We start from the raw sequence: 139,540 nt of genomic DNA on the forward strand, positions 1-139,540 counted from the left end.
AGATCAATGTGAAGTACAATATGTATCGCATGGCTAGGGAAAATAAACACTTTTTACATTGAAAGCTTAGATTTATGGGCAGGCCACAAAGGCCTGGGCCTAGGGTTGCCACCTGGTCGGTATTTTATAAAAATGATGGCTGATCCAAATGTTATTAAAGGAGAAGGAAAGGCTAAAATTAAGTTAGCTTTATCAGAAAGGTCTATATAAATACACCAGTAAACCCTCAAAGTAATGCTACTCTGAGTCCTCTGTCAAAAGAACCAGCATTTCTTTCCTTTTATTGTGTATACCCCTCCCTTCTCCCATCCCTGCTGTAATCTGAGCTCAGAGCTGTAAGTGAGCAGGGAGAGACTCAGGCAGGAAGTGATGTCACACCAAGCTTATATGTCAGCTTTCTATCCTAAACAAACAGAGACAGTGTCTAGAGCTGTTTACTCAGGTATGGTAAAGCATTCTGCAGAATAAATATAGCATTCTATCTTGCACTATTGTGGCTAATCTGTTGACAATAAACTGTCTTGGAGCTTTCCTTCTCCTTTAATAGGGAAATAAGATAAATATATAGGAAGGCCGGTATTTTTTTCCGGAAAAGGTGGCAACTCTACCTGGCCTAAAAAAATGTAGCATGCTGCCCCAACCTCCACTTCGAACTGGGCTGGTGGCAGTGGTAGCAATCTTACTGGAAGAGAAGAAGCAGTGGAGGGGGGGAAGCAGCTTTCCTCTTTTAAAATGTTTCTTATTCCGTCACTATCGGGACTTTGTTCTGCTGTGTTTATATCCTGAATGACAATGCAGAATGGATGCCGTATAGTTACGCACAACTTGATGACGTACAAAGAATTAGTAATAATAACAATAAAATATAAGGTGGGAAGATTATTTAGCCATGCAATGAGCTGCCTGGTTCCTATCAAGCTGTAAAAACCAGCCTGACCTGTACAAGAACAATAATATACTGTAATATACCAATTTTTGGGATGCCTGGAGGCAAGTGAGATTATACATATATCTCTGAATGCAGCACTTTAAATATACAGCTACTGATAATTTTAGTGGTAAGCATAATGAATTCAAGACCTTGATGTGTCAGTATTACTTTTACATAAGACCCTATTTAAACACTAAATCTTTCTATAAAATTCTCTTTTTACCTGAGACCATGAAGATGTTGAGTTCTGGACACAGACAGGAAAAATAGGCTTGATAAACACTCCCTGCCTGTCTGGACATCATAAAGGACAGATGCAGTAAGGTAAGTCTAGACAGGGCAGGTTGAGTAATCAATAGACCCAAACAGTTGTTGCTAGCCAGGTATTTGCTTGTGGATAACGTATCCGCAAAAGGCTGCACAGACTGTCATACTTTATTTTTCCATTCTGTTTTCATCCTGCAGTTTATTGCCAGTGCTTTTTGATTTCGTAGCAATACTTGTGGAACATGAATTCGTTTTGGGCTTGCATAACAGACTTACTGTGAGACATACCAGTTTTCTTTTTTAATGTATAAAATAAATTTGGCAGCAAACAAGTGCCCCAAATGCTAGACAGGATTACACAACATTGATAAATTTCAAATAGAGGGTTCCAGACACCTATAATCAAGGAGGCTTTAAGGCACTGGTGGTTCCAGGGCAAAGATCTCATTGTTAGCCCCAACATCACTAATAACCACTTACACCCCCAAACAAAATGAGCTATTCTACTGGCTATTATTTTTCTAGAGAGACCAGGTTGGTGGCATCAGGCCATTTAGAGTAATATGGGGAGAATTCCAACTTGTTCTACTAGCTTCACCTAAATGCCCAGTTTGAATGTCAATTAGAAGAGTTATGGGGTAAAAATATATTTTCTGGATATTCTTGGAACTATGGCTAAATTAACAAAACACTAGTGTTTTCCTATATCTGTATGCATAGTTTTCAATGTTCACTCTGTAAAGCTATGATTGGGGTTATGCATTTTATCATTAATGGCAACCTTCATCATGCCACATCTTTACTGATTTTAAGTCATGCCCTTGGGTCAGACTTACAATTATTGAAGCTTAGCTCTCTCTGTACCCCATCCTGTAACCGATCCAGCGAGTAAAAAGTTCTTCTTAAAATATAAATCTTGGGAGTTTTAGATGACAAATGTTGAAATACATGCCCTAACAATGTAGACTAGACATATTACATCTGCACACAAAGTATGGATCAGCAGTGCACTGTAGGTGTATTGGTAATGGAATGTATATTTCTCACTCTACTATAAAAATGGTTAATTAATATACTTTTGTCAGGGTAAACAAATACCCAAAATATATGATCACTTAATAGCCCAACATGTAGTTTTTAAAGTGTTACACAAAAACACAAGGGACTCTTGTTAGTATTTGTATAGAGATAGAGCTAGTCATCAATATAATCTTTGCCCCATCTTTGGGCATATCTGAGTGACTGGGTCATCAGGAAGATGCAAAAAAACACTGTGAACAAATATCCCTCTTACTTCTTCCCAAATCTGCTCATTCATCTACTAAGAGCTGAATAAGCAGGTCACTGCTATTTGCCCATCTCGGTAGATATCAATATCAGACAATATTCAGTTGTTTGGCCTATATTGATTGAAAAATGTAATAATTGCCTAAATCAGAAGTTCATAGAACCAAACAAGTTCTCTTAGGCAAGTTTAGACAAAAAGCACATACAGAACTGTATGTGTTGTGTCTAGAGAAATGGGTTGGGGCCTGTTCCATGATGTGTTTCCTTAATGATCTACAAATACCTACAGCTTCAGTTGTCAGAGATCTTTAGTTCCGGCTAGTTATTTGCATCATACATACATTCCATCCTTGTCATACTTTTACTTGTCAATTGTCAATTGTTACTTTTATCAGTTGTCACTATTTTCCTTTTAAGTAGTGACATGAAAAAGTTAATTTGTGTTATATAATAACTTGTGGCAGCTCTCTCCCACAATCCCTTGCAGACATGGGCACTGATTAAGGATGCCTTTTGTGCATATATAGAGACTCTCAGTCCACACCTGGCCTCCCTACGTTCTAAGGAACAAGCCACATCTTATTGCAGAGTGGGGAGCTTATTGCTCAGATTTCCTTTTCTCTTGTGCCAAGAATGCAGTGGCAATTATGGTCTACAGTGTATTCATGCTGTAATGACGCTGTATAGATCTATGGGCAAGTGCTTTGACAACTCCCTGTTTTTCAGTTGCAATGACAGCGACTACTTTATAACAACATCCTTTACTTTTATTTTATAAGGATATTTATATAAAATAATTATGGAAAGAGAAAGGCTAGCCAAAACATTGTTTTATGTGAGTCATATGATTACAGATCAATTTGAACCATCATATACATATAGAGTATATATATTAATAGTAAATAGAAAGAAGATAAGATTATTCAATTAATTGGAAAAGCTCTGCCTCATCCTCTGGCCACGCTCATAAAGAGATTTCCAGCACTTTAATAGAGAGGTTGTAATGTTGACATACAAAAAAAAAAAAAGCAGGTGCTGCATGTCTCTTTAGATCTGTGTTTTTGGGGCTGAACTCACGGGGGGCATTGAGACATTCATTTGTGTGGACGAATTGGTTTGATGAACATAAATTAACCAACAAAGACACATCATTATTGTTTATTCATATAGTGCTAAACATGTTTACAGAGATTCTATCGATTCTACAAGGGGTCACCTATTTTTGTTGTTTTGATACCATTTTTTTTTTACAAAAAACAAATGGAAGGCTATCAAGTCTGAGTCATAACAGGAGAATTTGAGAAATGACCTCATGTTTTTACCAGTGACAAGGATCTTCTACTTCTTCTAAATGTATAACTGGTAGGGTTAAAAGGCAAAGTATATTCCAACACTTAATTAGTCATTCTGTTCTGGGAAACAATGTTTCGCCCCCAACCATCTGCCAGGATATTACTGAAACAGCCTCCCCTTCTCCCTCTCTCACCTTCCTGCAGACAACATTGGGGATGTTTCTCCTGGATATCCCATGGAAAGCTTTCCAGTTATTTTTATTCATCAAGGTAGCTTGTTTTTATCCAAAATAACTCAGACGGCTGACAGTAAAGCCCTTGAGAAGCATTGACTCATTGCAGTAGAAATCTTTGGGGATGTTGACTTTTAGGGTGAGGTTTTGTGTATGTTGTTGTCTGCTTCACTAAACATTCTGGGAACAACAAACAACACATTAGTATGTTATAATGACATGAAAGTGATGGTGACAGATAATGTACCACTTGCTCTACCTAGCTAGCTATTTAAGGTTTAGCAGAGATCTTCTGTTGGTGTCTGTATGCTAATCCTAGCCATTAACATGAATATTTACTGCACCCAGGGATTCTTTGCATCTGCAAGGAATATATTCCACTGACTGTGTAACTCCTGAGTACTCTCTGCCATTTATATGAAAGGAAAAAGCAGATAGGTGAAGTAACTAAGCCACAGCAGGGGAATCTAGGAAAAGATACCAATCGTGATCCATAGTATGTATGTTGATAGCAGTTGGAAAAGGATGTGTCACCAAATCACATAATTAACTGTATTTTATTGTACAGGTATGGGACCTGTTATCCAGAATGGGATTTGGTTTTTTTTCTCCCTAAGTCTACTAAAAAACATTGAAAGTAGGGGGAGAGAATTAATACCAAAAATGAACTTTGCTGTGTCTTAATACGTATGATTCATTTTACAACAAATCATTTTTGGAGTAAATGTCTTTATAAATACTACCCATTAATATTAAGTTATTGTTTACTTGAGCAGGGCAATTAGCTTTTTTGGTTCAGCATATGTAGCCTGCACATGTTCTTTGTGCTTTTTAAATTAATCTACTAGACCAGTGAATTGCTCCACTGATTTCAAACAGATGCACAGCATAAACTAGAAAGAGTAAGATACAATAAGTGGCCCTTATCCTTCTCAATTGCAGTATAACAATGAGCCTGCAGTTATTTTAATCAAAGCTGACTTCTATGTTCTATGTCTTGCACCAATTTATAGTGTGATACAAGAAGACTATGACCTTCTTTCTTTTACTGCGCTCCCCAGATCTTCAAAGTAGATAGACCAAACTTAAAAAGCATGCTCTCATCTAATAGTAAATATATAGAGATTATAGTGCAGTTTTGCTCATTAGTGCCAATAACAAAATGACAATCCCAACAACAAAATGACTGGCATAAATTAAGTATTAGTATGACTGGAGAATTCCCTTGCATCCATAAATAAGGTTGGAATGCTTGAGACGCCAACAATGGAGCACTAGAGGTTGCAAAAGAGCCCAGTTTAAAGAAGATATTTTATATGCTCCCTATAAAGAAGATACATCCTGAATTAGCAAAAGTTAATATATAATAAAGAATCGTCACTAATTCTTGTCAATTACGAATTATCACTGTGACATAAGTGTGGGTTATCTTTTACATATATGGTCATTTGGAAAAGAAGGCCAATTCTAAAAATCTGACTTAAGGACAAAAGAATTTTGATACCCCAAATGCTAAAAATGCTCAACACACTATGTGTGATAAAAAAAAATATTTTAGATTCAAGTCATGAGTTTTACTGGGCCCTAAGGGACATTCATTTCCTGTGTGCTATTATGTTTTCGTTTGGCTTTGTAATTTGAGTCAATGCCCTGCTTGAAGTTTGATTGTAGACCTTGTAGGCAAACTGAAGCTGAACAAAGAGAGGGGATGCAGTTCGCATCTAAGCTCACCCGGATTTCTCTGTGTCCATCCAGTCGCAGATTTCACGAGTTGCCGGTTACTTCATACCGGTTTCCACTCCTATAATCCTCGCATCCCCGTGTTTGCGGCGCTGATCCTGGACAAAACTCGGACAGCAGTGTTGAATACAAAATTCAGGCTTTATTCCATACACACAGAAAAGTGATTAAGCGGTGGGTAGGTATACACGCTGACTTACGCGTTTCTTGCCGGATCCACCGGCACTTCCTCAGAGTCCAAACTGAAGCTGACATAATTACTGATTTACCTGTTTCTGACTCATCCATTCCCCCCTCAAAACTGACAAGCTCTCTAGCCATAGTAAAAAAGAATTAACTCCATACAACAATCAATGCTATGTCTCACATTGGATAGCACGGATGATACTGACAGGGTAATGCTCCACTGATTTTGTTTTAGACATAACAGATGGCATTTAAATCAGAAGGCATTTTTCTGCCCCATGTTTTTAGCACTAAATAGATATTTTTTAAACTTCATGCAGGATTTCTCCAACAAACCTCTCCATTTTCCTGCTCTGCCATACAGGGAAGCTTTGTGGATTGACTAGAACTTTGCTGACTCATGGACTGTTTCTCAGATTTTGCCGTTTAACACTGGAAAACCAAAGATGCAGTTGAAATGACTGTGGTATTCCTCACTTGTTTGTTGTGTGCTTGTTGATTGGTCTGGATATTCTTTCTTCATTCTACATTCAATTTTGTCTAAAGGATGTTGCTTGATTTCTGATTAACCTCCCTCTACACACTTCTAGTACTTTGCAGTACTGATTAACGTTTGAATTTGGCCCAGCTATATTCTCCTCAACTTTTCAGAACTCCAATGCTATGTCTTCTGCTTCTATATTACCCTATCAAGTCTCTTAAAGGACAAGGAAAATTAAACTAAAGAAGAAGGTTAAAAATGTTGTACATTATGTTTTGTGCTTCTGTACCAGCCCAAGGCAGCCTCAGTCCATTAGCAGTAAAAGATGCCCCAGTAGCTCCCCATCTTCTTTTCTGCTGATTCATCTCACATGCTCTGTGCTGCTATCACTTACTGAGCTTAGGGGCCCACTCACAATATACAGTACACATAGAATAGAAATGTCACAATATAAGGCTGATTAGCAATTAATACAGATAATTACTACATGGCAGCAGAAACCAGTGCAACTAGCATCAGAATTTAATATTCTGCCCCATAGCATCAGCTTTTATTACAGACTAACCTCATTTTCTGCTGGATAATTTGCAACAACCCCTAAGCTTAGCTTCTCAACAGCTGCTCAGAGCCCACAGACACTTTCCAAGATGGTGACCCCCGGTGACAAATTTGAAGTCCTGGATCATTGCTGCTTTTGACAAGCTGAAACTTTAGGCTGGTACAATAAGTTCAGTATATAAAACATTTTTAGCCCAATTCATTTTTAGGGTTTAGTTCTCCTTTAAGTTACCTGCAATCCTCATAGACCAAACAAATGCCTTGAGAGAGAGAGAGAAGCCCTGAACAATGCATAGTTACAAGGTATGAACTGTTCTAAATATAGAACAAGATAATTACCCCTAAGGGTAGAACTACATGGGCGATTTAGATCCGATGCCACGCGACGAAACGCTGGTGTCAAGTCGGATGCGATGAAGATAAGGTAAGTTGTAGGAATGTCGGATGTAGACGCAGCGTGCATCCGACAGTCATGCCGGATGCACACTGCGACTTCATCCGACATTTCTATTTCTTGCCTTAATTCCGGCACATCAGACTTGATGCCAGCATTTCGTTGCATGGCGTCAGATCGGATCTAAATCTCCCATGTTTTTCTACCCTTATTCTAAAGCTTGGCCAAGACAGCTAATGGCTTAGTGAATTTTCATAGAATTCCCCGGAAGCAGGTGCGCAGCAGCCCACAAGTTACCAGGGCTGCACTAGAGATGCGGCCCCCCACACCCATTCCGCCACTTGAAATGGTATGCACCACGTTTTGAGGGGGGCGGCATTAGAAAGGTTCCCTCAGGGCAGAAAGGACCCCCAAAACACCCCTGCCCCCAAGAAAAATTGCTTTGGGTTCCAATAACTTTGAGTAAAAAGTCATGGAAGAAGTAATTTATTTATTCCTTTGTGACTATTCTCACTATTCAATAATTTCTTTGTTGCCACCCAGAGGATCCTATGGTTATCTACTGTATGCACTCATTTCTCTCAACTCATTTTATGTCTCATCAGCTTCATTACTTTACTTCATTACTTGCCCTTTCCTCAAAAGTGCGTCCCACCACCTAACCCACAAACCATCTTCCCATCCTGTTTATATCAACCTAAACTAAAACTGCTGAATGGGCACTTTTTAAAACCTCATTCTTATGAAATGACTAACCACCCAAAAACCATGGGTGGAGCTAAAATTAATTAGTTCAGCGGGCTGAACCAAACTATGCACCCTTTTAAGGGTGGTATTGGTAGTAGAATACTATGTCCCTGTCACCTGAAGAAATCTCTTTAGAAATTCCCCAAGAAGGTCAGTACCGCCAGACTAACACAAAATATAACAATATTGTGAAAACAGAGATATGAGAGGTATGAACAATAAAATGTATGTTAATGTGAATGCCTCTTTACAAGCTGTAAAATGCATTTCCCTAAGCACAATTAAGAAGAATTTTTCCAGATGAATTTCTTCAATTTCACTATGCAGTTGAAAGGGAAATAACATTTGCTAATGAATAATAAATTATTCTGCTGCTCATTTTAAACAAATATAAATGTATGGCTTTATGCCACCCCTAAATAAGTGACTCCTTGTGCAATGTTGCCTTGTGTATTCAGAGCAGGTAACGGCAATAACTGAGTTTATAGGTTTCTTTTTTATAATGGCATGATAGTTAATATTAATTCTAAAGCACTGTATATTATGAAGGCAAGTTTGATTTTTCCAGAATCTGTCAATGCCTATCAGTCCCATAACTTGGCAGCAAAAAATGACAATATGAGGTAAAAGCCATCTAACACCTTCAGCATCATTGGGAACTCAATCAATCATATTCAAAACTACCAAATACTACACATACAGAAAATTGAGAGACTTGAATTGCACCCTGTGTGTGAGATATGTCATGTGCGCACTTTCTACATAAAGCAAAAAACTCTGTAGTTGCATATTTAAGAGTCTGCTAAAAAATGTCCAGTGACGTTAGGCTGGCTGGTCTCCAACCTTCATATAGTTCCAGCCACTGACTCACAGAGGTTTCTGTTACACAAAGTCTGAGATTTTCCAGTTATTTTCTGACATCTGGTGGGTTGCTGTAACCTAGGTAAACCCACCCACACAATGCCTCAAAAAAGCCAAACCATACAGTACTTGTCTGGGTGGAAGTCTGAAGCTCTGCAGATTCTTCAGTAAAAAGAAAGTTAAACACAAAGCCAATGGGAACATACAGGAAGTGTTTTATATTGAACTGTGAATAGATGTAAAAACAAAGTAACAGGTAGCAGCAAATAAAGCATTAGCTAATGCTGTAATCCAGGATGTTTATGACTTTTAAGAAGAACTCCCACAGGGAGACATGCTCAGCCTTTATACAAAGATCAGAATTAATTATCTGCCATAATTTACATAGTAAGTAAGGTTGAAAAAAGACACATGTCCATCAAGTTCAACCTTTTTTTTCCCCTCTATATCTGCCTTAACTGCCAGTTGATCCAGAGGAAGGCAAAAAAAAACCCATCTGAAGCCTCACCAATTTGCTTTAGAGGGGGAAAAAATTCCTTCCTGACTCCAAAATGGCAATCGGACTAGTCCCTGGATCAACTTGAACTATGCGCTATCTCACATAACCCTGTATTCCCTCACTTGCTAAAAAGCCATCCAACCCCTTCTTAAAGCTATCTAATGTATCAGCCTGTACAACTGATTCAGGTAGAGAATTCCACAACTTCATAGCTCTCACTGTAAAAAAACCCTTCCAAATATTTAGGCGGAACCTCTTTTCTTCTAATCGGAATGGGTGACCTCGTGTCAGCTGGAAAGACCTACTGGTAAATAAAACATTAGAGAAATTATTATATGATCCCCTTATATATTTATACATAGTTATCACATCACCCCTTAAGCACCTCTTCTCCAGCGTGAACATCCCCAATTTGGCCAGTCTTTCCTCATAGCTAAGATTTTCCATACCTTTCACCATCTTAGTTGCCCTTCTTTGTACCCTCTCTAATAAAATAATGTCCTGTTTGAGTGATGGAGACCAAAACTGTACGGCATATTCTAGATGGGGCCTTACAAGTGCTCTATAAAGTGGGAAAGTTTCCCTAGGCACTATAGTAACACCAACCAACTTCTCTTACTGCAAGTACTGAGGCAGACTAGACTCTATCTCCTGTAACCACTTTTCAACCCCAAGAATAAAGGACACCATGGGCATAGTATGGGTGATGGTTGGCCATCTTTATTCAATATTTTTATTGGATTCTTATTGTAACCATAACTAGGGTTGCCACCTTTTCTGGGAAACAATACCGGTCTTCGTATATATTTATCTTTTTTCCCTATTAATAACATTGGGATCAACTATCATTTTTACCAGCCAGGCCAGTAAAATACCAGCCAGGTGACAACCAAAACCGATTATTGACACTGTTAATTCAAGACATGAAGCTATTCCAATGGTCAAACATTGTAAGATTTAATGATAAGCACAGACAAAAACAACCTCCCTCTGCAAAATCCCTGGACTAGCACTATGCTCTACAGTGAAATTGATGGTGACATTGAGTTGCATATACAGATGAAGCCACTTTGGTTTGTATGTTTGTATTTCACTCATATTTTTTTTTTCTTGCGCAATGTCCTACTTTAATAAACAAACCAAAATTTGACTGTATTCAATTGAATGGAATCCACCTGTGTATCATATATAAACACTGTACACCTTTTTCTAGAAGGCCACAAAGTTTGTTAGCGGAGATGTCTAAACAAACAGCATCAGGGCTAAAGTTCTGTAGAAATACTAATTAAAGATGGGTTGTAAAGAAAATATCCCAAACATTCCTTGCACACCCGATTCCATATTTAAAAATGAAAAATAATCATATCATGGACTGTATGAGTTAGCTCTATTTCAAGAAATTATTTTAAAGACAAAGATCTACTATATATTGCATAATATTTTTTATTCCAGTTGGTGACCTTTGTTGTCCAAACAGCAGCTTTTTTTAATGCACCAAGGATGTGAAACACAATGGGAGTCTGCTAGACGCCTATACGTACATTCCTTTAACAATATGGCTTCCTGTTTCAGAATTGTTTCAGTTTTCTTTTCATTTTATTTTCTATGGTATAGTCTTGAAGTGAAAAGGCCTTTGCTATTGTTCTTATCTTTTCCTCCCTGTTAATTAGCTAAGCTAAATGCTTTATTATACTAACAGAGATTTAGATTTTTAAGGGCTAGTCCACACGGGGAGATAGCGACGCGTTTGCGGTCGCGGCGACAAAGCGCCGCGACAGTCGCCGCGACCGGCGCAGGCGACAGTTTTGTATGGGCGCCTATGTAAAAACGCCTGTGCTAACCACACGAGGCGATGCGCTTTTCAACAGTCGCCTGAAAATGCCTCGCCAGGCTTTTTCAGGCGACTGTTGAAAAGCGCATCGCCTCGTGTGGTTAGCACAGGCGTTTTTACATAGGCGCCCATACAAAACTGTCGCCTGCGCCGGTCGCGGCGACTGTCGCGGCGCTTTGTCGCGGCGACTGTCGCGGCGCTTTGACGCCGCGACCGCAAACGCGTCGCTATCTCCCCGTGTGGACTAGCCCTAAAAGATGTAGAGTAAGCAGGTCACACGAACAAAAAACAACAATTTTGTTTTTTGCACAATACTACTTATCTTGTATAAACAAAGTGGCAACATATTCTGCAACACTGCCCCATCCCCAGTGGAGCTTACAATTCAGGGATGGGTCACTATCACAAATACACACATATTAGAATTAACCTTTATTTCCAGTCTGCAGACCCGGAAAGATTACAAAGGCTGGGACTAGGGCAGCAAGATTTTAGGGGTGGCATGCCGCCCAACCACATCTGCTTTGGTTCAGAAGCACTAGGATGTGAAGGGGACAGACTATGTAAATCAGGCCCTGGCAGTCTGCTGGGAATTACGAGTTTAATAAGTCGATTCAATGCATTTGATTGAAACTTGCATCACTTTAACCTTTTTCCACAATCCCATTACCTGAATGGAAAATCTCTGCACAGTGCAGAGTAGTCGAGTACAGGCTGAAATTGGTAAGTTTCTGGTGGGGACTAAACCCTATCATATTGCTGCATAAAACATACTGAATAAATATAAAATAAGGTAATAGATCCAGCAGCAGAATTTTATAGAGATATCCAACAGGATCATGGTCCAACTGGAGAGACTAGCCCAGCACGAGGAAACTGTTTTAGAATGGGATACAATCAGGGCTATGAAGAACTCTGCGTATAATACATATAGCTGCCAATACTGGTGACATAATATAAAGGGAATTTCATCTCTCGGCCAGGTTGCCAGGATTACAAGCGTTAAATAATTGCAAAATGATTGCAACTCATTAATACTACAGAAAAACATGCCAGATCAGCTAAGCCACATGTGTAACCAATATAGAGTATCCTGTATTTTCATGCAATAGTGGGGAAAAAATTGTTAAAAAACAATATAAAAAGCCCAATAGCCACCTGAACTATTTTAAACACACATTATGCTTGCGTCTGATTTTTAAATAAGGGTTAAGGGGTGTTTTCATCTCAGGTGAACTACAGCCCCCAAAACACATCTAGCACAGTACTGATATATAAAGATCTACAAATATCTGTATGGAAAGTGGTGTCAGCAGTCTCTTCTGGCTGCCTGAGATGGCAAAGCATCTGAAGCAGCCCTGTTCCACTCCATGCTTTCCTCTCCACTAATCACTTATATAGTGAGTGCAATTGTGCTTTTCTATATGAAAAGAGCAGAATTCTCATTTAAAAAATATGGTTTTTTTGCCATCTGAGCATTTAATAGCTCAGAATCACTCCCAGTTTTGACTTCCATCTACAGAGCTGTTTAAACAGTGATGGTAAACTGTTTTCCTGTGTTTCCCTGAGTATGCCCGCAGCTTGCCACATTATTCAGTAGTTGGTGACAGCTTGGGGTTTTTAAATACATTAGAAATGGACAGCTTGGGTAGTATGAACCTTATGTCTGCCCTAGATGTAAAATAGCGTAACAAACCCTATTATTCTGCATCTAAACAGGCATGCTATTCTACATCCACTATGTACTTAATTACTTCTGTGCTTAAAGAGGGCTAAATGACAGAATGGCCCATCAATGCTTATGGTGATGCTGCCTAAGGATAAGCTGTGAAGGAATGTATTACTGCATACTGTTAGCATAGACTGAAATATACTAAAATGGTAAAAATGCTCTTTGTTGGGAAGATGTCTGCCCAGACATCTATGTCCAGTTTCTGCCTAGACATTGCAGAGGTAAAATGAGTTAAAAGTGAAAGAAATCTTGGCTCCGTAGTGAAGCATGAAGTCATAGTCTGGCTGGTCTGTGAAACCCTCCACTTCAGGATCATGTTCTGTAAATAAGATAAACTTTGCCTGTGACTCTATTGTTTTGAAAAGGGATAAAACATCCTCATACCCTTTAGACATCAGACCCTCCATTAGTGTGTGCTTTTAAAGATTGGGGCTCTGTTTGATATTTTCCTTGAGCAGGAAGACAAGAATTCTAAAAAAGTCACATAGCAAACTTAATGAGAGATCATCACATAACAAAGACATCAGTAATGTAAATATGGAGGGACACTTATGGAACAAAGACATCAGTAATGTAAATATGGAGGGACACTTATGGAACAAAGACATCAGTAATGTAAATATGGAGGGACACTTATGGAACAAAGACATCAGTAATGTAAATATGGAGGGACATTTATGGCCCTGCACATCTGTGATTGTTCTGCCCATGTGTGCATAACTAATTTGTAGCGCACATATCAGCTCTACTTTTTGTTCTACTTCATTCCCTTCAATATTTTAGGTGTGACAATGGCAAAATAATTTCATAATAAAAAATATCAGGGGCTTTTCACTGTAGTTTATTTTATATTGACTTCTTACCAGTGCTGAGTATTGCTTTGCATTGTTTGACTGTTCTTATATCAGTCTCTCTGATAAAGAACTCATGCTAAGGATTATGGCACATTGAAGTTTTGATTGCTTATGCTCTCCAGAAGTGAGACACACAACTATCAGTCCTAATAAATACTGAATGAAAAGCCACCTATTGAATGTATAAGGGCAGGTGACAGGACGGCCTTGTTCCCAAAAAGCTCAAGAGAGTATTTAGGAGGAGAGGTTGCCTGTCACTGCTCCATATGTGTCTGCTATATTCAATAGTAGTTCTGGTTAATGACATAAAGGGACATTTTTTCAGCCTCTGTTTTTAGAAGCATGAATGCAGCAAGGGTATTTCAACCTTTCACTTTTTTTCCAAAGAATGGCAGTGGCCAGAAAAACATCCTATATGCTCAGAATTCTACAGTGATATACTTTAGGTAGGTAGAAATGGTGTCTGTGGCATTAAAATTTTTTAAATAAATTAAAAATAAAGATTTTTTGAGGAAAAAAGTCAGATGGGTCCTTTTGTTCCAAATGTGCCATGTGTATAGTCCTATTCACTATTCCAATACATGAGATAATCTTACTATGCTGAAGGCTTGGATATATACAATACAGGGATGGAGTGCTGCTTCCAGTGTTACCTGTTTGGTATCAGGTGTCTCTAGGTGTATGGCCCCAAAACTGCCAAGGACCCAAAAATAGTATCCACAAACAAAACACCAATGGCACATCTGATGCTGTTAAACCAATTGTGAGTTGTTTATTAGCTCATAATAGTGGCAACATTTAGGGCCTGCACAAGACCCTTTGTCAAGCCTCAATGCCAAGGCTTGACAAAGGGCCTTGTACAGTTCCAAAAGTTGCCACAATAATGAGCTAATATAACAACTCACAACTGGTTTAACAGCATTGGATGTGCCATTGGTGTTTTGCTTGTGAAGGCTTGGATATATATGGGATATCTTTTGTCTGGTAAATGAGCAAGATTCTTTCTCTCCAAAGCTTTTGCCTTGAATACATTATAAAGCAGAATGTTAATGTATTTCATATGCTGCATCATCTTCTAAAATTGCAACATATAAATCAAAGACATTACTGGACATTGCAGTTATAGCCTGGTCTTTAAAAAGCTTAAATATATAGTACAGAAGTACAGAGCACACGGGTTCTTAGCCCAGTCCTGACCCCCCCCCCCTGTCCCCCACAACAAAGCTCTGGGAGATGAGTCATTTCTTCAGCACCACCTGTGCTGCTGACTGATTCACCTGTGCTTCTGAGGCCCAGAGCAATAAAGGTAGACTTCCTCCATCTGATGTACAAAACAGAGAATTGTGCAACCCACAGTACAGTTCAAGCAGGAGGGATGCATCTTGGTTATCCCTTACCCTTACCTAAATAGAAATTAAATTGGACATGTCAACCACATGTCACCATGCCACTACCCCACCAGTGCTCAGCAAACATAGCCCCCCCCCCCCCACAGACCTGTGTCACTCTCCATTTGCTCTCCCTATTATTCCGGTCCAAGCATGTACCTCTACTGCCTAGGGCCTACCCCTAAATCTGGCTTAGACAACATGCTTATGGGACAGTTATTATATTTAGAACATTTCTTATGTGATTACTATTTAATTCAATTTTACATTTTCATAATAGTTCCTTTATTTATTTCAAATGAATCAGATTCTGCCTGTGTTCTGGGCATGGTTCAGAATAATGGACTTGTAAGTGAGGTCCAGCAATACAGTTTTTTTGTCTCCTGCAGCAGAAGGATTTAGGATCACATTTTGCAGTTGTTAGCATAGTGTGTATATTTTGTATTTTTCTACACTGTATTCATACAGTTTTTAGTAAAAAGGTGGCCACATTTTTATCAAAAACTTTTCAGTTTTTTTTCAATTAATGGTCACTGTGGTTTGTTGCTTAGAAAAAGTGAATTTTAAAGAACCAGTACAAATGTGTGTGGGCACATACCTGTAAAAGGTGCCCCCATCTTTTGGGAGGCAGAGGAAAGTATTATTACATATTCTTTTCCATTTATTTGAATACACATTCACAGTGAATAACATTTCCAGGATATTATTATGTTTTTATTCATTTTTAGCACTTCTAATTATAAACAGCATTCTGCAGGCACAACTAACCCTTTCATTGTACAATATTAAGTCTGGAGCCTGAAATGCAGGAGGTCGTTTTTTCACATTTTGTCACTTTCAGGCATCCCTGAGTCTGAGCTGCACCTTTCTGTATACTGTACAGTCTGCACACAAGCTTAAACCCCAATAATAGAAAACCACAGCTGGGTCTCATTTAACCAAGCTCTTCTGTAAATAAAATTACAAATAAAAACTAGAGGCACCTGGTGAAAAACTAAATATAAGAAATTACATATAAACAGTGACTGTCTAGTATGCCAGGGGCCCTCCAGAAGAAAACCTGCTCACAAACCAACTCTCAAAACTTTTTATCCATCTCTCTTTATTTCCTTAAATCCTTTAACTGCATATTAATATCCATACTTCCTTCCATTTCTTCTCCTTGTTCTCATACAGAAATGGGGAATAGCCACTGTATAGAGATATACAAGGCAAAAGGCTGGGCAGTAACGGAACTAGGTGGGGGCGGGCCCTCATGACCAAACTGCATGTAAAATCATAATGTACAAGGCCAAGTTTAAACTTTAGGAAATCCCTACGTAACATGTTTTCTTGTTTCAGCAGGCACTTGGCAGGTACATACAGCAGTAATATCATTTGCAGATGGCAAAACCTAGAAAAGCCCCCAAATTAGGTTAAATTTAACCAAGTTCTCCTGGAACATTTGCAGTTTCTGGAAGTAAGGTCTTCTCAACCTTTCCTGTTTTCCTTTTTCTACACCCCTTTTAAAGTATGTTATTCTTTAGTCATCCTTTTGTGAATATCAAAGTACAAGTCCAAATAGTTTGGCCTTATATGTTATATATGGATCTGGAAATCTTGCAATCTAATCTTCAGAGTTTATTATGTCTTTAAGCATGTGTCACAATAAGGAGCAGATTTCAGTTCTTGTGCCTGTCCCACAATATAAACATGTCTCCAACAGCCCCTGATTTCCTGACAAGTTCTGCAGTACATTCCAGAAAATGTCTCAATTTCGAAAGCAGCCCTGCTCATAGTTATTATTGCTGGATTACTTCAGTCCTGCCTCTAACCATAGCCAGATCTAAGAGAAATTTCTAGACTGACATAAACAGTGCTTCAAAAGATTCTCCCACAACTTTGTTCTTGGAAAGCATAGCCTCCCCTTATAATTACTATCAGTTCTACAAATGGCTGGAGCCCGAGCCAAATCCTAGATCTGAATAATGTATTGCCCCAGTAAGAATTTTCAGTGAATACTTTTATAACCGTTTTTTGTTTTTTTTCAAAAGCAATTCTTCCCAAGGTACAAAGAAACTGCAAACGTTCATTAAATGAAGCATATAGTTTTTGTGCTTGAAATCAGGGTGAACTTTGCCAGATCCACTTATATAAATGTACATTTGGTTTCTTTCTAGCAGAGACGTTTTACCAAACCAGATAAGTAACCAAGTCCATATTAGGCTTTAACTGGCCAGGTCCACTCTACAACCTACCTGCAAACTCAGTCTAAGTACAGATGATAAAACTGCTGATATATTATGTTTGTGAAGATTCTCATATATCCAGGTCATGTTATATCTGTAGAAATAAGTCAAACCAACTGGACTTGCCGTGTTTTTTCATTGAAGACGTTTCACCAGTCATCCAACTGGCTTTCCCAATTGATTAATTATACATTGAGAAAGGGTGTGTGAGGCCCTCTAAACATTTGTATATTGCAACTTTGTTGATTACACCAATAAACACTGTTGAGTCAGTTTGCACCAGCATTATGTGAGTGACTTCCATTTCTTCAATTTGAAATTATGCAATGGTGCTATTAAAACATATCTTTTCAATTTGCCTGAACCGAAAAGGGAAGTTCAGCTTTAAATAAATCCTCCACCCAAAAATTGTTTTTTATTTTAGCAAAATTAAAGAAATAATTTTAAGCAGCATTCCCAAATACATTGATTAAACATTTTTTTAGTGATTATAAAGTTATGTGTAAATTTGATTTTACAGTCGAGGACTATCTATTAAAATGTGTCACGTATAGAAGAAGGAATGAGGAAATTTCTGGTCAAATTGCACTGTTCTATCTGGTACAAACTCACAAACACTGGTCAGTAATTTTATATGCTGAAAAATTACATTTACAAATGACTTTAAAACCAGTCAGTGAAAAAGCAAACTAACTGAGTACAGGTATGGGATCCATTATCCAGAAAGCTCTGAAATACCGAAAGCCTGTCTCCCGTAGACTCCATTATAATCAAATAATCCAGATTTTTTTAATTATTTCCATTTCTCTGTAATAATAAAACAGTACCATGCACTTGATCCAAACTAACATATCATTAATACTTTTGGAAACAAAACCTATTGGGTTCATTTAAAGAGGTGGTTCACCTTTAAGGTAACTTTTAGTATGTTATAGAATGTCCTATTGGTCTTCATTATTTATATTTTATAGTTTTTGAGTTATTAGCCTTTTTCTTTTTCCAGCTTTTAAATGGGGGCCACTGATGCCATCAAAAAAATATATGATCTGTAAGGCTAAACATGTATTGTTATTGCTACTTTTTATTACTCATCTTTCTGTTTAGGTCCTCACCTATTCATATTCTAGTCTCATATTAAAATCAAGGCATGGTTGCTAGGGTAATTTGCACCCTAGCAACCAAATCTACTGAACACCAGCTAAAGGTCTACTGGTAGATCCCGATTTACCTTTTGGACACCCTTGCTATATCACTTAAATTTCATCAGTTCAGGCATGAAAGTTAATTTTAGGTTGAACCCCCACAGTGAAATGAGCAAGGTTTGTTTGTGACTCAAACTGCTATTCCATTTAAAAATGAAAGCAAGGGTCGTGCTTCATAAACAGGCAATTGCTTTTCCTTCCCTCCACTAAAATGTCTGCCTATAAAGCAGAGAAGAATAACTTTAGGTACTTTTGACTTTCACATCATTATTCGGATGACTAAAGCACATGGTGGAAAATGAGCACCTTCTGTCTGCAAAGAAATGTGTTATTTTCAATGTAGTACGGACATGAAAACAACACTCCTGTGGACCTTAAAGTGTGTATTTTAGTGGATTATATTCTGAGCATATGGCATTTGTTTAAACACTTTAATACTGAAATTAATTTTTAGGGGGTTATTTACTAAACTCCGAATGCAAAACTCACAAAAAATTCTTGATTTTTATTATAAAATCGGACTTTTAAAAAAATCACACATTTTTCAGAATTTATTAAACCCCGAGGATGGGAAAAGTCTGTATTTGAAAATCCGGCATCTCAGACCTGTCGAGGTTGCATATAAGTCAATGGGAGAAGTCCCAATGATTTTTTGATGTGCGCTGGGTTTTTGGCAATACCCCCAAGTTTTTGCGCAAAATTCCGAGTTTTCGGGTGAAAAATCTAAAAAAATCATGAAAATCAGATGAAAAATCAAAAAAAATAGCGAAAACCTGATTTTCAAGATTTTTTCCCGCGAACAAAATTTCCGGGAAAGTGTATTAATAAATAAGCCTAAGAAACCCATGCGGATTTGGTCTGAGTTTTTTGCAGAAAATATTGAGATAAATTTGGACTTTGATAAATAAAGCTCCACATAGACATGACGATTCTTCTTGCCGAACGACTGATTTTAGGGAAGCCCGACCAATCCTTCGAAATTATCGTGCGGTAAGTGGTATTCGAACGATTCTTACGATTTTTAGGCCAACATCTGTCGGGAAATTGATCGGCCAGGTCAAAAAATCTTTGTCGGTCCCAGTGCAATCTATTTATGTTTGCAGGGCCAAGCAGGCAGCTCCCCTTTGTTTTCCTGGTAAATTGGTCTTTTTAGTTGATGGTAAATTCGTATGATCGTACGATCGTTCTGAGAAGATCGTGGTCTCACGATCAGGTTCTGATCTTTTAAAAATCTCAACATTTATGGCCAGCTTAAGCCTCTTAGTGTCTTCCAAATTTATGCAGATTGAGGGAGCTACTTGTAATGTTAAAGGGATACTGTCATGCGAAAAAACTTTTTTTTCAAAACACATCAGTTAATAGTGCTGCTCCAGCAGAATTCTGCACTGCAATCCATTTCTCAAAAGAGCAAACACATTTTTTTATATACAATTTTGAAATCTGACATGGGGCTAGACATTTTGTCAATTTCCCAGCTGCCCCTGGTCATGTGACTTGTGCCTGCACTTCAGGAGAGAAATGCTTTCTGGCAGGCTGCTGTTTTCCTTCTCAATGTAACTGAATGTGTCTCAGTGGGACATGGGTTTTTACTATTGAGTGTTGTTCTTAGATCTACCAGGCAGCTGTTATCTTGTGTCAGGGAGCTGTTATCTGGTTACCTTCCCATTGTTCTGTTGTTTGGGTGCTGGGGGGAAAAGGGAGGCGGTGATATCACTCCAATTTGCAGTACAGCAGTAAAGAGTGATTGAAGTTTAACAGAGCACAAGTCACATGACTTGGGGCAGCTGGGAAATTGACAATATGTCTAGCCCCATGTCAGATTTCAAAATTGAATATAAAAAAATCTGTTTGCTCTTTTGAGAAATTGATTTCAGTGCAGAATTCTGCTGGAGCAGCACTATTAACTGATTCATTTTGAAAAAATTTTTTTTTCCCATGACAGTATCCCTTTAATGAACAAGCAAAGGCTGCTGTACACCTCACCTTCAGTGGTTTGTCAATAAAGTATGATTACACTGAGTTTGTCTTAGGACACTTGTGTTCCAGCATTCAGTCACCCCTAGAAACCCTTTGTAGTGGCATTAAGAGACTGAGAAACTAGTACCCAAATGCACATTGCAATTTGACTTGCTAAATGAGTTCCAATTCGGGGGGGGGGGGTCCCGGTCCCGCTGGGAAATAAAAGTTTTAAAATATAATGAAAATGACTTATGGGAGACAAACAAAGGCAATCTATTACAACATATACTTTAAGGGAAGTGAAAGTGGGCTGTGTAAGCAACATGTACAACATCTGGCTGACTAACTCTAATGGGCTTATTTATCAATCTTAGTCATTTTTTCCATGATTAAAAATTTTTTTCGAATAAAAATTATACATTTTAATAATGATTGCAAAAACACACATTTTCTATATTTACTATGTGGAAAAAAGCAAAAACCTCTAATGCAAGATTCTCAGCACCCGAAAGCTTCCAAAGCCATGTAGAAGTCAATGGGAGCTGTCCAAAGCAAAATGTAAACTATTTATTCAATTTGAGTTTTTCAAATGTGTATTTTTTACTTTGTCAACTGTATTAATAGGAGTTTTTTCAATAATGGCTCATGGTAATACTCTGATTAAACCCAATAGCTCATACTTTACGTTACTACAGAACTATATACAACTATAACACAAAGAACTGGTCTACTGTTGAACCCAATGTCATGTGTTGAGCCCAATATAGTTTAAAAAGACAGCTTTATGATGTATAATTGTGTATAACAAAGCTTTGTATCATAGTATACAAGGCGGCTTTATAATCTATAATTCTGTATAATGAAGCTTTGTGCAAGAGAAATCATGGGAACCAACAACTCAATGGCTTAAAGGAGAAGGAAAGCCCCAGGGCGCAAAACCCCTCCCCCCCTCCCCTGTGTTGCCCCCCCTCCCTCCTCCCCCCTGGCCTACCTGTCCCCCTGGGCAAATGCCCCTAACTTGTTACTCACCCCTCTGCGCAGGTTCTGTCCACGGAGTTCACAGTCGCCATCTTCTCCCACGCGCGTCTTCTTCCTGCTCTGACCGGCGTCTTCTGGCGCATGCGCAGTAGGAACAGGTACCGGTACAGCTCTACTGCGCATGCGCCGAATGTCACGAAGTTTTCCGATTTCACTTCGTGACATTCGGCGCATGCTCAATAGAGCTGTACCGGTACCTGTTCCTACTGCGCATGCGCCAGAAGACGCCGGTCAGAGCAGGAAGAAGACGTGCGTGGGAGAAGATGGCGACTGTGAACTCCGTGGACAGGACCTGCGCAGAGGGGTGAGTAACAAGTTTGGGGCATTTGCCTAGGGGGACAGGTAGGCCAGGGGGGAGGAGGGAGGGGGGGCAACACAGGGGAGGGGGGGGAGGGGTTTTGCGCCCTGGGGCTTTCCTTCTCCTTTAATACTTGTTCTTTATTCTGGATATTCTTATATGTATTATCTAATATGCTTATGATTTCTGAAGCCCTTATCAGACTCTTTTTTATTATAGATAGGGGCACAATATGCTATTCAGCTACCAGCTAGCTAAGATAAGATCTCTGTTTCGGATGTGCTAGTTGGGAGTCTGGCCAGATCCTGATAAGAGCATGGGAAGCAAGATCTGTTATTAACCAAATCATTATGAGTTATTGACAAAACCACTAAATGAGCTTATTATGAGTTATTGACTAAGCCTCTCAATGAGCTTACTGTTTGACAGCATATATAAACTGAGGGTCTCCATTTGGTCAGTTGAGATCTCACTTGTGGGGTCGACGCGTGCCGCCACAGGACCTTCCGTGCTCCGTTTGAGTGGTTCAATCTGCGGGCTGTTAGGGATCTCCCAGTCCTGGTTGCATATAGACTGTGCTTTGCTCTTATACTTATTCGGTAATGTATATCTTTTTCATTCTATGTATGTAATAAACTTTTGCTTATACGTAGCTGGTGTGTTTGAATAACTTCGAGAGACTAATAGAACCACGATTAAAACATTAACTTTTATATATAAAAACAAATCAAGGTATACATTTTTTTTATGTTCAGATTCTTTAACAAATATGCAAACATTCATATTTTGTTTTTTAATTGTGAGATTAATTGTAGAAATAAAACCTCTAAAATTACACAAGGTGGCCATACACTGACAGATTTAAGATGCCCCTTCAGAACAAGACAAAAGCTTATCCATAGGGATGGGCGAATTTTACCCGTTTCACTTCGCCAAAAATTCGCTGCCGGCGAAATGTCGCCGACGCCCATTAAAGTCTATGGGCGTCAAAAAAAAATGCGTCTTTTTATTTTGACGCACAAAGCCATACAAGCCTATGGGCGTAATTTTTTCGGCAAAACAAGGCGAAAAAATTCGCCCATCCCTACTTATCCACCCATGTATGGGCCCAGTCAGAAAGCCATAATAGATTTGTGCCTGAAAATCAGCCACCTATCCATCAGACAGGTTAAACTTCTGCTGGTACAATGACTATATTGGCTTGTTAATTGGGTCCTCTCTTGGCCTACATTTCCCCCCGTTATAATCCATTTGTTTAGCCCAAGGGTCAAGCGATTAGATCAGCCTGATATTGGCCAGAGGATGGTGGCAACCTCATTTGTCTTGTTCAATGACATGCACATAGGGTGTCACAAGGAACTTGCCTGATGGCAGATGTGCCCCTGGACTAGTGTGACGTGGCCCTTCAGCTTTACGTAGTGCTTCCGTGGCTACACAACAGCTTATTTATTTATACCAAGTAGTGCTTCTGAATTAATAAATTATTTTTTTAAAGATCAGGATTACATTAGATTAATTTAAAAGTATGCAAAACCATTTAATTTATTCTACTTATTTTTATGTTTTACTGATCCTTTAAAGGTTAATAGCTTGAGGGAACAATAATCACATTATTAGCAGTAATTGTTTTCAAGCAAGATGGTAAATTATTTGGTCTTGAAAACTATCCAATGACAGATCTGTTGGCTTATTAAAGAAATATTCAGTGTCTCTTTGATAACTAAATGGCATACCTGATGTAATTATACCACCTGAGGCACTAATGACTCAAGCAAGCCTTTAATTTCATTCCCAGTCTTGAAGAAAGAGGACAATCTCTTAATTTCCCTTGCCTAATCTTCCCATTAAAAATAGAAGTTTGCTAAAGGGGAGGATTTGCTAACTGTGACCCTAAGCAACCTCCATATTTGATATGATGTTTTGCTGCTAGGTTTATTTGGTACAAAAGCAAGGTGTAATGTTGTAAACCTAATATGTAGGGAATGCCATATTGGTATATTGCGTGTTTAGTAATCCAAGGGTGTAACACAGGCTACTTGTGGCCAGGAAACTGGAAGTCCAATAGGATTGTGGCTGACTTTAAATTTCAAATTTAAAAACATCTCGAATTTGAATTATTAATTGAATTAGAGTGTGAGATTTATCACACCTCAACCCTGGATACAGATCTAATTAAGTACTTTGCCACCGAAAACCTGTCAAATTCATGTAGAAGTCAATTGAGCCATTTGTAGATGTAAGTAACCTTCCTGACATTTGAGGGTTTTTTCGGGTGAATTATATACATAAATAATTTGTATAGTGCTTCAAGCTCCAAATTGTAAATTTTTTGAGGGTTTAACTTACCCAATGCATTGGGGGATCCAGGTGCTCACACCTTAAGCCTTCAGCTCAGGAACGCACTGTGACAGAATATCAAATGAAAAAGGTTGGCAAAACTCATTTCGAATTTGATCTATTTGATCGAATGTTAGATGTTCAAACTTTTCATAAATAACCTCCCATTTGAGTTGTGAGTATATTTAAATTTATTAGAGTTAAAAAAAATCTGAAATTTGACCTTTGATAAATAACCCCCTGAATCTTTTCACACATTAATTCAACTTCCAACTTCTTTACAATTGCCTACCTTAACAAAGGGCCATTGGTTGGGCAGGAGAACATACAGTTGTTCCGTACGATTTTTGTGTGTGGAGTGTTCAGTCAATCGGACAGGTTAAAAGATTTATATCGGCTAACGATAAGACCTCTGCATGTATTGCCTATCTGATTATATCAATGGGTGACTGTCACTACTATATGTCAGACATAACTTTTGTACAATTGCTGCCTGTCAATTAATGGCCAGAACATCATATGATTTATTTTTCCTACTTATTTTAACTTGAATGTTTAATGGTAGATTGTTAGACTGAAACGAACGAACGTTCATCGCACAAAGAATAAAATCTACATGTCTATGGTCTGCTTTACTCAAAACTCAATGGCAGATGCCACGATTCAAGTCACAAGGTTAATAGGTTTTTGATTCACAATATTTGGATGAATGCAGGAAAGTCTCCCCTCCAGTTAATTTGCCTTCATTCATAGAGGACCCAGCAACTATTGTACAATAAAAGGCTATGCGTTATATTTTTTAGCATTACCTCCCCCAAAGGTAAGGGGAGTCGGCATTCACGTAATACGATAAAAACACCTTCATAATGACTTTTTCCTTCCTTCCCGCCAACACAATATATACATAAAACAGGCAGGCATAGCATTAAGTTCATATGGGGGGTAAATAATGCCAAAATTTTAACCACTGAAGCAACCATTGCAGTCATTACAAGCTTGCAAGTTTTTTAATCAATAATGCAATAAAAGGAGTATGCTGAGCGTGACCCAGAAAAGCATTTGCTCTAATATCAGTGTAGTTGAATTTTATACTTGTACTGTTCCAAGTACTGTCATCCTGCTTACTTGAGGGTTGGGTTATATTTAAATGATGGTGTTGGGCCAAGAAGTCTATAAAACCCTGAACAGAATAAGGACCCTAAAAATTGGGGACCCCTTAGTTGGCATCTTTTATTGGTCCCTTTATGGCCTCCTTAATAGAGAGAATTGATTGGAACACATCAGAATAATCCTCTCCATTAACCTGCATTGTATCAGTATAACAGATTATTGAGTAGAAAGTACACAGTAAAGAATCACACAGTAAAGCATCACATTAACTCCAGTTTTATTTATTATTACTAAACCTCTGCAGTTGGTCAGACAATTTATTCTGATTAAAATGTAATGGTGTGCATTATATAGCTAAAATATTCCAGTACGGTGCAGAACTCAGGGGTACAATGGTTGATTATAATAGCATCTCACATAACCAACTGATTTACTTAGCTCATGTTATCAGTGGTTCTCTTTTAGGTCAAGTATTCTGCAAAATTCCAGCCCACAAGTATTCAACTCAGAGAACCTTGGCTTTAACCTTAAATTTCTAGTAATTCCAGTGAATCATATTAGAGTCATGTTCCCTTTGGCAGTGAAGGTTTCACTTCAGCTATAAAGAGAGTGAAAATCTATTTTTTTTGCAATAGCTTTTTTATTTTCAAAGCAAAGATCCTACATTATTTTATCCAAGACTGAATATAACGTTTGAGAAAAATAGTATCAATGATAGGATCAGTCCAGGTCTCTGTCTACATAATATTAAAGTTATATTGATTGTATTTTATTACTGTAAACTAAACTATTATTATGATAAGTTTTAGCCTTTCCTACAAGGCTCACTATATGAACAGTGGAATTAAAATGAAGTTATGGGCTTGAAAAAACTAAATCAGCCTGAGGTAAGTAGGCTACAGTACAGAGTCATAGCCAATAAGGGGCCGAGTGTCAGAATTTTGTGTCAACAAGGTTATTGAAGAAAAGAACGGTCAAAGTCAATCAAACAAAAAATTACTGGGCAGTGTCATAAAGCAAGCAAATAGAATGATTATTTTTGCATGAGTAAATGCAGCCGGTTCTTTGCTAATTATTAGTACTCACTACGCTGCATGGAAGCGCTGAACACAGATGGAACAAAACTTTGTGTCTCTCCTGTGTGCAGCACTTCCATAAGGTGCAGTGAGTACAAACGAATAGCAAAGAACGGAACACTTTGAAGTTTTAAAGAAACTCAAAGGGTGATAGTGGTTGTCACATAGGGTTGCATGCAGTGCTAATTACATAAATTGATACATGCATACTGAGATGCGCATGTGTGAATAATTAGCTGGTGGTGGTTAAGCCTTTGAAAAAACATCAGGATTTGTGCCTAGTTGTACATCCCACACAATCCATCAGAGGGAGTCTTGTTTTCTAAACAATATTTAACAATTTGACCACTTCTTTGGAAGGTGTATTGCACTAAAGAGGTGGTGAGAGCTTGATTGATCAATGACCATATAACAAATGTTGTTGCAATTGCATAAAGCTGGCCATACACATGAACATTGCTTATTTGGATCACAATGACGGGTATAGGGCTGGTTGGGGAAAGCTGCTGGAGGGCTCCATACACGGATCAACTGACATTGTTTGTTGGCAACGTTTATCAGCCCATGTATGGGCATCTTAAAGGGATCCTGTCATCGGAAAACATGTTTTTTTCAAAACGCATCACTTAATAGTGCTACTCCAGCAGAACAGATTTTTTTACATTCAATTTTGAAATCTGGCATGGGGCTAGACATTTTGTCAATTTCCCAGCTGCCCCCAGTCATGTGGCTTGTGCCTGCACTTTAGGAGAGAAATGCTTTCGGGCAGGCTGCTGTTTTTCCTTCTTAATGTCACTGAATGTGTCTCAGTGGGACATGGGTTTTTACTATTGAGTGCTGTTCTTAGATCTACCAGGCAGCTGTTATCTTGTATTAGGGAGCTGCTATCTGGTTTGTTCTTTTGTTTGGCTGCTGGGGGGGGGGAAAGGGAGGGGGGTGATATCACTCTAACTTGCAGTACAGCAGTAAAGAGTGATTGAAGTTTATCAGAACACAAGTCACATGACTTGGGGCAGCTGGGAAATTGACAATATGTCTAGCCCTATGTCAGATTTCAAAATTGAATATAAAAAAACCTGTTTGCTCTTTTGAGAAATGGATTTCAGTGCAGAATTCTGCTGCAGCAGCACTATTAACTGATTCATTTTGAAAAAAAAATGTTTTCCCATGACAGTATACCTTTAAAGTGGACCTGTCACCCAGACACAAACATCTGTATAATAAAAGTCCTTTTCAAATTAAACATGAAATCCAATTTCTATTTTTTATAAAAGCATTCATAGCTGTTGTAAACTCATTTAAAAATCTCAGCTGTCAATCAAATATTGTCTGCCCCTCCCCTATGCCCGTGGCATAGAGGCGGGGCAGACAATTACTTTCACTTTCAATTCAGCACTTCCTACATGTCACTGCTCTCCCCACATTCCCCCACTTCTCTTTACGATATAATTGTGTAGCCAGGGCATAGGGATGGACATCAGGTCCCCCATTCTGGTGCACAAACAAGATTCTGAGATGATATAAGACTTGTCTTAATAACAGTGTCCACAAAATGGCTCCTGCCTGCTTGTTATAATTATGAGTTCCCAGAATGAAGAAAACAAGATTCAAATAATTTATATAGTGTAATTAAAGTTCATTTTCCTTGACTAATCTGATAAAATAGGATTTTGAATAATTTTTTTGGGTGACGGGTCCCCTTTAAGAGTTAGACTGGATATTGTAACAACGATAGTCCAAACTAATAAATAGAATAACAAAAAGAAAGGCGTCTATATGTAAATATATAGATAAAACATGACGATTTGTCACCCTTTAGTTCCTACTTAAAACAACTGGAATCACCCCAAGAACCCTGTCTTAGGTTATTCAATTTGGCTACCTATGTCTTCACAAGTTATGTATATAGGACCTTGCAATATCCTACTCTGATCCACCTCTTGGTATCCCATGGCACTGCTAATGGGCAAACAGGGCATTTGCCCATAGTCCACGAGGAGAGGGGGGCACCATCAGACCTTTCATCTGCTTTAATAAAAAGCATACATCATTTTTTAAGTTTTAATTTTAAAGACAAGGAAAGGTACAGTCATCCAAGTTGTTAGACACTCTCCACGTGATTCTAGTCACTTATTTAGATCCTGTGGTGCACCTCTTCCATACTCATGCCTGGGTTTTACTCTGTATGTTGTCTGTACTGTGCATGTGCAAGCTTAGAGGTTGCTGGGGGACTCCAGACCAATGCATGTTTGGAAGAAGGGGGCCTATCTGGGCACAGATGTACATAGCAAATAACACATAATCTGTTCCAAAGCTTATTTTACGTCTTGTATCGATTATTGGCTGTGATATATATAATCTGTTTGTTCAATGTACTGTATATACCAATGTATTGTACAGTGCTGCTGAATATGTTGGGACCTTATAAATGCATGATAATAAATAAATAAAAGCTATGATAAGTACCATTCATGACTCGCTACCAATATATCAGCGTTGCAAAATATATTGGCGCTATAAAAATACACGGTAATAATTAATAATACAGAGTGAAATGTTTTCTATAATTTACTTACCTGTACTATGTTCATATTCAATTCAAATGTCCCTGATCATACAATGGAAATAAAAAAAAAACGACTTATGGTTAGATGTTGAACAGGCAGAGACCCAAATGACTTTTTTTATTCTCATATGGGCCAAAAGACAAACACCCCCCCCAGTGTGGACAAACAAGCCTTTCACCATTGGGGTACATACCAAGAACGACCCACTTTAATTATAAAAAGTGATATCTCTGGCCAAAGATGGTGGGGATCTCACCCTAGAGATCACTGATGTTTAAATCAACTTCACCATTATATTAGCAGTTTGAAATTAAAACGTACCTTAAAGGAGAAGGAAAGGTTAAAACTAAGTAAGCCTTATCAGAAAGGTCCATCTAAATATACCAGTAAACCCCCAAAGTAGTGCTGCTCTGAGTCCCCTGTCAAAAGAAACACTGCATTTCTTTCCTTCTATTGTGTACACATGGGCTTCTGTATCAGACTTCCTGCCTTCAGCTTAAACCTCATTGCCCTGGGCAAGAGCATGCTCAGTTTGCTCCTCTTCCCCACCCCTCCCCTTTCTACTGTAATCTGAGCCCAGAGCAGGGAGAGACTCAGGCAGGAAGTGATGTCACACCATGTTAATACTGCAGCTCCTATCCTAAACAACCAGAGAGCTTCTAAAACTTTTACTCAGGCATGGTAAAACATTCTACAGAATAAATATAGCATTCTAGCTTGCACTATTGCAGCTAATCTATTGGCAATAAAATGCCTCCGTAGCTTTCCTTCTCCTTTAACACAACTTACTTGGTGGGAGAAATATTACCCTCCTACCACAGTAACTATTTTTTTGCATATGTTGATCAATTATATTAAAATGTATTCGCTAACGCTAATATAATGTGAATTATGACTTCATGATATTCTCTGTCCCTACCCCCCTTTCCTACTTTCTGTAACCCCGCTACTTAATTCTATCAAAAAATAAATATTTTCTATAATTGCCAAGATACATTGTATTTGCAGCTACTGACAGAAAGGTAAGTCAGGTGCGATTCTGAACTGTTAAAATTGGCTACAGTAGTTGATACATTTCTAAGCAGCATCTGTGTAATATTAGCAACTATTGTATCAATTATATCGGCTATCTTTAATGAAACTCAGGGATTCTGCTCTGCAGGGACAAACATAAGAAATGTATCAACTAGATATATAAATTTAGAACAGTTTAGAGTCTGCATCCCAGAACTGCTTCAGAAAGACATAAGAATGTGAAATATTCAATACTTCAATATTAGTAGATAAATGGTCACAAAAACAAAAGCAATTGGAAATAGTCTTTATTTCTGGTGAACTATCTCAAACCAACTGAACTGAAAAAGTGTTTGAAATTGAACACCTGTACTAATCACATCACACCTCCTTATAACTAGAGGTCTCCCCAGGGATGAAAAAATGGCCATGTGGATTTTATACTACGTGAGTAGCTATAAAATAGAAAGTATGATCGGTAAAAAGGGGAAAAAAAACAAAGCCTACAGTGTCACATTTTACAGAGTAGAGCACACTTACTTAAAGGTACCTTGTGTTTTGTCTCAGAATTTAAATTTATTGTTTTCCAGACTGACTGACATGTTTTGTTCCAGCTAAGTGGCCCCTTAATTGTTTTCCCTTAAGGCTATTATTTTCAAAAACCCTTCTAAGTCTACACAAAGGGGTCTAATTTCACTATTAATGACTCTCCAACATAAACCAATCTTTTCCCCTTTTTCTTGATTTTTATCTGCCGGTTTCCTTTTTTTAAGCACATGGACCTTGTGGTCATAGTATTAGTCTAGTCTAGGAGTAACATAGCAATTTCAGTGGAAAATAGATTTAATCATTCTACCCACAACTTTGGCAATATAAAATGAGTGAATTTGGTTACTGGCTGTGATGTAGACAGGCAGGGTGGAGAGCTAGTGGAAGCACACTCACGGGGGGTCACTAATGAAGTTCTGACTTATCACTATCATATGATGTTAAAGGGTTGTTCACTTTTTTTTCTTTAGTTGTTTTCAGTTTTTTCACAGGAAATAAAAACTTTGTTCAGCTGACTTCCATTGTTTATTTTGTTTACAGTTTTTAAGTTAAATGTTAAATATTCCTGTGTCTGGTGTTTCAGCCTAGCAACTCATCCAGGTGCAGTTTCTGAGCTGTTACAAATTACTACACGAGTCTATACATTTTTCAGCAGCATCTGTGGAATATTAGCAGCTACTATATCAGTTATAACAGCTGACCTTAATGAAACTCATGGGATTATGCTCAAACTAACATCAGTCATAGGATGCATAACCTAGGACCTTTGGTAACTTTCCTAAGGTGTCTGGCACCACTCATAGATTAAAGGCTGATTTTAGGCGTTTTTTCCCTATGCTTGGCGCTTGAATGTACTTGTGTAAGGGAAGCTGCATTTATTTCTGTGTTCCCCTGAGGTGGAATGCAGGAATACTGAATTAAATCAGTACAAGCCCTAAATGTATACCTGAAGCGCTCCTGTGGTTTTGGCAATATATAATATTTGTAGAACTAATTCCACTCGGGACTAAACTCAGGCTGAGAACCTCTTCTCCTGTGGCTGCACCCAGAGCCATTGCATCAACTAACAGTCTTTAAATTCAGTAGGTAAGCAATAGAAGAAAAGAATAACAGCTACTAGTGATGGGCGAATTTCTCCAGTTTTGCTTTGCCGAAAAATGAGCGAATTTTCTGCAAATTTCGCAAAACAGCAAAAAAAGAGTGAACAAAACCGTAAAAATCTAAAATTGACGCCCGCGTCCAAATTTTGGATGCGCGTCCGAAAAGTGGCTCGTGTCAATTTTGACACTAAAAGTCAATGGGTGTCCGAATAGTGTTGGTGCGTGGCGATTTTGACGCAAGCAACTTTTCGGACGTGCATCCAAACTTTTTTTACGCCGGCTAATTTTTGCGGGAGATTCGTGAATTTCGCGGCAAAACGTGGAGATTCTCCTTGAATTTGTGCCTGCTGAATAAATTCGCCCATCACTAACGGCTACGATTCAGAGATAAACTACCCTGTAAGAGAGAGAGTGTAGAGTATACAGGGTTATAAACATTACAGTGACCATAAACATAGTGCCAGATTGAAATAACACATAATCCCATTAGGTGAAGCTCATCCCAAAACTGTCTGTTGTTCAGGAAAAGGGTAAGAAGACTAAATTTATGGTTTAATGGTTTTAAAAATCTTACCTCCCTTGTGAAATTGAACAAATAGGTTTCCCTCAGAGTGTTAATAGATTCCCTTTTTTAAATGAACTCTCATTTACTGTTAAGAAAAATGCAACTTTCTTCCTCATCCTTGCTCTACTATGTGCTGTTTGGTACAGTTTAGTGTAACACAGTAACAGGGTAAATGATTAAAAGGGAAAGCCGAGAGGCCAGCGAAAAGGGAGAGGTCAAGGGGCATTATTGCTGCTGTATGTCTGTATGAAAAGACACTGCTGCAAAACAACATACTTTGAAGAAACTTACAAGGAACAAACTCATTAATATGATTCCACACACAGTTATATATATTTTTTGTACATTTCGGCCTCTTTTAGGGGTATATTTATTAAAGAGTACAAATAGAGCTAACCACAGAGAAATAGTATGGGTCTTTATTCACTTAGAATTTTTAGCCACATACAAGTGAAGGATGTGCAATTTCCCCTTGTGACTTCTACTTTTACCCTCATAAATATGCTCCCTAAAGTTGTTTCTTCTAGCCATTTGATGAATGTAATGTTTTATTACTGTGGTCCTCATCCTATCATTTATCACCTTGGTGCAATCAAATGATTCATGCTGTGCTACCAGACAAACAACATGAGTCAATGAATAAAAATCCCAGCTGTTTTCCAATCATTGACTCAGTCTGTCTGGCAACAAAAATAAAAGAAAAAACTGATCATTATTTATTCATAAATTATTAATTACACCAAGAACAATTTGGGGTGAGTATGTTTGCCCCTTACCAGATGTTTACAAAGGCAAGACATTCATCTTACCTAAGAACAGGACCAGCTGTATACAATGTAAAGGGACAGTGACAGAATAAACAACATATACTGTACAGAGTGATAGAAGTCTACATTTAGCTGATGGGATAACCCAAAATTAATGATGCTTGTAACTATTTGCACACGTTATTTGCCAGGTGTAGTGGAATTTCAGTCGAAAAGAAATCCAGAGAAAGAAGTAGCTAAAATAAGAATCCAAAACTGTAAAGCCAAAGAAGGCATTCCACCAGGGGCCTAAAACTCATATTGACTAAGCTGCAGCAAAGACCTACCTTTTAAGAGAAAGGCAGAGGCAGCATTTTGTAGAAAACATTATTATTTATATATATTCAGATACTGCTTTAAAATGCTTTGTGCAAACACTTCAGTATCAATTTCTTGTTATATGTTTTGTCCTTCCAGCTTCCCAAGACAAATAAAAAGACCATTCTAATTAAAAAGAACTCAGCTAGGAAATTGATTACAATTCAAAATGCAGAGAGAGAAACGTGAAATGTGAGACTGTTTATGATGCCTGAGGCAAAATATGAGGCCTCTCAAAGCAAACATGTTGCCAACTACACCCACAGATCTTGTTGAAATATCTGTAACAGTATTTCCATTTTCCAGATGCAATGACCAAGGAGCAGAAAATGTGCTTTCCTCTTTAGCGACTAAGTATAAGCATAGTTGTCATCTTTTCTAAAAACAAATGCAGCCTTCTCGTATTTATAGTATTTCCACCATCAACTTTTTATTTGTTGTCAGTTTTATGCATGTGTTAATGCCCATTGACTTTCATTGAAATTTTGTGGTACAGATTGTCCAAAATCACCCATTAGAACATGTTCAGGCTGACAACTGCCAGTATAATCAGCATGAGCATCCTGCATGGCAAATTCACTAACCTCCGAAAATTCGACAGCGACAGCTTTACTCACAGCACAACACTTCACCAGGTGTAGATTCGCCAGGACAACGCTAATTCACTAAAATCCAAAGTTGCGGTCAGGGCACGGAACGCTGGCGAAGTTACTGCGCCAAGAGAAGCGAAGTTGCGCTATCGTTGCCTAATCTGCATACGGAGGGAAGTTAAAGTTCAACGGACGTATATGTTGCAGCTGATACATTACACAAGCCCGGGAAACCTTAATAAAATAAAGTTGTTATATTGCCCTACACATGAGCCCAGTGTATAGTTTATGTGTCATATGTTAGGAAGTGTAGGGGGGAAGCCGGTTACCCCAAAAAAACTTTATGCTCTTTTTCAGCCTATCACCCTGAAAAAGGAAATGACTAGCATTTTTTGGGACTTAGAAAAGTTTTCAACTATTTTTTAAGGAACTCCTATCTACTCTATTGCACTTCGCCTGGTCTGAAGAGGCAAAGGCAAGTCTGGCGCAAGAGGTAACATTCAGTAAAATCGGCATCTTAGTGAATTTGCATAGTTACGTCCTTTCGCCAGAGCCCAAATTTGTTAGGTGTTAGGGAGCGAAGTACCGCAAGAGTCTATCTCCTTCGCTAGCGAAGTTACACCAGCGACCGTTATTAAAGCGAAGTACCGAAAAACTGAATTTTCGCCCACGTTAGTCACTTCGCCCTTTAGTAAATTTGCCCCTAATAGAGGGGTGCCATTAATAATTGCCATTACTGCTGGTGCCATGAGTTCTAGCTAGCAGCTGATCACTTTTATCACTCAAAATTGATTGTGCTATTTACATTGACCCAATGGGTCTCCAGAGGCCCGCAGTATAATCCATTCATTGACTACCATTTCAAATGAGCAGACCCTAACACATATGGCAAGCAGGCCAAGTGCCAAGCAGTTTTTATTAAAGCATTACTCCACTGGCTGAAATATACTGGTGGAGAAACTGCCTTGTGTTTCATTAGCCTTAGGTCAATGGCATGTGGGGCATTTTGACTACTGCTGCCATCTGGTGGAACCAGTAGAGATCAACATGCCCCAGTACACCTGTAACTACTCATAATGTCACCAAATGAAAAGAACCCTGCCAGACTCATGACCAGGACATTACCGGAGACCTCAACAACTAAACTATTTCCCCCCAGTCACTCTTTAAAAAAGAACACGCATTCCAAAAGTCTCATGTTCCACAAAGCAGGGAAAGTGTTGTGTGTGGAGAAGTTATTAAAAGTTGCAAATTTTGCCACATAGGTGGAAGGATCCAATATATCTTATAGGGGGGCTTCCTTTCCTAGCAGATTTATTAGAGCTCACTGATTCCAGTACAAACCAAATCTAACAAAATAATTGCCTTTTGCACAAATCCTGCATGTAGAGAGACATGATGTCTAGTGATTTTAATTGAATGAGCTCTAATACATCGTCTAAGCAAAAGGAGCCCCTCCTATAAAATATATTGGATCGTTCATCTGACACCCAACTCCTGAATAAAGACAGAATGAGGAGAAACAGATGCGGAGAGAGGGATAGTGAAGATAAACTTGATTATTTCAGAAACGGCACAGGATTTTTAATTGCCTGTATTAAGAAAGTTTCTTATTTCAGTAGGATGAAGCTAGTATTAAATTTTCATTTTCGCGATAGTTCCCCTTTAATGAAATAGTCAAAGTTGGGGGGGGGGGCTACGACATGATTGTGCTGTGGAGCTAGTGATTTTCAGTTTACATTAAGCCACAGCACAATGCATTGTTAAAGGGGTGGTTCACCTTTAAGGCAACTTTTATTAGGTTATAGAACAGCCAATTCTAAGCAACTTTTCAGTTGGTTTTCATTATTTCTAGTTTTATAGTTGTTTGTCTTTTTCTTCTGACCCTTTGCAGCTTTTAAATGGGCTTTGCTGACTCAAAAATAAACGCTCTGTAAGGCTACAAGGCTGAAGCCTTGAGAAAGTCTTGGCAGACGAAACGCGTCGGCTGTGACGTCATCCAGGGGAGCCCAGCATCGCACGCACACAACGCCGGCTACTACTACCAACCTCAGCGGAGCGAAAAACAGGAGCTGGAAATACCCATGGACTGACTGCTTACATGCTAATTCCAAGTGTTTATATATGTGAGTGCAATTATTTATTAAAGGTTTTTTTTTTTTTTTACACGATGTTGAGCGCATCTCTCTAGAATCAACAGACGCTTGCAACGCCTACAAAGGTGGAATAATCACTATCAACGCAAATAATATTCTTAAATGTTTGTGAGTATATCATTTAAATACACAGACGGTGCCATTTTTAAAAGATTGGTCAAAGGGCAAGTTAACCCCGCAGGTGAAGGGAAACAGACACTCTGCCTAATAATTCATTCCAACCTCACAGAAGGGTGTAACAATGCACTAAGAAATACTATACTATTACTTTCTTTCTGTCTATCCTGAGCTTATAGCGCCGGTTCATCTACACATATTGAACAACATGTATTGTTACTGTTACTTTTTATTACTGATCCTTCTATACAGGCCCTCTCCTAGTCTCTTATTCAAATCAATGCATGGTTGCTAGGGTAATTTGGACCCTAGTTATCAGATTGGTTAACATGCAAATTGAAGAGCTGCTGTATAAGGGTTAGTTCACACAGAGCATTTTGGGGAGATTTGGTCGCCTGGCGACTAATCGCCTCATTTTTGCAGCGACCAATCTCCCCAAACGCCTTCCCTGTTCCTGCGCCGGCTAAAATGAAAAAAAAAAAACGCCAGCGCTACTTACACGCGGCGATTCGTTTTACAAAGTCGCCCGAAGTTTCCTCAACTTCGGAAAACGAACCGTCGCGTGTGATTAGCGCCGGCGTTTTTTTTTTATTTTAGCAGGAACAGGGAAGGCGTTTGGGGAGATTGGTCGCTGCAAAAAGGAGGCGATTAGTCGACCAAATCTCCCCAAAAGGCTCTGTGTGAACTAACCCTAAAAAGATAAAAAAAATTCAAAAACCACAAATAATAAAAAATGAAAACAAAATTCCAAATTATCTAAGAATATCACTCTCTACGTCATATTGAAAGTTATCTCAATGGTGAACATCAAAAGCACTCAGTGTAGCAACACACTTTCTCCTCACACAGTTACACACCTGAGTGCGAGGCCATTGCTTAGGCTTTTATACCACAACTGCTCGTTATGTGTATCTGTATATGTCCGGTCGCTAAGAACCATTTTCAACCTCACCCAACGCTCCACAACAACCCCTTACTCACCGTCCCAGCGCCCACCCCCTGCTTATATAGCTCTGCTAGAGCCAATCACAGACTTGTCCACCCCCCGTTTATATCACTCTGCTCCAGCCAATCACAGACTCGCCTAACTGTTTGCGCCGCTCCCTCGTCTTCTACAGCATATATATGTACTGCGCTGCTGAGCTTCTGTCTCTCTTAGCGAAGCTTTCCTGCTTTTTACCTTTATTGCAGTTATTTCCGGCCCTGCTTTGTATCCCTTTTTTCGCAATCTGCAGAACTTCTCTGGGAAATGCGTCAGTAAATCTGCACATCATTAAGAGACGTCTGCTCCCAGTTCCATTGGTTTTATAGTCTTCAGAGCGTTTGAAAAAATGCGCCGGGGGGCCCTGACCGGGCTGCTCCTGGTCCTGTGCCTGAGTGTTGTGCTACGTGCAGCCCCCTCTGCAACAAGCAAGAAGCGCAGGCAGGCTCAGCAGCAGCAGCAGCAAGTAGTACAACCCCAAGGAACGCAGGACAACCATCAGAGTAAGGAGGGGTCGGGCTGGGTTCTGCAGTGATGGATACCTGTTCATGTTAAAAAGCAACAGCCAAAATGTGTGTTTTTAATCCGCTTTCCAATATGCATGTAGCCAAAGTCATTTGTGAATGTAATTGCTGTGGAAGTAATAGACTCTTTATGTACCGCTAGTTCTCACTGCTGAAACAGTGTAGCAGAAGCCAGACCGACAGTGTAGACTTATTTCAGCTGCAGTTTAGACTTATAACATTGAAAAAAATGTTGGTAGGTGTAACTGTATCCTAGAAAATTGCTGAACATGAATTTATTTCACTCTGCAAGAATGAACCTATTTTTTTTTTTCTGGTGGAGATTCTCTTTAAATATTGTGCTTTTTATGAAATCATATAAACATCTCTGAAATGCAGAATACATAACTACAAAAGAAATTGTTGTGGTCCTATAGCAGCCATGCATTTACACTTACCAGTTCTCTACATTGTAGTCTGACCCCTCCCTGTAGCCATGCCTAATGTCTATTCCAGACTGGGAAGGGACTCGGGGAGGATATAAAACTACACTATAGTACTAAATTACATGCCTGCCCCCCACATTTACTCATTTAGGCTTAAACCACACCAGGCGATTCGGGGAGCTTTAGCGCCCTGTTGACTAATCACCTCTTCTTTGAGGCGACTAATCTCCCCGAACCGCTTCCTCTTCTCCTGTGCCAGCTGTAATGAGAGTCGCCTCACGAGAAAACTTCGAGCAACTTAGGAAAACGAAGCGCTGTGTGTGTGATTACAGCCGGCGCAGGAGATGAGGAATCGGTTCGGGGAGATTAGTCGCCTCAAAGAAGAGGCGATAAGTCGCCAGACGCTAAATCTCCCCAAATCACCTGGTGTGGACTAAGACTTACCCCTTTACTCGCCCTCTTTCTGGGATGGATGTGAGTAAAACTGTGTATTTAACATCAGGGATTAGATTGGTTGCAAATTTAAAACATGTGTTTTCCCTAGTTTGCAAAGCCATTTAGTTACATTACATCTTCTTAAGGTGTGCCTTTTAATATGTTCTCTTTCTGCAAACTGTTGGTCCAAGGGCTAACGAGATGGTTCATTGTACTGAACTTATTTACCCCGTTGGTGAACACTGAAGGGTACTTCTTCACCTTTCCTTTACTAGCCAGTTGCATGCCTAATGCTGTTTGATTGTTGAGGGATCAGATTGTATTTGTTTTGGAAATGCACGTATGTGGCCAATTGTTACTGTCGAAAGATTTGTGTTTAGTCAGTGGTCCAATACAAAGACTGGAATTTCTATTTAATGCAGTCACATCTAATGTGATGGATTGATTTTCAAGGAATGAAAGAAATTGGTTGGAGGTTATCCACCCAGTAATGATTGGCCAATTGGCCTAAAATAAATGAAATTATTCTGTCTTGCTTAACTTATCTGTAAAGACTTGTACCCCTAACCATCTTGTTCTATGTGTTACAAAGCACTGTATATGCATAGTCTTACCAAGCCGTAAAAATGATTTTAATTTCTGGAATTCATGGAAACACAATGCTTTAATCTCCACACAAGGTTTTTTTGTATTTGAGATTTATAATATAGTTGGACTGAGCCTTTTGCACTGTTTGGTTTCCAGTGTCTGGTCACTTATTACACAATGTGTTGCATCTAATGGTATTGCTACTAATTAGAAGAATTTCTAAGGTACAACTAGAGATGAGCAAATGTATTCCTGAATTGTACAACTGGGAGCAATTAGTAACTTTGTTTGCTGTGGGTGTTGTTCCTTAAGGAAGCTTCTGGCAAATATAAGTATACTAAAAAGTTTAATTTGGTGTAAATTTGTTCAGCATAATTTCTGCGTACAGGCAAAGATGTATCTTCCGTGATTCATACATCGGATTCACTGTATCAAGATAATTACAAATCTGTATGAGTTTGCTTTCTTTCTTATGGGAGTAACTATAGGTCTCAATTCAGATTGTGTATCAAGATAACTCGAAATATGTAGGAGTATGCATTTTTGTTTTTTTAGTGCCATTTGGTAGCACTAACTTTTATAAAGATACTGAGATTACCTACTTCTAGTTGGTTCTTAAAATAAGTTTATTCTAAACATTTTTGCCCAGTCTTTTGTCAGATACTATTTTTCTTATATATTTCTTATATAACCGAACATAAATATTTCAATTAAAAGCATGAAACAGGAAGGTGATTTAGCCAAGCTGTTTGTTGACAATCTCTTAAGATCTTGTGATCACCAGCTAAAGGTCTACTGGTATATCTCAATCTACCTTTTTGGACACCCCTGATGTACAGTGTCCATTTCAAATATAATGTCCCAGGCCACATGGTAGGAGAAAGGTAGTGTCACATAATGTATTATACCTCCACCTTATTTGTTGTAGGACATTAATGGCACTGAATTGGGGAGGCTAAGCTTTCCCAAGCCTTCATTACATTTTTGCCCATGCCATGTACATAAGAATCTCCTGACATTACTTCTGATCTTTGCCCAGGAGAGCTTGATCGTACTTTCTTGGTCTTTAGGACTTCAGGAGTGACAAGCCTGCACTGTGAAACCCTGTCTGATGTAATTTGGTATGGTGCAAAGTTGGGAAAGACCCATTTTGACTCCAATTCTTGTGTAAGTGCAGTGTTGGCTGAGTAATTGGCAATTCTGCTGTGAATGCATCTGGTGTACTTTGCAAAGACACTAGGAACATAACACTTTATTAGGTTTAGTTAACTTGAAATTACTATTAAGCCTTCAACACTTCCAATGGTGTCACCTACCAATACATTTGCTTTAAACTGCCAAATGTTTGAGCCGTGACTAAATTGTCAGAGAAATTGATATTACGTGAGTGATTATGTAAAACATATCATGAATATTTATTACTTGTAGTTTAAACCTGATCTTCAAGTTTGTTAGATACATGGTCCAGACATAGACTGCTTTCTGTGGTAGTCAGCCCACCCCCAGCAGTAACTGGTCGCTTTTAATTCAGTTCAAATATAGAATGTATTTTTTTATTTTTTTTTCTAAAAATACATTTCTTTTCAGGGAAAAATAATTCTAGCAGCATTCCATTTCTGAATCATAGGTTAACACCCAAAATAAATGGGTGTAGTTTTTGTCCCAGTTGGATTAAGTAAAAAATTTTCACAGATTTGGAATTATATATTAACAATGCCTTTTGCACAGAGTTCTAGGCTACAATTTTATTTTGCCTGGCTGCTGGGAATCAGTCCTTCTTTTTATGGCCCTGAGGTGCATGAAATACTACAGGCCAATCAGTCTCCCAATTGATTCATCAATGGAACCCCTCTGTCCATGCAATACAGTAGCTTCTATAAGGTTTTGCTTTCCCTCTCTGTTCAAAAAGAGCAGTGATGCTTCTGCCAGTTGTTGCCATATGATAAAAAAAGTTTACATTAAATTTAAAGAAATTAGATTTATTAAGAGTTTCAAAATGAAATAGGAATGACATTCTAATGTTCTTTTGAGGTTTTACTTTCAAATATAGTAGAACCCCCATTTTACGTTTTTCAAGGGACCAGAAAAAAATGTTGTAAAATCCAGGAAAATGTAAAATTGGGGAAATGCATTATATATAGGTACAAAACAACAATGTAAAATGATAGAAAACTTGAAATCAGGGGATGTAAAATGGGGGTTCTACTGTACAAATCTTATTAACTACCTGTGATAATCCATAAACTTCTTAAATAATCTTCTAAATTGTACAAGTTTGGTCTGGCTTTGTGAGATACCTACAACTAATGTCATTTTGTGAGAAGGGCAACAAGTCCTGCACTTTTACTGAAATTCCTGGGCTGGTGAAATCTTTATAGAACAGGAGCACCAGTCTGGGGTATCGGGTAAGCAATTATAATCACTGGGGGTACCTACCATTTTGGCACCCCTTAGTGATTCTTTCTTTAGTTCTCATTTAAAGAGGAACTATATCTACTATGGAAAGAATACAGTACATTTTTTGTGGATATTTCATACATTTAAAGTCTCGAATATTTTTCTTACATTTGTTTGTGTTGTGTGTTTCTGAATCTAACTTATGAATGCAAGCAGTACATTTAATTACCGAGTCCCTATGCCAACAGCATAAATTGATTTGTGGTTATAATTTTCATGTGAGCAAGTACAGTGTTCATTAAATTTAAAAGCAGAGATGAAAGTTTTAAATTATAAATCCCATCTTGGGATGTACAAAACATTATCATGTTATATCATAGCCTTTGCATATAATGGAAAGCAGGTGCAGCATTTATTGGCTGCTCTACTCACTCAATGAATGTCATGTTTCACTGATGTGCTTCCTGTGTCCAGTGCACCAAAGTTCTTTTGTGAGTTCATTATGTATTCTTCACAATCAGTGTGTAAGCAGGCATTTATTTGCGTTTTGTTGAAAACATTGTCCTGTGTAAATGGGTTGGGGCAGACGGGCAGATTCGGAAGTCGAAGCGCTGTGAGTGCATTAGCGCATCGCAGACCGAAGGCCGTTCGGGGAGATTGTCACCACGCAGAAGAGGCGATTAGTCGCCAGGAGACTAAATCTCCCCCATCTGCCCCAATCCTTAAAGGGATCCTGTCATCGGAAAGCATGTTTTTTTTCAAAACGCATCCGTTAATAGTGCTACTCCAGCAGAACTCTGCACTGAAATCCATTTTGCAAAAGAGCAAACAGATTTTTTTATATTCAATTTTGAAATCTGTCATGGGGCTAGACATTTTGTCAATATCCCAGCTGCCCCATGTCATGTGACTTGTGCCTGCACTTTAGGAGAGAAATGCTTTCTGGCAGGCTGCTGTTTTTCCTTCTCAATGTAACGGAAGGAGTGTCAGTGGGACATTGGTTTTTACTTTATAGTGTTGTTCTTAGATCTATCAGGCAGCTGTTATCTTGTGTTAAGCTGGCCATAGACGCAAAGATCCGATCGTACGAATCAACGTACGATCGGACTTTCCCATCTCCCGACCCTCCACTAACCATTCAGATCAAAGTCTTTACCATTCCGATCAAATAAGAACAGATCACCCAATGTTCTGCCCCTGAAAGCAATCGTATGATACTTATGTCTGACAACACTAGTGACAGTCTCCCTCTGAAAATCGTACGATCGGCAATACACGCAGAGATATTATCGGCAGGCGACAGAAATTTTCTAACCTGTCCGATCGACCAAACGACCGATCTCCGACGGACGAAAAATGTCGGGACTCTCAACACACGGTCCGAAAATCGTACGAATCCACGATTCGTACGATCGGATCTTTGCGTCTATGGCCAGCTTAAGGGAGCTGCTATCTGGTTACCTTCCCATTGTTCTTTTGTTTGGCTGCTGGGGGGGAAAAGGGAGGGGGGTGATATCACTCCAACTTGCAGTAAAGAGTGATTGAAGTTTATCAGAGCACAAGTCACATGACCAGGGGCAGCTGGGAAATTGACAATATGTCTAGCCCCATGTAAGATTTCAAAATTGAATGTAAAAAAATCTGCTTGCTCTTTTGAGAAACAGATTTCAGTGAAGAATTCTGCTGGAGCAGCACTATTAACTGATTCATTTTGAAAAAAATTTTTTCCCCCATGACAGTATCCCTTTAATATGGCTCAGAAGTCTCAGGTGGGACCACATTGAAAATGTGACCTGTTAATAGGCAGAAGTTTCCATGTGTGCATTTTGGCTTTGTTTGCTTCCCTACTCTGACCTGCTATCAGCTGAGTGCAGAGCATTTCTTGCTATAAATAAATATTAAAAACTAGAGCAAGATGTAGTGTAGTTTGGCAGGCTTTCCTTGTTGTCCTTGGGAAGGAACTAAAGGAGAACATGATCCCCATGTCATAAGGGAATAATAAATCTGCAGTCTATAGCATTTTATAATTTCTTATTTGTTTGCTCCGCTTAAAGCAAGAAATGCTTATCTTGAATATAAAGTATCCTTACTTTTGTTTTTGTAGTGGTCCTGTTATTATATTGCTAAACAAGAGAATCTACTTGGCACCAAATAAAATGTACAGAACTTTATCTTTACAATGCAGGAGTTCTTCGTCCCTTGTGGCTTTTTTGACAGAATACACAAAGTGACTGGCAGTTGAAAGTACATAATAATTGCTTTAGCAGACAAACAGCTGTTACTGACGGACATTGTTCCAGTGCCATGGATCTCAAGAACTTTGTTTTAGCAAAGTCTACAAATAGAGCAGTTTTCACTCTTAAACTCTAGGTGTTTTGTGCAATTAGGTACTTATTAATACGTGTATTGTTTTTCCAACAACAACATTGTATGGCAGACACTTTTATTTCCCTGTGTTCCTGTTGGGAGGAAATGCAATTTTGTAAAGAGGGGTGGGTTATCACTTAACAAGGGCTTATAAAATACTGAAATCCTTGGGAAAACTCAGTTCCTTTGGTATTTTAATGGAGGAGAAGAACAATGGACAAGGCGTTACCAGCTGCGCAGAGATGTTTACCAATAAACTGCATTTGTTCCCTGTCATTTAACTTTTTGTAGCCAGAGGTTATTTGAAAGCCACTGCTATTTACACCTCTCCTCACTTAACACTTCTAGAACTAATTACATAGCACTGAAAATCAAAGGACCCAGCTTTGTTCTCACTTGCTAGAGAGTAATTTTCTCCGTTTTAATAAATGCTGTGCAATGTGCATCTTTTCCTAACAGCTGCAGAAGTGTAATCTGGTCATCCTTCAATTGATGTTCAAGAAAAACTAAAATGTTGGTTGAGATGTTGGAGTTTCTAATAAACTGGTTTCAAAGATGACCATTTTATATCTTGCCCTAACAATAAATTTTGATATGATGAGTACTGTCCCCATTTGCAGAGATACGTGTACGTAGTGTCAGAAATTGCTCTGCACCGTGGAGTAAAAGGCAGCTGCGTTGTATAGTCTAACCAAGTGGGCAATAACAAAGAGGTATGCAGCCTCTGTCTGTTACCAGAACTGTTTTGAGTGCTATGTTGAAGAAAGAATTGTGGCATTCAAAACACCATTTCAGTCCAGATGAATGAGATGCTTTTCTTATTTTAGGCAGAGATGATAGTAGAGACTGACCATGCCATATGCAATGCATTTCTCATTAATTTCACTATGACGCACCTGCAGATAGGAAAGGAGATTCTGACTCCTATGGTTCTCACTTAAAGCACAGTGGGGTCAGAACATCATGTGTGCTATTGACCTAAAAGTCATTGCTATATGCCTGTTAAGGGGAATGTAAACATTCTGACTTGTCGATTCTGCCATGATCTAGAATTTCAGCAAAGTTTAAAGGTTACCAATGTTGCAATTTGATCTTTGCAACGAAAAAAGCAAGTTGCAGTGCAGTTTAGCAACTCTTATCAAACACAAATTGTACACTTTATTGTATAAACAATGTGTCAAACATTTGTCTACAGTTTTGTGCCTTAATGTAGAGATACCCAACCAGTGGCTCTTGAGCAACATGTTGCTCACCAACCCCTTGGAGGTTGCTCTCAATGGCCTCAAATCAGGTGCTAATTTTTTAAATTCCTTATTTGGAAGCAAGTTTTGGTTGCATAGAATCCAGATGTACTGCCAAACAGTCTCCTGTGGCTGCCAGTCCACATAGGTTCCACCAAATATCAAATCACAGCACTTATTTGGCACCCCAGGGACTTTTTAAATGCTTGAGTTGCTCTTCAACACTTTTTGCAATTGAATGTGGCTCATAGGTAAAAAAAGGTTGGCTGCCATAATGTTTCAGGGCACTGTTTTTACGACCCGTGTTATATTTGAAGAGACTTTACATGTATTTAGCATTATATTTCTCTTTAAGGGAGATGGTTTGTTCCCATAAGATGAAAAAACTGCAAGTAGAGTTCACAAGACTCGTTTTCTTTGTAATTGAGCTTTTTATGTTTATCTGCAGAAGGATGCTATGACAACGGAAAGTACTATCAAATCAACCAGCAATGGGAGCGCACCTACCTGGGGAACACACTGGTGTGTACATGTTATGGTGGAGGCAGAGGTTTCAACTGCGAAAGTAAACCAGAGTGTAAGTGACACTTACTTTTGTCAGAGATGAAAGAATGCTACTACTGCATGTAACAGAGGGAAGCAATGTTATGCATCATATAGTTTTGTGGTTATAATGCCTCCTTATTAAAATCAATGACCCATTACACAATTCCATAGTAATAATGATTTTCTTTCTATTGCACAGCTGAAGAGACCTGCTTTGATAAATACACTGGTGTTTCTTACCGGGTTGGTGAAACATACGAGCGTCCAAAGGATAACATGATCTGGGACTGTACTTGTATTGGAGCTGGGAGGGGGCGTATCAGTTGTACAATTGCAAGTAAGTGTGTGGCTCTAATTAAAATATGATGGCATATTTACATTGTACAATGAATAAGGGCATTTTGGTACCTTGTTTAACTTGTAGCTCTGCTCTTTTATGCTCAGATGGCTACATGTGCTATTTAGAAATTTGCACCTTCCTGTACTTGTCAGACTGTGTTCTAATTAGTTTAACTACAGTCCGCTAATTTCCTCTTTGAGTCCAGCTTTTGGCTCACTTGACTTCTCAGCATCATGTTACCGCATGCCAAGGGATTTCTGTGTTGCATGCAAATTAGGGAGCTTGTCTGGGTTTTGGGAGTTAAAGGTGATAATTTGTTCTTCCAGGGGAAGATACCAGATGTTGCTCTTGCAGAGGTCTGAATACAGATCTCACAGGACTTTTTTATATATTTTATTTTTTTAAATGACTTTGCCATAGGATACATTAGTTCAGATTGGTTAATTATAGATAGTCAATGGAAATTGTGGTCTGAGTCACTGCAGGCTCATAACATTAAAGAAATGTGCAGTAATACTTTAATACAAAGGATTACCTTAATGGGGGTTTAGTTCCCTGCCTAATGTTAAAGAAATAACACTATGCTGATGTTTTGCATTATTTTTACAACTAGAATTTAGGGACTTTGCACTGATATTTCTCAAAGGACAAAGCTAGTTACGTTAAACATATTCATTATTATGCAAATCACAAGCTGTTATTTTGGAGTAAGTGTGAAGTGACTCATGTCTCATCATGTCGCAAATCATTAAATTTTTCCATGGCTGTAAGATGATATTTGTGCCATTTATTGCAGATCGTTGCCATGAAGGAGGACAGTCTTATAAGATTGGAGACACCTGGCGTAGGCCACATGAAACTGGGGGCTATATGCTGGAATGTGTCTGCCTTGGAAATGGTAAAGGAGAATGGACCTGCAAGCCCGTTGGTATGTCTTTTCTTCCTACATTTTAGCCATTTGTTCAGCGGAAACCATGCTAACTGTGTTCATCTTTAACTAAAAAATTGAACCATGCTTCATGTAACATGCCAGAGGCAGGATGAGTGTTTTAGGATATAGTTTAACGATGTGTGCAACAGTTATTGCATGCACAAGAGTGTTCCCCAACCAGTGGCTCTCTGATAAACATGTTGCTCACTAACCTCTTGGATGTTGCTCCAAGTGACCACAAAGCAGGTGCTAATTTTTGAATTCTTGTCTTGATGACAAATTTTTAGTTGCCTAAAACACGGGTGTACTGCCTAACAGACTGTCCTGGAGGCTATTAATCCACAGAGTCTACCAAATAGCCAACACAGCCATTATTTGTTAACCCTGTGGAACTATTTTCATGCTTGTATAGCTTCCCAACTTTTTTTTTACATTTGAAAGTGATTCAAGGGTGACAAAGGATGGGGACCACTGCACTAGAGGAATATTGCAGGATCATGATTAAAGCTACAGCATCAGGCAAATAGACTGCCTTTAAAGAACTTGCTCTCAAGGGCAATGACTGTGCAATTTAGGATGTTTTAGATATTTAGTATACCTTCAAATATAACCTTAAGATTCTATATTCAGATCTTTTTTTCCCCAAAAATAAGACTATAAGGTGGGGTGACTATGTATTGTTATGCTAGGGATAGCATATGTCAATTTCAGCTTTGTAGTAAGCGCCTAATATGCTTTAGCTTTTACTAAAGCATTGTAAATATGACGAGTTTACGTTCCTACCTTCTATCAGTTCTGCAGCCCCTGTGTGATGTTTTGCACTTATATGCTAAATATTTAACATAAAACGTTCCTGCCGAGAACAGAGTTATCATACGTTTTGTGTTTATGAGCTGTAAAAACATTGGCTTACTTTAGAAGTGAGAATTGGCAGTTTTTTTATTTTTGCAGAGATGATTTTCCTAGAGTAACTTCATTCAGAGTAACTTCATTTTACACAGGGCTCTCCTTCTTGGAACACTGTCTGTAAGTAATTTGTCTGAGGCATATTTAACAAGTAAATCAATTTACAGATCCCCACAGAATGTGCTATGCCAGAAATCAGATCAGATGAAATTCATTCAAAGATACCGTGCATTGTAGATTTTCTATTGCTAAAATGAGTGTAGAAAACAACTTCTTCTATTTTAGTTACTGCTCTTGTTACTGTGGTATGTGTTCATGTAACTGGTTTAGATTGTTATAGGTGTCTTAGAACTATTGTATTTTTGCTAAAGGTTAAGAAACATTAAGCAAATCTCCCCCACTATACCAAGCAGTCTGTCCACTGCATGTAGAATAATACATGAATGTTGTGATTTACATCTGTGGCCAGATTTGCCTAGTGTAATAAATTGTCCTCTGTGTTAATTGTTTGACTCTAATGCTGAGCTACAGCATTCGATTAATTTTCAGCGCACGTCTGGTTATAATTACGACAAGATTTGACTTGACGTTATGGTTCACCTGCAATTTTGTAGCACATGCAACTTTCATTTAACAATTCTCTGATTGTCTTTCTGGTTCAGGCAGGCCAAAGACACATTTATGTTGTTTTTGTCTATTGACCTTTCCTCCATTGCACTTAAGCCTCTCAACATCAACTGATGGCTTCATCTTTGTTTCTTTAGCTGAGAGATGTTATGATAACACAGCTGGTACATCCTATGTAGTTGGTCAGACCTGGGAAAAGCCATATCAGGGCTGGATGATGGTAGACTGTACATGCTTGGGAGAAGGCAATGGACGAATCACATGTTCTTCCAAAAGTAAGTTTCTGATCTGGTAAACCCTACCACTGTACCATCTGACTGCAGCTGAATATAGAGATGACAGTGGGACTATTGCAGAGAAAGCAAAACTTATATTACCAAACATGGGGGAAATAAAAACAGCCTTTCCATAGGGCACATCATATTCGTAGTAGTCAAAGGGGCAGATTCACTAAAGGGCGAATTGTTGCCATCGACCACTACGTTAATTTACTAATATGCAAATTTGCGCCCTGGGTGCCGAATGCTGGCGACTTTTCAATGACATTACTTCAGCAGTGCGAGCATTTCATAGCGAAGATGTGATATCGTTAGTTTGTGCCTAGCCAAAATTCGCTAGTGATCTTGCAGGTCAATTTGTTTACTGCGGTAATTTAAAGTTGTATGGAGGTCTTTATTATAAATGTTGGTGCAAATGCTTGAAGATACCACTTTTTATTAGGGATGCACTGAATCCACTATTTTGGATTCGGTTGAACCCTCGAATCCTTCTCAAAATATTCGGACGAATACAGAACCAAATCCTAATTTGCATATTCAAATTAGGAGTGGTAAGGGGGAAAACATTTTTTACTTCCTTATTTTGTGACAAAGTCACAATATTTTCTTCCCCGCCCCTAATTTGCATATGCAAATTAAGATTTGGTTCGGCCAGGAAGAAGGATTCGTCTGAATCCTGCTGAAAAAGGCAGAATCCTGGCCAAATCCTTAACCGAATCCTGGATTCGGTGCATTCCTACTTTTTATAACAAATGTCCAGGGAACCCACTGTAAAATTACTGTTCCATATGTTAGGAAATGTCTGGAGAAAACCGGTTCCCCAAAAAAAGTTAGTTAGAACTTTTGCAGACAATTCTGCTTCAAAAAAGAAATTGGCGACTGTTAGTGAATTAGCAAGTCCCTACGGGTAGCAACTCTGTCGAATTGACGCGTTCGCCACTTAGTCTTTTAGTGAATATACCACAAAGTCTAAAGTTTATTTTCCCATTTCCATAGTGTGGGAATCTATCCTTCCCTTTTTCTGTTAGGTCAGTTTCCCCTTAAGTACAGTGGTCTTTAAAAAAAATAGTGTTGCATAATCTAGTACAGTCCTTTAAACTACAAACTCCAACCTTTCCTACATACTTATGGGGAGAATATCCATATTCTTTGTGATAAAGGCTGTATCTAGTCGGGTTACGTTAAAATGTAATTGCGATTCATAGTTTTTTTTTTTTTTTTGTGTTTTTGGCAGACAGGTGTAATGACCAGGACACCAAAACTTCTTATAGAATTGGTGATACATGGAGTAAGACCGACACCAGGGGAAACCTGTTGCAATGTATCTGTACTGGCAATGGGCGAGGAGAGTGGAAATGTGAGAGACATTCCTCTGCACAAGCCACTGGTAAGCCTTGATGCTTGCTTGTTTGATTAAAGTTCCACCATGCTTTAATCTATACACAGTAACAATGTTTCACATTTTTTACACTTTAGGTACTGGCTCAAACCCCATCACAAACATTCAAACTGCACTCTACCAGCCCGATTCACAGCTAGAGCCCTATGGCCACTGTGTAACTGACAATGGTGTCTTGTATTCTTTGGGTATGAGATGGCTGAGGACACAGGGTAGCAAGCAGATGCTCTGTACCTGCCTTGGTAATGGAGTGAGCTGCGAGGAAACTGTTGCAACCATCACTTTTGGTGGTAATGCCAATGGTGAGCCATGTGCCATCCCTTTTACTCATGATGGAAAAACCTATTATTCCTGCACAAGTGAGGGTCGTCAAGATGGAAAACTGTGGTGTGCAACAACCTCCAACTATGACAGTGACAAGAAGTATTCATTCTGCACTGAGCAGCTTGGTAAGTACCTGTAAAATTATAACACATGGGGGAAATTTTGTTATGGTTTTTATGGTGTAGTTTTTATTTCTAAATTACACTGTTTACACTGCAAATAATTCACTCTACCATGAAAAATTCCATTTTTTTTTAAGTTGTAATGTTGGTGTGAAGGCAGCCAGCTCAGGTCATTTTGCCTGGTTATGTACTTTCAGAAAGAGCCAGCACTTCAGCATGGAACTGTTTTCTGGCAGGCTATTGTTTCTCTTACTCAATGTAACTAAAGGGGTCTCAGTGGGACATGAATTTTCATTTGAGTGCTATTGATGGGTGAAACTTTTTTATTTATTTTTTTTTGTCGTGAGACAATTTTATTTCATCTATTGAAGTGTATGGGTGTCATCTTTGGGGTAAAACTCGGCAAAAAATTTTGCGCATCCCTAGTTACCTTCCCATTGTTCTACTGATGCGCTGCTGGGGGTGAAGGGAGTGGGTGCAGCAGTAAAGAGTGACTGAAGTGTATCAAAGCACAGGTCGCATGACTTGGGGCACCTGGAAAACTGACTGTCTAGCCCCATGGCAGATTTCAACATAAATAAAAAAAAAAATCTGTTTGCTCTTTTCAAAAATGGATTTCAGTGCAGAAATCTGCCGAAGCAGCACTATTAACTAATCCATTTTGAAATAAAATGTTTTCCCACAACATTATCCTTTTAAGATATCAGAACTATATAAATGGAAAAGAACCTCTAAGGAAACAATGTTGCAAATGAATACTGGATAATCCATCTGTGCCATAAGCCCCATATTCACTGTAGTAAAAAGAAATCTGTATTCTCTTCTAAATCTTTTTTAATTATGTCTCCTAGCACTAGTACAGACACGAGGTGGCAACTCCAATGGCGCTCTTTGCAACTTCCCATTCTTGTACAACAACCTCAACTACACAGACTGCACCTCTGAAGGGCGACAGGACAGTATGAAATGGTGTGGAACCACTGCCAACTATGATGCTGATCAGAAGTTTGGATTCTGTCCCATGGCAGGTGAAGAATGCATTCCTTTTTAAAACTGACAGACTTTTCTCCGATTTCTTAGTCTTTCTAAGAAGTAAATCAAAGTAAAATCAAAACTTATTTATGATGTCCCATACGATGTTTAACCTGCGTCTTCACCTTATGGCGTTGGTCTTAAATTTGTTAACACCAGCTTGTAAATGGTGTGAATGTAGGAGGAGTGTTGTAGCATAAGTTTTTGGTTTAATTTTAACAAGAGCCTTCTTCCCACTAGCTCATGAGGAAATTTGCACTACTAATGAGGGAGTCATGTACAGAGTTGGTGATCAGTGGGACAAGCAGCATGATCAAGGCCACATGATGAGATGTACTTGTGTTGGAAATGGTCGTGGGGAATGGAGTTGTGTGGCTTATTCACAGCTTAAAGGTAAAATAAAATTGCATTGGTTTACTGGGAGGTAGTATTAAACTGAAAGTCACCCTGGTGGCAAAATACTCAAATGCTCCTCGTGCTATTGGCCTAAAAGTATGTCAGTGATTGGCATAAGAATGTGCATACGAAACAGCTCCTACTAAAGTGAGTGTTTTCTGCAGGTGTCAGTCAAGCAGTATGAGTGAATACCTAAGAAATGAATCATTGCCCCCCCCCCTACAACTTGCTACAAAGCCCTTTAAAATGACAATGTGTGCCTCTTCACTAATATTGTCATTTTGCCCTCTGAACAGACCAGTGCATTGTGGATGGGTTAACATATAATGTGAACAGTTCTTTTACCAAACTGCATGAGGAAGGACACATGATGAATTGTACCTGCTTTGGGCAGGGGCGTGGCAGATGGAAGTGCGATGCTATAGGTGGGTGAATGACAGAGGACATTTTATTTTAAATTACATCTATTGCCCTTACTTTTTAAGTTGCTCATTGTCCAGATTTATGTACCGGTAATAAGATAGTAACTGTATGTATGTCACTTGATGCTGCTTTCAAGCACTTTTTTTTGTCATGTGTTTTTAACTAAATATATATGACAAAACCAAAAATATAATCAAAAAGGAAAATATACAGTAGAACCCCATTTTACTTTTTTTCATGAACCAAGAAAAATGGTGTAAAATCAGGAAAATGTATTGTGCATAATATAGAGGTGGGACCACAATAAAACAGTGTAAAGTGAAGGAAAATTGCTTTCTTTTTTTTACCATTTTGAATCCACTTAATTTCATATAGATCTTTGAATCTAACTTGTACAATTGCTTTCAGACCAATGCCAGGATACTGAAACCCGACAGTTCTATCAAATTGGAGATTCCTGGGAAAAGCATTTGCAGGGAGTGCAGTACCAGTGTTATTGCTATGGCAAAGGAATTGGTGAATGGCATTGTCAGCCTCTATCAACATCCCAAGGTAAAAACACTTCTGATTTTTTTTAACCTGCAATACATTACTTTTTATTTAAGAACAGCTTCTAGCATCCCACTGACAGGTCAAGAAAAAGAGTACATAAAACTCATTAACTGAACAAAAAACAAACTGGAGAGCTGGGTAAAATCCTTCATTTGGGGAGGCTATTTATAGAATGCTTACAACTGGGGAACTTCTAATTATATATGAATATACAGCAGTTTCTCTTTTTGAAGGCTGAACTATCCTAAATCATTATTCTTCACCTATGAACACATATAAATCAGCATTACATCAAATTAATGAAAACTGATTGATTGTGAACTTTGCTGCCTCATAATATCCATTTAACATAACTTAATAATGGAAATACTGAAGGTGCGGGGCTTGTAGACTTACCCCTACTCCTTGTTGTCTTAATTGAGGGACAAACAGATAAGAGATACATGTGTGCCAACTCATGCAGAGCTCCTCCAACTGCAATAATGCAAAACTAACAAAAAAAGCAAAACGTATATAGGCACACTGTCTCATAAGGTAAAACCCACTGTTTATTATGCAATTAAAAACAAGTGGATGCTGTATAATGGACGTCTAACGCATTTGGGAACACTCCTTAATTATAATATTTTTTATTTAAATGGTATAAGAAACCGTGGTTTTACCTTATGTGAAGGGGCAAGACACTTAAAACTGGTTTTGAATGAGCTTTTTTTTTAAAAAAAAAAAAAAAAAAAAAAAAAAATCTCTAATGCTCACCTACATGTGGTATGAACATGTGGTATGAACCAAAATCAGACCTCCATATCTCTGGAGGGTTGGTCCAATGTTCAGGGTTTTGTCCCTTCTATGACCACACACTATTTAGAATAAATCATTCAGACTTCCAGGAACCTACAGCCCACATTTGGATCATTGACTGAAATGCATGTCATATGTCCCCTCAATGAAATGATAAGGAGGTTAACTATTAGCTCGTGTATGATACCCTCCTACAATCTCTCGATCAGACCTAGAAATGAGTAATCTGTTGTATATCAGTCAAACGTCAGTTCCCAGGATGAACTGGAGGTTATTGAAAGGATCGCAATACCAAGCATGATGATTTTTTTTATACTTTTAAGTTATGAAGCAGCAATCTGTGTAACATTTACAGTAGAAGTGGGGGGGGGGGAAGCTTCAAATAAATACTAGAAGATGCTCCATGTAGTTACTTTGCCATTGTTCAGAATACACTTTGGCCACAGGAGGGCACAATTTCAAAAGCCTGAGAAAGCAACTAATATGACTTACTCATAATAAGTTATGCAGAAAAGTCTTCCTTTTTTAAAATAACCTATGCACATGCTTTCTTACTGTAAGTTTTAAACAGAGACCGTAGGTTTAGCATGTCAGGTTCTTGATTTAACAATTACCCTTGTTGGTTAAATAGACCACGTTGTATGTGAGACTGAACCACTTCTCTCTAATACAAAAATGAACAGAAAGTGAGTAGTTGCAAAAGGTGTTTTTTTTTTTCTTTTTTTTAGTTAATATTTTTGGTACAACATTGAAACATTTAACTTGAACTTCTGCTTACACACACCAATTTTTATAGTGCTTGGCAATGAAAGCCATGTCAGATTTACTCTCCTTAAATTAAAATATATATATATTCCCCTCCGCTTCTTTTCCGGTCTACTTTTTATGTGAAGGTATGCATGTATGCTGTGCAATACTCACAATGGTAGTGTTCCAAAGACTGCATGATGCGGAGGGTAGTGTTAGACCTCTTTCTCGGGCAGTAATCAAGGGTTCAAGGCTGCCTTGAGCACTGGACTGATATTTTATTTACTTTATATTCCTCCATGGAATTATTTAAACCTTTTTATCTTCTGAATTCTTATGAAGCAATATGTGCACATATCCCAAAGTCTGCTATGTGATAGTGGATTGATAACCTTTATAAAAGTATTTGCCTAGTCCCTCTATTATTCAAACACTCTAGCTCAAGGTCTTAGGGACTTTGCCCTTCTGTTTAGCAGTACAAAGGAAGCTCATGCCAAGGATGTTCTATTTATTTATTTTCCATTTTAATTTAGAGGCCTTCTCTTGTAATTTGTACAGTATATTGATTTAGTTGTCTAAAATTTCTGCCATGCAATCTTTCCATAAATTGTGCTGTACTATGCACAGAGATCTTTTGTGTAGTTGTCTGATATCTTGTTTATTATTCCTCAGCTGGAACTGGACCTGTTCAGGTTATTATCACAGAAAGTGCCAATTTCCCTACCTCTCATCCTATACAATGGAATGCCCCACAGGCATCACACATAAAGAATTACATCCTGCGCTGGAAACCTGTAAGTCTGCTCATAAATGTTTGGTGTTTGTATTGGCTTTTGTAGTAGTGTACAGCAGGAAATATTTGCATGGAGCTTTGCTGTTTCTGATTTCAGTGTTAGTCTCGGTACAATTAAAATTATATATGTTTACAGTATATTCTGTAGTTCTAGGTTGACTTCAGAGTGTGAAAAATTTCTAAATACTATTTTTTTGGGTTAACATTTGCTCTTCTCAAAGACGAAAACACAATTCTGCTTTGTCCATCTTGAGGTAGTCTTTAATTGGTACCAATTTATTATTCCCTTCCAAAACATACCACTCTGTGGTAATTGGTTGCAGAGCACTATGCTACGGTCTATCTTTATTTTTCCAGGGAGTTTTGCATGGGCTGGGGGCTGGGGCCACGCACACATACATGGGTGCCTGCACAACATATGAGTCCTCATACTGTGTGCTGTGCATGTACCCACCCCAACTCTGTGAAAGCATTATTGTGGAATCAAGGTACATGGCAGCACTGCCTGGTGCAGGTGTGTGCTTCTTTTTATTTATTTTGTTTTCACTGAGGGTGTATAACAGTTGGGACTCTATGGTGATTTTAAGGTTTTGTCCTTTAAATTCCATCCTTTCACACTTGATCAATGTAAAAAGGTCACATTGTGTTTGTGGAATGCATACTCTGAGCTGAAATGTTTGGCTACACTAACTTTTCCTGCTTTTCCTTCTCACTTGAGTATTAATGTCTGCAATCTTGGCTAAGTCATACAAAGTACAAGTGGGCTATGTTATCTTTGGCAAATATCAACAGATAAATTGTCGTGATAAGCTTGTGAAGGAGCTTGCTGACCTCTCCAATACTGCCTGTAGTATTTGTATATTGCTGTATCAGTGGTCCAAACTGTATTAGAATTTATTTTCTCTTGGGCAGAAAGATGTGTGCTTCCTTTATAAAACACTGCTGGATATGTGCAGAGATAAGAAGTTAATCTTAACCTCTGGCTGAGTTCCCAAGCAGTGTGATGCTGAAAGGAATCCAGTCTTAACATTTTATTTTTTTTTGTTTTTGCTGGAATAGGTTTTAAAACCGCAGGTGTCTTCTATTGGAATTCTTGATTTCCCATATTGTTCTTATTTATTGCTTGGGTAGGAATGTAGCTGCTATATCTTTCACAGGGATATTAAATGTGTTTTTTTTTTAACAGAAACTCAAGGCTGGCCCATGGAAACAAGCCACCATTCCAGGACACCTGAACTCTTATACCATATCTGGTCTGAAACCTGGAATTCTGTATGAGGGGCAGCTTATCAGCATTCTGCAGTATGGAAATAGGGAGGTCACAACCTTTGATTTTACTACCACCACTACAATACACCGCCACAGTAAGTTAGGTTTCTTGTTAAAAAAAAAAAAAAATTAATAAATGAATGGGAAAAAAAAAAAGCAGATTTTGATTGTATGAAAACACATTTCTGTGATGTCAAATTAATGTATGCACTTGGGTAATTGGGGATTTTTGGATGAGGCCCCCTCTAACTGCATCATGCAGCTACCTTTCCATTAACTTCCTTTTTTTTTTTTTTTTTTAATTAAATAAAGGCCAGACTGAGTCTGGAGAAACCACCCCACTTCCTCCATTGGTGTCCATATCTGAGTCTGTAACAGAAATTACTGCTAGTAGTTTTCTGGTATCCTGGGTCTCTGCATCCGACACCGTGTCTGGCTTCCGTGTTGAATATGAGTTGAGTGAGGACGGTGATGAGAAACGCTATCTAGGTTAGTATGCTTGTACCTTTTTTTAATTTTTTTTTTTTTCATTTTGCAGCTTTATGGTAAAAATATTAAATTTTAAGATGACTATTGTGCTGAAAAGTATATATAATAAAATATGCACAGCTGTAACATGCAAGTTGTATATATTAACAATGTCAAAGACCTACAAATGGTAGGGTGTATCATTTTAAAAACTCGTTTTTCCATGTAATTCTTTCAAAAAAAATACAGGTAATGTTTCTGTAGGTTTTACTTTATTTAGTATACAATGTTGTAAAGAATTCTTTACTTAAATGTTTAAAAACTGATTGAGACTCTTTACTTACATTATGCAAATCTGCACCAGCACAGTAATCCATAGCAACCAACCAGCAATTGGCTATATACTGTGTGTTTACCAGCTGCAAGTTGAAAAGTGAATGAAAGCAAATATCTGGCTGGTTGCTTTACATTAGTTCAGTGGTTCAAATTGGACCAATGTTAGTATGAGCATTGGTGTCTGTAAAAACAGTATAGGAGTAGCAGTATAGTCTTGCTAATTGCTCAGTGCAAGATGCTGTGCCTTTTGTGTTTTTTATTCATTGTTTTACTTAACTTGTTTTCTTTCCTAAAAGAACTTCCAAATACTGCAACTTCAGTCAATATCCCAGACCTCCTCCCAGGCCGTAGATACAATGTGAATGTTTATCAGATAACTGAAGAGGGTGAAAAGAGCCTCATCCTATCAACTACTCAGACAACTGGTACGTCTAGTAGAAATAACCTGTTCATTAAATATTTAGAATTTTTCTGGTTTTGTACTGTAGGTGCTAAGAGACATCCTAGTTGCAATTTGTTTTTCTCTGCTGTCTACTGTGTGTACTGCAGTATGCCATGGAATAGCTTTAAAATAGTGTGTGCATGTTCCACTGCAGACAGACCTTAATTCTATTTCAAGGGGTAAAAATGTCCAGGACAGTTATTGTTTACACTTATTGTTTTTTGTTTGTTTTTGGTAGCACCTGATGCACCTCCTGAGCATAATGTAGAAAATGTTGATGACACCTCCATCATGATCAAATGGAACAAACCTCAAGCTCCCATAACAGGTAACTACTTCTTTCCAAAGAATGAACTTGTTGGTTTTTATTGTATGAATAAGCTCTACCAATCTCAACATTTTAAACTAGATAACCTTTTTAAAATAATTTCTGTTAACACTTTGGTTGGATGCTGTGTTAACCTTAAACGTGTCATACAGGAACAAATATATCTTCAGAAGCATGTATGGAGCACAATATATTTTCTAAAATACATAGAGAATTGGTCACATGAGCACTGAACAGTTTTTTCCAAGAAGCTTCTATACCGTAAATTAGACATTTGGAGGCTGTTTATTAATTTATATACTGTCTTCAGGATACAGGGTTGTATACAGTCCATCTGTAGAAGGCAGCAGTACAGAGCTAAACCTCCCAAGTACTGCAAATTCAGTGACCCTGACTGAGCTGCTCCCAGGCATCGAATACAACATTACAATCTATGCAGTGGAAGACAGTCTAGAAAGTGTTCCCGTCTTTATTCAGCAGGGGACAACTGGAACCCCACAGACAGGTAATGCCTGCCATGTTTCAGCACTGCCTTAATTGATTATAAAATATTTGCATTCCTGCTTAGTCAAGAGACAATACTAGGACAATAAGATTCTTTGTATCTGAAATACCCATGTAATGCTGAAAAAGTACTTGTGTATTTTTTGTAATTCTGTGATAAAGGGAAGGGTGTGCATTAAAGAACTATTGGGTGTAGTCTGAGTGTGATACAATTCATGTTGTTTGCATTCAGTTCCTCCCACTCAAATCGATTGCCAACAATTGCACGGGTGATGAGTGCTTAGACCAAAGACTGGCTACTAAAACATGCAATGGGAAACAAATCAAATTTACCCAGTGTGTCAGAAGGCCAGTGGAATGGGTAATATAACCACTGGCCTTCTAACTTGGTTTTTGGGATTTCGATTCTATATGAGAGGCAAAGGTCAGAGGGATAAAAAAAAAAATTGAATCTGCAAAAATTGCTGACAGTATCCGGCATTTTGTAACTTTGATAAAGCGCAAACATCTATAATATACAAATAAGGGTTCACATTTATGGTCAGTAAAAAAACCTTTGGAAAAAAAATCTGGCTTTATTATCAACTAAAAAAATCAAAAGTAATGGAGGGCACTACAGGCTAAAAAAGATAATGTTATATATATATTTTTTTTTCTTCCAATTTGTATTTAAGGTGCTAAAATCAAATAATCCCCCAAAATATTACAGGATTCAAATTACACAGGTAAACCTAGAATGATGTTACATAAAAAAAAGGTGATGTTACTGCAATTAAAAATTCTTTATTTATTGCAAGAGTCTAACGTTTCGACCTCATCCGAGGTCTTTTTCAAAGTAACAAATACTAACACACAAATGCTTTAAATACCTAGATTGGCGGGAAAAACAGGTACTTGGCCAATTAAAGATGACGTGTCCACCTCATCATTAAAGCACGACAAATATACATATCCCAGTCAGCATAAATAATAAAAAAATCATTACACAAAAGTAAAATACAGTATAACAAAACCCACACACTAATACAATGTTAAAAACAATTAAAACCAAATATTCAGTAACATTATATATTACTTCCCAATTTGTAGCCATAACTGTTACATAGCTGTTACTTGTTACGAAAAATATAAGTTTGAAGAAGAGTGGAAGGTCTGTTCAGGGGTTCCCGCTACGTTTGTAATTTGATGTTACTATTCTAATATCTGAAACTAGATAACAGCACAAAGTTACTGTATAAAACATTCTAATGGCCGTCATATAACCCATCTCTCTACCGCTGTGTCATTACAGCCCAAGGGCTCGCCCACCATCAGTAATTTATAGTAAGGACGTGGAAAATGTATCTATCATAAATATACTCGTTATTAATTAGTATGCACTAATGGGTCAGTACCATACCAAATAAGAGGACATATGTTTATTCAAACCTAGTGACCTATATCTACATGACAAGATGTTCAAGCAAATACTAACTCTGTATGTGTGTCAGACAGTGTATACCTATTACACCAACGATCCTCCGTGTAAACCCATACTCCGATTAAAAAATCAATAAAATATCATTGTGCAGTTAAAATATATTCATAGATGTGAATGCCCCAACTCATATAATATAATCAATAATGCTCCAGGCGTTTGAAGCCATTTTTCGAGAGTGCTGGCTTTTTGGAGGAATATATATATATATATATATATATATATATATATATATATATATATATATATATATATATATATATATATATATATATATATATATATATATATATATATATATATATATATATATATATTTTAAAATATATATAACCTAGAACATAATGAAAATGTTCATCAACGTCCTAACAATACATCACACTCAGAAATAAACAGAATATTATGTTTATTGCTGTCAAAGGAACTTTTGAGTTCCCTTAACAAAGGCGTTCTTGCTGAAACGTTGGGGTAATGCTCTCGTTCAGAGTATGCGCTTTCATACTTGTATGTGGTTTATTGAAGGGTGGTATGTATCTTTATGACCTGTATGTACTGAGTTACATATACAGTACTGTAATGTTTGTTAATACAAATCTTTGAAGTTTTAATTGCAGTGCCACCTGCCTTTTTGTGCTTGATTAGTGTGCAATATCATTCTATGTTTATCTTTATTATCAACAAAATTCTAATAATATTTAAAGTGTATCCTTGTGTTTGAATCTTGTGCGTTTAATTCCTGAAAATGAGTGTGCTTCAAATAGACCATATTTGCTTTATTGGAAGCTTGGTGTCACCCTTTTAAAAAGAAAGTTTCAGTTGGCTGCCTGTCCTTTTCTCCAACATTTCTTGCATCCTTGTAGGTGTTTGTGGTGGTGTAAAAATCCCAGGTCTATATTTGTAATTCTGTGGCTTAATTTTGAAGCTCTGGAAGTTTAAGGCATGCCTTTATAAGCTAGAGGGTAAAAAAATAGAAAGAGAAGGTTTGTAGCAGCCGCTGTTTTATACAATAAACTTTAGTGGGTTGCTTTTAAAACCAAGTTCGAAGATCACCCGCATCAGGAAGGGTGTGGAGTCTGTGGCCAATATTGAACTGCATATATAGACCGATAGGAAGTAAGCTGTTGCCCATATTAACCCATCAGCAATTCGATTTGAGCAGTCTATTATAAATTAGAAAATATAAGCACAGAATCAAAGTACATTCTAATTGTGTGTTTCCTTTTTTCCAGTCATAGTGCCATCCCCCACTGATTTGCAATTAGTGGAAGTTACAGATGTAAAAATTATCATTATGTGGACTTCACCACAGAGTGAGGTTTCAGGGTACCGAGTAGTTGTGAAACCTGTAAGTCCTGCTGGCCGTGATGTGCAGAATCTCCCTGTGAACAGGAACACTTTTGCTGAGGTGGTTAACTTGCAGCCTGGCCGGACCTATTCCTTTGAGGTGTATGCAGTTAACCGTGGACAAGAGAGTGAACCCCTGGTTGGAGAATTTGCTACCAGTAAGTCCTCTTCAGTCTACACTGCTTGCATAGTACATCATTTTATTGATGTCAGTTGCCTATACAGCACTTTTTATTACCTACAGGAAGCTTTTCCTAAGCACTGGAGATACTTTAATATATTCTGCTTGTGAAAGGGGTGCAGGTGTGGTTATCTTTGAGACATTTCTGTAGACTTTGGGAGTTATGTAATAAAAGGTGCAAAGTTTGCCTAGTAGCCGTAACCCATAGCAGCCAATCAGCAGGTAGCATTTACTGGTCACCTGTTTAAAATCAAACATCTCATTGGTTACTGTTCCTGGGCAAACTTACTGACTTTTATTACATATAGGGGTTACTCTCTTTAATTTCTTGTGTCAAATATTTGGCAATAGGAGGCTGGCTGTACCCAATGATTATTTGGCTTTTATCTGTGTTTTAGCACTGCTCTATCTTCGTGTCCCTTAAAAAGATTTAATTTTAAAAGTGTTAACCTCTGCTAAACAGTATGAACTAAAAGCTTTGTTTTTGCATCCAGAACTCGATGCCCCAACAGATTTGCAGTTTACAGATGTGACTGAATCTACAGTTGTTATCATCTGGATTCCACCCCAAGCCAAAATTGGTCGTTACCTGCTGTCTGTGGGTCAAACCCGGGGAGGTCAGCCTAGCCAATTTCCCATTAACCCCTCTGTGACAAACCATAAGCTGGATAATCTCTTACCAGGCACAGAGTACACCGTTTCACTTGTTGCCCTAAAAGGCAATCAGCAAAGTGCCAGCGCTTCTGGGGTCTTTTCTACATGTAAGTATGGGTTCGAAAAATGACATTGTTTTTAGAGATGCAACGAATCTGTATTTTTTTTTTTTTTTTCTGTATTTAATTGAATACCAAAAGCTATGATTACAAAAAAAAAATGCCTTCATTGGTTAAAGTCAAAGGTAAACAACCCCTTTAAATAGTGAATTAGCAGCAGTCTGAACAAAAAGATCTTTCGGTCAGTGAATGAGTTAAATATATCAGTATTCCAAGAATGTTTTACAGCTTCTCCTGAACTTTTGAAGTGTGTCCTTCTGTGGAATAAACACACTTATAGCCTTTTTCAAAATTATATTAGATAATTTGTACTTTTTCTAAATACCTTTTCAAAATTACTACTTAAATATACTTTAAATAGTACTGTGGGTTTCAATTCTGCAAGCTCTGTTGGACATGAAAAGTTTGGTGGAATAATGTTGGCTGTGGGTGTCTAACCACTTCAATCGAGTTGCTGGATGTAGGCTCCGGCAACTTCCAGGGATAATTCTCTCTGCTCAGACGCAATAAATAAGCCAAAGGAAAAAAGAAAATAAATAAATATATATATATATATATATATATATATATATATATATATATATATATATATATATATATATATATATATATATATATATATATATATATATATATATTTTCTATCCTCTCCACTGCATAATGTTGTTTTGCTTGTTCTGCCCCCTGCCGTTAAAAATTTCTTGCACTATATCGTGGCTTATGATCTTTCTTTTATGTTTTGTCTAGTGGAACCTGTGGGATCAATTCCACATTACAACACTGAAGTCACAGAGACAACCATAGTAGTAACCTGGACCCCTGTACCCAGAATAGGGTTCAAGGTGGGTGATACATTTTTCTGTCACAATTTACTCGGTTGCACATTTTATTGCAAGAGATCCTTTAAGATTCGGTGCCCACATATTCCCATTGGCAAGGGTTTATGTTTAGGAGATTTGTTTATCTAAGGATATGTAGTTGTATGCAAATTTGGCGTAAAACAACAAACTGAAATGGCCTTCTCCTGTTTAACTTGGAGTTTCAGAACCTTTTCGAAACATGTACAGGTTTTCCTTAGACAAGTGTACCCTAAGACTTCAATAAATATTCAATGTTTTCTTCCTCTCATACCATGCTTCCTGTTGCAGATGTGTGGTGAGTATCTTTTCACTGACCTAAACTCCCCCCCCCCCCGTCCTTTTTTGTTGCAACTGCATTTTATTGTAGAGGACATTTAAGTAGTGTTGCTATTGTAAATATATATATATATATTACTTGCTTCATTGTTTTTTTATGTAGCTGGATGTTCGACCCAGTCAAGGTGGGGAGGCACCCCGGGAAGTCATATCTGAGTCTGGCAGCATAGTGATCTCTGGCCTAACTCCTGGAGTTGAATATACATACAGTATATCTGTTCTAACGGATGGCGTTGAGAAGGACATTCCCATCACCAAGACTGTGGTCACACGTAAGTTAAGTGCATACAGAACTCGGTTGAAAGCCGCTTCTGTGCTTCTAAGCCTCCTCTTTTCAACAATGTGGCATTCACCTTTTTAGATTTAAAAACAAATCATTTTTTTTTTTTTTTGGGTGCAAGAAATTCTGTGGGAACAATGTAATTTGCACTTGCCTTTCAGCTTTGATGTGTTTTAAAGTTTGTTTCGAATTAACAAGATAAGAAATTTAAAAAATGTATGATATGATTGTACGTTTGATGGACCAGTACTATATCAAACCACTGATTGTAATTTAATTAATTGCAGCCCTCTCTCCTCCCACCAACTTGCGTCTCCAACCAAGCAGAGATTCTGCTACACTTACTGTTTACTGGGACAGAAGCATTTCACCAGGTAAATTGAGCCCCCGAAATATTAAGAATAAAATGTATTGGTGCATACTGTTTTGCAAGATTCTGTTATTAATTCTGTTGTTAATTAGTATAAACAAAAGTTAATTAAAATTGCACATTGATAATTTAGGTTCATTGATGCTCTGTCTAGGTTCCAAAAAGTAGAATGGACAGTAATGTACAGAAGTGTGCTATTAAAAAATGCTAGCGGTAGCTGACATATATTTCTTTTCTACTCTATTCCAGGAATAACTGGGTACAGAATTTCTACCACACCCACTCCCATGCAGGTTGGCAATTCCTTGGAAGAGGAAGTTGGTCCAAGTCAGACATACTGTGTCTTTGAAAACTTGAGCCCTGGTGTAGAGTACAACGTTAGTGTATATGCAGTTAAAGAGGAAGAGGAGAGTGCACCTCTATCCCAAATGTTTCTTCAAGGTAATTCCATAATAAACCTGAGAGACCATATTTGTATGTTCTTAAAGTATCGCATTGGTATTGTTGGGTCTGCAGCTTTTTAACCCCATTTTTTAAATGACTGTATACAAAGGCTTTGCTTGCTTTGCCGTAGTGTGTTATTTTGATTTGCAGCTACATGCTGCCTGGAAATGTATCTTGATTGCATACCTGCTTACAAATCAAGTTTTTATGTGGTTTCCCTTCTTCACTGAATGAGTATAGCAGACTATTCACCTTTTTAAAGGGTGAGTTGTCTGCTGGCAACCTTTCCATTCTGTACACTTTAGAACTGAAATTTGCTATTGTGTGTCTGGAAAAACTATATAGTTAAATTGCTTCAATCACTGAATGTATATTTTGGCTCAATTAATCCTTCGGTTGCAGAGGTCGCTTTGCAGTGGTGAATATTTTGTGTGTAACAAATCGTCTAATAAGCATTTCTGCTTTGACATGTTGCAGGAGTGCATGCTCAATTGATGGCTGAGTCTTTCTTAGCCATCTTGTGTCCATTTTCTAAAGTATGTCTTCTAGAAGACCAGAGTATTTATTTTCCTTTAATGCTGTATCTACAGTGCATTCAGGGCCATGACACCTGGTAAAACTGCCCCTAAAGCAATGCAATTTGCCACTAGAGCATATACTTTGTTGATAGCACATTGTCTTAGCATATTTAATGCAAGCAATCTTTGAAGCCCACTTGGTATAAAACATTGGCCTGTCTTCATAAGTTCAAATTCAAGTTATCTCCCCTTCTATAAGCAAATCCAAGAACTTCCCATAACTACCCAAAGAGAGTTCTTTGATTCTCTTCTTTAGCATTGAAAAAACATTCATTCAGATTTTCCTACTGATCTGTATGGGCCAAAGCTTCAACCTGCTTTACATAATCCTAATCAATGTATAAACCCTTCACTTGGATCTGTCATGTGTCCCATCCTACCCACTGGCTAAGGATGGGAAATAGCCCACTAGCAGTAACTAAAAACAGTTAAAAGCTCTAGTTAAGTAGTGGGAACACAGTGGATTACTTACCTTGGAGGAGGTTTCTGCTGAATTGTAAACGAATTAGAGCAATCTTAGTGGATTTAACCTTTAAGCAGTCCTCCAAGTAGTTCACTTCAAAGCCTTGTGCAATGAAATATCCATTCTATTCCTTTAATTTTTACTCAATTTTGACACACGGAACATCAAAAATGCTTTTGATCCATGTTGCTTTCTGTAATTGTATGAATGAATCTTAATTGACCTGCTTTGCCTCCCTCCTTTCTGCCTCCACACTTTCTGCTTTTTCCCTGCATCCCCATGCCAGAGATACCCCAACTGACTGACATAAAGTATGATGATGTAACTGACACGAGCATTGACCTGAGGTGGACGCCCCTTAATTCCTCCAACATTATTGGCTACCGAATCACGGTGGTTGCGGCGGGAGAATCCGTCCCAATCTACGAGGAATTTGTGGGCCCCACAGATGGGTATTACAAAGTTTCAGGATTGGAACCCGGCATTGACTATGAGATCAGCCTGATAACGCTTATTAACGGTGGAGAGAGCGCCCCGACCACAATCATACAGCATACGGGTGATTGTAAAATGCTGACTATTTTGCAAAGGGTGGGCACTGTTGCACAAGCTTGCCAGCTTAAAAGTTGAAATCTTTTGTACATGATGAGGCACTCGGATTGCCCTGTTTGCAGCCTTCTTTGTAAATTTGCTGGCATTATGTTTGCAGTAAATACTACAATGTTGAAATGCATTTCTGCTAGCAAAGAATTCTGGGTGGAGAATAAGGATGTAATCCAGTTCTAAAAACATATTTCAAGATTGTCCAAACCTTCAGTAATAGAATTATTATTTCATCCAGAGGTTGTTGTCTTGTTTGTTTCATTCAGTTGTGGCTGAAAAGTCCAGATTGACTTAGAGATAAAAAAAACAGTGCTGGTGGTTCATGCAACATTGCGCGCTCTTCTAACTAATGGGACAGTGGGGTGGTTAATTTGCTGCATGAAGTTATTTAGACTTTGTGTAGGTTACATGGTTCTACTCCATGGCTATGGAATTTATTGTCAAAATAAGGATGATTTTTCTATTTTAATTGCATGTTATTTTACTTTGTAATAGTCTGACAACTGCCTCATACAACCTACAGACTTTCATATACATTGGTTACATTAAATTCAGAGCTGAAAAGCAGCTGTTCGTGCTAGTCCATTGCAAATAAGACTGTGAATGTAATTCTTTATGCACTGTGATTAGTCTTGATCAAACCAGAATATGCCACATAAAATGGCCAGTAAGACCAACTGACCTGGATAAACATTGATCACCAAACTGCATGAAAATCTGTAGTGTGCATGAATCCTCTTTAACAAAATAATGCATGCACACTTTCAACATCTATGTATTGCCTTTTGGGTGTTTTAATTTTTATTGTGTTTTTTTTTTTCTTTTATTTTAAAACTATAGCTGTTCCACCCCCAACTAATTTGCGTTTCACCAACATTGGCCCTGACAACATACGAGTCACCTGGTCACCTCCAACTTCTATTGAACTATCAAGTTACCTAGTACGATATTCTCCTGTGAAGAAGCCAGATGATGTGACAGAACTCTCCCTTTCTCCATCTACCAACATGGTCGTTCTATCAAGTAAGAACCTAACTAGAAGGCCAGTGAAGAAATGTATTTGTAATGGAATACTTAGGAATACTAAACATAACAATGTTTAGTTGGCTTTATGCAATGTGGAATTATAAAATGTTTATCGAAGTACTTCTTTGCCCAGTGTAACCTCCTTTTAAGGTCTTAGATATAGATCTAGATCTGTTTTCTAGAAATAGATTTATTTTATTTATGTATTTATTTTTGCAGACTTGCTGCCCTTCACCGAATATTTAGTCAGCGTTCACTCTGTTTATGAGGAGAGAGAGAGTAGTTCCCTCAATGGTGTAGCCAAAACCCGTGAGTATCTTTTTTTTTTTTTTTTTTTTTTTTTAATGTATTATTTTGTGTTTTGTTTAGATTGTTGGAGGAAAAAACCTAATGCTGTTTATCTAATATAAGTAATTCAAAAAAGATATACCATGACCTGGATGAATGAAAATCTTCATAGTCGAATGCGGTTTATTTTTCCACGTTTGCTTCCTTGGGACAAGGGCAGACATGGTGGATTATCCACTTTCCCTGTTTGCCCCAGTCTAATAAAGCAAATCAGAAGCTGTTTATGTGACTGAATGAGTTGGTAACTTAGCCTAGGTGTCTTTTTATGAGCTGTGCTTGATGAAACATGACTCCTTTTTATAGGAAAGAAATTGGGTATAAGTACTTTTTAACACTGGATTATTTAATTTGCAGGAGCATGTTGTACTTGGTGTTTCCTGTGCCATATGTATGTATTTGGAGAATACATATTAGTTTAGTATTGTTTTCTTTTCAAATAGATTTGGACTCTCCAACTGGCATTGCCTTTTCTGAAATTACTCCCAATTCATTCACTGTACACTGGATTGCTCCACGTGGCCCTATCACTGGGTACAGAATTCGGTACCAGTTAGAAAGTGGAGCTGGGCGACCCAAGGAGGAGCGGGTACCTCCATCCCGGAACTCTATCACCCTCACTCACCTCATTCCAGGTTCAGAATACCTTGTCAGTATCATTGCTATCAATGGTCAACAGGAGAGTTTGCCACTTGCTGGACAGCAAGCCACTGGTACAGCATATTTTTCATTTTTTAGCTGGAAATAGGTTATTTTTAATAACCATTTGCGATTGTTAATCCTCTGTTTATAACTGTTCTTTCTGTCATATAGTATCTGATGTCCCAACTGATTTAGAGGTGACTTCTTCCAGTCCTAACACACTCACCATCTCTTGGGAAGCACCTGCAGTGAGTGTACGTTACTACAGGATCACCTATTCCCAGACAGGTGAGTCGGTAACCTAATTTGTTAGGAGTTTCTGAACGTACACTAATATAATATAATATAATGTCAGCTCTCCTTTCTCTCTTGTTGAAAGGCAGTCTTAGGTGGGGGATTGTATATACTTAATTTTTTTTCTTTATATCCCTCTGGGTTTGCTTTTGTAGGAGGCCACGGTCCAGAGAAGGAGTTCACAGTTCCAGGGACATCCAACACTGCAACCATCAGAGGCTTAAATCCAGGAGTTAGCTACACTATTACTGTTTATGCAGTGACTGGGAGAGGAGACAGTCCAGCCTCTAGCAAACCACTTACCATTATTCACAAGACAGGTAAAAGTAATTCCTTATCAACTGTCTTTACTTTAGGTATATCTAAATGTCACGTAAAACTTTGTGTTTTGTTTATGCTGTCCATGAAATAACCCACTTGATTCTGACACAAGGAATAGAGCGTTCCAATTGTGACTTTTCACAATGTTTAAATAACTCTGTTTTTAACATTGTTCACTAAATATTTGCAGATGTTGACCAGCCAATTGACATGGCTGTCACCGATATCCAGGATCACAGCATCCATGTCAAGTGGTCTCCTCCTCCAGGCCCTGTCACTGGTTACAGAGTCACTAGTGTCCCGAAAAGTGGCCAAGGAGAGACCTTTTCCCAAGTCATTTCTCCAGGTAGTTTTTCTAAATACATTTCTAATGAAAGCCGTATAAAAAAATGTTACTCCATTTCCATGAGTTTTTCATTTGTCTATTTTGCCAGTATCCAATCAGTATGTTTCTTCTCCCACAGATCAAACTGAAGTGACAATTGTGGGCCTGCAACCAGCTGTAGAGTATGTGGTGAGCATATACTCACAAGGTGAAAATGGAGAAAGTGAGCCTTTGGTTGAAACTGCAGTTACAAGTACGTCTGGATTTGTTGTTTATTCATTCCCAATGTCTATAAATGCTTATTCTTAACTTTTTTTATACCCAGGATATTCAAGTGGCTTTTATCTGCAAAACTTGCACACCCCAATTTTTTTGTTTTTCTTATTTCATCTTTAATTTTTGGACCTAGGCAAATGAAATCTAGGAAAACTGCAGCTCCTACTCTGACTCCAGTAACTGACCAGTATTTATGGACATTTCTTTTGTCCCTGCTTTCTTAAAATGTGTGCTGTGCAACATATTTGGTAAACCAATCAATATGATCTCCGGTTTAGATTGCAATATTCCATTGCATTAATCCTTAATTTCTCTGGCAGTCGCTGCTTCCCAAGTAATGCTTCTTTCAATGTTTATCTCCTGCTAAATTCTGCAGCTTTGAAATTCAAAGGTCCACTATTGCACTTGGCTCATAAAACTACCTATGCAAACATAATTTTCTTATAGGTTACTAAAATTTGAAATAATTTAAACCATTCCTGCTTAAATTAAAATAGGGCAGTTCTGTCCTGCATGCCAAACCACTAATGGAGTTTTGTAGGGAGATTATAACATAATGGTAGGGCTGCGAGAGAGAACATAGATGCCAGCCAGCCTAGGAAAATTGATATTTAGTCAAGACTAACAATGTAAACTGAGTGATTAATAGCAGATAAGGAAAACAAGTGTAACATATTTATGCATTATGATATTTAACTAAGAGATTTTTTTTTTAAAATGCTTGTATAGTGACTCACTAAGAAAGCTAAAAGCTGCCATGTAGTTCAGTGTGTAGTTAAGGTACTCATTGATTAAGCTTAATTAGCATAAATATGGAGACCATTTATATGTCCAATTATTTCAGTCAGTTTTTCTTAATTAAATATTATGAAGAAAGATTAGCTGGTAACTACTGAACTAGATCCTTCTTAACGTTCTTCGTACATGTATGGGATCTGTTGGCCAGAAAGAAATGGGATGGCCATAGACTCCATTTTAAGCATATAATAAAAACAGTACCTTTGTACTTGATCCTGATAAAAATATAATAAATCCCAATTGGAGACAAAACAAACATATTGGACTTCATTAATGTTTAAAGGGTTTTTTTGGGGTAGGCTTAGGGCATTTTTGCGCTGTGTTCCATCTTAATGCGTTCAGCCGCAGGGGCGCAGGACAAAACAAATCTGATTCTTCATTATGGGCACGTACAGCCGAAGGGGAGCGGGGGACAAAACGCATTTGATTCTTCCTTGGGGAACACAGGGGAGTGCAGGGCAAAAGCGCCTGTGTGTAAGAGCCCTTAAGGCATGGAGATCCAAATTACAGAAGGATCTGCTAAACCCCAGGTCTCGAGCATTCTTGGTGAAAGGTTCCATACCTGTACCTCTAAATGGAAAAATCTGAATTATTACAGAACTACATTTTATTAACGATTCTAAAGCGCTAACCGATTCCTATGATTGTATGTCGAACAGTGTTCAATTATTCAACCCAGTTTTAATCTAGCCCCTTGGTCTTCTGCATGTTAAGAAATTCTGATTTAGGTAATCAGTGAGACTCTAATCTGCCATCTGATACCAATCTAATATATTTGACCATTCAAACTTACTGTTAATTGGGTTGCAATGGGTTTAAATCTTTTGCATTGAAATTCTGCTTTTGCTTATTCTAAATTTGAGGGAAATTATTGGACTGCTTTAGCTTTAAAAATGTGTCTTTGGGCTAAACTTTTTCTCTCCTTTCTTGCCAATAACGGCTACTAACTGCTTTCCTGATTAATTTGCCTGACAGACATTGACAATCCCAAAGGACTGACATTCACTGATGTGGGTGTTGATTCCATTAGACTGGCTTGGGAAGTCCCAGATGGGCAGGTCACCCGCTACAGGGTCACCTACTCAAGTCCTGAGGATGGAGTAAAAGAGTTGTTCCCAGCTCCAGAAGGGGATGATGACACGGCAGAATTGCACGGTCTGAGGCCGGGCACAGAATACACTGTGAGCATTGTGGCATTGCACGATGACATGGAGAGCAAGCCATTGATTGGGATCCAGAGCACAGGTATCTTGGCCACATGGCAAGGTCATGGTTGGAAGACCTATGTGGCTCTTCTGGTGTTGGTGTGTAGGGTGCATGCCACATACACTCCTTACTCAAGTTATTGTTGTTCACTCTTCCAAGTCTGTTATTAACATGCATTTTTCTGAAGTTACGTGATAAACGTCAAGGCCAATCTTCTTTTCAATACCAGCAAAGGATTTTTATTGGCTGGCAAATGTTTATATTCTAATTGCAGGTGGAAATGAACAAGTTTGGACCAGCAACCATTTCACTGTTAATTTGTAAATGCCAGTGGCCTTCTAAGTTACTAATAACTATGTATGCATCCACAGATGGTTTGTTTTGTCTTTGGAGATAAGCAACCTTACATGCTAGTACACGTAGTTTATATGTGGAATATAAACTTTGGTGCTTGGTAATACTTTGCTTATTTGTTGAAGGATTGGCCTGGCTTTCTCTATTTAAAAAAACATGGACTATATCCTTTCGTACTGCATGCTTTGTTATGCATGCTTATTTTGCCTGCAATCTGCACCTAATGATTTAATGTTGGTCCTAATGCTCTGTACCAATTGTTTGTGCAATCTGATCTTTGTATTATAGCAATTCCAGCACCAACAAATCTTCAGTTCTCCCAAGTGACACCAAGTGGCTTCTCTCTTAGCTGGCATGCACCCACTGTCCATCTCACTGGGTACCTGGTACGGGTGAACCCTAAGGAGAAAACTGGGCCTACGAAGGAAGTTAGACTTTCTCCAGGTGTCGCTGCTACAACTGTAACTGGTCTGATGGTGAGTAGCAGGGCTAACCTATTTATATTTAAACAAATTATATATTTTTGGTTATACTTTTATTTATTTCTCCAGTATTCATCGGAACATCTTTCTCTGTTAACCTCAACAGGTGGCCACAAAATATGAAGTGAATGTTTATGCTCTTAAGGATTCTCTTACAAGTCAGCCACTGCAGGGTTTAATCTCTACACTTGATAGTAAGTATCAACATTTTCAGTGAACAAATTGGTTCCTAAGGGATAGCAGTCAATCCAAGTAAAGGCCACCCACCCATGGATGTATGCGGTTTATCCACAAAAGAAGTTATACTTTAAAAATTAAGGAGTTCTGGTAATTATTTAGCTTATCATAGCCCACTAGCAAATAAGATGTAGTGATGAGTGAATTTTTCACCACCAAGTTTGGCGATATTACTCCAACTCCTTACATTCCAATGGGTGAAAAAAAATTGTCTCCCATAGACTTCAATGTTGGTTCACGAATTTTCAGCGAAGCAAAACGGGTCAGATTTCGCCCATCACTTAAGACTTATTTTATGATCTTTTAATTTTTAATTCTAAACATAACCATTAGTGTTTATTAACATAACACAGTTCTTATATCTGGTTGAGTTCCTGAACTGGGGCTGCTTGCCTATGTTGCTACATAACCTTACTGACTCTTACTTGGCAACATGCAGGGCCAGATTTTAAAATTTGGTGCCCCTAGGCCACCCGGCTGCTTGCACTCCCAACCACCCCCCAACCCCTCAGCTGCACTTCACCCATCCCCATTGCTGCCACCTGCTCTGAGCCACATCCGATCTTCTTCACTGCACTCTTCTTCACAGGGATATGGGCAGCATGCCCCCCCCCCGGATATCTACCCCCTCTAGGCCTGGGCCTTTGTGGCCTACCCACAAATCCGGGCCCGGCAACATGGGTTTTCCCATTTTGTTTTTCCTTTGTCCTAATAAATCCGGATTATTCAGATTGGTTTTCAGTATTGGTTTCTGTTGGTTTATATTCAACCAGATCATTAAACACTAACCATTTTATATTTAATATGGCTAATTTTAGACATTGTAATATGTATGCCCCCGTTTGTTTGTTCTCTTTGATAATCTGTTGTCTCTTTACTATTCCTAGATGTTAGTCCACCTCGAAGACCTCGTATCCAAGATGTGACAGAGACCACAGTTACCCTGTCCTGGCGCACTAAGACAGAGACTATAACTGGCTTCCAGATTGATGCTATACCTGCAGACGGTCAGAATCCTATTAGAAGAACAGTTGATGCAGATCTCAGAACATTTACTATCACAGGTAGAAAAGATTTTCTACTTATAAAGTGGATTGTGAGTTAGCAGGACACTGTTTCAGAGCTTAGGTAAACATAAAATCTTGACCTCTGGAATCTTTGACCCATGTGGTTTAACTTAGTTTTTTTTTTGACCTTCTAGGTTTGCAGCCCGGCACAGACTACAAAATCTATCTCTACACCCTAAATGACAATGCTCGTAGCTCTCCTGTGACTGTTGATGTCACCACAGGTACTTTTTATAATTAATATTGAAATTCCCCAGCAGCACTCAAATGTTTTCAGATTGTCTCCTGGATTTAATAAGGTCAACCTCCATAGATTGATATATTTAACGTTTAAATGTAGTCTGGAATTTTCTTCCATTTACTACTTATAATAAAACTTGTGTTTTGTGTTTTTAGCTGTGGACTCTCCATCCAACCTGCGTTTCCTCACCACAACTAGCAACTCCCTGCTGTTCACTTGGCAGCCACCTCGCGCTCGTATCACTGGCTATATCATACGCTACGAAAAAGCTGGGGGCCTAATAAAGGAGCACCTCCCACGTCTCCCAGCAGGAACCACAGAGTCTACTCTTACCAGTGAGTGGCTGCCTCTAACTGAATTCTATTAAATCTGCCACTTTTCAATTTTAAGAAACCCTTCAATCTATTGAAGTCATGGTTTCACAGTTTTTGTGTTATGTAGATATAACCGAAAAGTGGTAGTGCTTTAAAAAGAATGCCTTTTAATGGCTCATGTCCATATTTTTGACATTATGGTCCACAAAATTGTTTGGACCTCAAAACCACTAATTCCGCTTTTAATTTTTACAGACCTGGAGCCAGGCACAGAATATATTATCTATATTATTGCTGTGAGAAACAATATGAAGAGTGAGCCTCTTGTGGGACGTAAGAGAACAGGTATGAGCAAATATTCAGTCTTTTTAGTATGGGCTACAGGAAAGGTTTTGTAGGACCCTCCAGCCACTGCAAATTGCCCCCACACATCTCCTGGAAATGGTTTTATTTTTTATTGCCACCCCAAAGAGCCCAATAAAAACCCAGTTTTCTGAAAGTTCAGTGTGATCACTTGGCCTTTATGTAAAAATAGTTTTTTAAATGATAATGCTTCTTTTTTCCTACCCAATGAGCTTTTCTGATATTCTTGTGTCCTAGTCTCTAAACCTGACTCTTACTGACAAATGATTTGCTTCATTAAATTATGAAGGGTTAAAATGGTTTCAGGTGGTCAAAAACAAGTTAATTAAGAATAGGTATATATGCTGATTTCACTGAATTTTTCGCAGTGCCTTTATGCACGCTGATTTTTGCAACTAGTGGCATCCCACTGATCACAAAATAAATAGTTGGGTTAGCTAGTCGTATGCTAGTCAATCCATGGGTCGATGCTCACCGTATGATCTGGCTGTGCGTGTTTAAGCTTAGAAGGAAAGCTTTGCACTTAGCTTAATACTGATCAAACTGTCGCCTAGAAATCACAGGCAAATTAATTTTCATACAATTAGAAGTTTAATTACGCAATGGAAAAGCTTTCCCCTCAACATAAAAAAATTGATCAACCATACTGAATGTAAATACAATTGCATGGTTAAAAAAAAAGCCGGTTGAATGCAATTTTTACGACGTTCCAATTTGCATGCAGACTTATTTGTATTTCATCACATATACAATGATTTCCTCATTTAGCTGTAATTCATGCTTTAACATATCAATGGGTAAATATATCCTATTAATTTAATTTTACTTTAAAGACACCGTAATTATGAAGGTATTTTGTGTGTGCCAACTATTCCTGCAGTATATGCAGATCAGTCTGAACAGTCACTGGTCAACATAACACACCTTGAATGTGTCTTGTGACCCTAATGTCTCTAAATCAAATATAGAGAGTATAAACTCTATGCAGAATGTATGGCCTCATGTTTTACTGTGTATTTAAAGGCAAGTAAAAGAATGATGAACTGGACAGGACTGACTGTGGGTATATTTTCCCTTGCTATTGCTCCTTAATTGTAATTGGTTTAGATGCCTGTAGAAGAATAAATTGCTGTAATAGATTTAGTGCATCTCTAACTTGGGTAATTATAGGATGCTCTGTAGCAAGCAGATATATGCAATAGTAGGTATTGTTGCTCATGGTTTCAGTGACACACTTGATACTAGTGTCATCATACATTTTTAGACTTAAATTTGAGCAGTCCGTGATCATTCATGCTAAGCATAACATAGGTGTAAACTGCAGTAGTTCAGCAACACAAAGCAACAAATCATTTGAAAGATTTGGCCAGTATACTGCAAGTTAGATTAGAAAATAAAAGTGAAAATCTGAATGGTTGCTATGGCTAACTGCATGTTTGTACCTATGTTCGTAAATTAGCACTTCAGCTTCTTTCCATGCCTTAAGGTAAACTATCATTGACAATAAATTATTAGATAAATTATTAAGCACACTTAGTTTTGGAGGAGCCATAGTATTGGTACAAACTGGCCATGCCTACTAAAAAAAAAACTTGGAGAAAGTCTCCAAAGTTACCCGGAGAAAGACCTTAAATTAAGCCTGCAACAACACCACAATGTACCAGTATCTGTACACTGCCATATCTCCTCTTTATTTCAGACATTTTGTAGAAAGATTGTACTATTTAAGGTCTCTGTTCCTTAAAGACACCTACATTGGCATCCTTAGAAAATTTTTAGTGCCAGATTTCAATTTTAACCTGCTCTTAGTGGGCAGTTACAGCATCCTATTTACCTACTGTTGACATATCTGTAATGATTGTTGCAGCTGCTGGGTTTCACTAATGCTTTGCTTCTATCGCTTCTAACACTTCTTCAACCAGACGAACTCCCCCGCCTGGTTACACTTCCACACCCTGGCCAAGGCCCCGAAATTCTTGATGTTCCCACCGATGAAGAGAACACACCCCACATCACACAAACTAAGTTGGACAACGGTAATGGTATCCAACTTCCAGGCTCTAATGGACAGCAGCCCAGTTCTGACCATGAAGGGCAGCTTATTGAGGAACATGGTTTCAGAAGTCCCCTTGCACCCACTACTGCTGTGCCAGTGAGGCCAGGGAAATTTGCCCCTGGGCGCTACCCGCAGGAGAGGGTTGATATTGAGCTAGACACGTTTCCTGTGCAGCATGGAGATTTTGATGGTCCTTACCCTCATGGCTTAGGGCCACAGCTGAATGATTCTGGTGTCCAAGAGGTGGCATCCCATACTACAATTTCATGGAGACCTGAGTTGGAAACCACTGAATATATCATCTCTTGCCATCCTATTGACCATGAGGAAGCCCCATTGCAGGTAAGAGACAATAGCACTTCTTATCCTTGTTTCTTACATGACAAGCTGAAAATCCAGACATCTCACTACAAGTCTGTTAGTTTCAAGGTCATACCACCTTTTTAAACACTCTCTATCTTGCTTATCTGCTGCAGTTTAGGGTTCCTGGAACCTCTTCCAGTGCCACATTAAACGGGCTGACTCGGGGAGCCACTTATAACATCGTTGTTGAAGCACAGAAGGGGACTGATAAACACAAGGTCTTAGAGAAGCGTGTGACTGTTGGCAGTCCTGGTAAGTATTTAAGAAAACTGTATGCCTCTTAAGAATCTACTTTTCCTGATAGCTCTCAAATCAAGGTTATGTGATAGAATTTGTATGAAAGTAGCTGCTGCTTATAACTTGCAGTGTTGGCTACAAATATGTCTTTATAAAGTAGTAGAACACATAAATGCCAGGATGAAGAAATTTCAAGGTTTTTCTCATAGGTTCTCCTGAGGGAGTTTTACAGCCAGTCGAGGATACCTGTTATGATACATTCAGTGGAGCACACTATTCTGTGGGACAGGAATGGGAACGCATGTCAGAATCTGGTTTCAGGCTTTGGTGCAAGTGCCTGGGTTACGGGAGTGGACACTTCAGATGTGACTCATCCAGTAAGTGTCAATCAATTTTTATCCTTACCTTTATCATACATATTCATATATAAGCACCCCTTACTACTTTGCACTCTGGATCTGCCTCATCCCTTACTATTTGTTGGTCTTTGATAAATGCTGTTTATTTTTATCTTACCCACTTTTACCCCCTCAGTGATTCCATCCACAACTCATAAGCTTTACCAGTCTGTAAATTTGGGGGGTGTAAGTGATGATTGAGAATTTCCTGCCCTGCAGATCAGCAATAAGCGTTCAAGAAACCACCATGCAGTAATTCAGTAGAAAGTTGACTATTTCATGGAAGTTCCACATTGAAGGCATATTAATAGTGGAAACCCAGAAGCAGTTTCTCTTTTGAGGGATGCTTCTTATGTACAAATGGTTATAAAATATCAGATGAATAAAGTGAGTAGGACTGTAACAGCTGGGCACCCAACCTACTCATTTAGTGACACTATTTTGCTTTGTTCCTTTCAGAATGGTGCCATGATAATGGCGTCAATCACAGGATTGGGGAGAAATGGGACAGACGAGGAGAGAATGGACAGATGATGAGTTGTACCTGTCTTGGCAATGGAAAAGGAGAATTTAAGTGTGAACCTCGTAAGTTAAAAAGTCCAATATCAATCTGACACGATCTGTCAAAAGACATTAGAAAGTATGGAATTATAATGGGGGAACAAAGAGAAAGCAGCTCTAATAATAGAGCACAATATTGTCTATTCAGTCAGTAAGTGAGACACTCCTGCTTACAAAATGACTCCTGCTGAACAAATGTAACACAGCGCTCTCTCTCCTTCCTTCTCTCATCCTTGTCAGCTGAAGCTACATGCTATGATGAAGGGAAAATGTACAATGTTGGTGAGCAGTGGCAGAAGGAATATCTAGGAGCAATCTGCTCGTGCACATGCTATGGAGGACAGCAAGTAAGTCACCTAAATTGAACAGTAAATTGAAAGTGAGTCTTTTCTGTTAAGGTGCCTATAAAGTTCCATCAATGCAGCCAGAAAACGCTAGATCTTTAAATCCTAAAAGTATTTTTACAGGAAGGAATCCTACTGTGGTATAGTCAAAGTTTTAAAACCTTTTAAATAACCTTCGCTAGAGAAAATGCTTTGAATTTACTATTATTGCAGAGCTACAATACATATGAGCACTTGCCCTCCCTCACGAGAGTCAGCTGAGATGCACGGTATATTTTGAAGCTTCCTGTACTATATGGAAGCCCTATCCATAATTTCATTATCAAAAACCATTCTTAGTTGCTGTATTGTGACACTGTTTAAACCTTGTCGTTCTGTTGTACATTTTGTTAATGACATCCGTTTCTGTTCCTTAGGGGTGGAGGTGTGACAATTGCCGCAGACCAGGTGCTGTTTCTCCCGATGGCACTGCTGGGCAAACAGTGTCTCAGTTTACACAGAGATACCAACAAAACTATGTAAGTGGTGTTGAATTATAACACTCAAGCTTTACCTATTTGGGTAGTGGCTTGATAGATGGACAGACTGTCTGCACCGAAACTTTTATGCAAATTTTTCCTTCTGCCAACGCTAAAAAAATGACCTGAAAAAATTACAAGGCATGACTTAAAGGAACAGTAACACCAACAAATTAATTTTTTTAAAGTAATGAAAATATTATGTACTGTTGCCCTGCACTGGTAAAACTGCTTCAGAAACACTACTATAGTTCATGTAAACAAACTGCTGTAGATTCAATAGGATGAGTTGCTGTGTTCCTCAAAAACAAGTTATTGAGGATGGAACAAAACAGGTTAAAATAATATAGTGTAGTAATTCTATAAATAGTTTAAAACACCCTTTGTGCTGTTAAGTGATTATTCAAGTGGTATAATTACCATGTGCTATTCCACTTCCAAAAAAAACTATACATATAGGTATAAACAATAAGCTTAGTGTGTGTTGTATAGATCGCAACACATACTCATGTGAATTATAAGAAACCGTGTCACTGTGTTAGCAATTTGGCAACCCCCAAAATACTTGAAAAAATACTTGAAAAAAATAAATACAAACAATAAACTTAGTGTATGTTGCATTAATCGCAACACATAGTATTGTGAATTATAAGGAACCGTGTCACTGTGTTGACGATTTGGTAGAAGTGATCCTGCTTATTAAGCCAAGATAGGATAAGGAAGATATAGAAGCTGTAGTTTGGTTTAAATAGTAGTCCCCCAAAGGGATAGGATCCTCTGGTGGTATATTATACTCACGAGAGGGAATTTGATTCCAGGCAGTTTAGTTAAAACCTTTTCTTCGATATGGGTATTCTTGAATCCTTCGTGGACATAAATTAGAGCAACATGTGTAGGTACTTTTAAAACATTTTAATAACTAATTAAAAGATACACTCACAAAATTCGCTTGATAAAATCACGTATAAAATAATTTGGAGATCTCACTGCGCTGCTTCCAATGTTGGCGTCCTCCGTTGGCTGCTGCGCGTGTCTGCAAACTTGCTTCTGCCGTCTCCAAAGATTCAAATTGTCTCCACTAACGCGTTTCGCCTGTCGGCTTCGTCCCAGAGTGCTGGGACAAACTGCTGTGTAGCAATGGTGGAAAATGAGAGAGGCTATATGACGTAGGTTAAATCGTGGATACCAGAAAACACCATTATGTTCTACAGAGCTTATCTGCTGTGTAACCTGAGCCTCCTTTGAATGGCTGCCCCTATTGCTACACAGCAGCTTATTAATATAAATAAAATAGTGTTTCTGAAGCAAACACAGCAGTTTTACCAGTGCAGGGCAACACTGTATTATATTTTTATTACTTTAAAATACCTTTTTTATTGATGTTACTGTTCCTGTAACTATAGCTCATTGCTACAAGCTTTAAGTACAGTATCTCTGAATTCCTCCATAAACAGTGTTACTCCCTAATTTAAGATTATGTGATGATCTGTTTTTTTTTTTTTCTGTACATAGAATTTGAACTGCCCCATTGAGTGCTACCTTCCCCTGGGCCTTCAAGCAGATACACAGCACTCACAACAGACCCAGAAGTGAAGAACATCACAATACAGTCGTGGCACCACATGGGTGCACAGGGAGTTCAGTTAACATGCCCATACTAACTGACTGAAGATACAAAATACTTCAAACTTCACTGGAAGTATTTGAATGACATTCAGTATTCAGTGATTGAAATTTTTATGTTAACTTTTGCTTTTTAATTATGGTTGGGAAATGGTCCTTTTTTAAATAAAATAGGTGCTTTTGTTAGTGCCTTTTTCAAATATGGATTAGAAATGAAATTTGTAAAAAGGGCAACACTTGTGGCTGGGAGAATGTGTAATAGTTATTTCAGTGCTGGCTGAGCTGGCATCAGTGGACTTTGAATTCCAGGCAAAAATCAAAGGGACCATTGTTTTTTTTTATAATCCTGAAGTGGTGCTAGACTTGCTGCTTCTGACACAATTACCATATGCACAATCATAATTCCTTTTCCGCACAATCCTTACTAATGCCCAACTTTCCTCTACTGTCAGTGTTATTTATCAGAGTCTGCTTCATATGATTCCTTCTATTTTAATACAGAAAAGTGATTAAGTCTGAAAGTAATGGCAGTTGAATTTGATGTAATTATGGCTGGTGATTTTATTTTATTTTTTTTTATACTGTATGTGCCAAAGCTTTTACTACTGTGGAAAGATAATCAATCATTCTTTTAATAAAAAGATCCTGAAAATATGTATTTGTGTCATTTATTCATCTGTGGCAACGAACATTTTCATTCAAATGGGCAATGATCATGAAAATGTTATGTTGTGGAGGGTGCTAATCTACTTTAAAGGGATACTGTCATGGAAAAACACGTTTTTTTCCAAAACACAGCAGTTAATAGCAGAATTCTGCACTGAAATCCATTTCTCAAAAGAGCAAACAGATTTTTTTTTTTATATTCAATTTTGAATTCTGACATGGGGCTAGACATTTTGTCAGTTTCCCAGCTCCCCAAGTCATGTGACTTGTGCCTACACTTTAGGATGGAATTACTGAAGGGGACAACGAACAGACTAGGCATGTTAACCCTTCAATAACTTTCTGGCAGGTTGTTATTTCTCCTACTTTAATGTAACTGAATCGGTCTCGGTGGGACTTGGTGCTGTTGTTAGATCTTCAAGGGAGCTGCTATCTTGTTACCTTCCCATTGTTCTGTTGTTAGGCTGCTGAGGGGGAAAGGGAGGGGGTGATATCACTCCAACTTGCAGTAAAGAGTGATTGAAGTTTATCAGAGCACAAGTCACATGACCAGGGGCAGCTGGGAAATTGACAATATTTCTAGCCCCATGTGCTATTTCAAAATTGAGTATAACAAAATATGTTTGCTCTTTTGAGAAATGGATTTCAGTGCAGAATTCTGCTGAAGCAGCACTATTAACTGATGCATTTTGAAAAAAAAAAAAACATGTTTAACCATGACAGTTTCCCTTTAAGTTTCAGAATAATTTATATCAATGTAAAGCCAGTTCTGCTGACAAGTCAGGAGAAAGTTTCTAAAAAGTTAAAGAATAGGAACCCATTTAAACGGGCAAAACGGGAGCAGGTTTTTTTTTCCGGGCATCCTTAAAGGAACAGTTCAGTGTAAAAATAAAAACTGTATAAATAGGCTGTGCAAATAAAAAAAAAATGTTTCTAATATAGTTAGCCAAAAATGTAATGTATAAAGGCTGAAGTGACTGGATGTCTAATATAATAGCCAGAATCCAACTTCCTGCTTTTCAGCTCTATAACTCTGAGTTAGGGTAAGGCCAGACGAGGAGGCAACTTTGGGCGACTATTGAAAACGCATTGCCGCGTGTGCATTAGTGCAAGCGATTTTGCGCTGTAACCTATGGGGAAAAGACGCTGAGGCAGTTCGGGGAGATAGTCGCGCAAAAGACGTGGCGATAAGTCGCCAGGCGACAATCTCCCCGAATCTCCTCGTCTGGCCTTAACCCTTAGTCAGCGACTTGAAGGGGGGACATAACTGTCCAATGAGTTTGCAATTGATGCTCCGCATTTAACAGATTTAAAAGCAAGTGTTATGGCCCATGCCCCCCCTCAAGTCACTGATTGGTTACTGCTTGGTCACCAGGGTAACCAGTCGGTGGAAACCAAAGGAGCTGTTAGGTTAGACATCCAGTCACTCCAGCCTTCATAAATTAAATTTTTGGCTAACTAACTATTAAAACATTTTTAATTTTGCACAGTGTATCCATTTACCCATTTTTATACTGAACAATTCCTTTAAAAACTTGTAAGATAAAACTTTGATTTGAATTGTAGTAATTGAACCAACTTTATCAGATCTGTTAGTACGTGACACTTGGTATGCTCTAAATGAAGCTGAGGAGTCGAGGAAAATGTTTATTCTAGAAGCTGATGATCAAAGGCTGCTAAAGTCGGAAGCAGATTGTACTGGCTGAGCTGCTTTGTAATATTAATTACTAATTAGCCTTGTATGCTGAATTAATCATTTTATTTGTATATAGCGCCAACAATATACGCAGTGCTTTACCTTGGTTATAACAAACTTCAATAAACCTGGGAACACCCCACTTTTGAACCACAGGTATTGGTACCCATTTTCTTTTTCTGTATACTTGCAACTGGCTTGGGCGGAGGCCCGGAACCAATACTTTTATCCCCAATTGACCTATTTTTTGTACAGACTTTAACTCCAAGATGGGTGTCATCAGCATAAAGGTGATACTGAAGTCCAAACGACTGAATACGTTTTCCTAGCGAAGTAGTATAGAGCGAACAGCAGAGAGCCTAGAACAGAACTTTGAGGAACTCTGACAGATAGAGGGAATGTAGTAGAGTTAGAGAAGGCAACTTTAAAGGAACGGTCAGACAGATATGTAAACCATGAAAGATCAGTGTCACAAATGCCAGCTGAGGATAGAATGGGGGGGAGGGGGTCAACTGTGTCCAAAGCTGCAGAGAGATCTAGAAGGATTAGTATAGAATAGTGACCTTTAGTCTTTGCCAGTAGAAGATCATTGGTTACTTTGGTGAGTGCATTTTAAGTAGAGTTTGCTGGGTGGAAGCCAGATTGCAGTTGAGTGAGATGCTGGATCAGGCATTTGTAAACAAGTCTTTACAGTAATTTGGATACAAATGGAAGAAAGGAAACTAGGCGATAGCAGGTGAGCTGGGAAGTTTTTTTGAGGATAGGAGTGATTATTGCTTGTTTGTATAAAGATGGAAAAGTACCAGTAGAGAGTGAAAGATTAAATAGATGGGTAAGTGCAGGAGAGAGTGTATCAGAGATTGGATAGAGGAGGTATGGGGTCAAGGGAGCAGGTTGTGGGTTTTGAGCAGGCAAGAAGTTTGCTAAATTCATCTAGTGTTACAGGGGTGAAGGAGTGCAAAGTGGATGTGAGTGGACTGCATGAGCAAGATCTTGGGCAATTATATTAATGGGTGGAGGGGGGCATAAGTGTGTTAAATGTGGTAAATAGTTGCTGCGTTTTAGAGAACAGAGTGGAGATTAAATAAGAGAAGTACTGTTCTTAAGCTATTGATAGAGCTTGCTTGTAGCAGGAGAGCATGAATTTGGAGTGGATGAAATCAGGATCAGTTTGTGACTTTCTCCACAGTCGTTCAGCTGATCTACTACATCTTCTAAGGTACTGAGTTACACTAGTGTGCCAGGGTTGGGGTTTAGTTGGTCGGCTGTGATGGGTTGAAGAAGGAACAAGGGAGTCAAGAGCTGTTGAAAGAGCTTTGTTGTAGAGAGAAGCTGCCCTATTTGGAGAGGAAAGATTGTTAATATTAGAGATGGGTTGTGCTGATACTGTTAATAATTGTTGTGGATCAAATGCATTATGGTTTCTGTATGTGTGGGTGGAGAGAGAGATGGTTGTGATAGTGCGGGTTAAAGTGTTATCTGAAAGGAGAGTAGGTGATGGTCAGATGGGGGTAAGGATAGCAAGGTTGGATGGATGGCACGAGTGGCAGAATATAAGAACATGATCATCGATGTGGGTAGGTGAGTCGGTCCACAGAGAGACCAAATAAAGTTGTGAGAGAGGAGTTTAGAGGTGGCAGGAGAAGCAGAGTTGTCAATGGGAATGTTGAAGTCACCTAATATGAGGTGTCTGGTTGGAGAGAAAGTATGGAAGCCAAGCAGCACAGTGATCCAAGTAAGTAGTAAGGACCCAGGGAGCGATATGACAGTGGCACACAGTGAGATTGGAGAAAACAAATGTATGCTGTGGACTTCAAAAGAAGTTAAGGAGAGAGAAGTTGGTGTGGTTAGATTTTGAAACTTACATTTGGGGGAGAGAAGAAATCCAACCCCACCACCATGACGGCCATCCTGTCTAGGGGTGTGGCCAAGTCAGATAAGGTTTGCAGGATTAGAAGTGCGTAAAGTTTTAGAGACTGGCAAAGACATTGTTAAATGCCTGAGAGTGGGAATAGGTGAGGGTAGGAATTAGTGAGTGGGACCAGGGTTTGGGGAGATGTCCCAAGCTGCAAGTAACAGTAATAAGGAAAGTGAGACAAGGTGTGACCCAGATTTGACAGTGCGAGCATGTGTATTGTTTGATGGGTTGGAAGGGGATAAGAGATTTAACAATACTAGACAAGATTGAGAGAGGGTGATGGGAGCAGTGAAGAGGAGATTACAATTTCAGGATAGTTTGATGGATGTTGGAGTGCAGAGGATATGTGCAGAAGTATAGAGGAGAAAAAAAGAAGGAAATCAAATTACACATAGTTAAATGGTATAATCAGGCTTATCTTATAAAAAGTAATGACAGTGATGTCTTGATGAGATGTCCAATGTTTGCAGGAGCTTCCAATACAACTTATTTTCAACTGCTCTCCAACTGTATATGTTGTTCTTAAAATTTCGGTACTTTAAGTTATTAAATCTGCCATAGCTCTCCTGCCATACTTCCCTTAAAGTGAATGTCCTAATACACAGCAAGGGGGTCACATGGGTAAGGGCGGGCAGTTGATTAATGAAGACAAATTTAAAGACACAAGAATCTCCTAGTCTGGTTATCTAACAGAACATCAGTAATTAATTATTAGGACTGAGCCAGATGTGGCAATAACATGAACATACCAACCCTTCACTCAAGCATGTAGGAAAGTTTTTGAATTAAAAAAAAAAAGTACTTTGATCCTAATGAAGATATTATTAATCCTTATTAGAGGCAAAACAATCGTATTGTCCCAAGTGTTTTGGATAATAGATCCTATAACTGTGTGTGCATGTGTGTATATATAATATATCCTAAAATTTAAAGGAGAACTAACCCCCCTCCTGACAAAGGTCTCATCCACAGTCATCTAATGAGCCCCCTCTGTGCGACCTCCCTGCAGAGTCTATTTTAATGAACAGTGTCTCTCATAATAAAGCTGACCTATTTATGCAGAAATTTGCAGTGAGTCTTCATGTTCTTTTCCAATCAGTTCAGTGACACAGAGCTTGCAAACTATGTGAAAGGCACTGTTCACTGAAATAGACTCTGCAGGGAGGGAACAGAGAGGGGGCTCATTTGATGGCTGTGGATGGTATTCTTGTTCCGGGGGAGTTATTTCCCCTTTAAAGGTGAACTATGCCTTTCCTACTGACTTGCCATTTCTTGATGGTTACTGTTAAATTCATGTTCATGGCAAAGCAGTAATATTAAAAGTACTCAAATTTTCTTTAGGACTAATTGTGGGAGGAGAAGGCAGTTAACCAAAACAATCAGTTACACACCTTGTACAATGAACTCAGATGATCGATCCTCTTCCAGCATATTCTTTCTTCAAATTTCCCGGGGCAAACGCATTCGCAGTTGAACTAAATAGCCGACTTTTAAGTTAAAGTTCAGCTTTTCGTTCTACTGTGCGTCCGCGTGAAGGAAAGAGGGAGACGGAAGAGGATCGCTCTGTGGTGCTCACTGGTATAACCCCGGGCCAGTGCAGTTTTCTGCTGATAGGAGCACCAGCCCAGGGTTTCAGGTAAGTAAATACATTCACTTGGGGGTGCCAAATGTTACCTGAAACCCTTGTACTGTTTCCTTGCACTGGTAAAGCTGGTGTGTTTCTTTCAGAATCACCATTATATAGTTTATACTGTTTAAACAAGGTTCTGTGAAGCCACGGGGGCAGTCATTCAAGGCTCTGGTTACATAGCAGATAACAGATGCACTCTGCAGAATCCAATTGTATTCTAGTACAGAGCTTATCTGTTACCTGCAAAGTAATCTGTGTCTTTTCTATTTTTTCATCCTAAATGGCTGCCCCCATGGCAACACAGCACCTTGTTTGTATAAACTACAGTAGTCTTTCTAAAGCAAGCACGTTTACCAATACAGGGAAAGGTACATTATATTTTAATCATTTTAAAATGATTTTATTTTTACGTGTTGCTGTTCCTTTAAGGTTCAAGTACACTATATCATACTGCCACCATTTTATTGAGATTTTCTGTGCTTGCCTTTGCCAGCCTTCAGTAAACTAACTACTGCCGTTAAAACCCCATCATGCAAAAAAAAAAAAACCTGAATATCCTGTAAACAATATCCTTAAAACAGTGGTTAGTGAGGTCATCAGTTATAATTGGTGATGTAGTTTCTGTCCCATGACTTACTGAAACTTGTGTATTATAAAAATGAATGTTCCCCCTGTTGTATAATATGAGGATATTATAAGTCATAGAGGAATTCCATGGCCATATGGAAATCTGTACTCAGGTTATACAGGTAGAACTACTAGATGACTTATAATATTCTTATATTTTAGGACATAAATTATTCACTGTATAAACACATGTAAGTGATCAAGGCACCAGAGAGACATAGATGGGTGTGCAAGCGGTTTTAATAGGAGCCATACAAAGATTTACTACTGCATCAACACAAATGACACAAGGAATATCAGTGGTGGAAGAGGCGCAGGTTTGTGTGTGCTAACACAATACCCAGCTCATTACAGGCATCTATCACAACTTTATCTGCAGCAGAACCAGATGGAGCAGCAATGGATTGAACCCCACTCTGAGGAGAGAAAGAATTCCATTAACAATCGCAAATCTGTGCAGGTTTATTGCCTTCAAAATACATGATAAAAGTAGCATTTTTGGTTTGGTTTTTAAATAATACATATAGAAGACTGATGGCACATGTTTCTTTTTTGTTTTTTTTACAGATAGTCACAGAGTTATATGCCTTTAATATGCCTGCTTAATGATTAATGGTAACAATTGCGTCTACTGTGGCTAAAGGGCTCTAGTGATGTATTTCTTTGCACACCAAGCCAATTAAAGAGGGAGATCACCTAAAGAGTTTTGTTTTGTATGATATAAACACTGGCCTATAATTTGTAGGAAACTTTCATTTGCAGACAGTTGGAATTTAAGCTTCTGCCTGGCTGCAAGGGTCATTGACGCACGCAGTCAGCCACTGGTTCGATGTTTATTATGGTGTATGAATAGGAGACGGCATAAAGAGACAGCAGTCTCACTTTTGAATGCTTTTCTAAACAGAGACAAGACTAACAAATCATAAACCACAAAGATCAACATAATGTCAACTAATGTACTAAAGTTTATTCTCAGTTTTACATCCCCTTAAGCTGCCTACATACAGACCAAAGAGGTAGGAGATTTGGTGTGACCAGCTTTAGTGTATTCCCAAGCAACACAATGATACGAACAGACCAGTGCTCACAATACTGTAGATACTGAGAGCATATCTTTCTTTATGGCACATCTCTGATAGAAAATTTGGGGCAAGTAGTCCATTTTGAATACCCTCTAAGCTGTGCACACTTGGGCACACACACAAATTGAGGCCAGTGCACAAAACAAATTGTGGTGGGCATAAAGAAATTTGTGTGAAAACAAACACAGTTTTTAAAAATGTGCTTGCAAGTTTAAAATTTGTGCACAATAGAAATTTATTTTTTTTTTGCACACATAGCCCAGAAAGCATTAGAGGGAACATTGCCCATGAACAAGTAGGAACATGCTAATAATAGTGATGGACGAATTTATTCAGCAGGCGCGAATTTGCGGCGAATTTGTGCGATTCGCCGCCAGTGAATAAATTCGCGAAACGGCAACAAAAAATTGCCGGGACAGGAAATTGACAAATTTTTCGGCGAAGCGGCGCAAATTCGCCCATCAATAGTTAATAACTAACAGATTGGGAACCACTGTCCTTAAGGGTGTTAACTCCTTAGTTAGAATAAGTGCATTGGAACTCTATAACAAGTCCTATATGATCTTACATTGTGACCTTTACCGACTGCTATTGTACTGGATCTTCTATAACTGCTTCACATTCTTTTTGAAATAGTAGCTCAGTTAGATCAGATTTGAATAAGTCCCTTCCAACTGATTATCTCTTGCATTTCATTATAAGATACTCATGGCATGTACTGAACTTCTCCACTTCTGTGAAGGTGGACATGTAACACGAAAGGCTAAAGGGTCAAGGATACTATGGGTCTCCTGAATAGCCCACTGGTCTGGTTGAGTTTTCCATAGATTGTATGGTCTGCTACAGGCAGGATCACTATTGCAGGAGTGGATGAAACGTCAGGACAGAAAGAGAGATTCCTGCTTACTTCATAAAGGAAACTAGACAAACAGAAAAGCCAGGGTACAATGCCTAGGAGGGGGTAGAACAATGCTTTTTCAATGTGCTATGTCTTGTCTCCTACAAAAGGAATTTTGCCTCTCTGCTTGGAGTAATTTATGGAAGAATGTGGTCTCTGTGAAGTCCAAGAACAGAAAAAGGGACTTTCCAAATTATAAAGCAGATGTGTCAGATTAGAGAATTTTGTTATTTCATGGCAGACAATTCAGGTATTTAACTTGTGTCTGCTACTAACATGCTTTTTTGCAAGCAATGTAGCAACCCTGAATTATGCAATGTTAGCCCTAGGCCAAATTCCATGATCTAACAGTGCAGCCCAGTATAATTGACCTCACCTTCTTTGCTCGCTCCAAGTTATCTTTGAATGGAAAGAAGGCGTCTGAGCTCAAGGAAACTCCACTCAGTTTAGAGATCCAATCCCTCTTCTCTGCCAAGGTCAGCTGTTCTGGAGGCTCATCATAGAGAGCTTGCCACTGTGGCAGATCTTCCTGAGGTGGCAAAGCGAAAGAAAAACTGTTCAACTCAGTAGAAATACTTAAAGGGATCCTGTCATCGGAAAACATGTTTTTTTCAAAACGCATCAGTTAATAGTGCTACTCCAGCAGAATTCTGCACTGAAATCCATTTCTCAAAAGACTAAACAGATTTTTTTTTATATTCAATTTTGAAATCTGACATGGGGCTACACATTTCGTCAATTTCCCAGCTGCCCCTGGTCATGTGACTTGTGCCTGCACTTTAGGAGAGAAATGCTTTCTGGCAGGCTGGTGTTTTCCTTCTCAATGTAACTGAAGGAGTCTCAGTGGGACATGGGTTTTTACTATTGAGTGTTTTTCTTAGATCTACCAGGGAGCTGTTATCTTGTGTTAGGGAGCTGCTATCTGGTTACCTTCCCATTGTTCTTTTGTTTGGCTGCAGGGGGGGGAGAGAGGGGGGTGATATCACTCCAACTTGCAGTACAGCAGTAAAGAGTGATTGAAGTCAGAGCACAAGTCACATGACTTGGGGCAGCTGGGAAATTGACAAAATGTCTAGCCCCATGTAAGATTTCAAAATCGAATATAAAAAAATCCGTTTGCTATTTTGAGAAATGGATTTCAGTGCAAAATTCTGCTGGAGCAGCACTATTAACTGATTCATTTTGAAAAATTTTTTTTTTCCCATGACAGTATCCCTTTATATTAGAAAATGGATTTTAAATATAAAAAAGTACAAATTAAGCAAGAAGCAATTTTAACACAGACTTTGATTTGGTTTCCATCTTACCTCTCCCAAGGTGCCGCTCACATACTGATCAATGGCATTTGAGATATCTGCCCTCTTCACCCCAGCTTTGAACTTCATGCCTAGGACACGAGGGTGATGCCGAAGCCACCAATTATCAGCTTTGTCCCCTGCTAGTCTCGTGCAGTGTATACGAGATTGCTGTCCTGCACCCATACCAATCACCTGTCATTAAGAGATCACATTAGGCGTCAGATACCTTTGGATTTCCTTAGGCAGCACAAATATTTTTGGTCAGTGCATGGAACTGCTAAAAGGGTTCACAGATACAGCAGTTGTCTACTAAGGTTACCAATCTCCCTTTAACTAGAACCTACCCGCCAGTCTAAACCTAGACTTCCCACTTCTTCAATTCATTTATCATATTTTGCCTTATGTTGCTTAATGCACTGATGAAGATTTTTATCAGTTATAAACACTGTATTTAACTCCTTATGAGTAATTATAAAAACATATCCCGATGAAATGTACCTAGAGTAGGTGAATACCCCTGTGACAATTGTTTTATGGTATAAAACTGTAATGACGGTGAGCAAACATAGGTGGTTTTCCTACAAATGCTAAACCAGTAATATTCTGTCCTATTTTGAACCCAACCAACAGTGATGCAAGATCCAACCCACTGATGGCATATTGTGAGGAGAATACAAGACAAAATGAAAGATATGGGAGGTTGTAAATAAGGCTGTGACCAAACAATAGCACAGTTAGTAAGATACAGTACTAATAAAAAGGTACAACTGTTTTGGGACATTGGGGCTTTCTATATTTAATTTAGATTTTGGAGTGTTCATAACTAGTTCTATTGGGAAGGCATAAGCAGGTTAATGGCATAGTATATAAACAACACTGGTATAAAATCCATCTTTCCCAACCTCAGTTACTACAGCTATAGCAAAGACCTAACGCAGCATAAAATTCTGGACTAGTCTGATGTTACTTTAAGAATATAAACTGAATGTTACCTGCCCATCTTTAGCATAGCAGACAGAATTAGACTGTGTATACTTCAGTGCTATTGTGGCTACTATGAGGTCTCTAACAGCAGACTCTGGGATCTGTAACAAACAAAACAAATCTCAGGTATGAAATGGGTATTTGGTACATAGCAATGCTCACACAGCCCATTTCATTCATCAATTTCAAACCTCTTTGTTGTTGGTCACAACGTTGTTGAACAAAGTGCGGTCTATAACTGCATTGTTTCTCTTCTGCTCCAGCTGTAGGCCAAACAGGCTCCGGATTTCAATGTCACTGGGCTCGTATGAAAGGTCCATCTAGCGAATGTAAACAAGATGTTTATACTAATTATTCTTTATATCTACGTGTTTTGCCTACACTAATTTGGTTATGTGTCAATTAAAGGAATCATCAAATGGAGTCTGTGTTTGTTAGATCCCATTTACGTATATTGGCAAAGAAAAATTGCAGTAAGTGGTTTGTGTTTTTCAGAAGCCTGACTAGAATACATTGCGCCCACTATATGGTGATGCTCTCTTGGGTAATATCAGGGTCTGGCTATGCTCCCCAAGTAATGCCATTGTATTCTGCTGGTGACCCCTAATTCCCATTCAGACAATGAGTGGAACAAGCTGGAAGAAGGAGGCCTAGAACCCTGGCATGCTAGGAAACATGCATGGTCCCCAACTAAATAAAAGTGCTCAGGTTGAAGTGTTATTTTTCCTCTACAATTGGCAAAGATATTTTTTTTGTAACTTTTTAGTTGTGTGGAAAACAAAATCCTCCATTGGATACATTTTGTGTAGCCTGGGTGCCTTCCTAGCTGAGCATGACTGTTGGGAAAGAGACGTTACCCCAGACCGAAATGGAAACTTCACCTGCAGGACACAGTAACTTCCATTCTTCTTTTTAGACAGGATCTTAAGAGCTTCATCCTCATACCCAGGGGCCACAATACCATCTGATACCTAAGGACAGCAGCAGGGTTTGTGTCAGCTAAACGTTTCATTTCATTAACTTAATTATATAGGAATAATATGACTTGTACTTTTGTTCATAGCTGGTGCTCTCAGACACACAGATTTTAAAGGAACAGTAACACCAAAAAAATGAAAGTCTTGTAAAGGAAAGACAATATAATGTACTGTTACCCTGCACTGGTAAAACTGGTGTGTTTGCTTGAGAAAAACAACTATAGTTTATACAAACAAGCGGCTGTGTAGCCATGGGGACAGCCATTCAAAAACAGGACACACAGTAGATAGCAGATAAGTACTGAAGAATTCCATTGTATACTATAGCTTATCTGCTGTGTAACCCATGCCTTTTCTCCTTTTTCAGCTTTGAATTGCTGCCTCCATAGCTACACAGCAGCTTGTTTATACAAAATATAGCTGTGTTTCAGAAGCACGCACATCAGTTTAAAACACTCATTTTTTGCAGTTACTGTTCCTTTAATATGTGCCCCAGTGAACTGGCTTTTTTGTGTGTACCTCCTTAATGGAGCACAAGAGTTGACGTAGCCCATTCTTTTCAATTATCCATGAATACCCCCATGGGAAAGCATATTAAAACACATGTGTTTAAAAGTCTTAAATGAGCTTTAACACATTCTAATTAAAAAATAATAAATCCATGCAGCACATTTAATGAACAGCCTACACCCAGGGCTGCCATCAGAAACATCGGGGCACCCCATGAACAGAAGCACAAAGCACCAGCATATTTGGCCACACCACTTGTGTGCTACACAAACAAAACTAGCCGCTAGGTAGGTAGGTAGGTTTTGCTAAAACAAAATGTTGAACTTGTTCAATATATTTTTTTTCATCTACATTTTACTAAAATGAACTATAACTACAGACAAAATAAAAGAGAACCTGCAACTGCTGGGGGCAAGAACTATAGGGTGCCCCGTGGGACTCATTAGCAGATGCAATATATGTTCAAGGAAAATTTCTTGTTCTCAAAGTTTAGGGGCTCAATAACTAGTCATTTGATTGCTGTACAGTTCATGTAGGAGATTCAGTAAATGAGATTCCAATAGCTATACTCCATAATAAGTAGCTCACATAGTTACATTAATGAATGCGTTAACAAGTCAGTAAAAGTATTGGGGGTCAGTGGACTTTAACTTCCATGAACAGTTAATTCAAGCAGGAACTGAACCCATGTCAAATCCTACCTCAAAGCAAAAAAGAGTTTTTAGGATCTAGGCAGAGTGAGTTTTATCTGCCAGTGTAGCACCTTAAAAAAAAAAAATTAATAAATAATCGCCCCTACCACTTGCCAGCAAGGGTGGTTCTGATGCCCCACGTGCCTTCAGCCTTAGGCTGGAACTATACGGTGCGCGTCCTTCCGATCTGACACAATGAGAGGAAGCGCAGGCGTCACGTCGGATGTGCCGAATCTGATAGAAGTAATACAAATGTCGCATCTACAGACTGTTGGCATTCAACGCGACTGTCTGATGCAAACGCTGCAAAATAGTTGTGTCATGTCAGATGCAATTGGTTTGTAGATGCGACATTTGTATTACTTGCATTTGATTTCGGCACATCCGACGTGACGCCTGAGCTTCCTCTCATCGCGGATCACAAGGACGCACACCATGTAGTTCCAGCCTTAAAGCTATCAATGCAGCGAAGGAGACAAGTGCCATTACATTTCTGGCTAACTAGCTATATTATAAACATTTTTTATTTTGCACAGACAGTTTTTATTTTTAAACTTAATTCCTTTAAGGCATTTAGGACATATTAGGGCCACTGGTCTTAAGGAGAATATAGTGTAATACCATTTATTGCATATCTTAGTAGAATATGGCCATTAGAGAAATCAGGAAAGTTTTACTGAGCATCAACTGCTTCAATTGTAATGCTTCTGTGCAAACATTCCAGTATTGAAACTAACTGTACACAGACTAGTGCTGCCCTCTTGTGAGCACAGAAAGATGTTACATTTTGATGTTAGAACATTTTAGATGCACCTTAGTGCTGTACAGCAGAGGGGTATGTATACAACTTCATAAAAGCACATCAGAGTTTAATATCTCTATACTTTATATTGCATATATTGCATATGAAACACACTCCTCTTACCTCCCGAGAGATGATTTTTGCTGTGGCAACATCACACACATCAGAAACAGCAATAAAGTCACCAAATGAGGACATTCTGTCTGCCCCTGGGTACACAAGACAATTTTAGAAATATACTGTTGTTGTGAAGAGCTTTGTGCAAGAACCCAAATACCAATATGTTACCTCTGGCTCGAGCATATGCAGTTGCTAAAGGTGTAAGTGTTGGGAAGATATCCTGGACCATACAGACTTGAGCTTCTTCCTCTGTCAGGGGCACTCCAACTGCGGCACCTGTAGGACAGATATTATTGCGTTTGGCAGATTAAACTATTTCATTGAATTTACAATACGGTTTCCAAAAAAGTCGGGACACTGTGTAACATATAAAAGAGAATAGGATGATTTGCAAATCATTTATACCCTATATTTAATGCTAAATAGTACAAACACAACATATCAAAGGTTGAAACTGAAAAATTTTGTTTTCTGAAAAATATCTGCTCATTTAGACTTTTATGCCAGCAACATATTTCAAAAAGCTTGGGGAGGGACATGTTTCCCATGGTGTATCACCTCTTCTTTTAACAGAACAGTGAAATGTTATCCCATTCTTGCCTGATATAAAATTTCAGCTGTACAACAGTCAGGGTCTTATTTATCATATTTTTGGTTTCATGTGCCAAATGTTTTCAGTGTGTGAGACGTCTGCAAGCAGGACAATTTAGCATCCAGACTTGTTTACTATGGAGTAATGCTATTGTAATATGAATAGAATTTGGTTTGGCATCGTCTTTCTGAAATACTGTAAGCAAGTTCTTCCCAGAAAAATATGTATCTGAATGGCAAAATGTTGCATTGAGGGTGCACTGTGATGGAACTGTGTCACAAGCTAGATGCTGCGGTTCATTATTTCCAAAAGGAAATTACAATTTTGACCTCCATATGAAATGGACTTGGGCCCATAGAACGCTGCAGTTTCTGCATCACATATATACGGTTTCTTCTTCACACGGTGCATTTGTGGGTGCAGCAACAAACTGTGTTCACAGACAATTGTTTTTAGTACAAATTAGAGTCTGTTTTTAATGTAGTGCCATCTGAGGGCATATTATTTTTAAATTATTATTCTGAAATATTTGCATTCAAGGATTTCACAGTAGTGTAGCCCTCCCGAGCTTTACATGAGACTTAGCCTCTTTGAAATTTGCTCTTTTAAGCATCACACAACAGTTCTAGTCTTTTGTTCTCCGGTACCTACTTTTTTTGAAATGTGCTGTTGGCATTAAATTCAAAATGAGCATATATTTTTACAAAAAACATTTTAATTTGTCTTTGCGCTATTTGCAATTAAATACAGGGTTTAAATGATTTGCAAATCATTTGATTTATATTTTCCACAGTTCTAATACTTCCCTAATACTTTAGGCACTGTTAAGGCGAACAAGGCACTTATGTAGATGTAATTTTTCTCTACTCAGTATCACAGGAAAATCTGCATATCACAAATGTTGTAATGGGTTTTGAGCATCCAGGAACAGTTTTTATTATAGTCAGACTAACTATTTTTATGACTATGACTAAATATGGTTGTGATTAACTACTACTAATCAGGCATGTTTAGATATTACTGTACCTGCTGGGCTCACGTGTTTGAAGGATGTGGCAGCTGGTAGTCCCAGGGCATTCTTCAATTCTCTAACAAGCTGCCAGGCATTTAGAGCATCACACAGGTTAATGAACCCAGGAGAGCCATTCAGCACTGCAAGAAAAGAGATAAAAAGGTTTGAGGTATTATTCATTTATTAAAGCAAGGCTGGATTCCTGTGCCTCTAACCTTTTGGAATATAGAAAATGAAGTAGCTGAGGGTAACAGAACATATATCACAGACAGAAACCACATCTAGTGAATACAACTAAATAAATATGATTTTCTGGGATGTCTAAAAGTCATCAACTCAGAAGCAAAATTACAAACAGAGGTTGTTCCGACAAGTATGACTAAATAAGCAAACATATAAGTGAATGATTATCATCATCATCATCATCATCATCATCATCATGTGGCACTTCTCAGGTTATATCTTTCACACTATACTGCTGATATCCTGCAAATGATCGTTTGTTTACAATGGATTGTCTGTACCTGTAAGTACATCAGATTGTTGTACCTACTGCTTTTCTATTCCAATCTTCTGTTTTCCCAGTTCTCAATGCCATGTTCAAAACCAATAAAGCTCAACTACATAAAATAAAAACACAGATATAATAGCAATAATTTGTTTTCTCGTGGCTTTCATATGCTGTGACTTTCCACAATCAACTGGAGTTTAAAACCTGTTAGGCAATGAAAAATGCTTACAAATGTCTATGGTGCATATGGTAGGATCTAGTTTTTGAAAAAAATAATCTATCATAGCCTGTTATTTACAGGTAAACTGATATGCAAATAGAGGGAATTCCCCAGTTTTCTTTTGAATGATTGAAATGTCTGATTACCTACAAACACCAGTGGAGTTCTGTGAATACATTTCACCATTACACCGTTAGCGTGCACAGTTGGCAAGACACAGCTTACTCACTAATACAGTTAATAGGGTCTGTCAAAGATGCCTCAAATGTAGCTGCTAAGGAAGTATCCCAATGGGCCCCACCATTTGCAAATAGCTGTGGTTGCCCTTTATTCACGAGGTAATGGTTAGTGGCTTCTCCAAACAACTGTACTTCGGCATCACAGATGTGGCAGTGCACCTAGTTACTTCAGATGCAAGAAAACTGGTACCTGCTGGAACCATCATGTGTGAAATAAAAATGTTAAACAGTTTCATATGGGACACATATCGTACAACAAGTAGCAAATGTGAAATCCTATCAATCATGATTATCCTGGACCTCACCCAAGCACTCACCTGTGAGGGGAAGCTGTGGCCCACGAGTGTAAATCTGAGCAGGAACCTGATGGGGGTTTATTCCATAGCGCAGAGGAAGTTGAGAAATGCCCTTACTGTATTGCTTCCGAAAGTAATCAGAGATGGCATCGTCATACTGTGCAGTGTGGGTAAATGCCTGCAAAGGGTAGAGATGTACCTTATACTCACAAACACAAACTTTTTTGGCATAAACACTCTGCTGCATATGAAACAGTACTTATGGACAGAGATGCAGCGGATAATAACCATCTTTAGAAATAGTTTAAGCTCAGTTTTTCCCTATATCAAGATTGCCTGCTTTTTGTGGTTTGGGACATTTGTAAAACCCATGTGTACACACCTTAAGGGCCAGCTGACATCGTGTCTCTGGAGTGGTGTTCTTTTTATCAGATTTCCCCATTTCCTCTGCGATGCACTTGTAGTCGCTAGGGTCACACACAACTGTCACCCGGGCATGGTTCTTTGCAGCAGCACGTAACAGTGTGACACCGCCTACATTAAGGGAAAAAAAAGTTAGAATTGTGATTCATCTATATAAGTGCAGAATTGGAGCTTTAAACAAAAAAGTATCTGTAAGAATTAAGAAACTATTCACATGCCAAAATTGCATACTTACGATCTTATTTGAAAGTTTGTGAACCCTTTAACATTTTCTATATTTTTATGAATGTGACCTAAAACATCATCTGATTTTCAAACAAGTCCTAGAAGTAGATGAAGAAAACTTAAAAAGCTAAAAAAAAATTTAAAAAAAGAATTCAGTTTGTTAATGTATTTACTGAAAAAAAACAAACAAAAAAAAAGACCCAATAACCTATGTGTGTGTGGCAAAAGTAAGGGAGTCTTTAGGATTATCATATAATTTGAAGGTGAAATCAGAGTCAGGTGTTTTTAGTCAATGGGATAACGATCAGGTGTGAGAGAGAGATCCGGTTTTATTTAAAGAATAGGGATCCAGAAAAACCTGATCACACATACAACACATTAGTGGATGTGTAGAATGGCTCGAACAAAGGAGGTGTCTTGAGGACCTCAGAAAAAGAGTTGCTGATGTCCATAAAGCTGGAAAAGGTTACAAGACTCTCTCTAAGGGGTAAGGTAACAATGGTAACAATCGCTTTTCCGAAGTCACCTCACGAGGAAACTTCAGTCGTCTTCGGAAAACTGAAGCGATCCGAGTGTCATCTCGTCGGTAATTCACATTCTAGCCAGCAGGAAGGCATCTCGGGAAGATTCGTCGCCTGAAGAAGAGGCAAGTTGTCGCAGGGCAACTAATCTCCCAGAGTAGCAACGTGTGCCACCACCCTAAAGAGTTTGGACTCCACCAGTAAATCAGATTGTGTACAAATGAAGGAAATTCAAGACCATTGTTACCATTACCACTGTGGGGATCCTCACAGATGAACAATGGGAGGTTTTTCTCCAATCACCAAACAAAATTTCCACTAACCCCAGGCACAAAATTCTACAATTGTATCTGATACATAGGGCTTATTATACTCCTCTGAGGCTGCACAGAATAAATCCCAGCCTTTCCCCTAACTGTTTAAGATGCGGGGACTCCACTGGTACCCTGATGGGCTGCAATATTGGAAGTATTATCGGAAGTGGTGGGCCTAAGTTTGGACCCTGAAATGTTGGTTTGTCTAATTGGGATTCTCTCTGGTCAGCAAATGACCACCGCCATAAAGAGTCTTCTAAATAAGGCCTTATTTCAAGCTAGACAACTGATCTGCATGAGCTGGAGGGCAAATAAGCCACCATCCTTAGATACATGGGTTAGTAACATGTCCAACGTGGGTACACAAGAATTTCTGCAAAGTAAAAGGAATGGGCAATTGGTAAGATATCACAAAATCTGGACCCCATGATTGACGAAGTTTCCCCTAACGCGTATTCAATCCTAACTCTGTAATAAAATGTCACAATTGTGTATCACCACCGAATTTGTGGGTTTATGGTAAACAACTCACTATGTTTGTTACAGGAATCATTGCTATATATTTTACCAATATATTTGGTGTACTGTGCATTAAGTGAACTCTGTGAAGTACTACATATGCCAACATTGTGTTGTTGTACTCTGCTTCTCCTTTTTTATTGCAAATAAATTTATCTGAACAAAAATAAATAAATACATTACTATTTATAATAATTTTTGTTTAACTAGGTTTTCTTCATCTTCTTTTAGGACTTGTTTGAAAATCAGATGTTATGTTCCATTCATAAAAATATAGAACATTTTAAAGGGTTCACAAGGGGGGGAGGGACAAGTCTGGCAATTAAAAATGTGATCACTCATGAGTTTGTGTACAGAAAAATATTCATCAATGGGGTACAGCGATTGTCCCTGGAAACCAAAACTTGGTGTGTTTTGTCTGACACTAGGGGCCCATGATTTTACACTTACAGGGCTGGACAAAACAGGTTTCAGCTGGTAGCCCTAAGTGCAAACAATGCAATGCAAAGGTGCTCAAGAGGATTTGAGGGGTCAGATACAAAGCCCCATCCAGTGTGCAAAAAAAAAAAAGAAAATTGCTCCATATCTCTGAGCTCTGTTTTGGATCGAAAAGGTCAGTTGGCTTTGCTCTGAAAGGAACTCTGTGTTAAGCATAATTAATTCAAGAGTTCTGGACAGAGGGAGGCACATAAGCATCCTCCTCCCACTCCATACCTTGTGCCTAATTCAGAAGAGCAAGATACAGAGCGATATGAGGCACAGCCTCATCACTGGGAGCTGGATTTCTCATCCACTGCTCAGTGACCACTATGGTTATAAAAGTTAACATTGGATGCCCAAAGATCAAAGGGACATGGAAACATTGCTACACTCAGAGCTGATAGTTAACAGGTAGATATCACTTTAAAAAGTGTAAATATGCAAAGTATACATGTTCTCTTCAAAGTGGGAGCTGACATATTACTTGCCTAGGTGCCATTTTCAATAGACATTAGAAAAACTGATGAATTCCAGTACAAGAACAAAACAATTGCACGGGGTGCTCTTCTATGCACCTTTGTGATTTATATAATTTTTTTTAGTTTGTACGATGAAAGCCTTTTATAAACAGCAAATATAATAAATTTGGAACAACAGCGATACCTGATCGCTTGATTTCGGTCAACTGGCTATTTGGCTGAAAACTGATTTATGCAGAATAGCAACAATGTGAAAATTAAATTAGTGAACAGAGGATGTGACAAGAACTTCCTTGTCAAACTAAATGGTAGGCTGTGCCACATAAAAAGCTGGTCTTGTGGTTTCAAATCCATTGTTTGTTTTTGTTTCCCATAGAATTCAAGAAAGGAATTCAGCAATTAATTTAACTACTTAATCCTGGTGAACTTCAGGTCAGTATCATGCAGAAGCAGAAAGCTGACAGTTTTGTAAACAGGCATAAGCATTGGAGTGGGGAAAAGAGCAACGATTGAAACCATCAACGCTGAAGCTGACCCTGAGCTTTATAAACAATATTGTAACAACAAAAAATTGTGAAGTGCAAGCACAACATAACTGTTCACCTCAAGTTTTTATACACAAGTAACAAGAAAAAAAAACAAATTTGTTCTCAGACAAGGACATGTGTCCATGATACTGCGACAGTCCTTGGGTCTCACGGCCCGTGTGAAATAAAAAGAATAAACAATGAGGGAGTGTACAAACTTTCACCTTTTGTATACTAAATAGGAAAAATTTGTTATTTTAGGAGGGATAATGAGAGGAAATAATTAAAGGTCTCCCTCTTGTTGAACATTCTACTCTTAAACATACAGAAAAATAAAAATAATTCCAAGAAATAATATTATATTACAAAACACCTATTCTTGTGATTACGTTTATTACATTCCCCAGTGTTTGTTATTTGGGAAATAAAATAAAGTGAATGTTACCAATATCAATTTGTTCCACTGCTTCCTCCACAGTAACACCAGCTGCAGACACAGTCTTCACAAATGGGTACAGGTTACACACAACAACTCTGCAAGGGGAACACAAGAGCCACAAATGCCTTTATTATACAGAACAAAACGTAGCGCAGAGTAAACTCCAGTAGCCAAAGTACATGCAAACAGGGCCATGTTCAAAACTCGATCAAGTACCCCCTTTTCAGACCCAAAAGCCAACTGTTATACAGAATGCTCGGGGGCCTTGGGATTTACGGATAAGGGATCTTTCCGTAATTTGGATCTTCATACCTTAAATCTACCAAAAAATCCTGTAAACATTAAATAAAACCAATAAGCTGGCTTTGCTTCCAATAAGGATTAATTATATCTTAGTTTGGATCAAGTACAAGGTAATGTTTTATTATTACAGAGAAAAAAGGAAATCATTTTTAGAAATTTGGATTATTTGATTATAATGGAGTTTATGGGAGACAGCTATTCTGTAATTCATAGCTTTCTGGATAACTTCATGTATTACTTTCTACCACAAAAATCCCTTAGTAATGCCTTCGATAGGCACAAGGCTTTAAAAGGAAAACATGACATTTCAAAAAGCAGTAGAAGTTTTTATCTACTGAATGTACTTAGAGGTGTTGGTGGTCCAGCTGATGAAAATGTATTGCCTATGGATAATCTTTATGTTTGGTGCAATAGCAAACATTACAGCTCCAACTCTTCTGTCCAGGCACACCCCATGGATATTCTTCTTTGTTCTATTCATTCATTTGCATTTTCTATTTCCCAGAGTGATTCTCATTTGCCCTACCTGATATAGCTAAAGCCCAGTCTGCTTACATCTGCTTGATCTTCTGGGCTGCTTCTTGCCAGGATCCCTGGTTAAAAATAAATAAATTATAATTCTAAAAATGATAATTATACGACGTGGAAGTTACTGCTGGCATCTGCCAAAATTCACAGTCTGTTACAGGCAAGAACTATTACTTAATGGATGCACATCACTCCCATATTTTTTCAGCATCCAATAGGAGCTTGGCAGGTAGCTGACACAGTCAACACACTTTACATAAAAAGTTTAACCCTATACTTGTGCCACATCAAGCTGTGAGTCGGACATGTTCACATATGGCAGCTTTTTTTGACAGGACCCTCTACCTTTCGTACTGGTTATTGGTGGTTTTTGTGTGCTTTTTTGTGGGTTTAATGTATACACCCATTTACTGGCTATTTTTTTTATTTTTATTTTTTTATAAAGTGCCAAATAAATGTTGGCTGTTGGTGATGCTATTTATCTATGGATCTGGGACTGGTTGAAAAGTTGTGTACAGGGACTTGTTTTCATCTGTACACCCACTAACTCAGTGGTTTCTCAAGGGAATCAAATTATGTTGCAGAAATGTTTCAAGATCAAAAAATGTATTTCTTATCTAATTGTAGGTAACAAAATGTATATAAATGATGATGATCATGAACACTCAACCTAAAAAGCAAAGTGAATAATTTAATTATCAAGTAAATAGGCAACAAATGAACAGTAGCACTTATACATTTTATGCAAGCTTTAACAATATTCCATAGCATTGGTCTTACATAGCTATAGCATCTAACATAGATATTTACTTATAGTGCTGCTAATGAGGAATGCTAAAAATAGATAGAAGTGACCAAGAGTGTTCTTAAACTGCACTGGCTTTGCTTGAACTACAGGCGTCACTGAGATTATGATCACATGGAACAGTATGCTTGGGAATTCAAGTCCAAAGACCAGCTGGAGTGTTACAAGATATTCCTGCAGATAGCATTATATTCCCTAAAGTTGAGTAATAAAACCAGCAACTAAAGACACACATTTGTCTACACCAGGGATTCCTAACCTGTGGGTCAGGAACCAAAAACAAGTGTGTACCTAATATTTTCTTTAATAATTAGACATTTCTTCCAACTGTACAAAGTAGTAATTATAATAAGGCGCATGGCTGGATCCAAACCAATTTTTATGTTGTGAAGCGGAAAGGTTACTTATTGGTCTATACACAAACTTTTCATTGTTGTCTTGAGTGTGAAGGGTCAGGACCATTGCTTGAGAGCTGTATGTTGTGCATGTGCTCTGAGAGACATCAGTAATATCATATATTACCCACAGACAGTGCACACAATGTATTAAGTTTGACTCTCTGGAGAACACAGCAAATGTCAGAAATATGGCAAGCAACATTTTTTTTCCAATTTAGCAAACAACTTTGGAATTTTTGGAAGTATCAGGTGATGCTCTGGATGTATAAATGGCACATGGCTACTGAATTATTGGACTTATGTTTGAGAGACACAAATCATTCAGCGTTATACTATCCTTACTTATTCATACATGCAAGGTCCAACTTTGATTTATATCTCACCTGCATGAACTGCAGGGTGCAGAGTTTTTACCCTGCCCCCCAACATCTCTGGAAACCCAGTGATCTCAGACACATCCCTGTAACAGAACAAAATATATTATATATTGTAATATATCACATTAACCTGTGTGATTTGATTCATTATGCATGTTTGAATAACCTGGACGTAGAAGTGATGATGTCATTAATTGGGAAGTTACACAGTTTTTAAATTTTATTTATATTGCTTGGTAACACATCTTGAAAAAGGTAGAAACTATGTAAACTAGATGTAACTTGTTGTACTCAAATAAATTTCTTGGAGAAAAGGAAAATCGGTGTGCATGCTATTATATATATATATATATATATATATATATATATATATATATATATATATATGAAACTTTCATTCACATAGGAGACTGACGTTTCAACCTCCTCATAGGCCTTTCTCACTTTGAGTTTCTGAAGCATTTTGGATATTGCAACTTCGGCCTCATCAGTCATAACTGGAATCACATCATTTTTATGGGATCGAAAAGAAATCTCATTTAAAGGAACAGTTCAGTGTAAAAATAAAAACTGGTTAAATAGATAGGCTGTGCAAAATAAAAAAATGTTTCTGAAATATTTAATGAGCCAAAAATGTAATGTACAAAGGATGGAGTGACTGGATGTCTAACACAACAGAACACTACTTCCTGCTTTACCACTCTCTAACTCTGAATTAATCAGTTGCCTAAAGAGGAAACTTCTGGCGAATTCGGAATACGAAGCGCCGTGTGTGCCATGCCACAGGTGATTTTTCATTATAGCTGGCAGGAAGACAGGGGGAAGCCGTTCGGGGAGATTATTCGCCCCAAAGAAGAGGCGATTAGTCGCCAGGCGAATAAATCTCCCCGAATCGCCAGGTACATTTTTTGATACATGTAATTGGATTGTGCCTTTAGACTGTACAATTCCTTTAATATAGAGCAATAAAGATTACTTAGTATCAACAAAGATATAAACAGGTTCTGTACCTGACAGAGAGCCCTGCATCCCGCAGACACTTTGCAGTCCCTCCAGAGGCAACTAAAGAGAGGCCAAGGGTGCTCAGCTGCTGTGCAAACTCTACCAGTCCACTTTTATCTGACACACTGAACAGAGCTGGGATAAATAGACACATTTAAGAGCAAATCATATTTCTTAAAGGAGAATTCAACCCTTAAGTAAAAAAAACGATACGCAGACCCCTCCCCCCCAGCCAAGCTGCTAACCTGGGGAAATGCCCCTAACTTTTTACTTACCCCTCAGTGCAGATTCAGGGATTGCAGTTCACGGCAGCCATCTTCCGGGTCTTTGGTAATCTGAGACCTGCGTGCAGACTGTGGTGAACTGCAATCCCTGAATCTGCACCGAGGGGTTAAGTACATCCTTACACCAAGCTTCATAAAATTCTGCTTTGTGTCAGTGGTCATGTGGTAGAATTAAAGTCAAAACTGAATGTGATTTATCACAGGCCCACTATTGTCCGTATAATAGATAAGGGAGCGGTACATAGCAATATCAGCTCAACAAAGTTTCACCATGTTTCTTAATGGGGTGGTTCACCTTTAAAGGATAAGTAAGATAAGATATCTATCCCTACATTCTGTTCTAAAGTTTCAAAACATTGAGGCCGGTGTCCTTTCTAAGATAGAAGCCAGAACATAATACAGAAATCAGTCAGAAAGGACATCAGATTCAGTGTAGTGAGAGAGGTATGTCATTTTGGGGCAGTTTAGAGTATTTTTAGGGAATTAAAATAAAAGGTTTATTTATTCTTTAAAATTACCTTTTAGTTGGAGGTAAACTTTCATATTCTAAGACTATTTGCAAATGGTTGTGGTTTTGGTTTTAATAAGAGACTGGAAGATGAATCGGACAGGGCTGGAATATAAAGAGAAGGGCAAAATCAGCAGGGAGGGCTGAGATGTATAGGTCCAGAGATACAATAGTTGATAATATTTCACAGATACTGCCAACTAAATGTAGCAAATTGCAACAGTCCGGAATGCTCCTGGATCACTGAGCTGCCAGACTGAGACACTAGAGATACAAACATTAAACTTTCGGAAAACATTAAAAAAATAAAACATGGAAAGCAACTGAAAAAAAGTCTGTTTATGGTGAACCTTATGCTAGGGCTGCCAGTTTTGTAGCTGGGATGGTAATAGGTGGCAATGCCTTACACTTTCCAGTTATTAACCATAAAAGGGTTGTTCACCTTCCAAAACACTTTTTTCAGATTGTTCACCATAAACAAAGACTTTTTTCAGTTGCTTTCCATCTTTTCTTGTTTACTGTTTTCCGAAAACTGAAGTTTAAAGTTTAATGTTTGTATCTCTAGTGTCTCAGTCTGGTGGCTCAGTGATCCAGGAGCATTCCAGACTGTTGCAATTTGCTACATTTTAGTTGATACGTTTCTTGGCAGTATCTGTGAAATATTATCAACTATTGTATCAATTCTAACAGCTGCCTTTAATGAAACTCAGGAATTCTGCTCAGCAGGGACAAAGATACCAAGCGTATCAACTAAAAGTATCAATTTAAAACAGTTAAAGTGGTGGTTCACCTTTAAGGTAACTTTTTGTATGTTATAGAATGCCCAATTCTAAGCAATTTTTCAATTGGTTTTCATTATTTTTTATAGGTTTAGAATTATTTGCCTTTTCCTTTTGACTCTTTCAAATGGGTGTCGCTGACGCCTTCTAAAAAGCAAATGCTCTGTAAGGCTAATTTTTATTACTCATCTTTCTATTCATCTTTCTTTCTATTCCTCTCCTATTTATATTCCAGTGTCTTATTCAGATTGATGCATGGTTTCTAGGGTAATTTGGACCCTAGCAACCAGATTACTTAAAATGCAAATTGAAGAATTGCTGAATAAAAAGCTAAATAACTCAAAAACCACAAATACTAAAAAAATAAAACCAATTGCAAATTGTCTCAGAATATCACTCTCTGCATCATACTAAAAGTTATCTCAAAGGTGAACCACCCCCCAAAACTTTACACTTCAATATTAGAAAAAGTCACTAATAGAAAATAGAAAGTAAATGGGAAAAGTCTTTATTTCTTTCTGGTGATCTAACTGAAACCAACTGAACTGAAAAAAGTGTTTAAAGGTGAACAACCCCTTTAACATTATTTCTTCTGTGCATTAACATAAGCATAAACTATGTAAAATTATTCATCCCTAGTAATATGACCAGCCAACTATAAGAGAGATCTTTAACGTGATCTGCAACATATTAAAGGGCCCTGTACACACACAGCATTTAACCAAGGGCATTGTAACATTGTAATATTTTGAGCACTAGATCACCTTTGAATTTCTATATTTAATAGACTTAGTTTGAATGTTCACTATATTATAAGCTAGCTCTTCTCTAAACTTTTACACAATTTTGAAGGGGTGGTTCACCTTTAAGTTAACTACAGTATGTTATAAAATGGCCAGTTGTAAGCACTTCTCAATTGGCCTCCATTATTTATTATATTTTTTTTTAAATTATTTACATTCTTCTTCTTCTTCTTCTTCTGACTCTTTCCAGCTTTCAAATGGAGGTTGCAGACCCCATCTAAAAACAACTGCTCTGTAAGGCTACACATTTACTACTTTTTATTCCTCATCTTTCAATGCAGGCCCCTCTCCTGGCGTGGTTGCTAGGGTAATTTGGACTCTAGCAACCAGATGGCTGAAACGGCAAACTGGAGAGCTGCTGAATAAAAAGCTAAATAACCCCAAAATTAAAAATGAAACCTTATTGCAAACAAAAGTTAACTCAAAGGTGGACAACTCCTTTTAAGGAAAGGGGGGCCCTCCTACTACTTACATATAATGGTTTTGGGATGCTGTGCATGAGATAGATATATTGGTAGTGATAGAGTGGACAGGGAACCAATACATTTACCCTTTGTTTTCTACCCAAAAAAGAACGTATCTGTTTATCTCACTTTCAGGGCCGGAACTAGGGGTAGGCAGAGTAGGCACCCACCTATGGCGCCATCATGGGGGGGCACACTTTTAAGGAGAATTTTTTTATTTGCTTGACCTTTTAATAGTTTTTCAATTTCATAAACTGCCTGCTCTTGCCCGTGATTCGTACTGTGGGCAGAAACACTTCCCACCTCCCTCTTGGCAGCTGGCACAGATACATATTTGTGGGCAATATCTTGGCTGCTGCTGATTGCACAGGTTAACAGATTATATGGGGCAATATGATGGATTTTTGGCTGCTGCTGGCACAGATACATATTTGGGTGCAATATGATGGATTCTTGGCTCCTGCTGGCACAAGTATATATTTGGAGTCAATTCTGTGGATATTTTGGCTGCTGCTGGCTCAGGTACATGGGGCAATATATTGGCTGCTGGCACAGGTACACAGATGTTTGGGGTATTATGATGGATTGTTGGCTCCTGCTGGCACAGGTACAAATTAGGGGCAATATTATGGATTTTTGGCTCCTGTTGGTACAAGTACATAATTGGGGGCAATATAATGGATTTTTTTTTGCTGCTGCTGGCAAAGGTACAGGTTGGGGGTAACAATATGATGGATGTTTTGGCTTATGCTGGCACACAGATTGGGAGTTGGGGAGCAATCTGAGGGACTGACTGCCATTGGCACAGGTACAAATGGGAGCAATACAATAGGTGTTGGCACAGGTACATAATGTAACACAATGGCTGCTGGCACAGGGGACAATATTAATGGTAAGGTGGGAAATGGTAATGTAGGACCGGGTGGGGGGCACTGATTGAAGCCCTAGGGTGCCAAAATACCTTGGTCCAGCCCTGCTCCCTTTATTTGAATACATACAGAGTGCAATGTACTTTAGAACCTGTGCCAGTTGTAATTGTCTTTTACATGAGGGTATATAAAGCAAGGACCGCAGTAAATACACAAGATTAAGTTTGGGGGGGGTAGAAGGAAGTGAGAGTTTTAGTTGCCCACGCAATTGAATAGACCGGACCCGAGCTACAGAACTAAATGATATAAAGACAAGCTGGGTGGGTAGATTGCTTGGTAGTGAAGCCTGGGTGTTGCTAGGTGAGCCGGCAATAGGGATGCGACACTGGGTACCACAGGGCTCAGAGCGATTAGTAATAGTCGCGCTAAAAGCATTTGAGTGGGTTAAAATGATCTGAAGGCGCCGACATGTTCCAACACTGCCGCTACTGATTCCGCCCCGACAAGTCGCACTACTGCAAGAGGATCACTTACCGATCTCCTCCATCTCCGCAAACAGCTACACGTGGGGCAGAACGCACAGGCCTGAGGGTTTGGAAGAGGCGGTGCCTGACACTGCTTTGGGCGGGTCTCTGACGATAATTTCGGATCTGGCAGGTAAAGAGCCAAGCCGCAGACTTGTTCGAGTGGGCGGAGTTAAGTGACAGTGGCAGACATGGGGTTTGAGAAAGGGGCGGGGCATGAACTTAATCGAGGCGCGTTATAGTGAGATAAAATAAAGGCGCTCCTGGTTGGGTCCATCCGGGGATTAGCTGGTCGGAGCGAGTGTTTCAATAAGGAAACGGAAGTGAAACTGCCGAAGGTCGTGTAAGACTGAAGTCTGTATTTGCTTGTATGACTGCAGGGCTGTCTGTGATTGGCTGTCCTCATAATGTGCTTCTGGCAGGGACACGCCTACACATCATATAAAACACACAGGGACAGAAAAGATCTGAAGGTAGCTCAAAAAATGGCCTGTTTAAAGGGATACTGTCATGGGAAAAAATGTTTTTTTCAAAATGAATCAGTTAATAGTGCTGCTCCAGCAGAATTCTGCACTGAAATCCATTTCTAAAAAGAGCAAACTGATTTTTTTATATTCAATTTTGAAATCTGACATGGAGCTAGACATATTGTCAATTTCCCAACTGCCCCAAGTCATGTGATTTGTGCTCTGATAAACTTCACCAACTGCCCCAAGTCATGTGATTTGTGCTCTGATAAACTTCAATCACTCTTTACTGCTGTACTGCAAGTTGGGAGTGATATCACCCCCTCCCTTTTCCCCCCCAGCAGCCAAACAAAAGAACAATGGGAAGGTAACCAGATAACAGCTCCCTAACACAAGATAACAGCTGCCTGGTAGATCTAAGAACAACACTCAATAGTAAAAACCCATGTCCCACTGAGACACATTCAGTTACATTGAGAAGGAAAAACAGCAGCCTGCCAGAAAGCATTTCTCTCCTAAAGTGCAGGCACAAGTCACATGACTGGGGGCAGCTGGGAAATTGACAAAATGTCTAGCCCCATGTCAGATTTTAAAATTGAATATAAAAAAATCTGTTTGCTCTTTTGAGAAATGGATTTCAGTGCAAAATTCTCCTGGAGCAGCACTATTAACTGATGCGTTTTGGAAAAAATGTTTTTTCCCATGACAGTATCCCTTTAAAGTTAATTATATTGTTTTTTATTCCTTTTAAATTGTAAAAAGACAGATTTTTTATGGGCCTAGGCTAAAAGATGGCACACTGTGATTATTCTTGAAACCAATTAAAACCTTAAACAGTAAATATGTAAGTGCAAAAGTGAGTGAATCTATATTTGTTAGGGATGCACAGAATCCAGGATTTTATTTTGAGATTCGGCCTTTTTCTGCAGGATTCTGATTCGGCCGAATCCTTCTGCCTGCCCGAACCGAAGCCAAATCCTAATCTGCATATGCAAATTAGGTACGGTGAGGGAAATCGTGTAACCTTTTGTCACAAAACAAGAAAGTAAAAAATGTTTTCCCCTTTCCACCCCTAATTTGCATATGCAAATTAGTCTTCGGTTCGGTATTCGTCAACATTTTTTGTGAAGGATTCAGGGGTTTGGCGGAATCCAAAATAGTGGATTATCTGCATATAGAAATTTAATTTGTGAAGACCGTACCCCTTATTGTCAAATAGAATTAAAGTACCCAAATATAGCACCGTGCTCAGCTACAAAAAATAATAAGGTAAGGTAAGCACCACAGAAAGCTAAGGGGCAAGGGGAATCCCATGGGACTCGAAGAGCTTTTGCAACAAGCATGGCAGCCGTTATATGTGCACCAAGTATTCTGCTAATCTAATAGATCATGTTCTGGAGTTGTTATATAGGTTAAGGCAAAATCATCTTTAAGTCAATCTGGAAAAGTGTGTTTGAGGTACCCCCCACACATTTTCTAAAGTATATAATTTCCCAAAAGGCCTTAGAGATGGAGCCAGCCAAGGTTCGGCCACTCTAGATTGGGGACAACCCCTGTCTGTGTGAGCCGTTCAAAGGTTCTTATGGTTTGCCAATTATTATAGGCAATTTATCAAGAACTTCTCTAAGTTAGTGGCTCCTATCACTGTCCTTACTAAAAAGGGGGCAGACCCTAGTATTTGGCCTGAAGAAGTGATAAGGGACTTTGAATTATTGAAAAGTTTATTTATTTCTGCCCCAGTGCTCCATCATTCAGACTCTACACTCCCTTTCCTGGTAGAGGTGGTTGCCTCTGAGATTGGTGGGGGTAGTTTTGACTCAGCGACGCCCTATTACCTATAAGATTCATCCCTGTGCCTTCTTTTTTAGAAAGTTCTCTCTTGCGGAGATGAACTATGATATTAGTAACAGGGAATTACTGGCCATTAAAGGAATAGTTCATTGTGAAAATAAAAAGTGGGTAAATAAATAGGCTGTGCAAAATAAAAAATGTTTCTAATATAGTTAGTTAGCCAAAAATATAATGTATTAAGGCTGGAGTGAACAGATGTCTAATAAAACAGCCAGAATCCAACTTCCTGCTTTTCAGCTCTATAACTCTGAGCTAGTCAGCGACTTGAAGGGGGGCCACATGGGACATTTCTGTTCAGTGAGTTTGTAATTGATCGTCAGCATTCAGCTCAGATTCAAAAGCAACAGATATGACCCATGTGGCCCCCCTCAAGTCTCTGACCAGGGTAACCAGTCAGTGTAAACCAAGAGAGCTGAAAAGCAGGAAGTAGTGTTCTGACTGACATGTTATACATCAAATCACTCCAGCCTTTATACATTACATTTTTGGCTAACTAACTATATTAGAAACATGTTTTATTTTGCACAGCCTATCTATTTACCCAGTTTTTATTTTTACACTGAACAATTCCTTTAAATTGGCCTTTGAGGAGTGGAGACATCTTCTGGAGGGCACTAAGCATGTGGTTACGGTGTTTACCGGTCACAAAAATCTTTTGTATATTGAGTCTGCTAATCGCTTACTAAGCAATTAAATCTGTGACAGGCTAGATGAACATTTTTTAACTAGGCTAGATGGGCATTTTTACCTGCTTTAATTTTATCATGACAGATAGGCCTGGGGAAAAAATGCTAAAGCAGATGCCCTTTTATTTTGTCTTAGCGAGGAATCTGAACCTGATCCTATTGTCTCCAAGAAAAAAGTGATTATAGCAGCACTGAGCCCAGATCTGTGTACCTCCTTGTCGGAAGCCCAGGTTAATTTACCTCCTGATGTACCTCCAGGCAAACTCTTTGTTCCAGAAAACCTCTGCGAGGCTGTTTTGCTTGAGACTCATGATTCTAAAATATCGGGCCACAGTAAAGGCTGTTCTCTTCTGTCCTGCACTCTCTGGTGGCAAACATTGAGACATGATATTGGTAATTATATTGATTCTTGCCCAGTGTGTCAACATTCAAAACCTTCCAGGATGTTACCTCGCGTGTTGTTGACGTTGCATACTATTCCTGAAAGGCCATGGACCCATATTTCCATGGATTTCATTGTGGAATTGCATCCCTCTAAAGGAAATACGGTTATTTGGGTGGTAGTGGACCATTTTAGTAAAATGTTACTAAAAATAACTGGATGATCTCTTCTTATGTATTATATTTAAGTTTCATGGGGTGTCATTGAACAATGTTGATAGGGGGGTTCAATTTGTGTCTAGATTCTAGCCTTTTGTTCTCTTATGGGTACTGAATTGTCTTTCTCCTCTGCATATCATCCACAGACCACAGATGAATGGCCCGGGTGAAAGAACAAATCAAATAGGCTCTCAGAGTTCACGAAAATTAGCCACACGCATATTAACAGCAGCAAGGTCACTCCTGGCAGCAAACTGGAAAAAAACACAAATCACAGGAAAGCAGACACTCATTTCTAAAGTGAATTGGATTAGAGCAATGGAATCTATCAGAGATGCACTACTGGATAGAAGCTATGAAGGGGAGTTGGAGTGGTACCCGTGGGCTCAGCATCTGGAACGCCTGCAGCAGAGTACTAATAACATAACTTAAGGTAATGATTATAGCTCGAGAAAACTTATGAGGTACACCCCTGAAGAAAGCGGAGAAATATCACTATATTTCTCAATCCTCCTTCCTCAACTTCTACTCCCCCCCGTTTTTCATGCCCCACCTACTCATCTTTGATCTTCAACCAAGCTGATTTCTCCCCTTCTTCAGACCTTACTTCCCTATACCTAGGCACAGCTGACAGTAAATTATAATGGTATCAAATGGAAAAAGCTTGAATACATTGATATGCATTGATAAGTTACACTATGTATTTATATCCATGGATGATCGAGATGCAGCAAATTAAGTGTTGCTTTCTTCTTGTAAACCTTTTCTTTATATATCTATATATATATATATACAGTCCAGAGCTGGTGCACCCGTCACTCAAAGGTAATGCCTGGGTGCTGGTTAAAAGAAGTAATCTGTAATGCACAAAAGAACTGCACACACAGGTCTTTATAGTGAAAAAACAAAAATTGTTTGCTTTATTGCGACGTTTCGGCTCCTAAACTCGGCTCATCAAACTTCCTGATGATGGCTCGAGTTTAGGAGCCGAAACGTCGCAATAAAGCAAACAATTTTTGTTTTTTCACTATAAAGACCTGTGTGTGCGGTTCTTTTGTGCATTATATATATATATATATATATATATATATATATATATATATATATATATATATATATATATATATATATATATATATATATATAAAAACGTAAGATAGGATATAGCACTCCTGGGATTTATTTTAAAATTTTTTAAGTTTATTCCATGCTTGTAAAATGAATCAACGTTTCGGCTACTGTCTGAAGCCTTTGTCAAGATCTTGACAAAGGCTTCAGACAGTAGCCGAAACGTTGATTCATTTTACAAGCATGGAATAAACTTAAAAAATTTTAAAATAAATCCCAGGAGTGCTATATCCTATCTTACGTTTTTGTACAATTTTCCCTTTGGAGCAGCACTCGGGTCATTGCATTATTTTTACTGACGGAGTGCGGATCTGTTTGGTTCGTATATATATATATATATATATATATATATATATATATATATATATATATATATATATATATATATATATATATATATCAAAACAAAAAAGTCCAGATCAATGTAGTGAATAAAAGAAAATTGCTTTACCTGTCTAGGATATGGACTTAGTCCAAGACAGGGACACCGCTCCACTCCACTCCACTCCAGTTTGTACAAATATATATATATATATATATATATATATATATATATATATCCGCACTCCTTGGTTAGTGAACCAAAAATATCTTTATTTTTCAAACTTGTGCATCCACAAGTTTGAAAAATAAAGATATTTTTGGTTCACTAACCAAGGAGTGCGGGTCCTCTTGAACTATATATATATATATATATATATATATATATATATATATATATATATATATATATATATATATATATATATCCGAAACGTTGATTAATAAACATGGAATAAAATTTGAATTCTAAAAAAATCCCAGGAGTGGGCTGTCCAATTCTGCGTCTCTATGCAATTTTCCTTGTAGCAGCACCCGGGTAATTGAACTTTTACACTGATGGTGTGCGGATCTGGTTCGTTTTGTATGTATGTATAATATATATATTTATAACTTTTTTCTGTCATAGAAAATGAATAAAATCTAAATTTAAAAAAAAAGAACAAATCAATCCTTGGAGCAATATCTCAGATGTTATGTCTCCAATAATCAGTCACTTTGGGGCGGACTTTCTCCTGTGGGCTGCGTTTGCATACAATAATGCTACTCATTTATCCACTGGAGAGTCCCTGTTCTGTTTCCTCCTCCAATTTTTGTTGCGGGTCAGCCTGAATATTTGGTACAGAGGTTGCCGGGTTCTGGCCTTTCCAGGGGTAAAGTACAATATCTGGTACACTGGAAAGGTTACGGTCCTGAGAAGAGCTCTTGGGTCCTTGCCTCTGATGTTCGGGCTGATCGTCTTATAACACAATTTAATTCCAAGGGATCTAGTGGCCCCCTCTAGAGGGGAAGTAATGTGAGAATACTTGGTGGCCTATTGGGGAGGCGGGGACGTCCACTGCCTCCTCTTCTGCACCCGCGTTTGGTTTGGCATGCGCCGTTTGTGAATGATGCGTGCTCACTCCGCTTCTGAGTTTTGACGTGCATGCAGTGTCTGACATCATTGTGCTTGACATGAATTTCAAATATTTCAAGGTACCATGTCCCTATTCACATTGTCCAACATTGGTCTATTTCCATAGTTCCTGGGTGCGCTTATATAGTTCTGATCTTTGTTCTTGTCCTTGGTACTGATCCCTGTTCCATGTCCTTCATGTACACGTTCAGTTCCCTTGTCTGCCCAGAACCCCTCTCCTTGGTCCTCTCACTTTAAGACCTGGCAGCATTCGAGTAGCGGAGGGCTCCTCCCGAAGCGAAAGGTGGCAGTTATAGGTGGAAATGTGAGCCGTGACTGAGACCTTAGTGTTAGTTCTGGGTTTTGGGATACCTTATGTTACAGTACTCATGTTTCACATATTTCACCTGTTTTCCAGTGGGAAACTTTTCTGTGTGCTGCTATTATTCTACCTGAACTCCTTTGACCACTAGGTGGAGCCTTGAGATCAGTGCACTTTACAAGACGTTATGGGATTACAGACATGGATGAAATAGGAAGTATGGTTTTCCTTTACCTAAAATACTATATCCAGGTAAGCAGCTTACTAACTGCAGGATGTTATTATGGTTGTCTGCCCACTCATCTGCCTAGGTGTCAGTGCTCTTGGTGGAAATTCTAGTACAAGTATATAATATGATATATTATCCGCAATGTTTAGGACCTGGGGAGGATTTCAAGGTACGGGATTTTTAATAATAAAAAAATAAAATAGTTTTTGTAGGGAGAAGGCAGCCCCATAAAAATTGTAGAATTGCATTGTTATGTCAAATGGCAATACCATAGTTGTCTGGATAATGGGTTTCCAGTTAATCCCAAACATCTGTACAACAGAGCAGTTATTATGGCATTGTATTTGTGTCAAGATACAAAACTTATGGTGTGGAGAAATACTTAAATTATGATGTATGAGAGGTATTATATAGGCTATTAGTCCCCATCAGTTTGGTGGTCCTGTAAATAGACTGTGGTAAAAAATGTTTCTAATAGAGTTAGTTAGCCAAAAATGTAATCTCTAAAAAATGGAGTGACCAGATGTCTAACACAATAGCCATAATCCAATTTCCTGCATCGCAGATCTCTAACTCTGTGTTAAGGTGTTAAGGACAAATTTTAGTGCGATCCAACAAATCCTTTAAATTATCGTGAGATTGGTGGGCACCAAAGATTCGTTCAACTAACGATTTTTCGTCCATCGGTCAGAAAATGTTCATCGTTCACAAGGAAATTTGTTTATTGTCCAATTGCTTGCAGGGCCAAGCAGGCAGCAACCCATATTTTCACAGCTTCAACTAGACAATATTGCTTGAAACGGTCTTTTTAGTTGATGGACAAATCTTACATTTAAACAATCGTTTCAGGATAAGCTTGGTCTTACGATATGGCCACCTTTAGTCAGCAACTTGAAGGGAGCTCACATGGGACATAAACTGTTCAGTGAGTTTGCTTTTGATACTTAGCATGCAAGTCAGATTCAAACGGTAATAACCCATATGGCCCACCCTCAAGTCACTGATTAGTTACAGCCTGGTAATCATTCAGTGGAAACCAAGAGAGCTGCAAAGCAGGAATCTGGGTTCTGGCTGTTATGTTAGACATCCTGGGTTCTGGCTAGTGATGAGCGAAATTTTTTGCCAAGTTTCGATGCAAAAAAAACTTGACGTGCCACATCGCGTAACAAACAACTTTGATGCCCATAGACTTTTCTGCAAATTTTTGCAGTTACGTGAATTTTTGCCGAAATGGGTCAGATTCGCCCATCACTAGTTCTGGCTATTATGTTAGACATCCTGGCACCTTTGGTTGGGGATAATATTTTTTACCAACAGGTGCCTTTTAACGTAAAAATAAATCCTGCTTGGCCAGACAAAGATATAAAGTGTATGAGCTAAATGTATCAATTTAGAACAGTTACAGAGCGTCAGCGTAAAATGAAACTTTACACTTCAACATTAGAAAAATTATCACAGATAGAAAATAGAAGAAGTTGCAAAAAAGTCTTTACTTCTGGTGAACTGTCTGGAAACAACTAAACGGAAAAAAGTGTTTGAAGGTGAAACATTTAATAAACTTAATATTATTGTTCTGCAACACTATTTAGGAGGAAATTACTAGCCTACCCAAAGCAGCACACTCTGAAGGTGGGAGACTAAAGATACAAATCAGCTATCCAGATAGGCTGCCACCACCAAGGATTCCCAGCAGTGTAGGTCTCTGTAAAAAGATATTGCATAAACAGCTCATATGTAAAACCCTGCTTCATGTAAATAAACCCTTTTTTTAATAATATACTTTTTTAGTAGTATGCACCGTTGGGTAATCCTAAATAGAAAATTACCAGGGCCGCCCCCTGGGATTGTAGGATTCACGGTGCACACAAACAAACTATACATATTAGGTCACATAATGACACAACATGGCTGAATGAGTCGCATGACTGGGCAGTAAATATCAGTGGCTATACTTTGTTTCGGAGGGACAGAGGCAATAGAAAAGGAGGAGGGGTATGTCTGTATGTTAGGCAGGATTTAAAAGCTCATATAAAGGAGGAGGTTATGTTAGAAAATGAGTGGGCATAAGTCGTATGGGTGGAGTTCTTCACCAATTGTAAAGAATCCAACAAATTAATTGTAGGAGTATGCTATAGACCCCCTAATGTAAGTGAGGAGGAAGAGACAAAGCTCCTAATGCAAATAGAAAAGGCTGCTAGTTTAGGTAAAGTAATGATAATGGGAGATTTTAATTACCCAGATATAGATTGGAGCAACGGTACTGCTAGATCAGTTAATGGGAACAAGTTTATAAACTTATTGCAGGACAATTTTTTAGCACAGGTTGTTGAGGAGCCTACCAGAAAAAATGCTATTCTTGATTTAGTGATCTCAAATGACCCAGAACTTATAGCAAATGTGCAAGTCATTGAACCCCTGGGTAATAGTGACCATAATGTTATATCTTTAAATGTCTGGTGCAAAAAACAAAAATATACTGGGGCAACAAAAACCATGAATTTTGGAAAAGCTAATTTTAGTGCCTTGAGGGCTGCCCTACAGATTATTGATTGGGGCATTAGGTTTTCAGCTAAAAACACAGAACAGAAATGGTTGTCCTTTAAAATGATATTAAATCATTACTGTTCTCAATTTATTCCCTTAAGGAGTAAACGTAGAAGCTTTAAGAATCATCCTGTGTGGCTTGATATGGAAGTAAAGAAGTTAATGGGAAAGAAGAGAAAGGCATTTAAAAACTACAAATCTGTAGAGACAGAAGCTGCATTTAATGAATATAAACACTGTAATAAATGTTGTAAATCAGGAATCCAGAAGGCTAAGAAAAGAAATGAAGAGTTAATTGCGGTGGAGGTGAAAACTAACCCTAAAAAGTATTTTAAATATATTAATAGTAAAAAGATGCAGGTTGAGAGTGTTGCTCCATTAAATAATGGTACCAGTATGGTTGTAACAGATACAGAAAAAGCAAATGTGTTAAATCAGTTCTTTTCTTCAGTGTATACAATCAGGGCCGCCATCAGGGGGGGACAGGGGGGACAAGCGTACCGGGCCCGGGCATGAAGGGGGGCCCGGCAGCGCTGCATTTTTTGAAGATCCGGGCCCCCCTTACGAGCGCCCGAGCCGTACGTCTTGCCTCTTGCGTGCCGAATGCGGAAGTGCCGAAAAGCCGAAGCCGATGCGCCGAAAAGACCCGAAGTCACGGAAAAACCCGAAGTCACGAAGCGCCGAAAAAACCCGAAGTCACGAAAACAGCCGAAGCCGAAGTCCTGAAGCAGCGCAAAGACCCGAAGTCACGAAAACAGCCGAAGCCGAAGTCCTGAAGCGGTGAAAAGACCCGAAGTCACGAAAGGAGGCGAAGTTGAAGTACTGAAGCCATGAGTTCAATTCTACTGAACACCAGTTTGTGTTTTTTTTTTTTAATCCCCTGGCCACCAATGTATTATTTTAATATTCTATAGGCCCCTGCCACCAATCTTTTTTTTAAAACTTTTTTTTTGGGGCCCCAATTTTTTTTTTAACTCGTAAGGGGCCCCTTGCCACCATTGTTTTTTTTTGTTTGTTTTTTTTAAAAAAAATTAATTTTCTTTTTGGTGGCCCCAAATTTTTTTTTTCAAATTTTTTTATGGGGCCCAAATTTGTTTTTAACTTGTAAGGGGGCCCCTGCCACCAGTTTTTTTTTTTTTTTTTTGGGGCCCCAATTTGTTTTTAACTTATAAGGGGGGCCCCTGCCGCCAATGTTTTTTTTTTTTCAAAAAAAATTATTTTTTTTTCAAATTTTTTTTGGGGCCCCAATTTGTTTTTAACTTATAAGGGGGCCCCTGCCACCAATGTTTGTTTATTTTTTAGTTTTTTTTACATTTTTTTTTTGTTGGGGCCCCAAGTTTTTTTTTAACTTATAAGGGGGCCCCTGCCACCAATGTTTTAAAAAAAAAAAAAAAATTAAATTTTTTTGTTTTTGGGGCCCCAATTTTTTATAAGGGGGCCCTGACCATCAATAGCTTTTTACAACTTGTTTGTGGGGGGGTTACTTTTTTAGCGCTGATGTCTGTGTGGTCTTTTAACTGCAATGTGGAGTGGGCGGGATATGGGGTGGAGCTTGGTCGTCAGTGTGGGCGGGGCCCAGGGGGCCCCAAAAATTTTGTTGTACGGGGCCCCGTGATTTCTAATGGCGGCCCTGTATACAATAGAGGAGTCTGGGTTCACAGGCTCACTTTATAACTGCACGAATGGTTCAGCTCAATCTAGTCAGTGGCTGACTCAGGATATGATTCAAAAAGCTTTAATACAAATTAATGTAAACAAGGCTCCAGGGCCTGATGGCATACACCCCCGGGTTCTAAGAAAGCTTAGTTCAGTTTTAGACCAGCCCTTACTTCTGATTTTCTCAGATTCACTGTCATCTGGTATGGTGCCTATGGATTGGAGAAAAGCTGATGTTATTCCAATATTTAAAAAGGGATTACGATCTCAGCCTGGCAATTATAGGCCAGTAAGCTTGACATCTGTGGTGGGCAAATTATTTGAAGGCTTGTTAAGGGATCACATTCAAAATTTTGTCCTAATGAATGGCATTATGAGCAACAATCAGCATGGCTTTATGAAGGATAGCAATGTAATTCTCCTACCGCACACCTGTAGTTCACCAATCCTGCAAGCTGGTGGTGCGTTCCTTCCGTTGACCCGGCCGGGTCCCTTAGCAACCAATGTGTAAAAGAAACGGATCCGCACACACACCGATTAGTGCAGTCGGGGATTATCCCCTTTTATATAGCCACCAAACATCAATGTTTCGTGGGGGAAACACCCACCCTTCATCAGCTGATGAAGGGTGGGTGTTTCCCCCCCGAAACGTTGATGTTTGGTGGCTGAATAAAAGGGGATAATCCCAGACTGCACTAATCGGTGTGTGTGGATCCGTTTCTTTTACACATTTATGAAGGAAAGGTCATGTCAGACAAATTTGATTGCATTTTATGATGTGGTAAGTAAGATTCTGGACAGTGGGGGGGCAGTAGATGTGATCTATTTGGATTTTGCCAAAGCGTTTGATACTGTGCCCCACAAATGACTGCTTTCTAAACTAAGGTCTGTTGGGCTTAATGAAGTGGATAGCAAACTGGCTACAGGATCGGGTACAGAGGGTGGTTGTTAATGGGACATTCTGTACTTGGAGTAAGGTTCTAAGTGGGGGCCCCCGGGCTCAGTATTGGTTCCACTTTTATTTAACTTGTTCATTAATGACTTAGGGGAGGGTGTTGTAAGTAATGTATCAGTGTTTGCAGATGACACAAAATTATCCAGCCCAATTAATTCCATCCAAGATGTGGCATCCTTGCAACATGATCTTGATAAACTGGCAATCTGGGCAGCTAAGTGGCAAATGAGATTCAATGTTGATAAATGTAAAGTCATGCACCTGGGATGTAAAAATATCCAAGCCACTTATACCCTTAATGGGACTGCACTAGGCAAATTCATTATGGAAAAGGACCTTGGAGTCCTTGTAGATGATAAACTTGGCTGTAGCAAGCAATGCCAGTCGGCAGCATCAAGGGCAAATAAGGTCTTGAGCTGTATTAAAAGGGGCATAGAATCAAGGGAGGAGGGGGTCATTCTTCCACTGTATAGAGCACTTGTAAGGCCCCATCTAGAATATGCCGTACAGTTTTGGTCTCCATCACTCAAACAGGACATTATTGTATTAGAGAGGGTACAGAGAAGGGCAACTAAGCTGGTAAAAGGTTTTGAAAATCTTAGCTATGAGGAAAGACTGGCCAAATTGGGGATGTTCACGCTGGAGAAGAGGCGTTTAAGGGGTGATATGATGACTATGTATAAATATATAAGGGGATCATATAATAATCTCTGTAATGCTTTATTTACCAGTAGGTCTTTCCAGCTGACACAAGGTCACCCATTCCGAATAAAAGAAAAAAGGTTCCGCCTAAATATTCGGAAGGGGTTTTTTTACAGTGAGAGCTGTGAAGATGTGGAATTCTCTCCCTAAACCAGTTGTACAGGCTGATACATTAGATAGCTTTAAGAAGGGGTTGGATAGCTTTTTAGCAAGTGAGGGAATACAGGGTTATGGGTAATAGCTAATAGTCCAAGTTGATCCAGGGACTAGTCCGATTGCCATTTTGGAGTCAGGAAGGAATTTTTCCCCCTCTAAGGCAAATTGGAGAGACATCAGATGGGTTTTTGCCTTCCTCTGGATCAACTGGCAGATAGGTAGTTAATAAAAAAAAAAAAGGTTGAACTCGATGGACATGTGTCTTTTTTCAACCTTACTTACTATGTTACTATCTTACATAAGCCAATTAAAAGACAGAGTTCTGGGGGGCTTGGATGAATGCTGCACTAGCAGGTCATACTCTAAAGAGCTCCATGGTACCACTGATCCTGAAGACAGATAAACTGGGGACCCTGTTACTTTCTGAAGCCAGATCACTACCAATAAACGTATGGGATGAGCTGCATTCTAGTGTAGAGCCCTGCATGGGTCCATTTTTTGGGACCCGTACCTGCAATCCGCAACCCACATTCTTACAATCTTGGACCCGCTACCCGACCTGACCCACAAGTACCTTATCCACAACCTGGACCCGCTGACCATCAAGAATCAAGTGTAGGGATGGGTGAATTTTTTCGCCTCGTTTCGCTGAAAAAATGACGCCCATAGACTTTAATGGGCGTCTGCGACATTTCGCCGGCGGCGAATTTTTGGCGAAGTGAAACGGGTCAAATTCGCCCATCCCTAATCAAGTGCTCTCATTGTAAACCGGAAGTGACATCGTCGGAAGTAGCCGTGATCAGAAAAAAAGGAGTATAACGGGAAGTGCTGTCATTGTAAACTGGAAGTGACATCATCGGAAGTAGACATGACCAGAAAAAAAGAGTAAATATCGCTATTGAGAAGACCCGCAGCCCGACACCGTGACCTGCAGAAGCAATGACCAGCGTCTATACCCGCACCCGGAACTTCTACCCTACCCGCTGCAGGACTCTATTCTAGTGTGTTTTTTTTGTATTATGCGGAGGTGGCTCTCACCTCAATGCTTGCTCTCCTAACCCCTGCCTAATGGTGTCTTTGGAAGACATCATGCTAAATAAAGAGAAAAGCAGGTAAGGTCTTTGTCCCCCAAAGATAATATTCTCTTTTTTCATTGGTTAGGACTGACACATGGACACTGCCTTGACGGGCGCATCAGTTTATGCATATTTTGTGCAAACTTTGTAACTAAAAGTGTCTCTTTTTACTAAATGTTACCTTTAAGTTGTGCATAAATAAGATTTCCCTGTTGGCTTTACTGTATATTGGAGTGCTGGGTTTAAGTTGTGTAATATACAGGTTGTGTAATATACAGTATATTATGAAATAATCTTGGGTAATACAGAATATGATGGGGTTGTGCTATGTTATGACACACGGTACACAGACAAGTTGCTGTGTTTGCAGAAGCTGAATTCACATTTTAATTTTAGGGTCCCTACAGGTCACATACTTACATAAATCTATGCATAGCAGGCATCACATTGTGCATTAGAAGGAAATACCAAAATGGAAATGGCAAAATGGCTTTCCTTTAAAGTGGGTGAAACCAGAAAAGTATTGGGGTGTGAGGCTTTTTATAACAATGGGCGTGGCTTATGGTTGTGGGAGGGGCTTGTTTTAGCATGCCATGCTATGCTCACCACACAGAGCATCCACTTTTTTCACTCTAATTAAAGTACTGACAGGGAGTAATGTTTTTCTACGTTACCAGTCTGCATGTTTCATAATGTCTCACATTGCATCATAGCAAAAGTCTGGGTGTGAACAATCTCTTCTTATGAATCACACATTTGACAGCCCAGAGTTTGACTGACAAACAAATAATGCATCAGAAATCATATACCTCCACTGCATAAAGCCTGCATATAGGTTTAAACTTATATGCACTTCCTCTGTGTTATACAATGACAATTTTAAAGAAGGAATACTAAAAAGTGAATAGCAATACTGTATATCATCACAATGGAACAAGAAAGTGAATCATCTGCATTGTGTTTTAAAATTCACTAAGGGGTCCATTTACCAACAAATTGCGATTTTCTTCCACGAATCATGAATAAATCAAATTTTTTTTCTATATTTCTAAAAATCTTTCTGATTTTTCAAATAAAAAAAGTTCAACCAAACTAGAATCTGCAATTTGCCCTTATTTATTAAAAAAAAAAAAAAAAACTTTTTCCAATTGTCGCGTGAAAAAAGAAAATTTTTCGCGTTTGACCATTACAAATTCTAGTTTTCGCTGGAAAAACCATTGTCAAACCCCGAAAACTCACATTTTGTGAAGTTAAAACATCTTCAAATGGTTAAGGGGACATCTGCCATTGACTTTTACATGAATTTGCCAGTTTTTAGATGGAGTATTTTTGCATTTGGACTTGGAACAGCTTTGTGGCATAATAAATAGTGAAAAAAATCACGTCTTTTTTTTCCTCAACTTTTTCCGGTTTTCAGCATGAAACGGATGCTGCAAAAAAAATTGCGCCTTAATAAATGACCCCCTTTATATTCGGATCTTTTAATAAATTTAATGACAATCGTGGTTTTAGAGTTTGTGAGTTTAGTCGTGGTTTCAAAAACCTCTAAAACATCTGACCTTTAAAAAATAAGCCTCCACCTGTTTGTCCTAGAACATCTCCCTACTTAATCAGACATCAGAGTGATTAAGCTGATATATATACAAGTTTCTTAAAGCCATGATTACTTAATAACAGAATTGTAAAATAAGGAATATTAATGTCAAAGCTGTGCACTTAGAGGCAAGCAAAAAGTATATTTAACCTTCAAGTGAAATATTTAGGCAGTGGTGTAACAACCTGGGAAACAGGGGGGGAGGAACATCGACTAAGCACCCTAAAAGGTGCGAAACGCGTAGGGTGGATGGAGATGCAGCTATATTTTTAATTTTTCTACTAATAAAAATAATTTTTAACTGAATATCTCTGGTCCTGTGGATCCGTTTGAGTCAGCTCTGCTTCCTTATCTTCTGCTGTAAGTAGTTTGACCTACATTGGATATGACTTGCTGTACTGTACTGAAACTCTTAGTATATTAATAATACAAAGTTCTTAATAACCACATTTCACAATCTTGTAATTGTAATACCCTCCATTGGGCAGATCTCTTATAGACCTTGTTGTATAGCTCTTCAGTGATTTCAGGTTTAGTCTTTGAATTTAAAATCCCAGTAGATCTTACTTATCACATACAAACTGTCCTATTAATTCATTTTCTTTATCTATAATTCACCCCAACACTAAACCTTACCTTTTTTTTAACTTTGGGGTTTCATTTTGGACAGCTTGCAAGTGACAGTCAGTCCTACCTTTAGAGTTTCTCTCATGGTCTGTGTGGTCCTTCAAAAAGCAGCCTAGTAGAACACTTTTCTGCTTCAGCACTCCCACCTCTCACAGAGGAACAATAGCCAGGAGAGATCCCTTAGGGCTTGTTTAGTTAAAGGGCTGAATTATGAGTCATAGTCCAGTCTTGACAACCGCTCACGCCAGGCTTATTTATGTCCTAAATAAAGATTTTCAACTTTTTATACATCATCTGGGCTCCTCTTTTTCACGTAACAGTAAGTCTCTCCCTACTTTTGTTGAAGTTGAAGTTGTCTAGAACCAGTTATTACAGTGGTGATTAGTGACCCTTCTTTCAGTAACCCACCTGACTGCAGATAAACTATTGCTCCTGGTGCCTTCTTCAAAACAAGACAACTAAATGAAATTATAAAGAAACTGCATAAAATTATAAAGAAACTTGTTCATTCTGTTTTTTATTGTTGCAAGTCTGTCTAATCTGGGTCACAAGATCTCAAAAGCCCAAAACTTGCAAAATAATTCTGGGCCCTTTTTTCTATACAATGACTTAATCCATATTGACTACTTATAAAATTATATATGCCAAGAAAAATTACTCCATTCTCTTATACCACTACACCATGCTAGAAGAAAATAACAGCCTCTGCTCTTCTAGAAATGTGTTTCACTACAGTTTGAAACATTGTTGATAGCCTAGAGTATGTGCATGTAGCCAGTACTAGTATAGCAGATTTTCATGGTTATTGTTGGTTATCTGATGTTCGAAGGAGAAAAGGCTTCCATACTGACATGTTAGTGCTTGTGTAGGTTTCTGGTGAGTACACTTCAGAAGTGGTAAAATATTGACTGTGCTTAGTTCATTCTTATTATTTTCCCTTTACAACCAATTCAGGTGGGTCAATAAGTTGTCACCACTGGTATAACTATGTTATTCTGGTGTTCATCAGGCATTTCCAGGGTATTCCAAATGTGAGCATGCACTTGTGTGTTAAAATTCAAGCCTTTAAAGCCCACTGACACCAAGCTCTCCAGTTCTCTTGTCCTATTCCTGTTGACCACTCTGTCCATGGTCCATGGTAGGGACTTCATGATTATCTTTTCCTGTATTGACCCATGCCTGCCTAAATTTGCTTTAACTTTGCCAGCTATGACGTGCTGCCAGTTCCCATGTCAGGGCTGCCAGTTCCCTGAACTTTGTTTTGCATGTAACAGTGCCTACCTTCAGTGAACCCTTCCTGCGTCTTTTAGTTTGTTCTGCTCAATAAAAGCTACTCTCTATTGTTTAACTCCTACCAGTCTCTGCTCCAAATATTACAAACAGTGACCCCTGAGAATCTATTATGGCCCATTTCTAGGGATGCACCAAATCCAGGATTCGGTTCGGGATTCGGCCAGGATAGAATCTTTCACCAAGGATTCGGAGATTCGGCAGAATCCCAAATAGTGGATTCAGTGCATCCCTACCCATTTCATAAGGTCCCATTTCAGGCTGTGCCTCCTGCTGCTCCCTAACTTGCATGTCTGAAACAGAGGCCTCAGGCAGTTTACACAATACAGAAAACATGTACAAAATGGCTGATTGCAGTCTAGTTGTCAGGATCACTGGTGCCAGCAACCAAAAGAATGGCTGTGAGACTTAGATTTTATAATAATTACCTTAACTATGCATTTGCCATTTTGACTTACTAACTTCTGTCTGGTTGCTAGCACAATTAAGCCCTGCAATAAATTCAAAAGCATGAAATGAGAAGACCAACTGCATATTTTCACTCTCTACATGGTAATGGAAGTTAACTTTACCTATCCCTATAACCATACATGCATGTAATATTATTTGCACATACATATATATATATATATATATATATATATATATATATATATATATATAAGCCCAAGTTTGAAAGCACTCACAGCAGATTTCATCAGTGTATAAAAAGGTTTATTCACCGCTCTTCACCTTTTTATACACTGATGAAATCTGCTGTGAGTGCTTTCAAACTTGGGCTTATGTGAATTATGGTTAGCACCCAGCTGTGATACGTGATTTGGTGAGTGCCGTTATATGTGGAATTATATATATATATATATATATATATATATATATATATATATATATATAGAGCTGGATAGCTCCAAGATATATCAGGGTTCCGTTATATATAATTAACCCCTAGTATGAACATTTTCTGAGTTCTGTGAATAACAATCCCTTTCTCTATATTCAATAATGATAAATACAATTCTAAAATATTATTGACATAACCAGAAAAACAAATATTAGGTGAAGGACCACAGTTAAATAAAAAAAGAACCATTGTAAGTGTCAACAACTATTCAATTACTGCACCAGCATAAAAGTTCCTCTGGTACCATCACCATGGGCACTTTTTGTCTTATATGTTACTTAATATGGCAAGGCAAGCAACAAAACCGTTTAATAGAGATGGTATATTTTTTATATTAATATTATTATAGCTACTAACCCTTTGCAGAAACTGTAGCCCATTTGTGAGTCTTGCACTCTTATTTATTGGGTTTTATTTTTCATTCTTTGCTACTCCCCATTGATGTTTAGCCTTATAGACAACAGATACAGAACCTCTCTAAGTGCAAGATGTCAAGTGTGAATACGTAAAGGTGATAAAACATGGGAAGTGGATGAAAACACTGCCTAAAAAGTAGAAGTACAAAAATGGTTTGTGACCAAGTTAGTGTCAGTAGTAGAGAGCAGACAAACCAAGGTAGAACCAACTGAACAATCAGGTAACACAGCACAAATAATTCCTTTCTCAATGACATAGAAAAGGGGCAAACAGCAGTAGACCAGTAGTCAAAACAAGACAAATTAAGAAACATGACAGGAATGAGGAAAAATGCATGGCAGTTTGAAATAGAGCTTGCCATGTCGCCTGAGGAAAATTCCCCACCTCTATTCACTTGTATGGTATATGTAGGTACAGATTATATATTATATATATATCACATGACAATCTCTCACTTTCAAAAAAGAAAAGTTGTATAAATTTGAAACCATTAGGCAATGATTCTGTGACCACAGAACTAGTGTGAAATTCCGCCACTCTCCATCCATTTCTATGGAATTTTTAAAAGAGTATTTATCAATGGGTGAAAGTTCACCATTTGATAAATATACCTTTAAAAATGCTGTAGAAATAAATGGAGATGGTGTCGGAATTTCACTCTAGTGGATTGTGGTCATCTCTAACTTTACTGTTCGATAAATATGCCCCAATGTGTGCATTAAGTTACCAAAGTTCCCTCCCATTTAAACAATACAGAGGAGCAGATTCAATAACGGGCGAATTTTCGCCAGCGCCCGTTTTGCACCCATTGCAACACTTCGCCAGGTGCAAATGCGCTCAGATTATGGCAATTCACTAATATGTGGAGTGTCATCGAAACTATGGCAACTTTTCGCTAGCCTCGCGAAAATTTGCTAGTGAGCTTGCGCTCAGGACTGGACTATGACTCGTATTTCAGCCCTTTAACTAAACAAGCCCTAAGGTGTCTCTGCTGGCTATTGTGAGAGGTGGGAGTACTGAATATTTCGCTAGCCTCGCGAAAATTCACTAGTGATCTTGCGTCAGGTCAATTTGCATACGGCGGGTAATTTAAAGTTATATAGATGTCTTTATTATAAATGTTACTGCAAATGGTTTGTTACCAGTTTATATTATACATCTTCAGGGAACCTTAATAAAAACAATAGCGTTATTATAATGCCCTACACATGTGCCAACTGTAAAAATAATGTTCCATATGTTAGGAAATGTCTGGAAAAAAACAGTTCCCCAAAAAAAAGTTGTTAGGACTTTTGCAGGCAATCACGTTGAAAAACGGAAAAGACGCCAGCGGCTTTTGAACTTTGATGCATTTTCGACACACAGGTTATGATGTAAGTGAATATTGAGGAAGATCTAGCTGCTTTATAGCACTTCGTCTGATCTGAGGTGGCGAAGGCAACTCTGGCGAAAGAGGTAAAGTTCAGTAAAAATCTGCATTTTTGTGAACTTGCAGAGTAGCGTCCGTTCACCAGAGTGAAAAGTCACCTGGCGATAGAGTGCGAATGACTGATATCTACAGTCTGTTTTGCTAGCGAATTAGAGCCTGTGCCTGTTAGTAAATTGGCAATGCCCCTGCGGGTGGCAATGCTGGCAAAAAGTCTCTAGCCTTAGCCACTTCGCTTTTTAGTAAATCTTAGAAAATCTAGTCTATATATTGCAATATATTCAAGCTGGCCGACTACATCAAAGTCATCCCTGGTCTGGCATAGGGAGCTTTGAAATAAAGCATGCTATTTGGTCAGAGTGAAATTCGACCCTTGATAAATATGCCCCTAAAGGTTCAGACACAACTTTGTGGTGAAATATTTGGCCAGGCCACAAATAGCTCTCCTATATTTGCTGGTGAAACTTGCTCAGTAAATAAAATTATAATAATATGTAATGGAATCCGGTACCATCCTTAGTAACCAAAAACTGACAGAAAGGAGTCAGAATGCTACAGCAAATGCCACACTCTATGCCACACTCTAAGCCAGAATGTGTTATAAAGGCATATTTTTGAGCGATTATATGGTTTGAGTGTTTTAGCATAGACAATTTTCAGTATTGTCTATGGCAGGTATTTTATGACATTTTATAGCCAACATTGTGTAGACAACTCATTGCCCAAACAAATGTATTTCTCTGTACAACAACAACAAATGGATGGATCGGTTCAATAGCAATAGGACAATACAAGTTACATATAGATTTGCCTGTACAACAGCAGTAGGGCAAGTTACAGGTAGATGGCTCCTTACATCAGCAATAGGCCAATGCAGGTTACAGATGTATTTCTTTGTACAACAACGATAGGCCAAAGCAATTACAGGTGTATGGCTTCATGCAACAGCAATAGGCCAAAGCAATTACAGGTGTATGGCTTCATGCAACAGCAATAGGCCAAAGCAATTACAGGTGTATGGCTTCATGCAACAGCAATAGGCCAAAGCAAGATACAGATGTATTTTTCTGTACAACATCAATAGGCCAGCGCAAGTGTCAGATGGATCACTGTGTACAATAGAATCTTGGGGTGATGATTAAAAAAATTACTGAAAGATATATTCCTGTGGTAGGTGTGCTGGGGTGGCATTCAGAAGGTGGGCTGCTGCAGTGACTGGTTGGCGTGACAAAAGGGTCGTGGGGGCCCAAGTTGTACTTGCCATGGACACATGTACCTCTTGGTCCTGCTTTGAACCAATAGGATTGTTTTTGCCAAACTTGTTGTTAAACTGGAATGAAAGGAATCACATTCACACAACATGTTAAATAAATATGGCACATCCAGGGAGCATAGGGCAGGCAGAGTATGGCACACACAGGGAGCATAGGGCAGGCAGAGTGTGGCACACCCAGAGAGCATAGGGCAGGCTGAGTATGGCACACCCAGGTAGCATAGGGCAGGTAGAGTATGGCACACCAGAGAGCATAGGACAGGCAGAGTATTGCACTCCCAGGGAGCATAGGGTAGGCAGAGTATGGCACATCCAAAGAGCATAGGGCAGACAGAGTTTAACCATGGAGCATAGGGCAAGCAGAGCATGGCACACTCAGGGAGTATAGAGCAGCAGAGTATGACACACACAGAGAGCATAAGGCAGGCAGAGTATGGCACACACAGGGATCATAGGGCAGACAGAGTTTAACCATGGAGCATAGGGCAAGCAGAGCATTGCATTCCCAGTGAGCATAGGGCAGGCAAAGTATATGCATGGAGCATAGGGCAGGCAGAGTATAATTATAACAGAAGTGGAATTACATCAAAATTGTGGCATATTTTGAAAGTTTAGGTTGTTGTTAAAAAAAATTATATATCATTATATACATATCCTTGGTAAACCTTAAGTCCCCTCCAGGAAAAGTCCCTAAAGTGAAAGAGCACTAAATGTTCAAAAACTGTCTAGCAATAAAAGGTTGCAAGTGACCAAATCATCTGGGAGTGAAAGTGTTAAATAATTTTTATAACAATAGGACAAGGGTTCCATGTACACAATTTAAATGACTTATTTTACCCCTCTACCTGTGACAAGCAAGGAATGAATTATGTAGTTAGGTATCAGAAAGTGCTATACTGTATAATCAGTAAAATATAACCAACCCAAGAACAAAGCATTGACACTGAATAATACTTAAGGTTCATAGCAACCACTGTTTGCAATGTATGTCTGTGAGAAACACTGTACATGTGCTCTCTATATAAAGTAACTAAGCATGCAGGTATTGTCTTGCCATGTGCCTGTACTTTGTATATGCCTAGTTACTATTCTGCTGCAATGATTAATTTGTTTTATGAACTTATTTATCCCTTATTTGTTTAATTAAATTAGTAAGAACCTTTTACTGGTAAGTAAAGAGCAGGCAGGGTACAATTGCAAAAAGTGTAAATAAATGTGTCTAATTGCCTAATACAAGGATATGTTTCTACCTACTTAGGTAGAAAAATATCCTTATTCATTTATTTATTTATTCAGTGCACAAATGCCAGCTTACATGTTTAAAATCCTCAAAATCTGAACTGAATCAAAATGCAGTGTTGCAAAACTAATCAAAAACCATACTGATTATATCAGACATGATGGGTATATTTATCAAAGAGTGTTTAAGTTAATAGTGAAGTTCCGCCACTAGAATGAAATTCCGCCACTTTCCATTCATTTCTATGGGATTTTTAAAGGCGTATTTATCAAAGGGTGAACTTTCACTTTCACCCATTGATAAATATGCCTTTCAAATCCCATAGAAATGAATTGTGAGCTGCGGAATTTCACTCTAGTAGCGGAACTTCCCTCTTTGATAAATTTACCCCATGGGGTTTCGATTTTAAAGGTCTACGCAACTATATTGCCATGCATTTGTGAATATAAATTCCTTGTCTACTTTCTGGAAGTGTAAAAGGAAGACACAAAGGTCACAATGCAATGACTCACACACCCAAGGTATATATTTTCTATGTAGACACTTAAAAAGGTCTGGCTTGATAATTATAGGCTAAGTGATGCGTGCGTGTGATTTGAAATGATTGTCTAATTTCCTTATGCACCTGGGATGACAGGCATTCTCAGTCTTTTACATAAGAGGTTTTACAGTTCTATAAAGTAAATTATAAGAACATCATGTTCTTCTTTCCCCTGTAAGAAAAATAAGATAATAAACAAAGAGAATGTTAAATTACATTTTAAAAGTGTAATTTGTCTAAACGGATAATTCCTTTTCACAGTTTAGCTGCTCACATGAACACGAAAATAATGTGAAACTTAGGCACATGCTGACACCATACTCACTATGCCCAAATGTCATATACATACAGTACTTTCTACATAAAAACAGTAACCCCCCCCAAATATTCTATTTTAAAGGAACAGTAAAACCCAAAAAGTTTTGAAGTAATGAGAATATTTTATAAATAGTGTATTTTAAACTAAACATATAAACAATATTTTTTTATATTCAACTAATTACAACTACATATTTATTAAATAATTTCTTCTATAGGAATGTTTTTATTTTTTTTAAATCTACCATTGTGCTATACATTATATCATTTGGCTAACTAACTCTCTGTCCCATTCCTGAAGTAGTCTGCTACTAAGGCACACGGGCATCAATCTTTTTGAAAGAACCATGAGTCACAGACAGACACAAATAATTTCCTGCCTAAGCAGCTTCTACAATGTGGAAACCACAATTATGAGCAGTGTTTTACATGTGTAGGTGTGTATATTATCATAATATTCCATGATTGCATCAACAAAATATTTCATCACACTAGGTTACTTATTCAGAGTATTGGTAATTTGCATACACATCAGATCCATAGTTCCTGTTTCCCAGAAGATGAGCTTTCCAAACTTGCTCTAAGATGCCTTTGGCCTAAAAATGTTGACAATTAAAAAAGGAGCAGCAAAAGACATGTAAAAGTACTGTAGCTACTGTTATTACTGTTATTATTAATAAAAAAACACTATTTTTGTTTGTGCAGAACATTTATGTACATTGCATACATTAAAGGGCTTGTTCACCTTCCACTTTTTTTTGGTTCAGTTGTTTTCAGGTTATTCACCATAAACAACAATTGCTTTCCATTTTTTATTTCCACAAAATTTAAGTTTAATGTTCCTTCCTCTAGTGCTTCAGTCTGGCAGCCATAGGTGGATTTTAATTAAGGCTTGGGAAGACGAAGCCTTCCCAAACCTTTGTCCATTGTAAATGTACCCTACCTTGTCTGAAATATTGTGCTGGAGAAGGTTCTAATCAAAAGCGATTAATGTAGCAGGGGCACTGTCAAAGTTCAGTGGGAAGAGTGTGATAGAGAAGTGATAAGTAAGACAGTAACAATCAAGCCTGATATACTCCACCTTGCTGTCTCAGGATTTGTTCCTTGATTCCTTGGCTCAGAATCTATTGCTCTTCCCTGCCCTGCTTCCAAGAACAATTGGCCGGCCAGCAGGGGGAGGGGCTACACGGAGCTAAATCTACAGTGCAGGGAAACTGAAGCTCAGAGCAGCAGAAGGTGTGAAATATAATCTATTAATAACAATCATCCTGCTATTCATGCATTAAATGTGGCTGCATTTCTTCATATATGATTTTTTTGTATATGTGAGCTGAAGGAGTTGTTTGTGGATTTCTAGAATACCAAATACTAATACAGACACAAGTCTAAGGTTGAGACAATGAGTCTTTTGTGGCTGCAAGAGTTAATCTTGCTGGGAACGGAGTGTGGGAGGCAGGAATATGAATTCTACTGGGATTTATGGGGGGAATGTTTTAGTTGGAGGGGTTATTTTGGGGGCTTAAAAAGTTTTGGAAATGCAGCAAATGAAGTGTGCTGAAGTGATGTGAGGGCTGGGCCTGCTGGACAAAAAAATAACATACTGGGAGCTGAGTTTAAGGTAGCTGTGAGTATTGAATTCATCTAATATTAAAGGGCAAAGAGAGCCCACAGTCCAGTTGAGGGTAACATTTGTTTTTTTTAAATCCCACCCCCCTGCCAGCGCAAGGCCACCAGCACCGGGAGGGAGCTCCTGGTACGCAAAATCATGGAGCCCCATACAACAAAATTTTCCACACTGGTGCCCAAGCCAGATCCTGCCCAAAGATCACACAGACATCAGCGCTAAAAAAGTAACCCCCCCCCCAAACACAATAAAAAGCTATTGATGGTCAGGGCCCCCTTATAAGTTAAAAAAAAAACATTGGTGCCGAGGTCCCCCTTACAATGTAAAAAAAAATTAGGGCCCCAAAAACTATTTTTCAAAAAAAACAGTGGCGCCAGGGCCCACCTTACAAGTTAAAAAAAAATTGGGGCCCCAAGAAATATTTTTAAAAAAAAATCGGCGCCAGGGCCCCCCTTACAAGTTAAAAAAAATTGTGGCCCCAAAGAATATCTTTTAAAAAAAACATTGGTGCTAGGGCCCCCCTTACAAGTTAAAAAAATTGGAGCCCCAAAATTTAAAAAAAAAAAAACATTGGTGGCAGGGGCCTATAGAATATTAAAATAATAAATTGGTGGCAAGGGGATAAAAAAAAACACACAAATTGTTCAGTAGAATTGAACTTGTGGCTTCAGGACTTCAACTTCGCCTGCTTTTGTGATTTCGGGTCTTTTTGCTGCTTCAGAACTTCAATTTTCGTCTGTTTTCATGACCGCAGGTCTTTTTGCCGCTTCCGGAGTTCGCAGCGCCGATCCGCGCCTATATGCCGCCTGAGGCGGCCTTCCGTTGCCGCCCCGACCCCTCACATTTTCTGCGCAGGAGGGGGTCAGGGCGCTGCACGACGCTAGTGCAGAGAGCGCAATTGCTCTCTCTGCACTTGAAGAGCCGAATTTCCGGGTTGAAAACCGGAAATTCGGCTCTTAGTTACCAGGAGCGGCAGTTTTGCCGCCCCTGGTAACCAGGGGGGCGCTGCCGCCTGAGGCGAGTGTCTCAACTCGCCTCATTGGTGGAGCGCCCCTGGGAGTTCGGCTGTTTTCGTGGCTTCGGGTCCTTCGGCTGTTTGGCTTTTCAGCACTTCCGAATTTCAGCTGTTCGGAACTTAGAAAATGGCCGCACGGCTTTGGCGCTCTCAAGGGGGCCCGGTTCTTTCAAAACTGCAGTACTGCCGGGCCCCCCTTCATGCCCAGGACACTTGTCCCCCCTGTCCCCCCCTGATGGCGGCCCGACCTGATGATCGGGCCATGTTGGGGCACACGCATGTGCATAATGAGTGAACTTACTCATTATGCATGTGACTCTTTATGTGCATGCTCTATGTACGACATGGTCGCTTACACCGGGAGCTCCCTCCCGTAGTGTCCAATCACTGGCAGGGGGCAATTTAAAAAAAAAAAAAAAAAAAATAGTAACCCCCAACCGGAGTGCAAGGCTCTATTAGCCCGCTCCTTTGGTTGGGGATAGTATTTTTGCCCAACAGGTGCCCTTTAAGTGCTCAAACAGAGGGAAAGCTATGAGACTGAATGAAGATGAAAAAGTATATTTTATATTATAAAAATGTATTTTATATCACCTTGCCGTGCTACAAAGTGCATCTTTCTTTTAAAAGGGTTTAAAAAATGTTGTTGTACTTTAAAAGTTAACACCATTTATGCGTGACACAAAATTATAAAATAATTGTTGTTAAGTCTATTGTTGACTTATTGCATATAGATATTTTTTAGCCTCCCCAAACAAAAAAATCACCATCCGCCTATGCTGGCAGCTCAGTGATCCAAGAGCATGTTAAGCTGTTACAATTTGCTACATTTACTTGATACAATTAGTTGATATCTGGGGAATATTAGCGACTATTGTATCAATCCCAAAAGATGCTTTGAATGAAACTCAGGGATTCTGCTCAGCAGGGACAAAGATAACAAATGTACCAACTGTGTTTTACTGATCTCTGGTTGGGTAAAACATTTGAAACTGCAATAAATAAAACTTTTTTATAAACTTAACTATAAAATATTTTGCCTTTAAGGGCTTAAATGGTGTAAATTATGTTACATTCAACAACAAATATTTTTGTGTCCTCATATAATACAATAGTGTGGGAGCTGTCATATTACGATATAGATATATACATACACTTCTAGTGGTCATAAATGCAATAAATAATACATTTCTATTTCAAACACACACATACACATTGAAAGAGCAGGCTGAATGGGCAACACAACAGAATGAGATCATCCAAACATGTTTATGTAGAGTTAATCAGTTTAAATAAACTTGTTTGTACTGCCCAGAATCTCTGCAACTGGAAAGGAAAAGAAATTATTCATAGAAGGAAATGTAGTTTACATTTGCCGTGTTTAGTGTTACCCTCAAACCTGTATAAATCTACTGCTGCAAGCAGTTTAGATTTTGTGTACGCCCTCCATTTATTATTCCTCAAACCTGTTTTTTGGTCACACTGAAAATCTATTTCAAAGGAAAAAGGGATTATGCCTTTCATACTTTCGCACCCTGCCCCATACTCTGCAACTGGAGTGTTTTGGCTCCAGAATGGAATGTAAAAGCCTGTGCTTTGGGGTGGAGAGGCAGACAGTAAGGACAGGACTCATGTCATGCATCTGGTAGCCCTGTGCTCTGCAATTCACACTGATGTAAGTTGCAGAGCACAAGTATAGTACTATAATATAGTACAGGGCAGGTGGTTAAACCAGGGTTCTGTAACACCGGCAGTGCGCCAGCGCATAAACGCTGGATCGCGTCAACTTAGGCGCCGGCGCATAAACACCGGTGCATGCCAAAATGGACGCTCCCACCAAAACACTTAGGAGCTATGACATCTAATTTGGGCGCCTGGCTTCCTATTGGTCCCTGATCTGTCTGTCTTCCTCAGCCTGCTCCTGATTGGTTCCTGTCCCCTTAAATACCTTCCTCTTCCTTCTCACATTGCCCAAGCTGGCTTCTGTTTCCACAGTTCCTGCTCAAGTCCCGTTTGCCTGCTTTCCTGTTTATTCGACCCTTGGCCTGTTTATTCGACCTTGTACCTTCGCTGCCCGGACCGACCACTGCTTGAACTTGACGACGCTTTTGCCTTATCCCTTGGTACTTCGCTTCTCTGCTTCCTGAAACCGACCACTGCCTGTAATTGACTACGCCTTTGCCTGATCCCTGGATACTTCGCTTTTGGCTAACACGCTTGGCTCCTTTGCTGACTCCGCCGCAGAAAGTCCGGGGCCCCAAAAGGGCGTCGGTGAAGACCGGAGCCGTAGAGGAGTTCCAGTTGCCATCTGTCCGCCTAGGACCAGCTGTCCTCCTCCGGGATCCCAGGTAACAGATCGTTACAGTTAGCTTGGGCCATTTAAAATGGATCCCTCCCAAGCCGCTGGTCGACCTTCCTCTCTGGAGACTGTTTTGGAGGCTCTCATGAAGCGTCTTGAGGATTCTGAGACCCAGCAGTTGCATCTCACTCAGAGTATTCAACATCTGTCCAGTCGCCTAGATGTCCTGCAGGCCTCCCAGACCCCATTGCCTCCTGTTTCTGTGGCACTGCCTGCTCCAGTTCTGGTCTCGGCTCATTTACCCAGTGGGGAGAGTTTTTGCTGGAGACCCAAGATTTCTGCACCCCTTCGTTACTCCGGGGACCCCGAGACCTGTCGAGGTTTTTTGAATCAGTGCAAGATCCACTTCGAGCTTTCACAGTTTCCTAATGAGAAGTCCAAAGTGGCCTATGTCTTGACTTTGCTTTATGGAAAGGCCCTGGCCTGGGCTTCCCCTCTCTGGGAACGGGACGATCCTCTGGTTCACAACTCCACGGCCTTCCTATCCACTTTCCGTGAGATTTTTGATGCTCCTGGCAGGAAGGAGAATGCCTCGACTCGTCTCTTAAAGATCTCCCAGGGGTCACTCTCCGCAGCCGAGTACGCCATTGATTTCCGTACCATAGCCGCGGAGGTATCCTGGAATAACGAGGCCCTTGTGGCAGCTTTTTGGAACGGTCTCAATGAGTCCCTAAAAGACGAGTTGGCTGCCCGAGATCTGCCTCCGCAGTTTGAAGACCTGGTCTCTTTGGTCATCCGAATTGATGTTCGACTGAAGGAGAGGCTTTCGGCCAAATCATGTGCTCACAGACTGCTCCTCGACTCCAACATTCCTTCTCCAGCTAATTCTCTTCCTGTGCCGGAGGAACCCATGCAGCTGGGGGCTACTAGACTTACCTCCGAGGAGAGGTCTCGTCGTCGTACGGCAGGTCTGTGCCTTTACTGTGGCCTGAAGGGTCATTTTGTCAAAACTTGTCCTAACAAGCCTCAACCTCAGCCGCAGGGAAACTCCAAAGCCTAGGTCAGCCGGTGGAGACCGTCCTGGGCACTGCCGCTTCTTCTCCACCAAGAAACTACTCTCGCTTATTGGTTCCCTGTCTTATTAAGCACTCCTCCAAAACCATTCCTTGCCAGGCTTTCATCGACTCCGGTGCTGCTGGGAACTTCGTTGACCTCTCTTTTGCCCGAGCCTCTTCCTTGCCCCTTGTTCCTCTTCAAGTGCCTCTGGCGGCTCAAGCAATTGATGGACATCCCGTCTCTCCTGGACTGATTACTCACTCCACTTCCCCTCTGCACTTGCAAGTTGGTTCTTTCCATAAAGAGAAGATTTCGTTTTTGGCCATCTCCTGTCCTTCCACTCCGGTCATCCTAGGGTTGCCCTGGCTACAACTGCATAACCCTGCTATTGACTGGTCTGCTGGAGAACTGTCTGCTTGGAATTCCTGCTGTTCTTCCAGTTGTTTGCTCTCTTCTTCTTCTTCTCCAGTCTCCGTTTGTTCCTTATCCACCCTCGAGTCTCTTCCTGCCTGTTATAGAGACTTTTCTGATGTCTTCGAGAAGAAAAGCGCTGAAGTCCTTCCCCCCCATAGACCCTATGACTGTCCCATTGACCTGATCCCTGGAACCGTCCCTCCTAGGGGAAGAACTTACCCTTTATCCATACCTGAAACTCAGGCTATGAAGGACTACATCCAGGACAATTTATCTAGGGGGTTCATCAGGAAGTCTAATTCACCTGCTGGTGCCGGATTTTTCTTCGTTCAGAAGAAGGATGGGGGTCTTCGGCCATGCATTGATTATCGTGGTCTCAACAAGATAACTATCAAAAACAGATATCCTCTCCCTCTCATTCCTGAACTT

The 139,540-nt window shown here is 38.8% G+C and overlaps 2 protein-coding genes across 6 annotated transcripts; one reads left to right on the forward strand and one right to left on the reverse strand.

Annotated features, from left to right (window-relative positions):
- The first annotated feature begins 37,404 nt into the window (after positions 1–37,404).
- fn1.S (fibronectin 1 S homeolog) lies at positions 37,405–81,585 on the forward strand. 5 transcript variants are annotated; one of them, XM_041577682.1, is made up of 45 exons: positions 37,405–37,796; positions 45,719–45,847; positions 46,016–46,153; positions 46,953–47,084; positions 48,758–48,895; positions 50,133–50,285; positions 50,375–50,746; positions 51,595–51,771; positions 52,016–52,168; positions 52,468–52,596; positions 53,003–53,146; positions 55,364–55,485; positions 56,671–56,848; positions 57,066–57,242; positions 57,854–57,982; positions 58,238–58,327; positions 58,638–58,832; positions 61,538–61,810; positions 62,328–62,594; positions 63,354–63,448; positions 63,906–64,074; positions 64,370–64,456; positions 64,702–64,893; positions 66,224–66,496; positions 67,381–67,563; positions 67,786–67,875; positions 68,355–68,624; positions 68,725–68,841; positions 69,003–69,167; positions 69,359–69,514; positions 69,633–69,746; positions 71,543–71,812; positions 72,416–72,603; positions 72,716–72,803; positions 73,734–73,910; positions 74,048–74,137; positions 74,310–74,489; positions 74,724–74,813; positions 77,099–77,229; positions 77,364–77,502; positions 77,697–77,864; positions 78,345–78,470; positions 78,687–78,793; positions 79,207–79,308; positions 80,821–81,585. In XM_041577682.1, exons 1-45 carry the CDS (start codon positions 37,643–37,645, stop codon positions 80,899–80,901), a joined length of 7,098 nt encoding a protein of 2,365 aa, XP_041433616.1. In that variant the 5' UTR covers positions 37,405–37,642; the 3' UTR covers positions 80,902–81,585.
- A 6,105-nt stretch (positions 81,586–87,690) lies between these two features.
- Positions 87,691–109,501, reverse strand: atic.S (5-aminoimidazole-4-carboxamide ribonucleotide formyltransferase/IMP cyclohydrolase S homeolog). The gene is made up of 16 exons (XM_018238947.2): positions 109,283–109,501; positions 105,050–105,176; positions 104,046–104,122; positions 102,458–102,524; positions 101,635–101,723; positions 98,084–98,235; positions 97,723–97,879; positions 96,450–96,575; positions 95,000–95,107; positions 94,835–94,920; positions 92,612–92,701; positions 91,922–92,050; positions 91,739–91,831; positions 90,756–90,938; positions 89,825–89,977; positions 87,691–87,884 (listed from the first exon to the last, which is right to left on the reverse strand). The coding sequence occupies exons 1-16, from the start codon at positions 109,293–109,295 to the stop codon at positions 87,765–87,767; spliced, it is 1,770 nt and encodes a 589-aa protein (XP_018094436.1). The 5' UTR covers positions 109,296–109,501; the 3' UTR covers positions 87,691–87,764.
- Between the last annotated feature and the right edge of the window lie 30,039 nt (positions 109,502–139,540).

Source organism: Xenopus laevis, chromosome 9_10S, assembly GCF_017654675.1.
Source record: "Xenopus laevis strain J_2021 chromosome 9_10S, Xenopus_laevis_v10.1, whole genome shotgun sequence".
NCBI classification, from domain to species: Eukaryota; Metazoa; Chordata; class Amphibia; order Anura; family Pipidae; genus Xenopus; species Xenopus laevis.

Coding starts and splice junctions, on each gene's coding strand:
- atic.S (XM_018238947.2), bottom strand. Junction 94,921..94,999: donor TGCATATGCTCGAGCCAGAG/GTAACATATTGG, acceptor TTGTGTACCCAG/GGGCAGACAGAATGTCCTCA. Junction 92,051..92,611: donor GAAGTTACTGTGTCCTGCAG/GTGAAGTTTCCA, acceptor TACATTCGCTAG/ATGGACCTTTCATACGAGCC.
- fn1.S (XM_018237300.2), top strand. CDS start 37,643: ATGCGCCGGGGGGCCCTGACCGGGCTGCTCCTGGTCCTGTGCCTGAGT. Junction 52,169..52,467: donor GGCTTATTCACAGCTTAAAG/GTAAAATAAAAT, acceptor CCCTCTGAACAG/ACCAGTGCATTGTGGATGGG. Junction 72,804..73,733: donor TTTAATCTCTACACTTGATA/GTAAGTATCAAC, acceptor TACTATTCCTAG/ATGTTAGTCCACCTCGAAGA.